This window comes from Bombina bombina, chromosome 5, assembly GCF_027579735.1.
Source record: "Bombina bombina isolate aBomBom1 chromosome 5, aBomBom1.pri, whole genome shotgun sequence".
NCBI classification, from domain to species: domain Eukaryota; kingdom Metazoa; phylum Chordata; class Amphibia; order Anura; family Bombinatoridae; genus Bombina; species Bombina bombina.
The window spans coordinates 85,886,277-86,030,455 of NC_069503.1; the positions used below are offsets into that span (position 1 = coordinate 85,886,277).

Below are 144,179 nucleotides of genomic sequence, written 5' to 3' on the forward strand. Positions count from 1 at the left end.
GGCAGATCTGTGTTATGTGAGTGCTTCAGACATTTTTGCCCTGTAACTTATGATAAGCTCATAATGTGTGTGCAACAATACAAACAGTTCACACTTGCACTGGGAGCAGAGATCAACCAAATGAACAAATAATATCAATGGAATTTGCAGTGAGGGCAAACACCACATGCACATTTTTTTCTTACAAATATGTTATATGTGTGCACTGAGAGAGGTGACAAAGGAACACAGGACACACAGTGTGTGACACAAAAAAAGTGCATGTGATAAGTGAGGTCCTGTTAGGCATCAGTATGTCTGTGTGTGACAGCAAGGACAATGTGTGGTGTTTGTCAGACAGCAGTATGTGATGAAAAAACATTTTTAGGCAGGAGATGTGGCCTTTAGCCTAACACAGGGGGCAGTGTGCAGAGATTAGCAGTGGTATATATTACACAGGGGCAGTGTGCAGAGATTAGCAGTGTGTATATACACAGGGGCAGTGTGCAGAGATTAGCAGTGTGTATATACACAGGGGCAGTGTGCAGAGATTAGCAGTGTGTATATATACAGGGGCAGTGTGCAGAGATTAGCAGTGTGTATATACACAGGGGCAGTGTGCCAGAGATTAGCAGTGTGTATATACACAGGGGCAGTGTGCAGAGATTAGCAGTGTGTATATACACAGGGGCAGTGTGCAGAGATTAGCAGTGTGTATATACACAGGGGCAGTGTGCAGAGATTATCAGTGTGGTATATACACAGGGGCAGTGTGCAGAGATTAGCAGTGTATATATACACAGGGGCAGTGTGCAGAGATTAGCAGTGTGTATATACACAGGGGCAGTGTGCAGAGATTAGCAGTGTGTATATACACAGGGGCAGTGTGCAGAGATTAAGCGAGTGTGTATATATACAGGGGCAGTGTGCAGAGATTAGCAGTGTGTAAATACACAGGGGCAGTGTGCAGAGATTAGCAATGTGTATATATACACAGGGGCAGTGTGCAGAGATTAGCAGTGTGTTATATATACACAGGGGCAGTGTGCAGAGATTAGCAGTGTGTATATATACACAGGGGCAGTGTGCAGAGATTAGCAGTGTGTAATACACAGGGGCAGTGTGCAGAGATTAGCAGTGTGCAGAGATTAGCAGTGTGTATATACACAGGGGCAGTGTGCAGAGATTAGCAGTGTGTATATACACAGGGGCAGTGTGCAGAGATTAGCAGTGTGTATATACACAGGGGCAGTGTGCAGAGATTAAGCAGTGTGTATATACACTGGGGCAGTGTGCAGAGATTAGCAGTGTGTATATACACAGGAGCAGTGTGCAGAGATTAGCAGTGTGTATATACACAGGGGCAGTGTGCAGAGATTAGCAGTGTGTAATATACACAGGGGCAGTGTGTAGAGATTAGCAGTGTGTATATACACAGGGGCAGTGTGCAGAGATAGCAGTGTATATATATACACAGGGGCAGTGTGCAGAGATTAGCAGTGTATATATATATACACAGGGGCAGTGTGCAGAGATTAGCAGTGTGTATATATACACAGGGGCAGCATGCAGAGATTAGCAGTGTGTATATATACACAGGGGCAGAGTGCAGAGATTAGCAGTGTGTATATACACAGGGGCAGCGTGCAGAGATTAGCAGAGTGTATATATACACAGGGGCAGCGTTGCAGAGATTAGCAGTGTGTATATATACACAGGGGCAGCGTGCAGAGATTAGCAGTGTGTATATATACACAGGGGCAGCGTGCAGAGATTAGCAGTGTGTATATATACACAGGGGCAGCGTGCAGAGATTAGCAGTGTGTATATATACACAGGGGCAGCGTGCAGAGATTAGCAGTGTGTATATATACACAGGGGCAGTGTGCAGAGATTAGCAGTGTGTATATATACACAGGGGCAGGTGTGCGAGATTAGCAGTGTGTATATATACACAGGGGCAGTGTGCAGAGATTAGCAGTGTGTATATAACACAGGGGCTGTGTGCAGAGATTAGCAGTGTGTATATATACACAGGGGCAGTGTGCAGAGATTAGCAGTGTGTATAGATACACAGGGGCAGTGTGCAGAGATTAGCAGTGTGTATATATACACAGGGGCAGTGTGCAGAGATTAGCAGTTGGTGTATATATACACAGGGGCAGTGTGCAGAGATTAGCAGTGTGTATATATACACAGGGGCAGTGTGCAGAGATTAGCAGTGTGTATATATACACAGGGGCAGTGTGCAGAGATTAGCAGTGTGTATATATACACAGGGGCAGTGTGCAGAGATTAGCAGTGTGTATATATACACAGGGGCAGTGTGCAGAGATTAGCAGTGTGGTATATACACAGGGGCAGTGTGCAGAGATTAGCAGTGTGTGTATATACACAGGGCAGTTTGCAGAGATTAGCAGTGTGTGTATATACACAGGGGGCAGTGTGCAGAGATTAGCAGTGTGTGTATATACACAGGGGCAGTGTGCAGAGATTAGCGAGTGTGTATATACACAGGGGCATGCTGTGTGGAGACAGAACAGGGGTCTGGCTCTCTGGGTACTTGTATATGTGAGTGTGACACAGAGGTATATAGTTTGAGGGGGGGGGCGTGGCAGACCAGTGCCTCCATGTAAAGGGAAGGTAACCAGATTCCACCCTGTTACATTTATTGATGTTTTTGTGGTTTTCAGACCCCTCCCTCCCAGGAACTATAAATAGGCCACTAACATTTAACCCTTCCCATGCATGCTCCTGCAATGACATCTCCCTGAGAATACATCCCAGTTCCTTAAAGGGACATTAAACACTAATTTTTTACTTTGCATAAATGTTTTGTAGATTATTTATTTATATTGTTTTTTTAAATGTATAGATATGCTTATTTTTAAATAACATTGCTCTGCTTTTCAGACTCCTAACCAAGCTCCAAAGTTTTCTGAGAATACCGGTCAGCTACCTACTCCAGCTTGCTCCCTGCTTGTGTAAAGGGTCTTTTCATATGCAAAAAGAAGGTGAGAGGGGAGAGTGTCTTATTTCCCACTTGCAGTGGGCTTTCCAACTAAACTTGAGCGCTTCTAAGTAAGTTTTTAAACAGTTTTATACTGGATTTTTATATCAGTATCTGTGGCATCTTATTCTTTATAGTAGTGTCCATTACATGCAGTTATATGAAAATGAGTGTATACTGTCCCTTTACTACTGCCACTACAAGGACCACAATGCATTGGGGTTAAAAGACTAATAAAATAAATCACTACAGGGTAAAATAAATACATAGTGACTATTACTTGAATTATACCATAGCACCATATGCTCATCTTAAAAATAAACACCCCAGCTTTATAGGCATTACTATTCAGAATTTCAATTAACTTTAAAGTTAAAGGGACAGTCAAGTCCAAAAAAACCTTCATTTTTCAAATAGGGCATGTAATTTTAAACAACTTTTCATTTACTTTTATCAACAATTTTTGCTTTTGTTCTCTTGGTATTCTAGTTGAAAGCAAACCTAGGAAGGTACATATGATAATTTCTAAACCCTTGAAGGCCGCCTCTATATTATTTACTTTTCACAGCAGGGGAGAGCGAGCTCATGTAGGCCAGATAGATAGCATTGTGATCACGCCCGTGGCTAGTGGCAGACACTGCACTAATTGGCTAAAATGCAAGTCAATAGATAATAACTAAAAGTCATGTGATTAGGGGTGGTCAGAAGATGCTTAGATACAAGTTAGTCACAGAAGTAAAAAGTGTATTAATATAACAGTGTTGGTTTTGCAAAACTGGGGAATGGGTAATAAAGGGATTATCTATCTTTTTAACAACAAAATTCTGGTGTTGACTGACCATTTAATAAAATATGTCAATGTTTATATAAACTACCAAATCCGTTACCTTTAAAGCAACACTTTTTTTAAAAAAAAATAATATTTAAATACCAATACAGTACTGTAATTATATTTCATAAAATATAATCATTTCTATATGCAAAATTAATATATTTTCTAAAATCTGATTAGCAGAAAATCCAAAACTGATATTTATTTAAAGTACAAGCAATCAAAGTGTATTTAAGCAGTAGAATTGAATTTAACCAATAAAACAACTTCTAATTATTGTGTGTGTATGTATATATATTTAACAATAACAAAGAGAGAAGAATGGCACAAAATAGTGACATTCGCCAAAGACTGGGAATAAAGCACTCTTTTTAGAAAAACACTTGTAGAAAAATTACTTTCAAAAAGGGTGGTTTTATTGTGTGACTAGTAGGTCCGGACCAGGTCAGATCTACCCAGGCAAAAGCATAAATATTACAAACCATAACCAAAATTTATAGTAACAAATAGTTAACCTATAGTCAACATAAATAATTACACCAGTGGGCCGGCCCAAGTGTTACCCATAGCAGAGTAGAGCTAAACACAAGTATATTAGGCAGTGAATTAATTGGCAGTTTGCTCAACATAGTGCTGTAGGAGGCAGGGAAGCTCTCAGGTGTGTATCAGACCTAATAAGGGTTTTAGTGAAAACTGAGACACCTATAGTCAGAGCAATTTTTGTTCCTGAATACAGTACTTGTCATACTTATAGTAATAGTTGTAAGCGGAATAAGCTTAAAGCATAACAAGATAATGTGGCACAGCACAATCAGAGGCAATCAATATAGAATATTAATCAGATAGGCAAAATTAACATATTGAAAAGGATTCCTTAAGGGACTTAGGATGTTAAACAGTCCTCCAGACTAATGCCAGAGTGACAGATGCAAAGTCCCCAATGTAGATAATGCACTATTCGATAAGGTGCCCAACAGCAGAAAAAGAGCAGGTCGTCGTCATAGGAACATTAAACAAGCGGTATGCGGTTGTAAGCTGTTAATAGGTGAAGCAGATAGAGATAGGGAGAGTCACTCAAGCAGACACAGAAGCAAGTATTCAGCGGGAGGTCAGGTTAATACAGCGTAGAAATGCAGGCAAGACAAAGCACATACGTCAAGCTGAATAGGAAAAGGTACAGGAGGGTACTTGCTGTTTGAATAGTACCCCTCTGTCAACTGCACCCGACTCACGTGGTGTCCATGCTGCTTGGCGGAGCCCTTTGCTGAAACTGTGTGCTACAGAGGAATTGAGCAGTAAACTTTTCTGGCGTGATGGTGTGTACATGGAGAGTACACAAGCACGCTACCGAGGTGTAACAGATACCATTTGGAGGATAACAGATGTTCGTTGATCACTCAAGTATAGGAACCGGCTGTGTGAGGTCTTAAAGGCGAATTGGAGCCACGTTAAGGTTGCGGGTAAACTGAGACAGCTCTGAAAGGGTGCAGTTGACAGAGGGTACTATTCAAACAGCAAGTACCCTCCTGTACCTTTTCTATTCAGCTTGACGTATGTGCTTTGTCTTGCCTGCATTTCTACGCTGTATTAACCTGACCTCCCGCTGAATACTTGCTTCTGTGTCTGCTTGAGTGACTCTCCCTATCTCTATCTGCTTCACCTATTAACAGCTTACAACCGCATACCGCTTGTTTAATGTTCCTATGACGACGACCTGCTCTTTTTCTGCTGTTGGGCAGCTTATCGAATAGTGCATTATCTACATTGGGGACTTTGCATCTGTCACTCTGGCATTAGTCTGGAGGACTGTTTAACATCCTAAGTCCCTTAAGGAATCCTTTTGAATATGTTAATTTTGCCTATCTGATTAATATTCTATATTGATTGCTTTTTGTTTGTGCTGTGCTATATTATCTTGTTATGCTTTAAGCTTATTCCGCTTACAACTATTACTATAAGTATGACAAGTACTGTATTCAGGAACGAAAATTGCTCTGACTATAGGTGTCTCAGTTTTCACTAAAACCCTTATTAGGTCTGATACACACCTGAGAGCTTCCCTTCCTCCTACAGCACTATGTTGAGCAAACTGCCAATTAATTCACATGCCTAATATACTTGTGTTTAGCTCTACTCTGCATGGGTAACACTTGGGCCGGCCCACTGGTGCAATTATTTATGTTGACTATAGGTTAACTATTTGTTACTATAAATTTTGGTTATGGTTTGTAATATTTATGCTTTTGCCTGGGTAGATCTGACCTGGTCCGGACCTACTAGTCACACAATAAAACCACCTTTTTGAAAGTAATTTTTCTACAAGTGTTTTTCTAAAAAGAGTGCTTTATTCCCAGTCTTTGGCGAATGTCACTATTTTGTGCCATTCTTCTCTCTTTGTTATTGTTAAATATAGTAACTGAATGGGTCTGCACCATTAGTATTCACTAAATACATTTAGTGAGTTGTTTTTCAAACTTGCAAAAAGGAGAAGTGTTTGAGCAATCTCTTCACTTCAACACTTGATTTTTGCTAATTTTTCCATCCACCACCTTTATATTTAATATATATATAAAATATATATATATATATATATATATATATATATATTATATATATATATAAATATGTGTGTGTATAACACATTCAGCTATTATACAGTATATGCATCGTATACAGCACAGTCAGCTATCTATCTATATATCTATATATATATATATATATATATATATATATATATATATATATATAATATATATATATATATATATATATATATATACAGTATATGTGTGTGTATACAGCACACACAATTTTTTTTAAATGTATTATTCTAAGTTAAATGTCGAAAAAAATCACATTTTTTGGAGGGGAGGGGCAAGTTTGAATTCTTGCACCTGGGCCCTGTGGTGTCTAGTTACGCCTTTGTCTCAGTGTAACATTACACTACTATGGGTTGGGCTGTGTGGTGTCTGACATTGTGCAGTTCTGTATCTAGTACTAAAGACACCAGTACATGCATTGCATTTTATTTTTCTATTGATGTGCAATGTGTTTGCACTTGGCGCTACCAGGTGTGTGAATTCTGACGTTTGCATTAATTACTGGCAATATTATAAAGCTCCCCCCCATGGTGTCTGGCTCATGCCATTTGTATAGCTGCAAGTATTGTGTGTTACGTGAACATGGCTGCTTTGTAGGGAGGAAACGTTATGGCAGAGTAATTGTGAGGGGGGATTATGCAGTGAAAGTCAGGTTAGAAGGTCAAGGGAGAATTCAGAGGAGCTTGCACTTGGGCGCTGTGAGACTAAACTCTTCAATACAATGCCGCAAAAGAACGTACACGAGCTTGCTTGACACAAAGCAGTTATTTTCAACAGAGCATTCATTTAGGATGACGTGAGGCCGAAAGGACGGGGTCTGGCGGCCATTTCAAATCAGCCGGAGAATGAAAAGTAAGGGATTTTAAACAAAAAAAACATATATGCATAAACATGGGCTACAGGGGGATTAAATTAACATTATATTATTATTATTATTTTTTTTTAATTGAGGTTAAACTTTTTTTTAACAAACAATAATTTCTTGAAGACAATAAGTACAGTCATACAATATGTTATACAAAGATAACATAAATGTACAAGGTTTCTTTAAACACCACATATTGTTATATAATGAAAAAGCAGAAACCTCTAAATTTGATTAAGATATCCTCATAGAAACCCAAGATCACTCTTGGACCTGAGCATTTGCGTACTAAGAGATGGAGGAAACCATATCATCCTGAACGTACCTTTTGTGTACATAGAAAAATTGCTTGTAGAGATGAAAATCTACTGAAAACCTCTATTTTAGTATTTAACATCCTCCTGTTAATATAGAGGCTACTCTTGATCTAATGAATTTTCAGGGAAGGTAGAGGAGGTAGACTTCATGAAATAGAGCCACTTTATGGGCTGATATAAGTCAAGTGTACAGCATAGTTAAGTAGTATGAATGGGGTCACTTTTGGGCTCTCTATATAGGAAATGGCAACACAGAACATAGAGCACGAGGCACTCTTATCTACATACAGTATAAACTCTGGTATACAAATAACTTCTTATACTAAAGCCATGGAATAGATAAGCCTATAGTGTAACACATATAATATACCGTGGGGCAAGCAGGACATATAATATGGAGCTTATTTAGGAATATAAAGATATAATTAACCCTAGAGGCTACTCTAAATCCTATGCAATTCACCATAGTGATGAGGCACAAGCTTGCAGTGAGGCTATTCATGAAGCTATATGTACCATAAGTCCACAATACAATTATATAAGTAATCCTGGTCATTGGAGTTAGACCAGAGCATCATGTAATCCACTACTCGCCATGTAGCTACTATAAAACAATTGCAGTTCCACTTGATTCACCTTTATACACTGAATTGGTTAGGAAAGAGTGCTCTAATGCAGAATGGTCAGGCTGATAAGCAGAACTCAGTTGGGGGAAAACTATTACATTTAGTGAACGAAGTATCACAGAATATCTCAATAACTTATGAGCAAACTTATAACTGGAACCTGGGTGATATACATATCTACGAAGAGTTTGAATTTTACAGCTAAAACATATGGTATAACATTGCAGTTTCACATCATTGCTATATAAAGCGAATATAAAAATGTATATTCAGGCATAATATTAACTTATACCAAGATACATATAACTGGGCTCTAACTATCCTAATTAACCAATACCACTGCAGCAAACTGCCGTCTCATTTTTATATCCCTTATCTAACCAGTCCATGGCATTTGAAAGTAGTGGTAAAGTTTTAATGAAGTGTCTTCTACGAGCATCCAGGAGTTATATAAACTGTTGACAAGTTAGTAAAGATTGCAGCATATATGTTTAAAGGGGAATACGTGCACTACAGATAAGGGTTAATTCTCTGGCACATAATTATCTGCAGGCTGCCGCTGAACTAACAGTTAAAAGATCAACATGGAAAATATGACGGGTTAAAAAGGTACAGAAGTGATTAAGAACAGATATTTTCTGTGTTATAGTAAAGATAAGGACAGAAGCCCTCGCAAATAAATCTTTTGAAGCTGCCGCTAGCAGCACGGCAACAGATCTTAGTGTGAGGAGGGAAACATTTAGGAATACAATGTGCTAGCTAAACGTAGTGTGCAGAAAATTGGCTGTAATAGTTTAACAAAAAACAAAAAAAAGTTCTGACCTTGTTTGGGAGTAGAACACACAACGTCTGCTATATGAGTTTCAGTAAAGTAAAAATCTACTTGCAGTGTAACTTAATAATGCTACCAATATAAAGTGTTGCAAGACATTTTCGCTATATAAAAACCGGAACATAATTAGCACCTACAACAGATATTACCAAAATAAACTGCTGATATTTAAAGATGAATAAAAAAAAAAAGACATAATATATTATCCCAGCCAGTATAGGATACAACCTTACAGCATAAGAGAAAACTTTTAGTCTGAAAGTAAGAAGAGAAATTTTCCATTGCGAACAGAAAAGTGGATATGCTGGTTAGTCTACTCCAACTATTCTGGTCGTGTGCAACCAAGTCCGGTGGCCAAGTGAATAAAACAGACTAAGACTATTAATAGAACTTCAGATTAACAAAATCCTCATGGACTCAATAGTTTTAGTCTATTACAGTACGTGAGAAGGTGCCGTTGAAAATTAATATCTAAATGTTACAGTTTTCCCAATCTCAGCATTTTCAGTTGTGTGACCCAAATAAAAGTCCTGGCTTACTACGTACGTTTTTTACCCCACTCCGTGTCTTGCATCTAAGGAAGCACTGTCCTGGGTATTGCACCCTAAATTGAGATAATGCCGATTCCAATCAATGGGCTTCAGTGAGTGTTCTAGTTGCATACTGCATGTGTTGGCTGGAGCAGGGCCGTAAACTTTAGCCAATGTCGGGTATGTTTTATTGGCAATCTCCTGTAACGGGGCTTTGGCCTAGGCCCACAATTACCCCTGTGGGTCTTTATACCAGCTACCTCGATGTGCTCTGCAGGCCGATCCTGAGTCTCTGCTACCTGGGAGTTGGGGTACATGACTGTGGCAGTGCCTCCACCTGACTGGGCATCCAGGGCAAGAATGGGTTTCCCAGGCAGGAACATAATAAATAACTACAACACACACAGTAATAACAGTAAAACAGTAGGAACATGTATTAAATGATTATGGCAAATAAAAGTAAGGCAAGTAATACAGTGGCTAACTAACACACCAACTCTCTCTAACCAGGCTCAGCACCCTCTCAAACCACCTGCGGACCCACCCTCAGGCTTCACCCTAATGGCTGATGGGTACCAGTTGGTGCACAGAAATGTTGGGGCCCTTTAAGGTAATCCACATGTATTTAAACAGTTACAGCTCATAGGAAACTGCAATCCACAGGAAGAGCTCTTTATAAGTTTCTGTGATGGACAGAATGCCCTGTCAGTATGACAAGGGGAGAGGATACTCCTTACCACTAAACAGGATTCATCTTTCTGTGATGGACAGGATGCCCTGTCAGTATGACAAGGGGAGAGGATACTCCTTACCACTAAACAGGATTCAGCTGCACAGGCTGAAAGAAAACTCCAAGGTCTGCCAGTCATTTACTTTGTCTGCATCCTTCTCCACAGCTCTCTCACAGGGACAGTCTGAAGCTGGCAGCATAGATTAAATCAGCAGATCAGAGGAATGCTTCACTGCTCTGACATGTCTGCTTCCTTCTGTATCTTACACTATTCTCCTCAGTTTCAATTGATCACATAACCAAACAGTCTAATAGTTACCTAGGCAACTTCTACTGTAGACTGTATACAGGTGCAAAAGTTCAACAGGAAAATGTTCAACAGGAGGGGCTACACTCCTTTAGACAATCAACAGGCCGAAAGGAAACAAGTGTGTCGCTATACCAAACTATGATCTCTCCCTTCCCAGCTGAGGGTATAGCATATAACGGAGTAAACTCTGGTTGGACCGTCTGATGAAATCTCTTGCATTGTATCCAGGGAAGGAGGCGGAACAGAGTGGACTGTGATCGGCGATCTCCCATGCACCTTTGTCACCATTAAATCTCATCTGCCCTCCAGCTCCTGTAAATTAGGCTCGGGCTCCGCTACCACCAAGCCTGATGATCCCTCAGGGTATCGACGTGGAGCTGTCACCATATCGGCAAATGGGTAAGTGTCTTCTTGATAATTCTCCTGCTCTTCTGCAGTGTTCTCTATGTCTTTAAACCGGCAAATATTATCGAGATTAGGTTGTTTATATGCCTGGTGAATGGCCTCAGTGATGCGTTCAAGTTGTTGCTGCAGCAGGGAACTGAGGACGCAAACGAGGAGATCCTCCTGGATTGCCATTTGATCCGCGGTATTGTACACTTTAGCTGTGCTGCAGTTTGTCTTCTCCTTAATTTGCCACATAGGGCATTGGCCACACAATAGGTGCGGCAGTGGTGAGGACAAATGAGGCTTCAAATATAGGGGAAGGCCTCAGAAGAAAAGGTCCGGTACCGAGGGCTAGGGAGCCACGCCACAAACCAAAACACCAATTCTTGGGTCAGAGTGCCTTCAGTCAAGTTTCTCCACCTTATGAAATAGCTTGTCGCCAATATTTCAGCTGAAATTGAGTAAGACGTGGTGGATGAGCCTGGAGCTGAAGCTCAGTGCGACCATTAAGATGGCCACCCGGAAGTCCCCTTAAATTAACATTAACTACTATATAGGAGTAAGTAATTATAAATGTTGTGTTGACTGTCCCTTTAATGATTCAGATAGGGCGTGTCATTTTAAACAACTTTCCAATTTGGGTTTATCATCAAATTTGATTTGTTCTCTTGGTATTCTTTATTGAAAGCTAAACCTAGGTAGACTCATATGCTCATTTCTAAGCAATTGAAGGCAGCTTCTTATCTCAGTGTATTTGACAGTTACACACAGCTAGACAGTGCTAGTTCATGCGTGCCATATAGATAACATTGTGCTCACTCCCATGGAGTTATTTGAGTCAGCACTGATTGGCTAAAATGCAAGTCTGTGAAAAGAACTGAGATAAGGGGCAGTCTGCAGAGGCTTAGATACAAGGTAATCACAGAGGTAAAAAGTATATTAATAGATACAAACTCAGTGGGAGAATAACTATTTTCATTAAGATGATCTTTTTAGATACAATTATCAGAAATGAAGCCCATCTTTGTAACTTAGTTTGTAATTCCTTAAATATCTCTCTGTAATTTAAAGGGACAGTCTAGCCAAAATTAAACTTTCATGATTCAGATAGGGCAGGCAATTTTAAAAAACTTTCCAATTTTCTTTTATCATCATATGCTTTGCTCTCTTGGTATTCTTTGTTGAAAGCTAAACCTAGGTAGGCTCATATTCTAATTTCTAATCTCTTGAAAGCTGCCTCTCAATTTAGTGCATTTTGACAGATTATAAAAGCTAGACAGCGCTAGTTCATGTGGGCCATATAGATAACATTGTACTTACTCATATGGAGTTATTTATGAGTTAGCACTGATTGGTTAAAATAAAAGTCTGTCAAAAGCACAGAGATAAGGGGCAGTCTGCAGAGGCTTAGATACAAGGTAATCACAGAGGTAAAATGTATATTAATATAACTGTGTTGGTTATGCAAAACTGAGGAATGGGTAATAAAGGAATTATCTATCTTTTTAAAATATAACAATTCTGGAGTAAACTGTCCCTTTAAGCATAGATTAAAGTGCCTTTTCTTCTGTTAAGTGTGATCAGTCCACGGGTCATCATTACTTGTGGGATATTAACTGCTCCCCTACAGGAAGTGCAAGAGGATTCACCCAGCAGAGTTGCTATATAGCTCCTCCCCTCTACGTCACCCCCAGTCATTCTCTTGCACCCAACGACTAGATAGGATGTGTGAGAGGACTATGGTGATATATTTAGTTTTTATATCTTCAATCAAAAGTTTGTTATTTTATAATAGCACCGGAGTGTGTTATTCCTTCTCTGGTAGAATTTGAAGAAGAATCTACCTGAGTTTTTCTATGATTTTAGCCGGAGTAGTTAAGATCATATTGCTGTTTCTCGGCCATCTGAGGAGAGGTAAACTTCAGATCAGGGGACAGCAGGCAGATTAATCTGCAAAGAGGTATGTAGCAGTTTATTATTTTCTGACATGGAATTGATGAGAAAATCCTGCCATACCGTTATAATGTAAACTCAGCCTTAAATGCAGTAGATGTAGCTGATATCAGGCTGTCATGTATGTATATTTTACACTTCAGTTTTCTGGGAAATGGTACTTCTCTGGCTTTTAAACTGTATACATAGACTTAACCTATTTTGCAGGGACTTGCAATAGGTTTTAAATGACAATTAATTATTGAGGTAAAATGTTTTTTTGCTGGCATGTAAAAACGTTTTTTTCTCTGAGGTACTGGGTGAAAAAATGTTTTGGGCCCTTTTTTTCCACTTGGCAATAGTTTTGATTTAAATTAGAGCAGTTCACTGATCCCTCTCACTGTTATGTGTGTGGGGGAGGGGCCATTTTGGTGCTTTCACTATGCATCAGAAAAACTCAGTCAGAGGTTCATTTTCTTCCTGCATGTTCCGGTTCATCTCTACAGAGTTCAGGGATCTCAAGAGTCTTTTTTGAGGGAAGTAATCATACAGCAGAGCTGTGCTGATTGTATTGACTGTGATATAAAAAACGTTTATTTGTGTATTTTTTTCTGCTGCCTGGGTTAGTTATCATTTGCTGAGGGGAACAATCCTTTGCTAAAACTGTATATTCTGACAAAGATTGATGCTATAACTTAATTATTTTATCTGTTATAATATTTTTCTGTGCTTCTTAAAGGCACAGTTCGTTTTCATATTATTTGTAAATTACTTTGAAAAGTATTTCCAAGTTGCTGTTTATTTGCTAGTGTGTTAAACATGTCTGATTCAGAGGAATATCTCTGTGCTATATGTGTTAATGCCAAAGTGGAGCCCAATAGAAATTTATGTACTAAATGTATTGATGCTACTTTAAAAAATAGTCAATCTGTACAAATTGAACATATTTCACCAAACAACGAGGGGAGAGTTATGCCGACTAACTCGCCTCACGTGTCAGTACCTGCATCTCCCGCTCAGGAGGTGCGTGATATTGTAGCGCCGAGTGCATCTGGGCGGCCATTACAAATCACATTACAAGATATGGCTACTGTTATGACTGAAGTTTTGGCTAAACTACCAGAACTAAGAGGTAAACGTGATCACTCTGGGATGAGAACAGAGTGCGCTGATAATGCAAGGGCCATGTCTGATACTGCGTCACAGTTTGCAGAACATGAAGACGGAGAGCTTCATTCTGTGGGTGACGGTTCTGATCCAAATAAACTGGACTCAGACATTTCAAATTTTAAATTTAAGCTTGAGAACCTCCGTGTGTTACTAGGGGAGGTATTAGCGGCTCTGAATGATTGTAACACAGTTGCAATCCCAGAAAAAATGTGTAGGTTGGATAAATATTTTGCGGTACCGACGAGTACTGACGTTTTTCCTATACCTAAGAGACTTACTGACATTGTTACTAAGGAGTGGGATAGACCCGGTGTGCCTTTCTCACCCCCTCCTATATTCAGAAAAATGTTTCCAATAGACGCCGCCACACGGGACTTATGGCAAATGGTCCCTAAGGTGGAGGGAGCAGTTTCTACTTTAGCTAAGCGTACCACTATCCCAGTGGAGGATAGCTGTGCTTTTTCAGATCCAATGGATAAAAAATTAGAGGGTTACCTTAAGTTCAACAAGGGTTTATATTGCAACCTCTTGCATGTATTGTGCCTGTCACGGCTGCAGCAGCATTTTGGTTTGAGTCTCTGGAAGAGACACTTCAATCATCCACACTAGATGACATCACACACAAACTTAAATTCCTTAAGTTAGCTAATTCATTTATTTCAGATGCCGTAGTACATTTAACTAAACTTGCGGCTAAAAATTCAGGATTCGCCATTCAGGCACGCAGAGCTCTGTGGCTAAAATCCTGGTCAGCTGATGTTACGTCTAAATCTAAATTGCTTAATATTCCTTTCAAAGGGCAGACCTTATTCGGGCCCGGCTTGAAAGAGATTATTGATGACATTACAGGAGGTAAAGGTCATGCCCTGCCTCAGGACAAGGCCAAAGCCAAGGCTAGACAGTCCAATTTTCGTTCCTTTCGTAATTTCAAAGCAGGAGCAGCATCAACTTCCTCTGCACCAAAACAGGAAGGAGCTGTTGCTCGCTACAGACAAGGCTGGAAACCTAACCAGTCCTGGAACAGGGGCAAACAGGCCAGAAAACCTGCTGCTGCCCCTAAGACAGCATGAATTGAGGGCCCCCGATCCGGGACCGGATCTAGTGGGGGGCAGACTTTCCCTCTTCGCCCAGGCTTGGGCAAGAGATGTTCAGGATCCCTGGGCGTTAGAGATCATATCTCAGGGATACCTTCTGGACTTCAAATCCTCTCCCCCAAGAGGGAGATTTCATCTGTCAAGGTTGTCAACAAACCTAACAAAGAAGGAAGCGTTTCTACGCTGCGTACAAGATCTTTTATTAATGGGAGTGATCCATCCAGTTCCGCGGTTGGAACAAGGACAAGGGTTTTACTCAAATCTGTTTGTAGTTCCCAAAAAAGAGGGAACCTTCAGGCCAATCTTGGATTTAAAGATCCTAAACAAATTCCTAAGAGTTCCATCGTTCAAGATGGAAACTATTCGAACAATTTTGCCCATGATCCAAGAGGGTCAGTACTTGACCACAGTGGATTTAAAGGATGCTTACCTTCACATACCGATTCACAGAAGTCATTACCGGTATCTAAGGTTTGCCTTTTTAGACAGGCATTACCAGTTTGTAGCTCTTCCATTCGGACTGGCGACGGCTCCAAGAATCTTCACAAAGGTTCTGGGCACTCTTCTGGCGGTACTAAGACCGCGAGGAATTTCAGTAGCTCCGTACTTAGACGACATACTGATACAAGCTTCAAGCTTTCAAACTGCCAAATCTCATACAGAGATAGTACTGGCATTTCTAAGGTCGCATGGATGGAAAGTGAACGAAGAGAAAAGTTCTCTCTTTCCACTCACAAGAGTTCCCTTCCTGGGGACTCTGATAGATTCTGTAGAAATGAAGATTTACCTGACAGAGGACAGGTTAACAAAACTTCAAAGTGCATGCCGTGTCCTTCATTCCATTCAAGAGACCAGAAATTCTCTTCTATGGTGGCTTTATCGGCCACATCTGTCCAGGGGAATGCCATTCAGCAGGCCAGACTGGTCAATTGTAACAACAGACGCCAGCCTACTAGGTTGGGGCGCTGTCTGGAATTCTCTGAAGGCTCAGGGACTATGGAATCAGGAGGAGAGTCTTCTTCCAATAAACATTCTGGAATTGAGAGCAGTCCTCAATGCTCTTCTGGCTTGGCCCCAGTTAGCAACTCGGGGGTTCATCAGGTTCCAGTCGGACAACATCACGACTGTAGCTTATATCAACCATCAGGGAGGGACAAGAAGCTCCCTAGCAATGATGGAAGTATCAAAGATAATTCGCTGGGCAGAGTCTCACTCTTGCCACCTGTCTGCAATCCACATCCCGGGAGTGGAGAACTGGGAGGCGGATTTCTTAAGTCGTCAGACTTTTCATCCGGGGGAGTGGGAACTTCATCCAGAGGTCTTTGCCCAAATACTTCGACGTTGGGGCAAACCAGAGATAGATCTCATGGCGTCTCGACAGAACGCCAAGCTTCCGCGCTACGGGTCCAGATCCAGGGATCCGGGAGCGGTCCTGATAGATGCCTTGACAGCACCATGGACCTTCAGGATGGCTCATGTGTTTCCACCTTTCCCGATGCTTCCTCGATTGATTGCCAGAATCAAACAGGAGAAAGCATCAGTGATTCTAATAGCGTCTGCATGGCCACGCAGGACTTGGTATACAGATCTGGTGGACATGTCATTCTGTCCACCTTGGTCGTTACCTCTGAAACAGGACCTTCTGATTCAGGGTCCTTTCAAACATCAAAATCTAACTTCTCTGAAGCTGACTGCTTGGAAATTGAACGCTTGATCTTATCAAAGCGTGGTTTTTCTGAGTCAGTTATTGATACCTTAATACAGGCTAGGAAGCCTGTTACCAGAAAGATTTACCATAAAATATGGCGTAAATACCTATATTGGTGCGAATCCAAAGGTTACTCTTGGAGTAAGGTTAGGATTCCTAGGATATTGTCTTTTCTACAAGAAGGTTTAGAAAAGGGGTTATCCGCTAGTTCCTTAAAGGGACAGATCTCAGCTCTGTCCATTCTGTTACACAAGCGTCTGTCAGAAGTTCCAGACGTTCAGGCTTTTTGTCAGGCTTTGGCCAGGATTAAACCTGTGTTTAAAGCTGTGGCTCCACCATGGAGTTTAAACCTTGTTCTTAACGTTTTACAGGGTGTTCCGTTTGAACCCCTTCATTCCATTGATATAAAGTTGTTATCTTGGAAAGTTCTATTTTTAATGGCTATTTCCTTGGCTCGAAGAGTCTCTGAGTTATCAGCCTTACATTGTGATTCTCCTTATTTGATTTTTCACTCGGATAAGGTAGTTCTGCGTACTAAGCCTGGGTTCTTACCTAAGGTAGTCACTAACAGGAATATCAATCAGGAGATTGTTGTTCCATCCTTGTGCCCAAATCCTTCTTCGAGGAAGGAACGTCTTTTGCACAATCTGGATGTAGTTCGTGCCCTTAAATTTTATTTACAGGCAACTAAAGATTTTCGACAAACGTCTTCCCTGTTTGTCGTTTACTCTGGTCAGAGGAGAGGTCAAAAAGCTTCTGCTACCTCTCTCTCTTTTTGGCTTCGTAGCATAATTCGTTTAGCTTATGAGACTGCTGGACAGCAGCCTCCTGAAAGAATTACAGCTCATTCCACTAGAGCTGTGGCTTCCACTTGGGCCTTTAAGAATGAGGCCTCTGTTGAACAGATTTGCAAGGCTGCAACTTGGTCTTCGCTTCATACTTTTTCCAAATTTTACAAATTTGACACTTTTGCTTCCTCGGAGGCTATTTTTGGGAGAAAGGTTCTTCAGGCAGTGGTTCCTTCTGTATAAAGAGCCTGCCTATCCCTCCCGTCATCCGTGTACTTTTGCTTTGGTATTGGTATCCCACAAGTAATGATGACCCGTGGACTGATCACACTTAACAGAAGAAAACATAATTTATGCTTACCTGATAAATTCCTTTCTTCTGTAGTGTGATCAGTCCACGGCCCGCCCTGTTTTTTAAGGCAGGTAAATATTTTTTAAATTATACTCCAGTCACCACTACACCCTTGGCTTCTCCTTTCTCGTTGGTCCTTGGTCGAATGACTGGAGGTGACGTAGAGGGGAGGAGCTATATAGCAACTCTGCTGGGTGAATCCTCTTGCACTTCCTGTAGGGGAGCAGTTAATATCCCACAAGTAATGATGACCCGTGGACTGATCACACTACAGAAGAAAGGAATTTATCAGGTAAGCATAAATTATGTTTTTCTATACGGTTCCAACAGATCATACTTTGGCCGTGTTTTCATTGCCGTGGTAAAGTTTTGAAACTGCTGGTGTCATAAAAATTCTCCATAGACTTTAATGGCGATAAATGTTTTTATCACTTAGTTTTAACAATTTACCACCTCAATGGTATTTAGGTCTTTGTGTTTTACAGCTGACAAAACCCTTTATGACAATAACATTAGTTTGTATAAATGTATATAATGCACCATCATTTATATCAGGGAGATATAGAGGAATAAAATATCCACACACACATTTTAAAACTATAAAAAATAAAACTTGCTGATTTGGCCTATTGAATCCACTACCTGTACTCAAAATTGAATACTTAAAGGAGCATTCAACAATACAGGGCAGCATTTATAAAACGATTCTGCTTAAAAGAATAAGTATGTTGAGCTGTACTTTTTTAATGAACTGCAAGCAGGCTCCATAAACAAACGTTTTGAACATTTTGTTGCTTTCACTGTCCTCCATGGTCACATGGATGCAGTTCACAAATGAAAAATGCATACGTATATGGTGGCGCTTCTATGGTGGAGCAGTGCACATAAAAGGTTGTGTTATGTAGAGTACTAGAGAATTTTAACACAAGTTTAATTGTTGCAAAAAATACAGTTTTACTGGAGGCAGTGGGGGAGCTTGTATCCCTAGAACACAGTGTGCTAAAAAAATGGATTTATTGCAAACATATCTTGGTATCCAAATGCTTAAATCCGGCAAATAATAAATACATTCTGTCATTGAGTTTCTTATCATCTAAATTGCTGCATTAACATTTCCAATCAGGGCCGGCCCTTGGGGTGTGCGGCAAGAGGGGCGTCAGGCAGCCGACACAGCTCGCATTTAAATAGCAGACAGCTGCACTGAAATTATACACTGATCACAGCCGCCTCAGATTGCCCTAGCTCCGCGGCGCTGTGATTGCGTGTGAATATACAGCCTACAGCCAGCTCTGTAGTGATGTCCAGTTCCTGAACGAATCGTTCTTTTGAACTGGTTCTTTTCACTGAACTGTGTGAATCAGTTCACCAGGCTGAACTGATTTGTTTGAAACCGTTCACTTCCTGAGTCTGCAGCAGCAGCACTGGACGAGTGGAACAGGATTAGATTCGTCTTCTCATTGTCTGCTTTTTAAGGATCCTGGTACTTTGCTCTCTATGGGGGGGGTTCACTTTTTCCTATCCCTACTTGGTTGGCGCTAATTTACGCTTGCCACGCGTAATGCTAGCCCGTGTGAGGATAGTTCATTGTTCATAGAGCCATCAGATATAAGGATGGAAACCCTGTTAAAAAGGATTTTCAACCTATGGGATATTTGCTTTTACGGGCGGCGCTTGTCGCCGCAGTGGCTGGAGCGGTTACCTTTTGGGGCGTCTCCTTCGCGAAAATGTTCGAGGTGGAGGGTCTCCGACATTTTTCAGGAAAGACTTACGGCCTTCTGGGTTACTAATTCTTTTATCTGTGCTGCTATTACACAGAGTAATTAGCCTATGGTTAAGACTTAGGGTCTTCTGTTCAGGCCCACGAGGCGCTCTGACAGATATAACTTCTAAGTCTACTCTCTTTCCCTCTCCTTTAAGGGAAAGAGTTTGTTTGCCTATCTCCACAGTTTCAGGGGCCAAGGGTGCCTTCTTACCATAAAATCACGAGAGTTTGTATTTTTGTTCCTTTAGTTCTGATAAAGTCCAGCATCAGAGGCCTCCAATAAACCAGAGCAAGCCAGCACAGTCCTGGAATAGTTCCAAGCAGAGCAAGAAGCCCACATGAAGGAGCGGCCCACGGTCCAATTTTGGATCATGTAGGGGCAGTCTGTCGCTCTTTCAGAGGCTTGGTTCTGGGACATGCAGGATCCTGGGGTCCTGGTGGTCATAGCTCGGGGTTGCAAGATAGGTTTCAATTCTCATCCTCTCAGGGGCAGACCATCCTCTCAACCTGTCTTCAAGACTAGGGGAGAGGGAAGCCTTTCTGGAGTGCGTAAGGGATCTGTCCTCCTTTGGAGTCATTGTCAGAGTGCCTATCATAGAATGAGGTTTGGGATACTATTCTAACATTTCCGTGGTCTGAAAGGAAGGAGGGATCTTTCTGTCCATTTCTGGACCTAAAGTGATTAACCCCTTAAGGACCAAGGACATTTTTCAATTTCTTTCCCTTAAAGACCAGGGCTATTTTTACATTTCTGCGGTGTTTGTGTTTAGCTGTAATTTTCCTCTTACTCATTTACTGTACCCACACATATTATATACCGTTTTTCTCGTCCACTAAATGGACTTTCTAAAGATAACATTATTTTCATCATATCTTATAATTTATTATTAAAAAAATTATAAAATATAAGGAAAAAATGGAAAAAAACACACTTTTTCTAACTTTGACCCCCAAAACCTGTTACACATCTACAACCACCAAAAAACAACCATGCTAAATAGTTTCTAAATTTTGTCCTGAGTTTAGAAATACCCAATGTTAACATGTTCTTTGCTTTTTTTTTGCAAGTTATAGGGCAATAAATACAAGTAGCACTTTGCTATTTCAAAACCACTTTTTTTTCAGAATTAGCGCTAGTTACATTGGAACCCTGATATCTGTCAGGAATACCTGAATATCCCTTGACATGTATATATTTTTTTTTAGAAGACATTCCAAAGTATTGATCTAGGTCCATTTTGGTATATTTCATGCCATCATTTCACCGCCAAATGCGATCAAATAAAAAAAAATGTTCAATTTTTAACAAATTTTTTCACAAACTTTAGGTTTCTCACAGAAATTATTTACAAACAACTTGTGCAATTATGGCATAAATGGTTGTAAATGCTTCTCTGGGATCCCCTTTGTTCAGAAATAGCAGACTTATATGGCTTTGGTGTTGGTTTTTGGTAATTAGAAGGCTGCTAAATGCCACTGCGCACCACACGTGTTTTATGCCCAGCAGTGAAGGGGTTAATTAGGGAGCATGTAGGGAGCTTGTAGAGTTAATTTTAGCTTTAGTGTAGTAGACAACCTAAAGTATTGATCTAGGCCCATTTTGGTATATTTAATGCCACCATTTCACCGCCAAATGCGATCAAATTTTAAAAAAACGTAAATTTTTTCGCAATTTTAGGTTTCTCACAGAAATTATTTACAAACAACTTGTGCAATTATGGCATAAATGGTTGTAAATGCTTCTCTGGGATCCCCTTTGTTCAGAAATAGCAGACATATATGGTTTTGGCGATGCTTTTTGGTAATTAGAAGGCTGCTAAATGCCGCTGCACATCACACGTGTATTATGTCTAGCAGTGAAGGGGTTAATTAAGGATCTTTTAGGGAACTTGCAGGGTTAATGTTAGCTTTAGTGTAGAGATCTGCCTCCAACCTAACACATCAGACCCCCTGATCCCTCCCAAACAGCTCTCTTCCCTCCCCCACCCCACAATTGTCCCCGCCATCTTAAGTACTAGCAGAAAGTCTGCCAGTACTAAAATAAAAGGTATCTTTTTTTAATTATTAATTTTTTTAAGCATATTTACATATGCTGCTGTGTAGGATCCCCCTTAGCCCCAAACCTCCCTGATCCCCCCAAAACAGCTCTCTAACCCTCCCCCTCTACATTATTGGGAGCCATCTTGGGTACTGGCAGCTGTCTGCCAGTACCCAGTTTACAAAAAATATATATTTTTTATTTTCCCCCCCCACTTTTCTGTAGTGTAGCTTCCCCCCACCAAGACTAAACCCCCACCCCCTCCCAGATCGCTTCATTTATCTATATTAAATTTTATATCCCCCCCTCTCTCCCTCTAAATTTAAACTAAATCTGTTCCATAGTGTAATGGTTCCCACCCGCTGCCTCCCCCGTGCACGCGCGCGCGTCCGTGCGCGCCCCCAGCGATCCCGCCCATGATCCAGCCCACCTCTGCACAATAATCCACCGATGGCCGCCCACCCGCCTCCCATGTCGGCTCCCACCCACCAACGATTGCGGGCCATCGATGTCCGGTGCAGAGAGGGCCACAGAGTGGCTCTCTCTGCATCGGATGGGGTAAAATGTTATTGCAGTGATGCCTCGATATCGAGGCATCACTGCAATAACCGGAAAGCGGCTGGAAGTGATCAGGATCGCTTCCAGCCGCTTTCAACCCCAACGTCGTACAGGGTACGTCGCTGGTCTTTAAAGACCAGGTTGTGTGCGACGTACCCTGTACGACGCATGTCGTTAAGGGGTTAAACAAATTTCTATATGTCCCCTCGTCAAGATGGAGGCAAATAAGGTCCATCCTTTCCTTGATTCGGGAAGGGCAGTGTTTGACCACTATATATCTGAAGGAGGCATTCCTACACTTCCAATCCACAGGGAACACTTCCAGTTCCTCAGGTTTAGGTTCCTGGACCAGCACTCCCAGTTCATTGCACTTCCATTTGGTCCAGCTACTGTTACAAGCATTTTACAAAGGTTCTAGGGGCTCTTCTAGCAGTCGCCAGAATCTGGGGTGTAACAGTAGCTCCCTTCTGGGATGACATTCTGGTACAATCACCATAGTTTTGTCTGGTGGCAAACCATTTGGAGTCTCTCCTCTGGGGAAGATTAATAGAGAAAGGAGTTATCTTATTCCATGCACCAGGGTGGAATTCCTAGGCATGATATTAGATTCCATAGACACGAGAATATTTCTAACAGACCAGAGAAGTTGCAAACTAGCTTCAACATGTCTTGCCCTCCAGACCTCCTTAAGGCCATCTGTGGCTCAGTGTATGGAGGTGATTGGTCACATGGTGTTCAGCATGGACATCATTCTCTTTGCCAGGTTCCACCTCAGGCCGTTGTGTATGTGCATGCTGAGGCAGTGGAACGGCGATCATTTGGATCTGCCTCAACAGATTCTCTGGACAACCGTTCAAGAGAATTGCTCTCTTGGTGGCTCTCTCCGGATCACCTGTCCTAAGGGACATCCTTTTTTTGACCAGCCTTGGTGACTGTGACTACGGACGCAAGTCTGTCAGGATGGGGAGCTGTTAAGGTTGCCAAGAAGGTGCAGGGCCTTTGGACGCAGGAGGAGAGCTCCCGTTCAACATTCTAGACCTTCGGACGATATTCAATGCTCTGAAGGTTTGGCCCCTACTGGGTTCGTCCCAATTTATCTGATTTCAATCAGACCATATATCCCCGGTGGCTTACATCAACCATCAGGGGGAAAGAGAAGCTTCCTGTCATTGAGGGAAGTATCTTGGATTCTGGGGTGGGTGGAGACCCACAACTGTTCGTGTCAGTGATATACATTGTGACTGGTGGGGAACACCAGAGATACAGTAGATCTCATGGTGTCCCGTCTTTGTACCTAGCTACCCAGATATGGGTCAAGGTCCAGGGGTCCTCAGGCGGAGCTAATAGATGTCTTAGCGGTGCCTTGGAAGTTCAATCTAATTTCTTTTCCTGCCATTACCACTCCTTCCTTGAGTGGTGGCTCAAATCATTCAGGAGCACAGGAGCAGGCATCAGTGATACTAATTGATCCATCATGGTTGTGAAGGATACGGTTCGCGGATCTAGTGGGGATGTCATCATCTCCTCCTTGGAGATTACCTTGTCACAGGGATCTGCTGGAACAAGGCCCATTTATTCATCAAAATCTAGATTCTCTGAGGCTGACTGTGTGAGGATTGAATGCTTAGTCTTAGCCAAGAGAGGGTTTTCTGAGAGTATTATTGATACTCTTATTCAAGTTTGTAAGCCGGTTACTCGTCGCCTCTTTCTTAAGGTGTGGAGGACCTACTTATTCTGGTGTGAAGTGCATGGTTTGTCCTGGCACAAATTAGGGTTGCTAGGATTCCTCCTTTTCTTCAGGTTGGACTGGAAAAGGGCCTCTCAGCTAGTTGCGTGTAGGGACAGATTTTGGTCCTGTCTGTTTTACTGCACAAGAGGCTCGCTGAGCTTCCAGATATACAGTCTTTTGTTAAGGTTCTGACTAGGATCAGGCCGGTGTTTAGATCAACTGCTCCTCCTTGGAGTTTATATCTTGTTCTTAAGGTTTTGCAATGGGCTCTGTTTAAGCCTATGCACAGGGTTGACATTAAGTTTTCTGTCTTGGAAGGTTATTTTTCTACTAGCTATTGCTACTGCGCGCAGAGTCTCTGAGATTGCTTCCTTGCAATGCGACCCTCCTTATCTGGTGTTCCATGCCGATAAGGTTGTTCTACGAACTAAGTTAGGATTTCTTCCTAAGGTTGTTTCAAATCGTGATATCAATCAATAAATTGTGGTTTCTTTCTTATGTCCTAATCCTTCTTCATCGAAGGAACGTTTACTGCATAATCTGGATGTAGTTCGTGCCTTGAAGTTCTGTCTTCAGGCTACGAAGGAATTTAGACAAACTTCTTTTCTGTTTGTCTGAGTCAGCGGGTCGTAATCCTCCTCAGAGGATTACTGCTCATGCTACGAGAGCAGGGGTTTCCTCTTGGGCCTTCAGAAGTGAGGCCTCTATGGATCAGTTTTGTAAGGCGGCTACCTGGTCCTCCTTACATACTTTTTCCAAATTTTACAAGTTTGATGTTCTTGCTTCTGCTAATGCAGCCTTTGGGAGAAAGGTTTTGCAGGCTGTGGTGCCCTCAGATTAGGGGCCACTTCTCTTTTTTTTACTCTCCCGTTGGCATTCAGTGTCCTCTGTAGCTTGGGTATTGTTTCCCACAAGTAATTAATTAAATTAATTTTTTTTCATGATTCAGATAAAGTAATCATGAAAGAAATAATAAATACTTATATTATCAATTTTTTTCATTCTCATGTTATTCTTTGTTGAAGAAATACCTAGGTAGGTAGCGTGCACATCCCTAAAGCACTACACAACAGGAAATAGTGCTGCCATCTAGTGCCCCTGCTAATGTATAACATTGTTGCAAAACTGCTGCTATATAGTGCTGCAGACACATGCACACTTTTGAGCTTAGATGTATGCTTTTCCACAAAGGATAACAAGAGAACAAAGACAACATGATAATAGAAGTAAATTAGAAAGTTGTTTAAAATGTTATGTTCTATCTAAATTATGAAAGAAACAAGTTGAGTTTTATGTCCCTTTTTAATGCAGCTGTGGACGCTCCCTGTATTAAGAAAGAAAACTTAACAGATAATGCGTAATGCTAGCCCGTGTGAGGATAGTTCATTGTTCATAGAGCCATCAGATATAAGGATGGAAACCCTGTTAAAAAGGATTTTCAACCTATGGGATATTTGCTTTTACGGGCGGCGCTTGTCGCCGCAGTGGCTGGAGCGGTTACCTTTTGGGGCGTCTCCTTCGCGAAAATGTTCGAGGTGGAGGGTCTCCGACATTTTTCAGGAAAGACTTACGGCCTTCTGGGTTACTAATTCTTTTATCTGTGCTGCTATTACACAGAGTAATTAGCCTATGGTTAAGACTTAGGGTCTTCTGTTCAGGCCCACGAGGCGCTCTGACAGATATAACTTCTAAGTCTACTCTCTTTCCCTCTCCTTTAAGGGAAAGAGTTTGTTTGCCTATCTCCACAGTTTCAGGGGCCAAGGGTGCCTTCTTACCATAAAATCACGAGAGTTTGTATTTTTGTTCCTTTAGTTCTGATAAAGTCCAGCATCAGAGGCCTCCAATAAACCAGAGCAAGCCAGCACAGTCCTGGAATAGTTCCAAGCAGAGCAAGAAGCCCACATGAAGGAGCGGCCCACGGTCCAATTTTGGATCATGTAGGGGCAGTCTGTCGCTCTTTCAGAGGCTTGGTTCTGGGACATGCAGGATCCTGGGGTCCTGGTGGTCATAGCTCGGGGTTGCAAGATAGGTTTCAATTCTCATCCTCTCAGGGGCAGACCATCCTCTCAACCTGTCTTCAAGACTAGGGGAGAGGGAAGCCTTTCTGGAGTGCGTAAGGGATCTGTCCTCCTTTGGAGTCATTGTCAGAGTGCCTATCATAGAATGAGGTTTGGGATACTATTCTAACATTTCCGTGGTCTGAAAGGAAGGAGGGATCTTTCTGTCCATTTCTGGACCTAAAGTGATTAACCCCTTAAGGACCAAGGACATTTTTCAATTTCTTTCCCTTAAAGACCAGGGCTATTTTTACATTTCTGCGGTGTTTGTGTTTAGCTGTAATTTTCCTCTTACTCATTTACTGTACCCACACATATTATATACCGTTTTTCTCATCCACTAAATGGACTTTCTAAAGATAACATTATTTTCATCATATCTTATAATTTATTATTAAAAAAATTATAAAATATAAGGAAAAAATGGAAAAAAAACACACTTTTTCTAACTTTGACCCCCAAAACCTGTTACACATCTACAACCACCAAAAAACAACCATGCTAAATAGTTTCTAAATTTTGTCCTGAGTTTAGAAATACCCAATGTTAACATGTTCTTTGCTTTTTTTTTGCAAGTTATAGGGCAATAAATACAAGTAGCACTTTGCTATTTCAAAACCACTTTTTTTTCAGAATTAGCGCTAGTTACATTGGAACCCTGATATCTGTCAGGAATACCTGAATATCCCTTGACATGTATATATTTTTTTTTAGAAGACATTCCAAAGTATTGATCTAGGTCCATTTTGGTATATTTCATGCCATCATTTCACCGCCAAATGCGATCAAATAAAAAAAAATGTTCAATTTTTAACAAATTTTTTCACAAACTTTAGGTTTCTCACAGAAATTATTTACAAACAACTTGTGCAATTATGGCATAAATGGTTGTAAATGCTTCTCTGGGATCCCCTTTGTTCAGAAATAGCAGACTTATATGGCTTTGGTGTTGGTTTTTGGTAATTAGAAGGCTGCTAAATGCCACTGCGCACCACACGTGTTTTATGCCCAGCAGTGAAGGGGTTAATTAGGGAGCATGTAGGGAGCTTGTAGAGTTAATTTTAGCTTTAGTGTAGTAGACAACCTAAAGTATTGATCTAGGCCCATTTTGGTATATTTAATGCCACCATTTCACCGCCAAATGCGATCAAATTTTAAAAAAACGTAAATTTTTTCGCAATTTTAGGTTTCTCACAGAAATTATTTACAAACAACTTGTGCAATTATGGCATAAATGGTTGTAAATGCTTCTCTGGGATCCCCTTTGTTCAGAAATAGCAGACATATATGGTTTTGGCGATGCTTTTTGGTAATTAGAAGGCTGCTAAATGCCGCTGCACATCACACGTGTATTATGTCTAGCAGTGAAGGGGTTAATTAAGGATCTTTTAGGGAACTTGCAGGGTTAATGTTAGCTTTAGTGTAGAGATCTGCCTCCAACCTAACACATCAGACCCCCTGATCCCTCCCAAACAGCTCTCTTCCCTCCCCCACCCCACAATTGTCCCCGCCATCTTAAGTACTAGCAGAAAGTCTGCCAGTACTAAAATAAAAGGTATCTTTTTTTAATTATTAATTTTTTTAAGCATATTTACATATGCTGCTGTGTAGGATCCCCCTTAGCCCCAAACCTCCCTGATCCCCCCAAAACAGCTCTCTAACCCTCCCCCTCTACATTATTGGGAGCCATCTTGGGTACTGGCAGCTGTCTGCCAGTACCCAGTTTACAAAAAATATATATTTTTTATTTCCCCCCCCCACTTTTCTGTAGTGTAGCTTCCCCCCACCAAGACTAAACCCCCACCCCCTCCCAGATCGCTTCATTTATCTATATTAAATTTTATATCCCCCCCTCTCTCCCTCTAAATTTAAACTAAATCTGTTCCATAGTGTAATGGTTCCCACCCGCTCCCTCCCCGTGCACGCGCCCGCCCGCCTCCCCCGTGCACGCGCGCGCGTCCGTGCGCGCCCCCAGCGATCCCGCCCATGATCCAGCCCACCGCGGCACAATAATCCACCGATGGCCGCCCACCCGCCTCCCATGTCGGCTCCCACCCACCAACGATTGCGGGCCATCGATGTCCGGTGCAGAGAGGGCCACAGAGTGGCTCTCTCTGCATCGGATGGGGTAAAATGTTATTGCAGTGATGCCTCGATATCGAGGCATCACTGCAATAACCGGAAAGCGGCTGGAAGTGATCAGGATCGCTTCCAGCCGCTTTCAACCCCAACGTCGTACAGGGTACGTCGCTGGTCTTTAAAGACCAGGTTGTGTGCGACGTACCCTGTACGACGCATGTCGTTAAGGGGTTAAACAAATTTCTATATGTCCCCTCGTCAAGATGGAGACAAATAAGGTCCATCCTTTCCTTGATTCGGGAAGGGCAGTGTTTGACCACTATATATCTGAAGGAGGCATTCCTACACTTCCAATCCACAGGGAACACTTCCAGTTCCTCAGGTTTAGGTTCCTGGACCAGCACTCCCAGTTCATTGCACTTCCATTTGGTCCAGCTACTGTTACAAGCATTTTACAAAGGTTCTAGGGGCTCTTCTAGCAGTCGCCAGAATCTGGGGTGTAACAGTAGCTCCCTTCTGGGATGACATTCTGGTACAATCACCATAGTTTTGTCTGGCGGCAAACCATTTGGAGTCTCTCCTCTGGGGAAGATTAATAGAGAAAGGAGTTATCTTATTCCATGCACCAGGGTGGAATTCCTAGGCATGATATTAGATTCCATAGACACGAGAATATTTCTAACAGACCAGAGAAGTTGCAAACTAGCTTCAACATGTCTTGCCCTCCAGACCTCCTTAAGGCCATCTGTGGCTCAGTGTATGGAGGTGATTGGTCACATGGTGTTCAGCATGGACATCATTCTCTTTGCCAGGTTCCACCTCAGGCCGTTGTGTATGTGCATGCTGAGGCAGTGGAACGGCGATCATTTGGATCTGCCTCAACAGATTCTCTGGACAACCGTTCAAGAGAATTGCTCTCTTGGTGGCTCTCTCCGGATCACCTGTCCTAAGGGACATCCTTTTTTTGACCAGCCTTGGTGACTGTGACTACGGACGCAAGTCTGTCAGGATGGGGAGCTGTTAAGGTTGCCAAGAAGGTGCAGGGCCTTTGGACGCAGGAGGAGAGCTCCCGTTCAACATTCTAGACCTTCGGACGATATTCAATGCTCTGAAGGTTTGGCCCCTACTGGGTTCGTCCCAATTTATCTGATTTCAATCAGACCATATATCCCCGGTGGCTTACATCAACCATCAGGGGGAAAGAGAAGCTTCCTGTCATTGAGGGAAGTATCTTGGATTCTGGGGTGGGTGGAGACCCACAACTGTTCGTGTCAGTGATATACATTGTGACTGGTGGGGAACACCAGAGATACAGTAGATCTCATGGTGTCCCGTCTTTGTACCTAGCTACCCAGATATGGGTCAAGGTCCAGGGGTCCTCAGGCGGAGCTAATAGATGTCTTAGCGGTGCCTTGGAAGTTCAATCTAATTTCTTTTCCTGCCATTACCACTCCTTCCTTGAGTGGTGGCTCAAATCATTCAGGAGCACAGGAGCAGGCATCAGTGATACTAATTGATCCATCATGGTTGTGAAGGATACGGTTCGCGGATCTAGTGGGGATGTCATCATCTCCTCCTTGGAGATTACCTTGTCACAGGGATCTGCTGGAACAAGGCCCATTTATTCATCAAAATCTAGATTCTCTGAGGCTGACTGTGTGAGGATTGAATGCTTAGTCTTAGCCAAGAGAGGGTTTTCTGAGAGTATTATTGATACTCTTATTCAAGTTTGTAAGCCGGTTACTCGTCGCCTCTTTCTTAAGGTGTGGAGGACCTACTTATTCTGGTGTGAAGTGCATGGTTTGTCCTGGCACAAATTAGGGTTGCTAGGATTCCTCCTTTTCTTCAGGTTGGACTGGAAAAGGGCCTCTCAGCTAGTTGCGTGTAGGGACAGATTTTGGTCCTGTCTGTTTTACTGCACAAGAGGCTCGCTGAGCTTCCAGATATACAGTCTTTTGTTAAGGTTCTGACTAGGATCAGGCCGGTGTTTAGATCAACTGCTCCTCCTTGGAGTTTATATCTTGTTCTTAAGGTTTTGCAATGGGCTCTGTTTAAGCCTATGCACAGGGTTGACATTAAGTTTTCTGTCTTGGAAGGTTATTTTTCTACTAGCTATTGCTACTGCGCGCAGAGTCTCTGAGATTGCTTCCTTGCAATGCGACCCTCCTTATCTGGTGTTCCATGCCGATAAGGTTGTTCTACGAACTAAGTTAGGATTTCTTCCTAAGGTTGTTTCAAATCGTGATATCAATCAATAAATTGTGGTTTCTTTCTTATGTCCTAATCCTTCTTCATCGAAGGAACGTTTACTGCATAATCTGGATGTAGTTCGTGCCTTGAAGTTCTGTCTTCAGGCTACGAAGGAATTTAGACAAACTTCTTTTCTGTTTGTCTGAGTCAGCGGGTCGTAATCCTCCTCAGAGGATTACTGCTCATGCTACGAGAGCAGGGGTTTCCTCTTGGGCCTTCAGAAGTGAGGCCTCTATGGATCAGTTTTGTAAGGCGGCTACCTGGTCCTCCTTACATACTTTTTCCAAATTTTACAAGTTTGATGTTCTTGCTTCTGCTAATGCAGCCTTTGGGAGAAAGGTTTTGCAGGCTGTGGTGCCCTCAGATTAGGGGCCACTTCTCTTTTTTTTACTCTCCCGTTGGCATTCAGTGTCCTCTGTAGCTTGGGTATTGTTTCCCACAAGTAATTAATTAAATTAATTTTTTTTCATGATTCAGATAAAGTAATCATGAAAGAAATAATAAATACTTATATTATCAATTTTTTTCATTCTCATGTTATTCTTTGTTGAAGAAATACCTAGGTAGGTAGCGTGCACATCCCTAAAGCACTACACAACAGGAAATAGTGCTGCCATCTAGTGCCCCTGCTAATGTATAACATTGTTGCAAAACTGCTGCTATATAGTGCTGCAGACACATGCACACTTTTGAGCTTAGATGTATGCTTTTCCACAAAGGATAACAAGAGAACAAAGACAACATGATAATAGAAGTAAATTAGAAAGTTGTTTAAAATGTTATGTTCTATCTAAATTATGAAAGAAACAAGTTGAGTTTTATGTCCCTTTTTAATGCAGCTGTGGACGCTCCCTGTATTAAGAAAGAAAACTTAACAGATAATTTCCTTTCCTTTGATACAGGGAGAGTCCACAGCTCCCGCCCGTGTTCTCTGATGGGCGGCCCTAAATTTATTTTGTTTTCGTCTGGCACCTTTTTCACCCTGCTATTTCTCCTACTGTTTCCTTGTTCCCTCAGCAGAATGACTGGGGGATGAGGGAAGTGGGGGGGAGGTATTTAAGCCTTTGGCCAGGGTGTCTTTGCCTTTTCCTGGTGGCCAGGTACACAAGTGATGAATGCAGCTGTGGACTCTCCCTGTATCGAAGGAAAGGAAATTATCTGGTAAATCATAATTTGTTATTTTATTTCTAATGAGGTTATTTTATAATACATTTCTTATTTCTATTAGCTGCACCTGTTTATCATCAGAACGTTTATCCCACTGATCTGTGACTGATTCTTGTTGTTAGTAAAGACCTTAGTGAGTGTATTCTGCACCTTCAGCTGCTGCTGTTTGTGTCACATGATCACAGACTTAAAGGGACAGTGTCCTGTAAATTTGGTTTTTGCTTAAAATAACAAGAAACCCCAAATATTTTTCATCATTTAAATAGAACATATACTTTCAACAACTTTCCAACTGACTTTTATTATATTTGCTTTATTCTCTAGATAACCTTTATTGAAGCAGCTGCAATTCACTACTGAGAGCTATCTGAGCACATAAGGTGAGCCAATGGCAAGAGGCTTGTATGTGTGACCACTAATCAGCAGCTAGCGCACCATAGGGCATTATATGCTTTGTCACAAAGGTTTTCAAAATAATAAAGCAGATTTGATAATAGAAGGAAATTGGAAAGTTGTTTAAATTTGAATAATAAAAGTGTAATTGGGACTTTGCTGTCCCTTTAATGTGTTTCTAATGACTTGTTTTACCGGTGTATAAAATAGTATAAAGTGTATGGGACATTTCACCTTTAACTTTAGTTTTTATGTAAAATAACTGTTTGCTGTTTGTAATTTATTTTCATTATTAAATTGTACACAGCCTTTAAATGACCTGAGGCTCCGGCTCCTACTTAGCATATGCAGGAGTTCACGTTATATAAAAATATGAGTCTGTTATTGGCTGATAGCTGTCACATGGTACAGGTGCAGAACTACATTTATCAGAAAACAATCTATTGCTCTTTTAAAAATCATAGTAAGTTTATTGCATTGTATTTTTATTATGTATCTGTGGTTTTGTAATTCTATATTTTATGGTCCCTTTAAATGGACTGAATTTGCCAAAAGAAAATATCTCATTATATTATCACTCTATGTAAACAAAAAACTCTTTCTTTTCTTAAAGGGACACTCAAGTCAAAATAAAACTTCATGATTCAGATACAGCATCCAATTTTAAACAACTTTCCAATTTACTTCCATTAACAAAATGTGCACAGTCTTTTAATATTTACACTTTTTGAGTCACCAGATCCTACTGAGCATGTGCAAGAGTTCACAGCATATACGTATACGCATTTGTGATTGGCTGATGGTTGTCACATGATACAGAGGGAGTGGAAATAGACATAACTTTGCAATTTATTTAAAAAAAATCTACTACTCATTTGCAGTTCAGACTAAGTGTTATTGCATTGTCTTGTTATCTTGCATTTGTTGATTATGCAAATCTACTGTATTGACTGGTCCTTTAACTCTATCCAAGATAACAATTGAAATTAACATTTTAGTGCCTATCTCTCTCACATCCCCTTGCAGTGTGATTTAAGACAACTCAGTATTGACCAAGAGAAGTTAAAGGACTGGGGGTGGAGCACATGACAAAATGTCTGACAGTGAGAATTAGTAGGAAGTACAATACCAATACTGCAGTATCCAATTTAACTTATATTTAAACAACTGATATTTAACATTTCTTTCTGGTGAAAATATTGTTTCATATAAATGATAGAAAACAAAGATTATAATATATTAGTTCTGATATGACCCAAATTAAAGGGACACTCAGGTCAAATTAAACTCTCATGATTCAGATAGGGCATGCAATTTTTAACAACTTTTCAATTTACTTCCATTAAAAATTGTACACAGTCTCTTATATTCACACATTATGAGTCACCAGCTCCTACTGAGCATGTGCAAGAATTCAGACTATACATATATGCATTTGTGATTGGCTGATGGCTGTCACATGGTACAGGGGGAGTGGAAATAGACATAACTGAAATTTGTTTAAAAAAATCTACTGCTCATATGAATTTCATACTAAGTGCTATTGCATTGTCTTGTTATTATTTATGTGTTGATTATGCAAATCTACTGTATTTACTGGCCCTTTAAATAGATTTTCTACCATTATGTTGTATAGATCTGGGAAAATTCATATGTAAGGGACAATTGTAACACCCACAGAGCTAACTGTACTAAATGTTTGTGATAAATCAACAACACATATGTAATACCCTAATCAGTTGATGTTTATCACATGAATTGTTATGTGTGCCTTTAATTATACCATACGTACAGTTAATAAGAACCATTATTTCTTTCATTTAATTGGCAAGAGTCCATGAGCTAGTGACGTATGGGATATAAAATTCTACCAGGAGGGGTAAAGTTTCCCAAACCTCAAAATGCCTATAAATACACCCTCACCACACCCACAATTCAGTTTTACAAACTTGGCCTCCTATGGAGGTGGTGAAGTAAGTTTGTGCTTGAGTTTTATGATTTCTTCTATGAGAAGCGCTTCTAAGCATTCTGAAGCCCAATTCCTCTCAGAGTACAGTGTTTGTCAGAGGGATGTGAAGAGAGTATCGCCTATTGATTTTATGGTTTCTCTCATGGGAAATCTTTTCAAGGGTTCTCTATTATTGGTCATAGGGATTCATCTCCGACCTCCCTTTTCAGATTGACGATATACTCTTATATACTATTACCTCTGCTGATAGTTTTCAGTACTTGGCTATCTGCTATATGTGGATGGGTGTCTTTCAGTAAGTATGTATCATTATTTAAGACATTCTCAGCTATGGTTTGATGCTTTATGTATTAATATAAAGTTTTAAACATATGTATTTTACTTATATTTGCCATGAGTCAGGTCTATGTATATTTTCGTTTCAGTATAGGAATCATGTTTGGGAAGTTTATTTAAACTTTTTTCTTACCTGTGGTTCAGTCTTTTTTTAACTTCCTCTTGCTCCTTCCAGGGGCAGTGTCGGCTCTGGATGCGTGCAGCGATGACGTCAGCGCCGCACGCTCCTGATGCTGGTAGGAGCTCACTGACAGGAATCCTGCGCCTATTTAAATCCTGCACTAACGATCTGTCACTGCCCAAGTATAGGTGTTACTCTGTATGCTCCTGGGTGTGACAGATCGTTCTATGTACCTAAATACCATTGTTGCTGAACCTGCCTGTTTGCTGACTACTCTACCTGCCTTAACCCTTAAACTGCTGGACTGATCATTGTTGCAGAACCTGCCTGTTTGCTGACTACTCTACCTGCCTTAACCCTTAAACTGCTGGACTGATCATTGTTGCTGAACTTGCCTGTTTGCTGACTACTCTACCTGCCTTAAAGGGACAGTCTAGTCAAAATTAAACTTTCATTATTCAGATAGGACATGTAATTTTAATCAACTTTCCAATTTACTTTTATAATCAAATTTGCTTTTTTTTCTCTTAGTATTCTTAGTTTACACTAAACCTAGGCAGACTCGTATGCCAATTTCTAAACCCTTGTGGGCTGCCTCTTATCACAGGTTTTTTAAACACCTTTTCAACACAAAGTGACAAAGTACATGTGGGCCATATAGATAACACTGTGTACAGGCATAGGGAGTTATTTAAGATTTAGCCCAACACAATGCTAACTGCAAGACAATAGATAATAAACAGTCACAGTCATGTGATCAGGGGGCTGGAAGAAGGTTCTTAGATACACGGTAATCACAGAGGTAAAAAGTGTATTAATATATCAGTGTTGGTTGTGCAAAACTGGGGAATGGGAAATAAATGGATTATCTATCTTTTAAAACAATAACAATTCTATGGTAGACTGTCCCTTAAACTGCTGGACTGATCATTGTTGCTGAACCAAAATCTATATTATTCTTAGGGTGTGAATAGATTTTTAGATTGAGACCTTCTATGGGAAGATTCCTTCTTTCTCAGTACACTCTGTGATTTTTTTTTTTCAGGAGTGATTTTACCAGTTCTTTAGCAGTAACAGGAATTGGGTTTCTATACAATTCTATTCTTTGTCCCAAAGAAGAATGGTTTATTCAGTCCAATCTTGGATCTGAAGACTTATATTTTTTTGATAGTCTCTCAACTTTCAAGTTGGCGATTATAAGGACTATTATGCCTTTTTTGTTCAGCATGGTCATTTCATGTCCACTCCATTTTACAGGATGTTTATCCTCATATTTTATTTAATTCAGACCACTTGTGGTTTCTGAGATTCTCTTTTTAGATAAGCCTTACCAATTTGTCGCTTTTACGTTTGGTTTAGCGACAGCTTTATGAATCTTTTCAAAGGTTCTGGGTGCCCTTCTTTCTGTAATAAGACAGTAGGGTATTGTGTTGCTCCCTTATTTGGATGGTATCTTGGTATTAGCTTAATCTTTTTCTTTTATTGGAATCTCTCTTGAATCAACTAGTTTTGTTTCAAGACATGGTTAGAGGATTTAATTTACCTAAGAGTTTTGTGATTCCTCAGACAAGGGTCACCTCCTTTTGGGTTTCTAGATGGATTCTGTGTTCATGTCTTTATCGGACAAAAGTCAACTGTAATTGGCGTTAGCCTGTCTAACTTACAGTCTAGAACATTCCTTTCAGTGGTTATATGCGTGGAAGTTTTAGGTCTCATAACTGCAGCATCGGGCATGGTTCCCTTTGCTCGTTTTTTATGAGACCTCTTTTTTTGCTTTGCATACTGAATCAATGGTGCAGGGATTGTTTTCAGATATCACAGTTGATATTCTTAAATCCTAAACACTCAACTTTCTCTGTTTTGGTGATTAGATTATCATTGTTTTATTCAGGGGTCCTCCTTTTGTTTGTCCTTCCTGGACTGTATTCTTAATGGATGCAAGTCTTACAGGTTGGGGAGCTGTCTGAGGGTCTCTGACAGCACAAGGGGTTTGGAAACTTCAAGAGGCGAGGTTTCCAATCGATATTTTAGAACTCATTTTCAGAGCTCTTTCAGGCTTGGCCTCTTTTAGGAGAGAACTTTTCATTTTTGCTTTCAAATGGACAATATCACTACCGTGGCATATGTCAGTCATCATCAAATAGGGACTCGCAGATGGAATTCATCTCCTGTCTAATTTCTACGATTTTTATCTTGGGGTTAGACGTTTGGGAGGTGGATTATCTAAGCCATCAGTCTTTACATCCAGTAGAGAGATGCATGATTAATGGAATGGCTCTGAAACATCGCATATGTTTGTACCTGAGACAAGAATTCTAAGATTTCTTCATAAGTTTTGGTGCTGTGGATTTTTATACTTTGATATTTGAGAGAAAAAGCAGTCTCCTCTGTTCCACTGGCAACAAATATCACAGGAAGAAGGTGCTGTTTGTGAATTGGTTGGTACATCCGGGAGAATGGTTTCTCTATACAGATGTGTTTTCTCAATTTCCCAAGTACCTTTTCAAGTCCAGGGATCCTCGGGCAGAAATGGTGGTTGCATGGCAGTATCTTGGTTTTGCAACCTGACTACATCTTTCCGCCTCTGGTTCTTTCTTCCAAGGGTGATTTCCAAGATCATATTGGAACAGTCTCATGTGTTTCTGATAGCATCAGCATGGCCTCACAGGTTTGGTATATGGGTCTTGTTCGGCTGTCCAGTTGCCATCCTTAGTCGCTTTCTCTTTGGCCAGCCCTCTGGTTTTAGGGGTTATTTTTCCATCAGGATCTCAAATTACTAATTTGATGGTATAGAAATTGATTAGTGTTTAGTCATAGAGGTTTCTCTGACTCAGTTTTTATCACTATGTTGCAGGCTTATAAGTCTGTTTCAAGGAACATGTATTATCAGGTTTGGTAAACCTATATTTTATGGTGTTCTTCTCATAAATTATCTTGGCATTCTTTTAGAATTCCTAGGATTTTACATTTTTTTCAGGATGATTTGGATAAGTTTGTCTGTAAATTTTTTGAATGGACAAATCTCTGTTCTTTCTGTTTTATTTCCTAGAAAGATTGTTTAAACTTCCTGATATTAACTTTTTTGTTCAGGCTTTGGTTGGCATCAAGCCTGTTCATTTATTAATTTCTCCTTTTTGGAGTCTTATTTGGTTTAAATATTTTGCAGGCTCTTTCTTTTGAGCCTATATTTTCTTTGAAGATTATCTACTTTCTTGGAAAGTGTTGTTTGTTTTGACTATCTCTACTGCTACAAGAGTTTCTGATTTATCAGCTCTCTCTTGTGTGTCTCCTTATCTGATTATTTCATCTAGATAAGTTGTTTTGTGGACTTCTTTTTTTCCTAAGGTTGTGAATTTGAACAACATTACTAGAGAAATTGTTGTTCCTTCTTTGTGTCCTAATCCTAAAGAATTCTTTGAGAGTTCTTTACATCCTTTGGATGTGGTAAGAACTTTATAAGTCTATATTGAGATTACTAGGATTTCAGAAGACTTCTAGTCTATTTGTTTTTCTGGTTCCAGAGAAGGTTAGAAAGTCTCTGCCATTTCTTTGGCATCCTCATTAAAGCTTTTGTTTCTCAAGGCTTATTTGGAGGCAGGGCAGGCTCTTCCTCAGAGATTTACAGCTCATTCTACTAAGTTCAGTCACCATTTCTTGGGCTTTTTCAGAATGAAGCTTTGGTTGATCAAATTTGCAAATCCGTAATTTGGTCTTCTTTGCATATTTTTATTGTTTTTACAATTTTTATGTATTTTGCTTCTTCTGAAGCAGTCTTTGGTAGAAATGTTATTCAGGCAGCTGTCTGTTTGATTCTACTGATTTTGATTTTTTTTTTTTTTTAAGAAAAACTTAATTATTGTGTGGATTTAATTTCTCAGTGCAAATAGCTGGTATTTTATTCCTCCCTCTCTAGTAACTCTTCTGTGGACTTCCACATCTTGGGTATTTTCTATCCCATACATCACTAGCTCATGGACTCTTGCCAATTACATGAGAGAAAACATAATTAATGTAAGAACTTACCTGATAAATTCATTTCTTTTTTTATTGGCAAGAGTCCATGAGGCCCACCATTTTTATGGTGGTTATGTTTTTGTTGTTGTATAAAAGCACAATTATATTTCCAGTTCCTCTTTTTGTATGGTTTTTTACTCCTTTTTGTTATCACCTCACTACTTGGCTATCCGTTAAACTGAGTTGTGGGTGTGGTGGGAAGTGTATTTATAGGCATTTGAGGTTTGGGATACTTTGCCCCCTCCTGATAGGAATGTATAACCCATACGTTACTAGCTCATGGAATCTTGCCAATATGAAAGACATGAATTTATCAGGTAAGTTTTTACATAAATTATATTTTCTTATCTCTTTAAATCATTTAATATTCTTTTTTATAGACACGGCCAGAGCACTGAGAGATATCAGGTATTGATGTAACTGGAGTGAATAAGGGAACCTTCTTCCTGAGCACAGACATTGGAGCCTGTTATCAGCATGAACTCATATGTGTTAGGTGAGTAAAAAAGATATTATGCTGACTTTAATTACTGGGGAAATAGCATAGATCACTGATTAAACAAATCTAAACTGTTATATTTATATCTGCATCTTTAAGAACATTTGTGTCAGTGACAGTTATAAAGATGGAGCAAACTCCATTGGACTGAGGGGAGGGTAAAAAATACTACTCCTCTTCTGTCCTTTTAGACAGATCATGTCCAACAACTGCTAACCTCACCCCAGACCTGGTTCAGTACTCAGAACGATAAATGATGAAAAAAGAAGGCGGCACCACAATAGTGCAAATCAATGCGATCCAAGGAACACATACGCAGAAAACATCATCATACTCACAAAATATCAGGCACTTAAGAAGTGCAACAAATGCCTTCTGGAACTTTATAAAGCCGCCCAGCTAGCTATCCTCTCAGCCAACTCGTTCCGGCAGTTGAGCACCTCCCTGGAAGCTGCTACTATGAGAAGCTGCTATAATGAAAATAGCAGCTAAACGTGTTCCTGGTTCCTCGTAAATCACTTATTTAAAATGAAAACGAAAAGTGATTATAGAATCTTAGTGCAAGTCGTGGTATATAAAATCAGCTTACATATACAAGTCGTGGTATATAAAATAAGCTTTAATAAAAACAATGTATTACAACGCGTTTCTCGGTCGCCAGTGACCGTTTCTTTAGGTGTATGCTGTTACGGTACCAACAGGATACCAAGGGTTAACACCAGGGAACAATGTCCTGCATAGGGAATCAGCAATTCACAACCCAGCCAGTTTTCAGGTTTAAAACAGAATGACATTTATTAAAGGCTATGCCTAGTATTTATGCAGGTCTGACCCCCAGATGGGGGGTTGAATATAACCCTGGCTTCAGGTTACAGAGGGCATTGGTTAAACAGTAAAGCAAACATATGAACAATGCATCAAACCTCTAAGAATTGTCTATTCACAGGTAAAACAGATTAACATATTAAGTACTCAGACAATCTGATGTTGGGCAGTCTAGTTAACATAATCACACAAAACCCAATCAGTTTACCTAGACAGACTCCTGAGACACAATCAGATCTTAAACATACATAGAATACATCTTATTACAGAATATAGGAACAGTTCTTATTAGCTATAAAGTCTTTTATGCCCACTTGGCTTATAGAGTCACAATTGCTCCCACAAGGGGCACTCACACCCTGTACCCATCCTGTATTTATGGATACAGGGTGACATAGACATAAGACAGAGTTATGAAAGTACATGGGGTGTCCAGCATATAAAATTCCATATTTCCATGCAGTCTCTGGGTATCCTTAAGCCCATGTACCTCCAGCCCAAAGAATGTTCCATAACAGGCCCTCCAATGTACAGTGGCGAGATTGGTTTTGTCACATCTCTCCCCTTTTCCAAACAGACTAACAGGGTATCTGACCTCCTGCCGGTCAGTGCCCTGGTTAGTCCAGCAACCCACCCATAAAACACAATTAGTAGTACAGCCCACCCACAATAAATGGTTACTACACCTGAGTACGGGGAAAACTTGTCCATGTCCAGGTGCCTCACCACAGCTGTGTGGGGGACTGGTACGCTGAATTGGTGGGTTGCGAGGTGGGCAGAGACCAGCTGTACTCTGCCCGGGTGCCAGCACTACCATGGAAGTAGCCTGGTGGGAGCCTGGTTGCTGGAGGGGGAGACCTACTGTCTCCCCTTTGGATACATAGCTGTGCTGCTGGAGGGGGAGACCAATCGTCTCCCCTTTGGCTAAACAGCCGTGTTGCTGGGGGACAGGACCAACTGTCCCTACCCCTTGTAACTCAGCCTGCCGCTGGGGAATGGAGTCTGGGCTCCCAATTCCCTGTATATTCCTCTGCTGCTGGGGGACAGGACCATCAAACTCCTCTCCCTCTGGTTTGTCATGCTCAGCTGTCCAGGGTATATACTGTGCCATATACCACCAGAGCGCCTGGTAGGCATGTCAGTTTGCTGGGACAATCCATCTGTATTCCCGTTATGAGAGAGAATTCCTGTCCATAGAAACAAGGGTTCAAATTCCTCAGTGCCCAGACCAGGGCCAAACAGTCCTTCAAAATCCCATCAGCTTCTTTACGAGTTTTCTGTACCTGCTCTTTATAGGTATCCACAATCCCTTCATACTGACATAGGGTGCCCTTGAGTTGCTGCACCTCACAATGAGCCAGCGTCAGCTTCTCCTCAAGTGTCGCTAAGTTTGTCTTTAAGGTTTCATGTCCCACTCTCAAGCTGGTGTTTTCTGCAGTCTGTCGGTGCAGCTTGTCTAGCAGAGATTCACGTTCTAAACGTGCTTTTTCCTCTGCGCTCCTCTTCTCCTTCATCAGCGCATTGTAACGGGACTTCCACGTATCAATAGCGGATAGAGATTTACTGAGCTCAGCGTCCTGGGGCTTAGCAGCAGGTGGGTCAGTCTCTGCTGCACGGATCTGGGCACGGGTAGTCACAGAGTTAACATCAGCGGGACCCATAGGAGCGTAGGCAGAAACAAGGGGGGCCAAGTCATTTCCAAGAAGAACATCAGCAGGTAAGTCCTTCTTGACCCCCACATTCACAGGTCTAGCGCCCACTCCCCAATCCAAATGTACCCTGGCAACAGGTAGGCTGAACACATCGCCCCCTGCTACCCTCACAGCCACAGTGTCTCCAGTGTACTGTTTCTCAGACACCAAGTTCTTTTGAAGAAAGGTCATGGTAGCACCAGTATCCCGTAGACCACTGACCTTCTTCCCATTCACTTTAACCAGTTGCCGGTTATTCCGGTGGGCAGCTTGCACAAGGTCTACCTCATGTAGGATGCTCCAGCATTCTTGCGCCTCTACGTAGCGGGCCGCAGGCTGAGGATTACGTGGGATTCCGCCGGCGGGTCTTCTCCAGGACTGCGCTTGGTTCGCTGCGTTTAGGGGACAGCTCTGGTCTTTTGTGCCCTAGTTGCTTACATCTAAAGCACACGAATAGGTGTGAGTAGCACCCCGCAAATTGAACAGGGCTCTCTGAGGGTAGTTCGTGGCCGGAGGCCGTGTGGTATAGCGGCGCCGGGGTTTGGTAACTGGCAGCTGCTGGGGTGACTGGGGGTCCTGTACTCCACTCTAGCAGGGGGGCTTAGTGGTAGCAGTGTCCAGTTTGCGGGCATCCGTATACTCATCTGCCAAGCGAGCCGCTTCCTACAGGGTGGAGGGTTTACGGTCCCGAACCCACTCTCGAACTCCTGCGGGTAACTTGTCGAAGCAATGTTCCAACAGGAATAGCTGCAGCACCTCTTCCCCAGATATGGCTTGGCACCCCGCTATCCAGTGAGCTGCTGTGCGGTGCACCTTACATGCCCACTCAAGGTAGGAATCTCCAGCTACTTTAACAGTGTCTCTGAACCGCCTCCGGTATGCCTCCGGTGTAACCGCATACCTGGAGAGCAGAGCCTCTTTTACAGTATTATAATCCCTGACTTCCTCATCTGGAATGGCCCGAAAAGCCTCTCTGGCCTGGCCGGATAATTTTCCAGATAATATCGTGACCCAGTCCTCTGCGGGTACCTTGTGTAGTGCACATTGCCTCTCAAAATCCGCAAGGTACCCATCAATCTCTCCTTCTGTTTCCAGGAAGTTTTTAAAAGCTGCAAAATTTACTTTTCCTCTTTTCCATCTTAGTCAGTATTGTAATAATCCCCCTCTTCCTGAGGTTACTGGCTTGTGTAGTGCTCTTCTGGGCGATAAGGTTCATTCCGTCGCTTGCCACCAATTGTTACGGTACCTAACAGGATACCAAGGGTTAACACCAGGGAATCAATGTCCTGCATAGGGAATCAGCAATTCACAACCCAGCCAGTTTTCAGGTTTAAAAAACAGAATGACATTTATTAAAGGCTATGCCTCGTATTTATGCAGGTCTGACCCCCAGATGGGGGGGGGGGGGTTGAATATAACCCTGGCTCAGGTTACAGAGGGCATTGGTTGTAAACAGTAAAGCAAAACCCATATGAACAATGCATCAAACCTCTAAGAATTGTCTATTCACAGGTAAAACAGATTAACATATTAAGTTAATTAACTAGGGAAGAACGTTTACCTCAGACAATCTGATGTTGGGGCAGTCTAGTTAACATAATCACACAAAACCCAATCAGTTTACCTAGACAGACTCCTGAGACACAATCAGATCTTAACACATACATAGAATACATCTTATTACAGAATATAGGAACAGTTCTTATTAGCTATAAAGTCTTTTATGCCCACTTGGCTTTATAGAGTCACAATTGCTCCCACAAGGGGCACTCACACCCTGTACCCCATCCCTGTATTTATGGATACAGGGTGACATAGACATAAGACAGAGTTATGAAAGTACATGGGGTGATCCAGCATATAAAATTCCATATTTCCATGCAGTCTCTGGGTTATCCCTTAAGCCCATGTACCTCCAGCCCAACGAATGTTCCATAACAGGCCCTCCAATGTACATTGGCGAGATTGTTTTGTCACATATACTTTAACTGTGAACAACACAACTTATAAACACTAAAACCGGCGTCTAGTACAACCCAGTGCACATGCGTGAGGTGTCCCATACGTCATCATGTTGTCAGGAAAACTGGAAGGGATATGATTGGACCAAATAGACCAATCCAGGATGGATAAAATCAATACACCTGACTAGAAAAAGTGTGTCAATGAATAGATTATAATATGGGAATTTGGAATTGCAAAAAAGCCAAATCGTGTACAACAGGATAGATCGCCAAATTAAAAATAGAACCTATATGTATCAGGATCCCTCACATGACTCTTGGGATAACGGGTGCAATTATAAATGGATCGAAGAAATCCCACATCTAATTGCACACAATTAAAAATGTTCATTACATAATAAATATCCAGAGGCATAACAAGAGAATAACAGTAATTGTAACTGCTTATCGTATATGTCAAAACTCTACAGAATACCAATATGAAAATAAAAAATAAATCAATTACATTCAAATAAAACTATTAATACATACACAGATCAAAGTAACCAACACTTCTTTCAACAAAGAACAATATACTCACTCAATCTTAAAAAGATAAGTTGATTTATCAATGTCAAATGTCTGAAGTAGGATCATCAGAGGTGGATATTTCAATATGTTGTCGGTCATTACAAAAATTCATCAGTTTTATGAGAAGTTTTAAAAGACCTTTTACGTTTATTAGAAGGCGATAGCAGACATAGCTTCTGTATTGCATCAGCAATATATCTTTTTCATAGCAACAGGGATATCATGTACATTAGATGTTGAGAGAAAAAACAGATACTGTACTAGTACTAATAGAAACATTTTCGGCCATAAAAAAGCCTTATCATGACAACTGTTACATACTACAGCAAGAGATATATCTCAGCTAGCTTACAACAGATACACTTAGCTTTGGTAGAACACTTTGTTCAGGGCAGCATGGTTCCTACAGTAGCTTCTGAGACAGAAAATAATTTTTTCGGCTCCAAAAATGACGACACACGCAAAAGGAAGTTACATTTTTTTTGGCGCCAACAAACATCCCGAAATGACGTAACTCACGTCATAACAGGACACAACTTTGCGCCAAACAACCCTCGCGTCAACTAAGACGCAGGAAAATGACGAACTTGCGTCATCATAGACGCACATTCGCGCCAAAAAATTATTGCACCAAGAATGAAGCAATAAATAACAGCATTTTGCCCTTGCAAGCCAAATTTGCAGACGAAATTAAAAGAAAAACAAGTCAAATTGGAAAAAAAGACTATACCCCAGGTAAGAAAAAAACTTCCTAAAACATGATTCCCATACTGAAACTGCTAGACTGCAAAGAGAAATATACATAGACCTGATTCTTGGCAAATATAAGTAAATACATATATTTAAAACTTTATATAAATACAAAAAGCGCCGACCATAGATGAGATTGTCTTAAATAATGATACATACTTGCCGAAAGACACCCATCCACATATAGCAGATAGCCAAACCAGTACTGAAAACTATCAGCAGAGGTAATGGTATGAGTATATCATCAATCTGAAAAGGGAGGTAGGAGATGAATTCCTACGACCGATAAAATAGAACCCTTAAAAATATTTTCTGTGAGATAAACCATAAAAATCAATAGGTGATACTCTCTTCAATCCCTCTGACAAACACTGTACCTCTGAGAGGAATTGGGCTTCAGAATGCTTAGAAGCGCTTATCATAGAAGAAAACCTAAAAATCAAGCACAAACTCGTCGTGGGTGTGGTCGGAGGTATAATTTATAGGCATTTTTGAGGTTTGGGAAACTTTGCCCCTCCTGATAGGAATGTATATCCCATACGTCACTAGCTCATGGACTCTTGGCAATTACATGAAAGAAATATTGGTTTGTTTTACAGGGAGATTCAATATTGGGGAAAGTTATAGGGGACAATCCAATTTACACATTTAGAAGAGCACCGACATTGAAGAATAGACTAGCACCTAGTAAGGTTGTAATGAGGAAAAATTGCAACATCAAAACAGATAAGAAATTCAGCCCCTTACTAAGGCAAACCAGGTTTCTATAAATGCAACAGACATAATTGTGGTCTATATAGTTATACATCTGGGAATAGGACATCTTTTGGTAATTTTTAACTAAAGAACTTTTTGATATTAAATCACACTTTACGTGTGATTCTTCTTTTGTGATCTACATGCTTGAATGCATATGTGGCATTCAATATGTAGGGACCCCTGAAAAAAAGATGGGGTGAACTTTCTAGGAACGTTCTAGGAACCTTAAAAAGGCAGTTGCCAATAACAGTGTTCCCAGGCATGGAATTTGTTGCCATAATGGCCATTCAGATATCTTTAAGATCCTTCCCATTGAACTTGTTACTCCCAAGTGGGGGAGAAATAAACTTATTCATCTAAGACAAAGGGAAACTTTTTGGATTTGGAAACTCAAGACCATTAGTCCCTTTTGGCTCAAATGAAAATATAGATATGGCAGGGTTCAATTGATTTTTCTCTGTAATATATTTGTATTTTTGCCTAATGATTTTTATTTGCACATATCTGTGTATGTATTAATAGTTTTATTTGAATTTAATTGGTTTATTTTCATATTGTATTCTGTAGATTTTGACATATACGATAAGCAGTTACAATTACTGTTATTCTCTGTTATGCCATCTAGATATTTATTATGTAATGTACATTTTTAATTGTGTGCAATTAGATGCATAAATGAAGAGTCTGGTCCTCTTGATAACAAATCCAGTAAACGTTTAAACTCTGTTTATAAACTCCTGAGGTTTTCCCTGTTCCTGATGCTATTTCTGATGTGATTGCTAAGGAATGGACTAAGCCTGGTGCTTCTTTTGTTCCTTCTTCTAGGTTTAAAAAGTTGTACCCTTTGCCAGTGGCTAAATTAGAGTTTTGGGAACAAGTCCCTAAGGTTGATAAGGCTATTTCTACTCTTGCCAAGGGTACTCTACTATTCCTATTTTAGGAAGGTGTATTTATAGGCATTTTGAGTTTTGGGAAACTTTGCCCCTCCTGGTAGGAATGTATATCCCATATGTGACTAGCTCATGGACTCTTGCCAATATGAAAGAAATTAATTTATCAGGAAAATTCTTACAACCATTATTTTTTCTGCAAATTGGATTGAATCTCTTTATGATTATTTTATTGAGTGATGAATCTTAGACATCTTTTCTCACAGTCCTCTGTCTTAGAATCAAGTGGCTTAACCTTATGTTCGACAGATTTAGAACTCTAATAATTTATCTTATAGAAATCAGACTGTTTTTATTTCTTGCTTTGATATAGCTTTCATGTACAAGTTCTTTGGGATAATGTTTCTCCAAAAATCTATTAATTAATATAATTTTAGACTGCTCATCATAGATATCCAAATTAGAAGAATTCCTGCAAATCCTACAACAATTGATTACTATTATAATTGAGATATCTATTTGTATCTACTGATTTAAAAAAGTTTTTAGTGAGAATATTGCCTTCTCTATCCCAATCCAATATGAGATCTAGAAAATCAATATTATCTTGCCTGATTTTGGAAGTAAAATTCAAACCCATATCATTAGCATTCAATGAACTCACAAACTCTAGAGCTGTCTGTTTGGTCCCCTCCCAAATGAAAAGGAGGTCATCGATCTAATGGCGCATAGAAGACCAGATTCGCCAAATAAGATGATGCATAGATGTATCTCTCATCAAATAACCCCATAAATAAGTTTGCAAATATGGTCCCCATGGCCGTCCCCCTTGATTTGGAGGAAAAAAATGTTTCTGAAACACAAAATAATTGTGTTTATGTACAAAAGATATGGCTTCCAGTAAAAAAAAGTCTTTGTTTCTTTGGAAAATATATGTCTCTTTTAAGAAAATTATTGATGGCCCCCAAACCTAATTTATGTAATATATTTGAATACAAAGAAGATACATCACATGTGAGCCGCAATAACTCTTTTTGATTTATTTATAGCTGACAATTTAACAATTAGATCTGGTGTGTCTTTAATATAAGACTGTAGGGCCACTACCGACTTCTTCAAGAACTGATCTACGTATTCAGATAGATTACATGTAAGGCTCCCTATCCCCAATATGATGCGTCTACCTGGGGATCAGTAATAGATTTATGTATCTTAGGGAGGTGGTAGTAGTATGCAATATTTGGTGTGGTGGGTATCAAGAAGTCTCTCTCTTAGTGAGTATACCTTCTAAGAAACCCACATCAACCAGATTAATTAGACTCTTTTTGAGTAGGATTAAAGGTTAATTTCTTATAATAAGTCCCAAAGAATCCTGTTGGCTTCTTTCAGGTAGTCACCTAGATCTTGCAAGACTACTCCACCTCCCTTGTCAGCTTGCCTTATTACAAATTCCTTATTAGCAGCTAATCTAGATAGTGCCTTTAATTCGAAAACATTTAAATTTAATTTTTTGGTTGCACCCACCAGCAGTCTACCAAATTCTTCTAACACTAAATTTTGGAACAATTGAATACTGTAACTCGTAACAGGGGAATTAAAATTTGATTTTGGCATTAGATTTGAATGTACATAATAATAAAAAAAAACTTCACATAAGATCTTCAGGTTCAAAATATATTATATCAGACTAAGGTGTCTCTACCATATTATCTGTACACCACTGGTAAATGACCTGTATTCAGTAATTTGTTATCACAAAAATATCTTTGTATAGATAATTTATGTATAAATCTATTAAGATCAACAAATAACTAAAAAATATTGTGGTTATTGGAAGGACAGAGTTCCCCACCCCAGAAGCATCACTGATGTGTGTGCTTAATTTTACAGTGAGTATTATTAAACTAATAAAGTTCTTAACTGTTTATAAAAATAGAACAACCACAGGCGAAAGCTAAAGATTATCATAAAGTCACTGCTTCTTACCCTCTCAAAACATCTCACACTGATGATTACTCTGTGATGATTAAAACATCATGTTCTCACCCAACTGGTTGAGCATGAGTCGGACAGGACTCTATGTGCAGTTGCTTGTACAATGTTAAAGGAGGATGGTGGATGCCACCTCTCTTGCCCAGAATACAGAGTACTTGTTCCCTGGCTGAGAACATTATCCACACGCACCTTGTTTAATGCAGCCCTATAACATGTTTTCATCAGTAATCAGTAATTTAGGTTACTATGATGTAATAATGTTTACATTCTTTGTCATGCTTTTTTAATTTGTGATTTACAGGTAAATACATTTAAAAATACAAAACAGAAGACATTTTTGAGCATAAAAAAATGTTTTTTAATTAAGATGAATTTTATATTATAAAGAATAAACATTTTTCTTTTTCTTTTATTCCATTTCTTTTTATGTAGACAAACACATGAATAGTTTATATCCATCCTTCACTACAGGAAGCATCAGAATGATACCGCAAACTCCAATAGTCTTAGACACCAATGACTATTCACAAACATTGGGGATATCACAGCAGATATTTAAAGGAGATGGTGAATTGGCAGGAACTGGGCAGCAATCATTATGTACAGAGAGTAATTTAGTCATCAAACAAGAGGACGACATTTATGACTTATCTAGTGAAATGATTATCCCAGAGGATAAACCACACATATTTACTGAGTTTTCAAAACATATTAAAGAAGGTAAAAGTCTACAGTCTAGCCAAATGTTTCATACAAAGGAGCAACCTTTCAAATCTACAGAATGTGAGAAAAGCTTTAGATGGGAGTCACATCTACTAGAACACTACAAAATTCACACAGGTGAGAAACCACACAAATGTACTGAGTGCGGCAAATGTTTTACACAGATGAATCATCTGAAAAGTCCATGAAAGGATTCACACAGGGGAAAAGCCGTTCACAATGTACAGAGTGTGGAAAAAGTTTTACACAAATTAAATTTCTGAAACGCATAAAATGATTCACACGGAGAAAAGCCTTTCACATGTACAGAGTGTGGAAAAAGTTTTACACAAAAGAGTGATCTGAAAAAGCATGAAAGGATTCACACAGGGGAAAAGCCGTTCACATGTACAGAGTGTGGAAAAAGTTTTATACAAATAAATTGTCTGAAAACTCATGAAAGAATTCACACAGGAGAAAAGCCTTTCACATGTACAGAGTGTGGAAAAAGTTTTACACAAAAGAGTGATCTGAAAACTCATGAAAGGATTCACACAGGAGAAAAGCCTTTCACATGTGCAGAGTGTGGAAAAAGTTTTACAGAAAAGATTCATATGAAAACTCATGAAAGGATTCACACAGGAGAAAAACCGTTCACATGTACAGAGTGTGGAAAATGTTTCCCACGAATGGATAGTCTGAAAAACCATGAAAGGATTCATACAGGAGAAAAACCTTTCACATGTTCAGAGTGTAGAAAAGGTTTTACAGAAAAGAGTAATCTCAGAAAACATGAAAGGATTCACAAGGGAAGAAACCTTTCACATGTTTAGAAAGTATATAAAAGCTTCTCTCTTCTTAAGACACGGTGAGTCCACAGAATCATCAATTACTGTTGGGAATATCACTCCTGGCCAGCAGAAGGAGGCAAAGACCACCACAGCAAAGCTGTTAAGTATCACTTCCCTTCCCACAACCCCCAGTCATTCTCTTTGCCTTCAGTGCAAGGGGGAGGTGAAGTTATAGGTATCCTGTATAAGGTTCTTCTATCAAATGTTTTATTTTGAAGCCAGAGCAGCTTGCTCTGATCTTCCCTATCATGCTGAGTTCAGCTGTACTCCACGTTAGTCTCTTTAGCAGGGCTGTGTTAGCTTTTAAGCAGTCAGGAACTTGTGGGGTGGGCCTCACTATGTTTTCCTGTCTAGTTGCTGACCTCTATAAGAATGCCAAAGTAAGCTTACAGGTAAGTGCCATGTTTTTACAATATAAGAAACCTTGGCATTGAGTATCTTTTCTGCATCGTTGTGGGGGTAAGTTATCCTGAGTTCAGGATACATTAGACAGGTTGCAGGGCCCTGCTACGGTATATGAGAGATAAAGTGATAAACACTTTTTTAATTTATTTTTGTTGGTGGCTCCAGGGTTATATACTTCTGGAATCAGATGCTTTTTTCAAGGAGGGGGCACAGTCAATATTTTGAATTTATTTTCGGTTACGGTCCATTTATCATACATTTTGTTACGTCATAGGGGTGGAGCTACTTCTGTTCTCAGAGCACACTGTAACTTTGCACCCTTCCCTTGTTGCACACGCAGTGGATAGCGTGTTTTGCCTGAAATTCAGTCTCTCTCTGTTTGTAAAGGTGCAGGTAGGCACCCCAGCTTAATGCTGAGGTGTAGAGGGGCCAGACGTTTTTATAACTGGTTAAGTTTTTTTCTGCTAAAATGGAGCTGAACTTAAAAGGGGGGAGTTTTTGTTGCCGTTTAGTTGTGGTTCCTGTAACCGACGTTCTACTGTGCATTATTCTATCGTTACCAGTTAAAGGGACAGTACTAAAAAAAAAAGTTTTTCATTTTTTTGTCATTTATCTACATCTTTTGGAAGATGGACTTAGAGTCTATGCCTGAAGCAGAGTGCAACATTTGTTTGAGTGCCCATGTTGAACCTCCTTTTCCTTATTGTGGTTCCTGTATTGAAAGAACCTTGATGTATAAAGACCGGCTCTTTGTTACTGAGCTACCATTCTCTCAGGTGGATTCTTTTCAGGCAATGCCACATTCTCCTCCTCAAGTACCCCAGGTATCATTACTGTCTCAGGCAGTGCCCTGTTGTTCCTAGCAGACTCTTGATAGAGTCTTTTTGAAGGCAAATATTGCTGCTCAGGTGTCCACAGTGGTATCTGAGGTGTTTGATGCCATTCCCTTGCTGCAGGGTAAACATAAGAGGAAGTCTAGAGAATCAGATAGTAAGGTATCAGATCCTATACAGGCTAACCAAGTTGCTCTCTCCCATAAGTCAGAGGAGGAGGATACTTCGGTAGTCTCTGAGGGTGAAATCTCAGATTTGGATAGTGTAATTCCTTCTTCTGATGCTGAACTGGTTTCCTTCAGATTTAAGCTTGAACACCTGCATGTTTTGCTAAAGGAGGTTTTAGCTACTTTGGATGACTCAGATGCACCTGTCGTTGTCAACCCTAAGAAATCTAGTAAATTTAAATAGATACTTTGATATCCCCTCCCCTGGGGGGTGTTTCCAGTACCAGACCGTGCTACGGAAATTATTACCCGGGAATGGGAGAGACCAGGAATTCCTTTCTCCCCCTCTCCTGTTTTTAAGAAAATGTTTCCGGTGGCTGACTCCATTAAGGAGTCGTGGCAGACGGTTCCAAAGGTGTAAGGGGCGATTTCCACTTTGGCAAAGAGAACTACAATTCCTATTGAGGACAGTTGCTCGTTCAAAGATCCTATGGATAAAAAGCTGGAGGCCTTTTTAAAGAAAATGTATACTCATCAGGGGTTACGATGGCAACCGGCGGTGTGCATTGTCACAGTAACCAGTTCAGCACCCTATTGGTTTGATGCCCTGTCCGAATCCTTTCAAGTGGAAACTCCTTTGGAGGAAATTCAGGATAGGGTTAAGGCTCTAAAGTTAGCTAATTCCTTTATCACTGACGCTTCTTTACAAGTCATTAAGTTGGGAGCCAAAATATCTGGTTTTGCAATCTTAGCACGTAGACACTGTAGTCCAAAATAAACTTTCATGATTTAGATAGAGAATGTGATTGTCAGATTTTATTCTGCTTTTCCTAAAAGGCAGAAGAAAGAACAAAAAGAAAGTAATGTTGAACCACAACTGCAGCCTAAAATTAATGTGTATGTAGTAAGGCAGATATCTTGTACATATATATAACAAGGGCGCAACAGTTTGTTTAATATGTAAGTAGATATCTGTCTGGCAATTAATATTGGTTTAAATATGAATATGCAGCTACGCAACATGAATTAAAAGATGCATAGTGCAAGACAATAAACCGTAAACAACAAGTTGTGAATAGTTATAGAATGGAAGTATATAAGGCGAATCCTTAAATAGGCAAGAAATATCAGTATCAAATTCTTAGCTAATATAAATATATGAGGAAATCTTTCAGTGCAAGGAAAGAGTTAATGTTTCAGGCATAGATGAGATCCTTCTTCCTAATTGTTTGTAATTCTAATTTGGCTGATTATAGACTGGAGGAGTGTAGCGGAGCAGTTACATTATATTGAACAGTTCAGTTTCTATGCAGAGTTGCGGTAAGAGGAACAGGTAAGAGAATAGGGTTGAATCTTACCAAGTAAAGAGAGGTTCAAGTCCTTTAGATAGAACTTTTGTTGGTGTCCGGTGAGGTCCGTTGCCTGTTAGCGCTTGTAGGGAAGATTGCGGTTAGCAAGTGAAAGTTCCGGTGGCGTGTGACGTCACAGCCGGTTCGTTTGAGCAGAGATCCTGTGTCAGGTGCAACAGCTGCTGAGGAGAGTGAATCCTGAGTAGGTCCGTTGCGTAAGAGAGACAGAATTCTAAGCAATCAAACAGTAGGTTAGTATGATCTTTTATACGATGTGAGAGGGAGGGATTTTCTGGATAGGTGCAAGACACAAACAGCAAAGGATGGACAGAGAGTTAGGTTACTATATTTTCATGACAGAACCCCCTTCCAAAGATCAACTCCGGGGATCAGGTCGAGGACGGTCCGGATGTCGACGGTTGAACTGTGCCAACGAGTCGAGGAGCAGAAAGATTAAAAGAGGGCTCCCATGAGTCTTCTGAATCGGGGTAACCCTTCCAGTGAACCAAGTACTGTCACATCGTTCCGCACCTCCGGGAGTCCAAAATCTTCTGTACTTCATATTTGATTGAGGTATCGGAATGGAAGGTAGATGTACGCTCAGAGACATTATGGCCCACGAAGAGTCCTATAAGTCTTCAAGGAGACATGTGAAACGTAAGGGTGCGTTTTCCTGGAAGCTGGAAGTAAGGGTGAGACAGCATTGGAGTTCACCAATTCGGTGGATAGGCAACGGGTCCAATATAAGTGGAAGACATTTCTTAGTGGGGACTGGCAACGTAGTTACGGTTGACAGCCATACGTAATCTCCAAACTGATAGTTAGGCGACGGGTTCTCATTCTATCGTAATACCTTTTGTATCGTTCCTTTGCCATCGTAGGTTTCGTTCCAGTTACAGCGAAGGGAGTGGAGATCGTGTTTATCATTTCATTAACTACCGGACAGGACTTGACGTTGAAATGTCCAATGACAGGAGGGGTGAAAACCGTAGTTAATGAAAAATGGAGTTGCTTTTGTTGAAGTGTGGAAAGAGTTGTTACATGCAAACTCGGCAACGGGTAACTAAATCCACCCAATTATCTTGTCTAGCAGTTACGAAACATCTGAGATACTTGTTCTATCCACTGGTTTGTTCTTTCCGTTTGACCATTCGTTTGGGGATGGAAGGAAGTACTTAACCTCCTAGAAATTCCTAGAGCCTGACATAATTGTTTACAAAACTTAGCGGTGAACTAAGTTCTCTATCCGAAGTGATTGATTGGGTTACCATGCAACTTGAAGACATGATCTTATCAGTAGGGTTACAGTTTCTGACGAAGTGGGCAATTTATGAATGGTATGACAATGGGCCATTTTACTAACAAGATCAACCACTACTAGAACTGTGTTTGTTCTACTGGAGAGTGGTAAATCAACTATGAAGTCAGAGCTATGTCAGTCCAAGGGACGGTTTGGAGTTGGTAAAGGAATGAGTTCCCAGTAGGGGAGGTTTTAGGTGTTTTCGAGATAGTGCAAGTTTTGCACAGTCTTATACAAATTTCTGCACATCTGTTGATATTGCTAGGCCACCAAAGTATCCTCTTTACTAATTCTTGAGTTTTAGTTATTCCTGGATGTCCTACTAATGCAGAGAACTCTCACACGTTCTGACGAAGATAGAAGGTACATAAACTTGTTCTTGATGATATAAAAACCATCAGGAGTAGGGAAAGCTCAGTTTTGGGTCTTCGGTCGTCCTGCTTTTCGTTCCTTTATGACGTGTTGGATTTGATCGTCGTCAGGGCTAAAATTTTCTCAGCTGGTATGAGAGAGTTGTTCTCACGGAGATGTAGATGGATTTTTCTAGGTGTCGAGAAAGGGCATCAGCTTTTTTATCGTTTTTGTGCAGGTCTGTATGTTATGAGAAAATTGAATCTGGACAAAAATAGATTTCCAGCGTACTTGGCGGGCACTAAAAGTTCTATTGGTCTTTAAATATTCTAGATTTTTGTGGTCAGTATAAATCAGCACCGGAATTTTTGCACCCTCCAGTAGATGTCTCAGTGTTCTACGGAAGCCTTGATTGCCAGCAATCCTTGTCACCTATGGGATAGTTTATTTCAGGGGGACTCAGAATTCTGGAGTAGAAAGCAACAGGATGTACGTGGGTCCATGGGAGTTAATCTCTGAGAAAGAATTGCACCAAGTGCCTAATTGGAAAGCATCGACCTCTAGTACATATTGTAATTCAGGATTGGGATACTTCAAGATGTGCGCTGAAGGTAAAGGCTGTTTTTTAGAGTAGTCAAAAACCTTGTTGTGTATCTTCATTCCGACAAATCGTCCAACAGATTTAGTGAGATTAGTAAGAGGTTAGTCAATTGCGCAAAGTTCTTTATAAACTTCCTGTAGACGTTTGTGAACCCATGAACCGTTGTAATCTCTCTTTGTTTTTTACGGAGGTGGCCAATCTAATCATGGCAGTGACTTGTTATTTTCCATATGGATACCATCAGGGGCGATTTCAAAACCCAAGAATCTTGATATGTCTGAGTGTGGAAGATGCATTCTCTAACTTAACATACAAAGAATTCTCCCTGAGTGGGATAAAACTGATTAACGTGTTTTATGAGTTCCTCCATAGTGGAGGAGTAGATAAGTATGTCATCTAAGTATATAATCACCAAAAAGGTCTAACCACAATCCCTGAACATATAATTATGCAAATATGGAAGGTTGACAGGAGCGTTAATAGACCAAATGGCACTAACTGTTACTTCATATAAACCATATCGAGTTTGAAAGCAGTCAACCATTCATGCCCTGACTTTATCCGTACAGATTCTATGCACCTCTAAGATCTAATTTTGTGTAGTAGGTTGCACTTCTAACCTGTCTTGAGTTGAGGCATTAGAGGTAAAGGGTACCGATTCTTTATGGTTCGTTTGTTTATTTTCCCTATAATCAATTATAGGTCTGAGGGAATTGTCTTTCGTTGGTCAAAGAATATACCTGCTCTGCAGGTGATGTTGGAAGGTCGTATACAACCTTTCTGGAGGTTTTCTTTTAGATAAGTTTTAAGATGATTTAATTCAGGATCTGAGAGTGGAAAGATATGACATATGGAATATCTACTCTGGTAGCAGATCTATCAGACTATATAGACCTATGTGGGGGTAAAGTTTCTGATTCTTTTTTTTCAAAGACATCTGAGTCGGACCAATATTCTTTAGGTACGCAGTCAGGGTGTGTTAGTAGTAACTTATCTTGATATAAAACAGGTATCTGTACAGTACTGGGATTTAAACTGTACTGTGGCTGAGGACCAGGATATTATATCAGGATCATGTTTCATTAGCCATTGAATACCCTAAATACAGGGAAATGTGGTGATGGAATGACATCAAAAGAGACAAATTCAGTGTGAAGTGTCTGTGTAGTGAGTCGCAAAGGTATTGGTGTGATATAAAGTATGGGTCCTGAGTTTATATTCGTTACCATCTACCCAAAACCGAAGGCACTGGGGTGTAACTTTTTAACAAGTGGTGTTAGTTTATTCTTTGAAAAAGTCGTTGGTCGATATAGTTGTGACTAGCCCAGAGTCAAGTATTGCTTGTGTTTCTATTTGGGGGTGTTCCCACTGTCAACAGACATTGGACGGGAACCATGAATAGTACGCATTTGTTTGGCTGTCAAACAAGTTTGTATCATTGGTAGCTTACCATTCTTACGCAGAAGTTGGGTACAATCTCTGATGGAATGGTTAACTCACCAATACATGCAGAGAACGTTAGCTCTGCGCCTCAGCTTTTCTTGAGGGGTTAATGGACTTGATAACTCCGAGTTCCCCATGGGGATAGTAGTGGTCTTGGTCGAGTTTTTATCTGAAGTGGGTGGTGTACTAGCTTGGGAGGTCTTCATAGAGGTGTCTGAGTGTTGTCTTTCAGAACGTCTTTCTCTCCAACTTCTGTCTAGTGTGATGCTTAAATCCAATTAGTTGGTCTAGAGTGTCAGGTAGGGTTTGTCTGGCAAGCTCATCCTTTAAAGGATCTGAGAGTCCTAGGCGAAATTGATTTGCAAGGAGAGACACATTCCACCATGTGGTCGATGACCATTTTTTAAAATCTGGTTATATATTCTTCCACAGGTTAAATTGGCGGACGTGAGCGCATAGCCAGTTTCCCGCTGATAATTGTTTATAGGGGTCGTCATAGAGCTGAACCCATAGCTTTGAAAAATTGGTCAAGGGAGTGTACGATTGGATCATTAATTTCAAAAAAATGTTTCGCCCAAATTCGGGGTTCTCCTTTAAGTAGGAGATAGTGGTAAGACCTCTCAGATTATCAGTGGTATAGGTCTTAGGTTTTAGTTGAAAATAAAGATAACAACGACATTCTTAAATTCTCTGAATTCATGCCTATGGCACGAGAAATGTTGAGGGAGGGATGGTTGGGGCTCCTGTGCACTAAAGGTTACTTTTAGGTGTCAGCCTTTTTCATCAATGTATTTTTTTTAGGCTGGTATTTTCTAACTGTAAAGCAGTCAGGCCTTTAGTTAAATTATCTATAGTCCCTGAGTCAGGCTTCCACATGGGAAATTAACAGCTGCTGGGTCCATTGTTAATGGCTTAGAACTTAATGTCAGATTTTATTCTGCTTTTTCCTAAAAGGCAGAATAAAGAACAAAAAGCAAAGTAATGTTGAACCACAACTGCAGCCTAAAATTAATGTTTATGTAGTAAGGCAGATATCTTGTACCCTATATATAACAAGGGCGCAACAGTTTGTTTAATATGTAAAGTAGATATCTGTCTGGCATTAATATAGGTTTCAATATGAATATGCACGCTAGCAACCATGAATTAAACAGATGCATCGTGCAAGGACAATAAACGTAAACAACAAGTTGTGAATAGTTTTTGATGGAAGTACTATAAGGCGCATCCTTAAATAGGCAAGAACTATCAGTAGGTATCAAATTCTTCAGCTAATATAACTATATGAGGAAATCTTTCAGTGCCACAGGAACGAGTTAAAGTTTCAGGCATAGATGAGAATCCTTCTTCTAATTGTTTGTAATATCTAATTTGGCTGTTTATAGACTGGAGGAGTGTAGCGGAGCAGTTACATTTATATTGACCAGTTCAGTTTCTATGCGAGTTGCGGTAAGAGGAAAGGTAAGAGAATAGGGTTGAATTTACCAAGTAAAGAGAGGTTCAAGTCCTTTTAGATTAGAACATTTTGTTGGTGTCGGTGAGGTCCGTTGCCTGTTAGGCCTTGTAGGGAAGATTGCGGTTAGCAAGTGAAAGTTCGGTGGCGTGTGACGTCACAGCCGGTTCATTTGAGCCAGAGCATCCTGTGTCAGGTGCAACAGCTGCTGAGGAGAGTGAATCCTGAGTAGGTCCGTTGCGTAAGAGAGACAGAATTCTAAGCAATCAACAGTAGGTTAGTTGACTCTTTTCTACGATGTGAGTGGGAGGGATTTTTCTGGATAGGTGCAAGAACACAACAGCAAAGGATGGACAGAGAGGTTACTATATTTTCATGACAGTGATTTCTAATTTTTTTTCCAATTTACTTTTATCACCAATTTTGCTTTGTTCGCTTGGTATCTTAGTTGAAAGCTAAACTAGGAGGTTAATATGCTAATTTCTAAGCCCTTGAAGGCCGCCTCTTCTCTCAGGGCATTTTGACAGTTTTTCCACCACTAGAGGGCGTTAGCTCATTTGTGTCATATAGATAACACTGTGCTCAGGCATGTGGAGTTCCAGTAAGCTAGCTCTGATTGGCTAAAATGGATGTCTGTCAAAAGAACTGTCATAAGGAGGCAGTTTGCAGAGTCTTAGGTACAAGGTAATCACAGAGGTAAAAAGTGTATTTATATAACTGTTAGTTATGCAAAACTAGGGAATGGATAATAAAGGGATTATCTATATCTTTTTAAACAATAAAAATTCTGCTGATGTTTCTTCTAAATCTAAGCTTTTGGCAATCCCTTACAAGGGAAAGACCTTGTTCGGACCGGCATTGGCAGAAATTATTTCCGATATCACAGGTGGTAAAGGATCCTTTCTGCCTCAGGTCAAGCAGAAAAAAATGAAGGGACGTTTGACTAATTTTCATACCTTTTGTAGCTTCAGAGGTAAGTCTTCCCCTGCCTTTACCAAACAGGAACAGTCCAAGCCCTCCTGGAAGCCTGGTCAGTCCTGAAACAAAGGGAAGCATTTCAAGAAGCCTGCTGCTGAATCCAAGTCAGCATGAAGGGGTTGCCCCCGATCCGGGATCATATCACGTGGGGGGGCAGACTCTCTCAGTTCGCACAGCCTTGGGAACGAGATGTTCCAGACCCGTGGGCAGTGAACATAGTTTACCAAGGGTACAAGTTAGAGTTCAAAACCTTTCCTCCCAGGGGCAAGTTCCAGCTCTCCAGAGTGTCTGTAGACCAGATTAAAAGAAAGGCGTTCTTGAAATGTGTACAGGATCTTTCTCTATTGGGAGGGGATAGTGCCTGTTCCAAGGCAGGAGCAGGGACTCAGTTTTTACACCAATCTGTTTGTGGTTCCAAAAAAAGAGGGAACTTTCAGGCCCATTCTAGATCTAAAGTCACTAAACAAATTCCTCAGAGTACCGTCCTTCAAAATGGAGACTATCCACTCCATTCTTACTATGATTCAAGAGGGTCAATTCATGACAACCATAGTTCTGAAGGATGCGTACCTGCACATGCCCATTCACAGGGACCACCACAAATATCTGAGGTTTGCATATCTAGACAAACACTTTCAATTTGTAGTGCTTCAGTTTGGCCTTGCCACAGCACCCAGAGTCTTCTCAGAAGTTCTGGAAGCTCTATTGGCAGTAATTCGGGCCTGGGGAATTGCATTGGCGCCTTATCTGGACGATATCCTGGTTCAGGCACCATCCCTACAACTGGCAGATTCTCACACAAGGATCTTGTTGGTGTTTCTTCATTCCCACGGTTGGAAGGTCAATCTGAAAAAAAAAGTTCTCTTGTTCCAGCTACAAGGGTGATCTTCCTAGGGACCATTATAGATTCTCTAACAATGAAAATATTTCTGACAGAGGTCAGAAGAGCCAAGATCCTGTCCACTTGCCTGTCTCTTCAGTAGGCGGCTAGACCATCAGTGGCCGAATGCATGGAGGTAATCTGGTTGATGGTGGCTTCCAGGGACATAGTTCCATTTGCTCTGTTCCATTCGAGACCAGTGCAGCTATGCATGCTCGCTCAGTGGATCAGGGATTATACATATCTATCTCAGAGGATAGTGCTGGATCAGTCAACAAGGGACTCCCTACCAGGGTGGCTGTCACAAGAACATCTGTCCCAAGGGACGTGTTTCCAGAGACCCTCTTGGGTAATTGTGACAACGGATGCCAGCTTGCTGGGTTGGGGAGCAGTCTGGGACTCGTTGAAGGGACTTAGGTCCCAGGAGGAAGCTGCTCTCCCCATAAACATTCTGGAATTGAGAGCAATCTTTAATGCTTTGACGGCTTGACCTCAACTGGCCCTAGCCCGGTTCATCATGTTTCAGACGGACAACATAACCTCAGTGGCCTACATCAACCAAGGAGGAACTAGAAGTTCCTTAGCCATGAAGGAGGTGTCATGGATCATTCAGTGGACAGATGTGGGCTCTCTATTTGCCATTCACATTCCAGGGGTGGACATTTGGGAAGCAGACTTCCTCAGCAGACAGACTTTCCATCCCAGGGAGTGGGAATTCCATCCCAGAAGTGTTCTCTGGGTTAATAACCAAATGGGGATTACCACAATTGGATCTGATGGCGTCCTGTCAGAACATCAAGCTTCCAAGATATGGCTCGAGGTTGAGAGATCCTCAAGCTTTTCTGATAAATGCTCTGGCAGTTCCTTGGAACTTCAGGTTGGCATATCTCTTTCCTCTGTTTGCTCTCCTTCCACGAGTCATCGCTCAGATCAAGCAGGAGAGAGCATCTGTGATTCTAATAGATCCTGTGTGGCTTCACAGGATCTGGTATGCGGCTCTAGTAGAGATGTCATCTCTACCTCCGTGGAAGCTTTCGCTGAGGAAGGACCTTCTGATTCAGGGGCCCTTCCTTAACCCAAGTCTCGTTTCTCTGAAGCTGACTGCTTGGAGATTGAACGCTTGATTTTATCTAAGCGTGGGTTTTCAGAATCGGTCATTGAGACCATGGTTTAGGCTTGTAAGCCTGTCTCTAGAAAGATTTACCATAGTATATGGTGTAAATATCTTTATTGGTGTGAGTCTAAGGGGTTTTCTTGAAGAAAGGTCAGGATCCCAAGGATCTTATCTTTTCTCCAGGAAGGCCTTGAGAAGGGGATATCTTTTAGTACCCTCAAGGTTTAGATTTCTGCTCTATCTATTCTGCTGCACAAGCATCTGGCGGATATGCCGGATGTACAATCCTTTTGTCAGGCCCTGGTCAAAATCAGGCCTGTGTTTAAATCAGTTGCTCCACCTTGGAGCCTTAACCTTGTTCTTAAAGTTTTATAACAGGCTCTGTTTGAGCCTATGCATTCCATAGATATTAAGTTGTTATCTTGGAAGGTTTTGTTTCTTACTGCTATTTCTTTTACTCAGAGGGTTTCTAATCTCTCTCAGCTTTGCAGTGTGATTCTCCTTATCTCATATTTCATGCAGATAAGGCAGTTCTTCGTACCAAGTTTTGTTTTCTTCCTAAGGTTGTTTCGGACAGAAATATTTATTAGGAAATTGTTGTTCCTTCTCTCTGTCCTAATCCTTCTCATAAGGAACGTTTGTTGCACAACTTAGATGTTGTGCGGGCTCTTAAATTCTATCTGCAGGCTACAAAGGACTTTCGTCAGTCTTCTGCATTGTTTGTTTACTTCTCTGGAAGACGTAAAGGCCAGAAAGCTACTGCCACTTCTCTTTCCCTATGGTTGAGAAGTGTTATTCGTATGGCTTATGAGAATGCTGGACAGCAGCCTCCTGAGAGAATTACAGCTTATTCTACTAGGGCGGTGTCTTCCTCTTGGGCCTTTCGAGAATGAGGCCTCTGTAGAACAGATTTGTAAGGCTCCGACTTTTTTGCACACTTTTTCTAAATTCTATAAATTTGATACTTTTGCCTCAGCTTAGGCTTCTTTTGGGAGAAAGGTACTGCAAGCAGTGGTGCCTTCTGTTTAGGTTACCTGTCTTGCCCTCCCTAATCATCGGTGTCCTCTAGCTTAGGTATTGATTCCCAACAGTAATTGATGATTCCATGGACTCACCGTGTCTTAAGAAAGAAAACAAAATTTATGCTTACCTGATTTATTTATTTCTTGACATGGTGAGTCCATGGCCCTCCCTGTTTTCTGACAGTTTTTTTTTTTTTTATACAAACCTCCGGCACCTCTGCACCTTGTGTTATTTCCTTTCTCTCCTTTTCCTGGGGGTTGTGGGAAGGGAAAGGATACTTAACAACTTTGCTGTGATGCTCTTTGCCTCCTCCTGCTGGCCAGGAGTGATATTCTCAACATTAATTGATGATTCAGTGGGCTCACCGTGTCAAGAAATAAATACATTTACCAGGTAAGCATAAATTTCGTTTTTATTGAAATCAGGTATCACAAAACACCAAATAAACAAATAAACTTTATATACACAGTATACAAACCTTTTTACAATTATCCTAAAGGGGATAAACTCTCTAAATAGAAGCATCAAAAGCGATGTTATTGTAAATAATAGTTTCTAAATCCCAGTTATAAAAGTCTCAGATTGGAAGTGCTCTCCTGCTTTGTTCCTCTATATATGTGCACCTCAGTTTCTCTCATATAAATGTGATAGAATCCAAACACGACACAGGAATATACAAATCTGTCCTCATACTGATCAATTTACACAACCATTCACCCCTATAGCACCCTCAGTGTTGTTTATTAATATGCAAGTGTTAGGAGATGTACGTTTTAATTACATAGAGGAAAAATAATTACATTTACAAAATAAAGGAGTCTTTATATGAATAGAGTGTTAGACAGTCATATAAACAAGAACATCAGTCTCAAATGATTGACATCTGGGAGATATATTTAATGTGCACATCATGTGGATAAACCTTTTCTTATAGCAATAGATGCTTAGCATAGTATATGTTATATATCAGAGGAATTACTCAGGGGAAACTGATTTTATTTAATGAGACACAATCTCAGTAACCTGTACATACGTGATCATAATCAGTTTAATTTAAATGGCTACTATAACCTACATGTTTACTGGGTATGTAATATGTATGTCATGTTCTGTAACTTGACATTATGGGCTCCATGTACTAAGCAGTCAGCGAGCTACCCGCAACAAATCTTGCGTCAAAACTCTTTAAAATTGCGAGCTTACTTATCCGCCAAACCTCGCTACCTCTCCATTTTTCACTGTAATTAGACACATTTGACCACCAACTCACCAAAACGAATGTACTAAAAAATCTATTTGTCCGCTCGCGTCAATCTCAGCCCCCACCTCGTTATTTTTGCCTCGCCACCTTTTAGGTGGCGGGCAAGGTACAAAGCAATAGGAAAGTCACTCTAGACGCCAGTCTAGACATATATAAAAGGCAGTAATATCAGCATTGTACTTACATTGTTCATTTCAGCAGCTATGGAGAGAATTCTGTATTTGTTTATTCTCCGTGTGATGCAAATCCGGGCTAGAAGACAGAATACTGGAAATGTTGCTAATCGTATGGTTCGAAGAAGGAGAGTTTGTGTCCCCCGTGTATTCCTTCCTTAACAAACATTTTTGCGTCAATTATGTTGTACATTTACCTCTTAAATCACTGTCACAATCATCCGTTATGCCAGTGATGATCTCTGGTCCCAGACGCTGAACAAGCTTCTGCTCATAATCATTGAGGTCTGCACATATGCTGGTCCACCTCCGGTAGCACGTGCCGAATTTTTTTCTCTGGCCAATTTAGCTTTTGCGAAACGTTTAATGTCGTTGTAACGCTTCTTCAGCTGATCGACATCCTTTTTTCCTGGACCCTGGGCACTAACAGCATCGCTGATCCTTTGCCAGATCTGCTTCCTCCTAGAAAAATGTGTCTGTTTGACACGACATCCAAACAAATAATCATAAGAGTCAATAATCATGTCAATCAAAACGACGTTTTGCTGATGAGAAAAGTGAGGATTCTTGGATTTTGAAGCGGTTTCAGATCCAGATGAAGCCATATCGAATTTGTAAATAAAGATCACAAAAAATAACGCTCTGTAATCACTCTCCAAAAATTTTGGAACAATAATAAAGTTGTTTACAATAGTTGTACTTTTATAGGAACAAAATTCTATTCCCGCGACTACTATGACGTTCGTGACACCTTGCATGTCACGTGTTAACAATTGGCCAGACAATTCAACTGAAAGTTAAGTACATCAGCTTAGTCGCGGCGAGCGAGGCGTCAAATTTATCAATATTCTGCCACTGCTCGTGGCGGGCTAGACGTGTCTATTTATTGTGGGATTATTAGTACATAGCAACAGCGGGCACCATTTCGCCCGCGGCGAGTAATGGCGAGTTTAGCCGCGTCTAAAATGACGGATGAATTGACGGCATAGTACATGGAGCCCAATGTCTGTTAGATGTTTTCATGTTAGTTAGTTAATAGCACATACTGTATATATAAAGGGAACATTATATGTCTGATAAATCTCTTTGTATCAAGAGCACAAGTGTTAAGTATATTTATACCATTGTGTGCATATATCATGTAATGCTCCTTTTGACTATATCATTATATGTAATGGTTTTTCCTGCAAATAAAAAGTGATTGTAATCCAGACAAGTATTTTGTGTTTTCTTTCTAATGACACAACATGGTGAGTCCACGGATCATCTAATTACTATTGGGAATAGCACTCCTGCCCACAGCAAAGCTGTTAAATATCACCTCCCTTCCCTCCAACCCCAGTCATTCTCTTTGCCTACGTTAGAGTAAGGAAGTAGTAAAGTTAGGTGTCAGGAAAGATTCTTCAATCAAGATTTTATTATTTGTTAACCGTACAAGCTTGTGCTGTTTGTTCTACTAGGGTGTAGCCGTAGTCCACATCAGTCTCTTCAGTAGAGCAGTGGTAGCTTTTAACTAATGGGAACTTGTGGGGTACAATCCTCACTGCGTCTCCCATGTATTTAATGCTGCCCTAACATTGAAAGCCTGAGTAAGATTACTCAGTCTTTATTTTTTTCTTCCTCAGGTCCATGTTAGGGATCATACCTCTCAAACCTAGTGAGCTGCCTTGCTGCCTGGCAGATTTCTGAGGTAAGTGCTGAGTTTATTTTTTCTGGGCTTACATCAGCCATCAGGGGGGAACTCAGAGTTCCTTGGCCATGGAAGAGGTGGATAACTGGGAGGTGGATTTTCTGAGGGGACAGGCCTTTCACCCGGTGGAGTGTTTTCCATCTTGATTCTCAAATGGGGACAGCCGGAACTGGATCTCATGGCATCTTGTCTTGTCTATTTTGCTACATAAATGTCTGGCGGATGTACCAGACGTGCAATCGTTCTGTCAGGCCTTGGTCAGAATCAGTCCTGTGTTTAAGCCTGTTACTCCTCCCTGGAGTCTTAATCTAGTTCTTAAAGTTCTTCAACAGACTCCGTTTGAGCATATGCATTCCTTAGATATTAAACTGTTATCTTGGAAGGTTTTGTTTCTGGTGGCTATTTCATCTGCTCGTAGAGTTTCAGAACTCTCGGCATTGCATTATGAGTCTCCTTACCTTATTTTTCATTCAGATAAGGTTGTTTTGTGTTCTAAGTTAGGGTTTCTCCCTAAAGTGGTTTCAGATTGGAACATTAATCAGGAGATTGTTGTTCCTTCTTTGTGTCCTAATCCTTCTTCTCTGCAGGAACGTCTGCTGTACAATCTAGACGTGGCGTGTGCATTGAAATTCTATTTACAGGTGACTAAGTATTTTCGTCAGTCTTCTGCTCTGTTTGTGGTTTTCTCTGGAAAACCTAAGGGGCAGAAAGCTACGGCTACTTCTCTTTCTTTGTGGCTGAGAAGTATCATTCGCTTGGCCTATGAAACTGCTGTAGAGCAGCCTCCTGAGAGTTATTGCTCATTCTACGAGGGTTGTTTCCTCTTCCTGGGCATTCAAAAATGAAGCTTCTGTGGAACAGATTTGCAAGGCTGCAACTTGATCCTCTCTTCACGCTTTTTCTAAATTCTATAAATTTGATACTTTTGCCTCGGCTGAGACTTCTTTTGGGAGAAAGGTTCTTCAAGCAGTGGTGCCTTCCCAATAGTAATTAGATGATCCGTGGACTCACCGTGTCATTAGAAAGAAAACAAAATTCATGCTTACCTGATAAATTTATTTATTTCTTGACACGGTGAGTCCACAACCCACCCTGTTTTTCTTAAAGACCGGTTTTGTTGGTATGTTATAAACTTCAGACACCTCTGCACCTTGTTACTTCCTTTCTCTCCTTTTGCTTCGGTCGAATGACTGGGGTTGGAGGGAATGGAGGTGATATTTAACAGCTTTGCTGTGGTGCTCTTTGCTGCCTCCTGCTGGGCAGGAGTCATATTCCCAGTAGTAATTAGATGATCTGTTGACTCACTGTGTCAAGAAATAAATAATTTTATCAGGTAAGCATAAATTTCGTTTTTTGTATAATTAACCACGCAATATCATAGAATAATTAGGAAAACATCATCAAAGGCAGAAACCAAAACTGACAGTAAAAGTGAAACACTGATAATTCAGATAGAGCAGTAATTTTACCCAACTTTCCATTTTACTTTTATTATCTAATTTGCTTTGTTCTTTTGGTATCCTTTGTTATAGAGTAAACCTAGGAGGCTGATATGATATGGGCTTAGGGGGCGTGCACGTGTGTTTAGCACTCTGTGCAGTAGTGTTTGTAACTATGTTTAACAGCTATAAATGTTCTTGCAACCTCTGCTGTCTGAAGATACGTGCACGCTCCTGAGTTCACCTAGAATTACTCTTTAACAAAGGATACTAAGAGAACTAAGCACAAATGATAATATAAGTAAAATGGAAAGTTGTTTGAAACGTCATGTTCTATCCAATCCATTTAAGTTTAATTTTGACATTACTGTCCCTTTAACAGTACATAAAACAATATCTATTTAACCCCTGAGCTTCACCAACCCAGATTATTAATCACCAGCAAGACTTTATACACAGACATTTTCTGTTACTTAAATCATACTTAAAGGAAATTACACTTTCATGATTCAGATAGAAAATGTAATTTTATGACACTTTTAATTTCACTTCTGTTATCGAACTTATGTACTACTGAGTGCTGACTGGTGGCTACACGCATGTGCTTCTTGTCATTGGCTCATCAGATATGCTCAGCTAGCTCCCTGTAGTACATTGCTGCTCTATAGCTGACTTAGTTAAAGTTACAGTCTACACCTTAGTCTTCTTAAAGTCTTACCTTAGATTTAGCTGCAAATAGCCTCCTGCACCTTTTCTATATCATGCAGCAGGAACAGTAAAAAGTTATTTTAAAATTAATGGCTGCCAAGCTCAGCCCACTTGATGACATAATGATGTGGGCTGCATCTAGGCACTCTGCTGAATAGCAATGACAGTCTTTTAAAATTCAACAAGTGAGCCTTTTGTGATTGGACGCTATATGCAGCCCAGATCATGATGTCATCAGTGGGCTGAGCTTGGCAGCCATTTCAAAGTGGCCAGAAACAATATTCATTTTAAAATAACATAAGTTAAGTTTCAAAAACTTTTATTGAAGTAAAAATTTTAATCTGATACAAGAAGTCAATAGTCATAGAAATATAGGGGGCTCGTAGGCCCCTAAACTCAAACATACAAAACTGTAGACATAACATCATCTAAAATTTTTAGATAGTGGAAAAGTGTGAGTAAGGTAAGGAAAAAAGAATGGAGTGAAGTGAGGTAGAAGGGGGGGAGAAAGGGTCAAGGTAGGTAGGGTCAATATCGTCCAGTAATCAAGCTTTAGGTATTGACCATGGCATTGGGTGCCCAAGTAGTGTCAAATCTTGCTCCCCAGTCTGCCCAGATAAGCTCAAATAGGTCTGACCTGATTAGCGTGTAGAATATACCTTTTTCCATTGTGTAAATATATGCTATTGAATTTAAAATCATAGGCCAACTTGGAGGAGACGTGTTTTTCCAAGACTTGGCAATTTCCGCCTTGATCGCGGTAAGGAGATAGATACATAAATATGCTTGGTGTTTAGGAAGGGTATGGGTCCCAATATGAAGAAGAGCATTGGAAGGGGTCTTGGGGAGGGTTAAACCCAGTCCGGATAACACATGAAAACAGGTGTTCCATAAAAGCATAAGATTGGGAGATTCCCACCAAATTTGTCTCCTATATGTCCACAATCACGCCAGCACATAGGCGAGGTAGAACCATACATTTTGGCAAGTCTTGTGGGGATGTAGTACCAGTGTGTCAGTAGCTTGTTGTAGATCTCAAATAATGTGACACAGCGTAGTGCTTTTTTAGTAAGGGTTAGAGTAGATTGCCAGATTTGTGGGGAGATGGTAGTGTTTAGGTATAGCTCCCATTTGTGCAGGTGAGGTAGCTTATTTTCACACTCTGTGTTACCTATGAGAGAGTAGTGTAGAGATAGAGGTTTGCATAGTCTATTACCCTGTTGCCATATGGTTTCCCATAATGTGCAAGGGTGGGACAGTTCAGGTTTAAATCCCCAACTGGTCAAAAAGCTTTTCAGTCTGTGTTCAAATTTCATATATCGAGGTATTGGAGTGTCATCCTTTATTTCCTCTAGTGTGCAGACACATGGTTGCATAGGGGAGGTCCAGAGGTCTGATACTAACTTTACTCCTAGTTTTGTCCATTTTTGGGGGTTAGAGTCAGGAAGACCCAAAAGTAGGCCAGCGAGAGAGGTAACCGGGGAGGGATGTGGGGCTATGTGAGAGTAATGTCTGATTTTGTCCCACATCGCAAGGCACTCATGGATTATGGGGTTAGTAATGTTCAAGGTTCGACGGGAGTGAGGGGGGATCCAAATTAAGTTTGGTAGATGCATGTGGTGTGGTAGAGAGGCCTGTTCTATAACTTTCCATTTGCTGGGGGATTTTGTTGCCCCCTATTGTGAGATATGTGTTAACATTGCCCCTTCATAGTAACGGAAAATAGAGGGGGAGGCTATACTTTCTCAGTGGAGAGGGCTCTAAGATTTTATGGGCCACTCTAGGAGGTTTATGTTGCCAGATGTATTTAGTAAACTCACTTTGAAATTGGTGGAACAAGTGTCTGGGGATTCTGACTGGGAGGCACCTAAAAAGATATGTTATTTTAGGTAAGAAGGACATTTTGCGGGCTGTTAGTCTCCCTATCCAGGAAATATGTGTGTAGTTCCATCTCTCTTTTAGGATACATAGCTCAGACAGCAGGGGGAGGTAGTTGTCTTTGATTATCTGCAGTATATTATGTGAGATCTTGATGAGTGACAAAGTTGTTAACCCAATTTACCTTGTGTTGGGATTTGAGGCGTTGAACTACATTTTGAGGTATACCCCATGTAAAGATTTTGGTTTTAGCTAAATTCAATTTATGAAAGGCCATATATCCAAAGGATTCAAGAATATCCTTAAGCTTTGGAAGTGAGGATATTGGGCCTGACGAGAAAATTGTGACATTGTCAGCAAAAAGAGCTATTTTGTGATTTTTACCATGTAGAGTAATTCCATCTATCTGTTTGTCCAATTATCTAATTTTTTCTGCTAGGGGTTCAATTGCCAAGGCAAACAACAGGGGTGAGAGGGGGCAGCCCTGTCTGGTTCCATTGGAGATTGGGAAAGGGGGCGAGTGGTACCCTAAACCTTTAATTGTCACTGTGGGAGTATAGCGCTTGAACAGCTATTAGGGTTTTCTCTTGGAATCCGAAGGTTTTAAGAACCTCCCATAGGTAACTCCAGCGAACTTAATCGAACGCTTTCTCTGCATCCAGCGAGATGACAGAGATAGGTCTATTAAGTCTAGTAGATTCGGTAAGAATATTAAGTAATCAGGGCCTTCACGATTGGGTACAAACCCCACTTGGTCTAGGCCAATAAGATGGGGGAGCAGTAGGGATATGCAATTAGCTAGTAATTTGGCATAGATTTTAACATCTAAGTTTATGAGAAAAATTAGCCTATAAATAGAGCAGAGGGACAGATCTTTTAGGGGCCTGGGGTTTTGAAGGCTTTCATGTTTCTAATGACACCTTTAATTTATCTGAGTGTAAAAGGGGCTATAAGGGACTTGCGGTGTTCTTCTAGAAGAGTTGGCAGCTTCAGGGTGTCTAGGAATGCTCAAATGTCTTAGGAGGTAGCTGATGTGTTTCCTGCTGTCTTTTCTATATTATATAAGCTACAGTAAAATGTTGCAAAAAATGTGCCTATTTGCGAAGGTAGTTGAAAAGTCTGATTCACTGAGTGTATGTGGTGTATTCGAGTAGTGCTTGTCCTGTGTCTTAGTTTATTGGCTAAGAGGGTATCCGCATTGTTACTCTTATAGTAGAAGAGTTGTTTCAGCTTTAAGAGGTTGGATTTGGTGCACCTTTACTCAAGTTGACAAATAGGGTATCTAAGATTTGTGATTTGGTCCGTGGTGGAGGCTGAGGGCGTGGAACGGTTAGTGAGTTCTAGGCGTCGTAACACAATGTGGGATTGGGATAGGGATAGACCGGACTGTTTTTTCAAGTAGGCTTGCCTCCTAATGATCAGACTCCTGAGCGTGGCCTTAGCTGCTCCCCAAAGTGTGTCATCATGAACCAGTTTGCTATCATTTGTCCGGGAGTAAAACATATTATCTTTTCCTCTCTTAAAGGAATGTCCGAGAGGACATGATGAGGGAGGCGCCAGGAGGATTTTATACCAGAGTTTTTTTCTGTCAATATTAGGGTCCCATATCATATTAAAATCCCCTGCTAATATGACTGCCAATTTTTACTCGGTCTACTGCAAATAGTGTTTGTTTTAAATATTTAGGTTGGTGGGAGTTGGAGAGGTAAATAGACACTAGTGTGTAGTTAACGTGATCTAATTTGCAAACTAGAATTAAGAACCTGGCCTGGGGGTCTTTAATTACCTGGATTTGCTCGAAGACTATTCTCTTGTGAATTAGTATTGCGGTGCCCCTATCTTTTTTTGGAAAATGGGGTATACTCTTAACACAGTGTAGTCTTTAGATATTGTGTGGTGGGGATTATCAGATGTCCAGTGTGTCTCCTGTAAAGAAACATCGGGATTGTGAAATTTAAGGGACCTCGCTAGTAAGCTTACATTTATGTGGGGAGTTTAGACCTCTGACGTTATGCATCAGAAGTTTGAGAGTAGGCATGTACTTTGGGAGTTGTGCGTCCCTGATAGTTGTCAATAATCAGTAGTGGGAAATGGGGGTCAGAAAGGGAAAGTTATGTGGCAGGTAAGTTGAGGTAAGGTAAGGATGGAGGTATATAGGGAAGAGGAATTGGTGGAAATAGTCCACCGCGGTGGAACCCTAGTTTGGGCTTCTGTTGGGGGGGGGAGAGAATAGCTGTGAGAAGTTAACTCTGCTCCACAGACATAACATTTCTTATCGCATAATTGAAAAAATACAATAAGAGGAATAAAAATAAACAGTGCAATCAACAAACATATACAAGATAAGACTTGTAAAGTGCATAGAAACATATAAACTTTCACTAACTTTAGGCATTCTTAATGATAAGTAAGTTCAATACTCTGGAGTGCGACGTCTCCATATAGGAGAGGGACAGAAGTAGTGGAGTTCAAGTTAGACCTTGAGGTGGATTAGTTTTTGCTCTTTGTACCTTGGTAGTCCATTCAGGAGCCGAGACTCACAGTTTTGGGTTTATAGCTGGTTGTGGAGGAGACAGATCTGAGTGAAGACCCCAAGATGTGAGGAAAGCTAGTCCCTGATGAAGAGAGGATATCACATGGGTTTGGTTGTATCTTGTAACAACCAGGTTTGTTGGATGGCCCCATCAATATTTAATATTTGCTTTTCGGAGAGCCAAGGTGACCAGTTGGTAGATTTGGCAGTATTGCAAGGTGTGTGCAGAGAGATCTGGTAAGAGTTGAATTTCTCTGAAAGGAGAGGTTTCTTGAACGCCGCCTGCATCAACCTGTCTTTGTAGATGTAACTATGAAAGCAGACTATCACGTCTCTTGGTTTATCCATAGGTATCGATCTGGACCTCAAAGCTCTATGAGCCCTTTCCATAGTATTGACTAGGCCCTCTGGGGTAACTATTAGTTCTACATAGAGTTCTCTTAAGAAAACTTGCAGGTCAGTTGTCCCGATACTCTCCGGGACCCCTCTGAAACGTATGTTGTTCCTTCGGGATCTGTCTTCGATATCAGCCATTTTAAACTCCAGTTGCGTTAGCTGTTCTGCTAGATTTTCCATGTAGGATAGTAAGCTGGTCTGGTCGACATATCATCTTGTTTACGTTCAAGGGCATTCATTAACCCTCTCTCCTATCTCAGAGATATCCTTCTTCAATTCTGCAGAATTATGTTGGATCTCTTGAGTGATAAAGCATGTCTGATTAGCTAGCATCTTCTGTAAAGTAGATTTTGTGATGAAATGATGTGAAGGAGCTGCTGAGCGTTTACTTGACTGAGATTCTTCATCAAGTGATTCAGGGTAACTAAGCTCTGCACTTGGATCCATGGTAGATTCCTTTCCAGATTGAGTGAAATTATCGTAAACTGTATTTTGGTGATATTTGGGGTCTTCACTTGTCTCCTAGAGGTATGAGGCCTCGTTGGAGATTATAAGATCAGGTTCCTGAAGGTATAAAAGTTATTTATGTGCACTGTAAAGTTACCCTTTAGAGAGCAAGTTAACTAAGTAAGATTGCCCTTCTTTTACATATTGTTACTGCGGAACAGGGGTAGGTGGCACCCTGTCAGGACCTCTAGGTCATGTTAGTTAAGTTAGTGGCTAGGTGGGAATCGTTCCAATATCGGGAGAGAGGGTTGGTTACTTAAAACAGCCTAGGGCCAAGGAGAGGAGAAGGGAAATTCAGACTTAAGTTTTGATTGTTACAAGGTAGCCAATAATTCGATCTAACCCTGGACTAGGAACTTCAGTAGAAGGGGCCAATATAGGTATCCTAGGGTCCGAAGGACACAGTGTGAGGAGTTACCCAAGACAATATAAGTAAAACACTCATAAGGGTATTTATGCAATACTTTTAGATATTTCTCAAAAAGACATGACTCCCGCCTCAGGGTGATGGGGATATGACTCAAAGGAAGGGGGATGTGACCCACCCAGACAAGCTGGGCAGGAATGGGGAAGTGGGAGACAAGATATGGAGCAGGTATGTAAATTACAGATATGTTAGCTGTTAAATATAAGGAGGTGTCTGGTAGACACACTTATTCAAAAAAGCCTCCAAATACAAGAGTAACAGTGACCAAGAATAGACCAGCAATTACAAGAAATGTACTGTATCAATATATTTGGAAGCAAGTAAAAGGACGAGGTTAGTACCCGACTCCTACCTCAGGGGAAGAGTGGATATGACCTAAAAGGGGAAAAGGAAAGGCGAAGTGACCCACCTAGACAAGCTAGGCTGGAAAGGAGGAGGCCAAAATTCCGGCAACTAGAGTTAGCTTCAGATACAATACAAAGTAATCAACAGGCAATACATTTCAAGTCAAACAGTAAAACAACAATAAGTCTGCAGTGTTATCAGTAAAAACTAATTACAATAATTAACAAGAGCAGTGTTACATATCTACCAGTAACAGCTAGCTTTGGGGTGTGACACACCAGTAATGCTCTCAGGAATCTCTAAGCTGGTTTGCAGGTGCCCTTGAGTTCCAATTGAGGCCAGCAACACGGGATCTATGGGGCCAGGGGTTCCATCTGATGTAGTGCTGAGAGAATCTCAAACTCCCAAAGGCAGATACAGGGTCTGGTAGGCCCCAGGCAGGATTATAGACTGGGTAACTTCAGCAACTCGTATATATGTTACGCAGTTGCTTTAGGGTAACAATTAGGACTCGGCAAAGTTAATTGGTAATGTCACACAAACAGTAATGTGGATGTTTTTGTTGGAGCGTAATAGGCCAGCCTGAGTGGGCATATAATAGAGGACTTGTGGATCCTCAGGTATTAGGGAGATAGGTCCCCAGTGGGCAAAATGATGATTTGTCGGTGCAAACGGTAAAAAGCTTGATCTCACCCGATACTTTCAGATAGCCTGGAGATCTGGGCCTGTCATGGCATCGTGCAGGGTTGTGGAAAGACGTTTGCATAGCTCCCTTGCGTCTCAAAGAGGGTAGACTGTCTTGGAGGAGTTCTGCAGCTACACACAACCATGTGACTTCATCAGAGACCAACGGAGCTGAGTCACAGGCCGGGTATAACCAGGAGGCGTGTATGAGGCAGACAAGACGACCCTCACTCGCAGAGGAAGATACAGACTCAGACAACTGCTGGCTCAATTAGGAATGCGAGAGTGTTCAATGGGGTCCAGACAGTGTGGAGCTCCGCAATTGAGTCTCGTGGGAGATAAGGTGGTGGGCTCGTGTTGAGATGGGCTGTTCAGGGAGTCCCTTTACGGCATTTTCTTCTGGAGTGTTATGCCACTCAGCAAGGCCTCTGACGTCCGTGCTCACACCACCTTACTAGGTGACCCTGGAGCGGAGCCCCGACCCTCCAGTGCAGACTTCAATATCCTCCAGCGATCACCCACTAAGGACTGGTGGCTGTGTTAGGTAAGGCTCTGTGTAAGGAATATCCAATAAAGGAACACAAGATACAGATATAATATGTTTGTATCACTGCTAGTAATGAGTACCCAATTTCTCTAAGGCAATCTGATACAGCAGTGAGTTAATCTAGAATGATTGCTTCATAAGAACCAAAACTAATGTGGTTCTAATAGAGTTAATATATATAAAGAATAGCAAAGATATGTTGAATTCAGAGTAACTAATAATCAGGAATGAGAGGAAATTAACCTAGCTATCCTTTTGTGAAAAACAACTGAGGAGATCAAATATAAGCAGAAATTTCATTAGATTATCACAGTCATTTATAAAGTATAAAAGCTGAGTAGTTTTGTTAAACAGTTTCACAATACATCGATTTAGCAGAGATGTTGTTATGCTTATCAGATTCCCAGAATAACCGTATTAGGCAAAGATAGATGTTCTGTCACAATTGATACCTTAATTTCCCAGCAGAGAGGTTATCCCTGTTACCCTGTCAGCACTCCGGTATTGAGCTGTGCTGTGAGACACTGATCCTGTGTTAACCGGAAGTTCCAGTTTCAGTCCAGAGGCCTTCTGGGAAATGTAGTTCAATGCTGGGTGGGAAGGTAATAACAAAGCAAAGGGTAAATACTTGCTGTTAAGGATTAGAAGTAAAGTACATGCTTGCCAGGTCGAAATACTTAATCCCCGGTTAGTTGGTGAAGGAAGGTAACCAAAGGAATCCTGTCCCTGTAGTAGAGAGCTGATAGTGCACACAGCTTACTCCGTGCAGAGATGAGAGTTTCCACCTTGCTGAACTTGCAAATGAGGCTTGGCACTCAGGTGTTCGTAGAAACGAATTAGAATAACTAAGGCAATGATGCTTAGTTGTTCTTGCTAATTTAAAGGTGGAATTACCCCAATTAACAGGTAAAATGATTTATAAGGCACTGTAACCCTACACTCTGGGTACCTCGGTAGTCCTCAGCTTTGGCTGTCTTCCTCCACGGTCCCAACACCACACAGAAGCACAGCTTACAAACACTCAGCCTTCTTGCTGTGGGGTATTAATCAGGCCAGGTAAAAGTAGTTAAAATTAAAAAATTCAGTCAGGAAACTCTACTTGTAGGTTATATACAGACGGAGCTCCATTAGAGATGCGTCTGCTCTGTTCTGCAGCTAGCTCCTCTCCCTCTTAAAATAACTTTTTATACTGTTCCTGCTGCATGATATAGAAAAAGGTGCAGGAGGCTATTTGCAGCTTATCTAAGAAAAGACTTTAAAATAACCAAGGTGTAGAATGTCCCTTTAAATACATAGTTATATACAATCAGTTGTACAATTTTAAACTGATCTAACATATTAAACATTATTGCATCCTTTATATCCCTTTAATAACAGAAATAATTTAATAAAAATTGTATTCTAGATAATCAATATCTGCAAATTTGTCACACGGTTATCTTCTTTAAATAGCACAAAGCTAGATCTGACTAAAGGGGACAGTAAACAGCTTCAGACTGTAATATAAACTGACTAATTATTCCTAGGAAAACAACTTTACCAAATACTTTCATTGTCTAATAGTAATTGTTATATCAGCTGTGTGCCGGGATATTATCTGTGTGTCACAAACATACAGTGACTAATAAATGCAATAAACACATAGAGATAACTTCACTGACTCACTATTTAATGTCTAATAGTATTGTTATATCAGCTGTGTGCCGGGATATTATCTGTGTGTCACAGACGTACAGTGACTAATAATGCAATAAACACATAGAAATAACTTCCACTGACTCACTATTTAATGTCTAATAGTATTGTTATATCTAGCTATGTGCGGGATATTATCTGTGTGTCCACAGACGTACAGTGACTAATAATGCAATAAACACATAGAAATAACTTCACTCACTCACTATTTAATGTCTAATAGTATTGTTATATCAAGCTGTGTGCCGGGATATTATCTGTCTGTCACAAACATACAGTGACTAATAATGCAATAAACACATAGAAATAACTTCACTGACTCACTATTTAATGTCTAATAATTATCCCCGGCACACAGCTGATATAAGGAATACTATTAGACATTAAATAGTGAGTCAGTGATGTTATTTCTATGGGTTTATTGCATTATTAGTCACTGTACGTTTGTGACACACAGATAATATCCCGGCACACAGCTGATATAACAATACTATTAGACATTAAATAGTGAGTCAGTGATGTTATTTCTATGTGTTTATTGCATTATTAGTCACTGTACGTTTGTGACCACTCAGATAATATCCCGGCACACAGCTGATATAACAATACTATTAGACATTAAATAGTGAGTCAGTGATGTTATTTCTATGGGTTTATTGCATTATTAGTCACTGTACGTTTGTGACACACAGATAATATCCCGGCACACAGCTGATATAACAATACTATTAGACATTAAATAGTGAGTCAGTGATGTTATTTCTATGTGTTTATTGCATTATTAGTCACTGTACGTTTGTGACACACAGATAATATCCCGGACACACAGCTGATATAAGAATACTATCTGTGAGTTCACAAACGTACAGTGACTAATAATGCAATAAACACATAGAAATAACATCACTCACTCACTATTTAATGTCTAATAGTATTGTTATATCAGCTGTGTGTCACAGACGTACAGTGACTAATAATGCAATAAACACATAGAAATAACCCCAACTCACTCACTATTTAATGTCTAATAGTATTGTTATGTCAGCCTTGTGTCGGGATATTATCTGTGTGTCAAAAACGTACAGTGACTAATAATGCAATAAACACATAGAAATAACTTCACTGACTCACTATTTAATGTCTAATAGTATTGTTATATCAGCAGTGTGCCGGGATATTATCTGTGTGTCACAGACGTACAGTGACTAATAATGCAATAAAACACATAGAAATAACTTTCACTCACTCACTATTTAATGTCTAATAGTATTGTTTTATCAGCTGCGTGCTGGGATATTATCTGTGTAGTCACAAACGTACAGTGACTAATAATGCAATAAACACATAGAAATAACTTCACTCACACTATTTAATGTCTAATAGTATTGTTATATCAGCTGTGTGCCGGGATATTATCTGTTTGTCACAGACGTACAGTGACTAATAATGCAATAAACACACAGAAATAACTTCACTCACTCACTATTTAATGTCTAATAGTATTGTTATATCAGCTGTGTGCTGGGATATTATCTGTGTGTCACAAACGTACAGTGACTAATAATGCAATAAACACACACAGAAATAACTTCACTGACTCACTATTTAATGTCTAATAGTATTGTTATATCAGCTGTGTGCCGGATATTATCTGTGTGTCACAAACGTTACAGTGACTAATAATGCAATAAACACATAGAAATTAACTTCACTGACTCACTATTTAATGTTGAAGCAATTTAATGTTTCCCTGCCCCCTGCAAGTGATCCACTTGCTTGCGGTATGTCTGGACCGCCACTCCCTTTTCGTTTCTGATTGAATTATCAGCCCGTATGCGGAAATAGCATGCCACTCGCTTGTGCTACTAGTCCACTTCCGGTCATGGCGAGTTTCCTGTGTTGCTTTTAGGTTTCCTCCAGCAGCTGCACTCCAACACTTTTTTTTTAAAGATATTTTTTATTGAGGGTAATCAGACAGACATTGCGTATACACATGGGATAAACAGCGTTCAATACAAAGTTTTCCAAGTTCAGTATGTGATAGACATTAAGTAGAAACAATGATCCCTCAGAATGCACTATCTGGAGTGACTCAATAAAAAATTCTAAAAACAAAACATTACTAGAGCCTAAGTGCTTTAGGAAGAAATGAGTTACACAGACAGAGATACACATAAAATAACCAGTATTAAGGTTATGGCAAACATGAACAGGAAAAAAAATGGTATAGAAAATGTATAATCCCATATTTATCAAGGTCTGTCGGACCTGATCCGACAGCGCGGATCAGGTCCGACAGACCTCGCAGAATACGGCGAGCAATACGCTCACCGTATTCAGCATTGCACCAGCAGCTCACAAGAGATGCTGGTTGCAACGCCGCCCGCTGCAGACTCGCGGCCAATAGGCCGCCAGCAGGGGGGTGTCTATCAACTGATCGTACTCAGAGCAGACGGACAGGTTATGGAGCAGCGGTCTTTGTGACGCTGCTTCATAACTGCTGTTTCTGGCGAGCCTGCAGGCTCGCCAGAAACACGGGGGCATCAAGCTCTATCCGGAGCTTGATAGATAGACCCCCACTGTCTTAAATGATTGACATAAAATATTCTTAAAAACTAAGCTAGACTGGAACCTATGTACGTTAGGCAGCAATGTCTTTTTGTATACAAAGAAAAACAGAATATAGTACCTTACATTTTGTCTCTTGAATATAGACAGTATATCCCCCAAACACTCTAAAGTGGACTTCCAGGCACATAAAGAGAACTCTATAGGAGGAATAATATTTAAGTTGCACAGGCCACTTTTGGACCTCTGAGAAGATAAGGAAAACAATTCTATACATTTCTATTATAAATGACACATTAGAAAGGCTTATAGAAGTCTAGTAAACTATATAATGTTCATTCATAACTAACTGTTAGGAATAAGATCATTTGTTAAACTTCACTAGAACTTTCTACTCTCCTTAAACTAACTAAGGCCACTGTTGGACCTTAAATCCTATATGATGACACAGAAAACTATAGGAGGGTATCTGACAGTATAGGGCCACTTTTGGACCATCTAAGAAGATATTGTTTTAATGAACATAAAAACTGTTATATCTCTATAGTAAATAATACACTCATAAAACGTTTAAATTATCTAAGAAAATCATATGGGTGTTAGCTTACAACTAGGGATAGAGGGTTCCCCTAAAACATCTGGGCTTGTACTTAAACCGTAGGCTATAGAAACAAACCTTTAGAGAAGGTACAACAGGCCATAAGAGCATAGTACTCTTATTAACCCCTTAATGACCACAGCACTTCTCCATTTTTGCCCGTTTGGGGACCAAGGCTATTTTTACATTTCTGCTGTGTTTGTGTTTAGCTGTAATTTTCCTCTTAGCTCATTTACTGTACCCACCACATATTATATACTGTTTTTCTCACCATTAAATGGACTTTCAAAAGATACCATTATTTTCATATAATCTTATAATTTACTATAAAAAAATTTTATAAAATATGAGGACCAAAAATTGAAAAAAACACACTTTTTCTAACTTTGACCCCCAAAATCTGTTACACATCTACAACCACCACTAAAAAAAACAGTGCTATAATAGTTTTCAAATTTTGTCCTGAGTTTAGAAATACCCAAATGTTTACATGTTGCCTTTGCTTTTTTTGCAAGGTTATAGGGCCATAAATACAAGTAGCACTTTGCTATTTCAAACCACTTTTTTCCAAAATTAGCTCTAGTTACATTGGAACACTAATATCTTTCAGGAAATCCCTGTATATTCATTGACATGTATATATATTTTTTTAGAAGACATCCCAAAGTATTGATCTAGGCCCATTTTTGTATATTTCATGCACACCATTTCACCGCCAAATGCGATCAAATAAAAAAAATGTGTTCAGCTTTTTCACAATTTTTTTCACAAAGCTTTAGGTTTCTCACTGAAATTATTTACAAACAACTTATGCAATTATAGCATAAATGGTTGGTAAATGCTTCTCTGGGATCCCCTTTGTTCATAAAAAGCAGACATATATGCTTTGGCTTTGCTTTTTGGTAATTAGAAGGCTGCTAAATGCCCACTTGCGCACCAACACGTGTATTATGCCCAGCAGTGAAGAGGTTAATTAGGGAGCATGTAGGGAGCTTCTAGGGGTAATTTTTAGCTTTAGTGTAGCATAGTAGACAACCCCAAGTATTGATCTAGGCCCATTTTGGTATATTTCATGCCACCATTTCACCTCCAAATGCGATCAAATTAAAAAAAGTTACATTTTTCACAATTTTAGGTTTCTCACTGAAATTATTTACAAACAGCATGTGCAATGATGGCACAAAATGGTTGTAAATGCTTCTCTGGGATCCCCTTTGTTCAGAAATAGCAGACATATAGGACTTCGGCATTGCTTTTTGGTAATTAGAAGGCCGCTAAATGCTGCTGTGCATCACACATGTATTATGGCTAGCAGTGAAGGGGTTATTAGGTAGTTTGTAGGGAGCTTGCAGGTTAATTTTAGCTTAGTGTAGAGATCAGCCTCCCACCTGACACATCCCGCCCCCTGATCCCTCCCAAACAGCTCCCTTCCTCCCCCACCCCACAATTGTCCCCGCCATCTTAAGTACTAGGCAGAAAGTCTGCCAGTACTAAAATGAAAAAGGCCCAATACAGGGCCGAAACGCGTTGACTAACTTATGGTGAGCTTCTTTTTAATTATTCACACTTGTTAAAAACATTACTGTGCTATGTTGTTGTTGCTTTTCATCTACAGGAATTGAGGATTTACAATCTAAGAGATACAATGGATAACTCCGGATCTCCATCAAACAGATTTTCACTAAGGAATTCACAAAGATACTTTTACACATTAATCAACCCAGGACACACACCAACACCCAGGATTTTGGCTAATGATTTTTAATAATCACAGGATTGTAACTATTTTTTCAATATATTTTTTCACTATTTTTTCACAGTTTTTATTCATTTTTTCCAATAACATAATTTATGTAAGATTTACCTGATAAATTCATTTAATTCATATTGGCAAGAGTCCATGAGCTAGTGACGTATGGGATATACATTCCTACCAGGGAGGGGCAAAGTTTCCCAAACCTCAAAATGCCTATAAATACACCCCCCCACCACAACCACAATTCAGTTTTAATGAATAGCCAAGAAGTGGGGTGATAAGAAAGGAGTGAAAGCAGTCTACAAGGAATTGGAATAATTGTGCTTTATACAAAAAAATCAGGACCACCATAAAAAGGGTGGGTCTCATGGACTCTTGGCCAATATGAAAGAAATGAATTTTTCAGGTAAATTCTTACAAAAATTATGTTTCTTTCATGTAATTGGCAAGAGTCTGTGAGCTAGTGACGTATGGATAACAAATACCAAGATTGGCACTCCGCGCAAGAGTCCACTAGAGAGGGAGGGATTAAAAATAAAGACAGCGCAATTCCGCTGAAAAATTAATCCACAACCCAAATCAAAAAGTTCTAATCTTATAATGAAAAAAAACTGAAATTATAAGAAGAAGAATCAAACTGAAACAGCTGGCCTGAAGTACTTTTCTACCAAAAACTGCTTCTGAAGAAGGAAAAAACATCAAAATGGTAGAATTTAGTAAAAGTATGCAAAGAAGTCCAAAATTGCTGCTTTGCAAATCTGATCAACAGAAGCTTCATTCCTAAAAGCCCAGGAAGTAGAAACTGAACCTAGTAGAATGAGCCGTAATCCTCTGAGGCAGGATTTACCCCGACTCCAAAATAAGCATGATGAATCAAAAGCTTTAACCAAGATGCCAAAGGAAATGGCAGAAGCCTTCTGGTCCTTTCTTAGAACCAGAAAAGATAACAAATAGACTAGAAGTCTTTCTGAAATATTTAGTTGCTTCAACATAATATTTCAAAGCTCTTACCACAATCAAAGAATGTAAAGATCTCTCCAGAGAATTCTTAGATTATGACACAATGAAGGGACAACAATTTCTCTACTAATGTTGTTGGAATTCACAACCGTAGGTAAAAAATTTAAATGAAGTCTGCAAGACCGCCTTATCCTGATGAAAAATCAGAAAAGGAGACTCACAAGAAAGAGCAGTTAATTCAGAAACTCTTCTAGCAGAAGAGATGGCCAAAAGGAACAATACTTTCCAAGAAAGTATTTAATGTCCAGAGAATGCATAGGCTCAAAGGAAGGAGCCTGTAAAGCTTTCAAAACCAAATTAAGACTCCAAGGAGGAGAGATTGATTTAATGACAGGCTTAATACGAACCAAAGCCTGTACAAAACAATGAATATCAGGAAGGATTAGCAATTTTTTCTGTGAAACAGAACAGATAGAGCAGAGATTTGTCCTTTCAAGGAACTTGCAGACAAACCCTTATCTAAACCATCCTGAAGAAACTGTAAAATTCTAGGAATTCTAAAAGAATGCCAAGAGAATTTATGAGAAGAACACCATGAAATGTAAGTCTTCCAAACTCGATAATAAATCTTTCTAGACACAGATTTACGAGCCTGCAACATAGTATTAATCACTGAGTCAGAGAAACCTCTATGACTAAGCACTAAGCGTTCATCTCAATACCTTCAAATTTAATGATTTGAGATCCTGATGGAAAAAAGGGCCTTGAGACAGAAGGTCTGGCCTTAACGGTAGTGGTCAAGGTTGGCAACTGGAAATCTGAACAAGATCCGCATACCAAAACCTGTGTGGCCTTGCTGGAGCCGCCAGCAGTACAAACGAATCGCTCTATTATGATTTTGGAAATCACTCTTGGAAGAAGAACTAGAGGTGGAAAGATATAAGCAGGTTGATAACTCCAAGGAAGTGTCAACGCATCCACTGCTTCCGCCTGAGGATCCCTGGACCTCAACAGATACCTGGGAAACTTCCTGTTTAGATGAGAAGCCATCAGATCTATTTTCTGGAAGCCCCACATCTGAACAATCTGAAAAAAACACATCTGGGTGAAGAGACCACTCTCCCGGATGTAAAGTCTGGCGGACTGAGATAATCCGCTTCCCAATTGTCTATACCTGTGATATGGACTGCAGAAATTAGACAGGAGCTGGATTCTGCCCAAGCAAGTGTCCGAGATACTTCTTTCATAGCTTGAGGACTGTGAGTCCCACCTTGATGATTGACATATGCCACGGTTGTGACATTGTCTGTCTGAAAACAAATAAACGGTTCTCTCTTCAGAAGAGGCCAAAACTGAAGAGCTCGGAAAATCGCACGGAGTTCCAAAATATTGATTGGTAATCTCGCCTCTTGAGATTTCCAAACCCCCTGTGCTGTCAGAGATCCCCCAGACAGCTCCCCAACCTGAAAGACTCGCATCTGTTGTGATCACAGTCCAGGTTGGACGAACAAAAGAGGCCCCCTGAACTAAACGATGGTGATCTAACCACCAAGTAAGAGGTAGTCGAACATTGGATTGGATTTAAGGATATTAATTGTGATATCCTAGTATAATCCCTGCACCATAGATTCAGCATACAAAGCTGAAGTGTTTTCATGTGAAAACGAGCAAGAAGGGATCGCGTCCGATGCTGGAGTCATGAGACCTAAAACCTCCATGCACAAAGCTACTGAAGGGAATGATTGAAACTGAAGGTTCCGAAAAGCTGCAACCAAATTCAGACCGCCTCTTGTCTGTTAGAGACAAAGTCATGGATACTGAATCTATTTGGAAACCTAAAAAGGTTACCCTTGTCTGAGGAGTCAAAGAACTTTTTGGTAAATTGATCCTCCAACCATGTTTTTGAAGAAGCAACACTAGTTGATTCGTGTGAGATTTCTGCAGAATGTAAAGACTGACCAAGTACCAAGATATCGTCCAAATAAGGAAACAGACCGCAATACCCGGCTCTCTTATTACAGAGTGTAGGGCACCGAGAACCTTTGAAAAGATCCATGGAGCTGTCGCTAGGCCAAAAGGAAGAGCAACAAATTGGTAATGCTTGTCTAGAAAGAGAATCTCAGGAACTGATGGTGATCTGGATGAATCGGAATATGAAGATATGCATCCTGTAAGTCTATTGTAGGACATATAATGCCCTTGCTGAACAAAAGGCAGAATAGTCCTTATAGTCACCATTTTGAATGTTGGAGTTCTCATGTAACGGTTCAAAATTTTTAGATCCAGAACTGGTCTGAAAGAATTCTCCTTCTTTGGGACAATGAACAGATTTGAATAAAACCCCAGACCCCCGTTCCTGAACAGGAACTCGCACAATTACCCCAGATACCTCCAGGTCTGAAACACACCTTCAGGAAAGCCTGAGCCTTTTCTGGGTTCACTGGAATGCGTGAGAGAAAGAATCTTCTCACAGGCAAGTCTTACTTTGAAACCTATTCTGTAACCTTGAGAAACAATGTTCTGAATCCAATAATTTTGGATTGAATTGATCCAAACATCCTTGAAGAATTTTAGTCAGCCCCCTACCAGCTGAGCTGGAATGAGGGCCGCACCTTCATCGCGGACTTGGGGGGCTGATTTAGACCTTTTAAATGGCTTGGATTTATTCCAAACTGAAGAAGGCTTCCCAATTGGAAACCGTTCCCTTAGGGGAAGGATCAGGTTTCTGTTCCTTATTTTTGTCAAAAGGAAACGAAAACGGTTAGCAGCCCTTAAATTTACCCTTAGATTTTTTATCCTGAGGCAAAAAAGCTCCCTTCCCCCCCCTCAGTGACAGTTGAAATAATTGAATCCAACTGAGAACCAAATAATGTATTACCTTGGAAAGAAAGAGATAGCAACGTTGATTTACAAGTCATATCAGCATTCCAAGCCATATTTAAGCCATAAAGCTCTTCTAGCTAATATAGCTAAAGACATATATCTGACATCAATTCTGATGATATCAAAAATGGCATCACAAATGAAATTATTAGCATGTTGAATTAACTTAACAATGCTATAGACATTATGATTTGATACTTGTTGCGCTAGGGTTTCCAACCAAAAAAGTTGAAGCAGCTGCAACATCAGCCAAAGAAATAGCAGGCCTTAAGAGATGACCTGAACATAAATAAGCTTTCCTTAGATAAGATTCAAGTTTCCTATCTAAAGGATCTTTAAAAGAAGTACTATCTGCCGTGGGAATAGTAGTACGTTTAGCAAGAGTAGAGATGGCCCCATCAACTTTGGGGATCTTTTCCCAAAACTCCAATCTATCAGATGGCAAAGGGTACAGTTTCTTAAACCTTGAAGAAGGAGTAAAAAGAGGTACCCAGTCTATTCCATTCCCTAGAAATTACATCTGAAATAGCATCAGGAACTGGAAAAACCCTCTGGAATAACTACATGAGGTTTAAAAACTGAATTTAAACGTTTACTAGTTTTAATATCAAGAGGACTAGTCCTCCTCCATATCTAATGCAATCAACACCTCTTTCAATAAGACGAACGAATATACTCCATTTTAAATAAGTATGAAGATTTGTCAGTGTCAATATCTGAGGCAGAATCTTTCTGAATCCAGACGTAGATCCTCCATCAGAGATAGATAAACTCAGAATGTTGTCGGTCATTTAAACAATTCATAAATTTTATGAGAGTTTTAAAGACCTTTTACTTTTATTAGAAGGTGGTATGAAAGACAAAGCCTTCTGAATAGAATTAGAAACAAATTTCCTCTCACATTAACAGGAATATCCTGATCATTAGATGTTGAAGGAATAACAACAGGGTAATGGATTACTACTAATGGAAATATTTTCTGCATGTCAAAAGTTTGTCCATGACAACTATCCAACAAACTACAGCCCGGAGGAACAGTTACCCCACAAGTTTACAACAAATGCACTTAGCTTTGGTAGAACCGACATCAGGCAGCAGGATTCCAATAGTGGATTCTCTGAAAACAGGATCAGATTGAGACATCTTGCAATATGTAGAGGAAAATAACATATAAAGCCAAATTTATTCAATTTCCTTATATGACAGTTTCAGGAATTGGGAAACAATGCACAGAATAAGCCTCTGGAAACCAGAAGCAAAAATACATGAAGACTTAAATAATGTCAAAAGTCAGGCGCCAAGTATGACGCCACAAATGAAAAAAAAAATTTGGCGCCAAAAACGTCTGCAACAAACATGAGCGTCATAGATGACGCAACTATGTGAAAATTCTCTGCGCCAACTAAGACGCCGGAAATGAAGAAAATACATCAACAAACGTAATTCTCGCGCCAAAAAAGTCTTGCGCCAAGAATGACGCAATAAATTATAGCCTTTTGCGCAGCCGCAAGCCTAACAGCCCGTAATTTAGAAAAAAATCAATTTGAAAAATTTCAGGTAAATTTTTATATATATATATATATATATATAGGTCATCAAAGGAAGAATGATCCACGCCAACTTAAAACTTGACTTTTATTGGTCTTCAGTTAAAAAGAGTTATAAACAAGGAGATCTTTGCAGCTGCGTGGATCATTCTTCCTTTGATGACCTATTTCGCTATCCTGAAATCCACTGCCGATGCTGCTGTACACTGCACGCCCTGACAACTAGCCAATCGGCAAAACCCCCAACTAACGCTGACGTCACCCGGAATCACCGGGCTACTTGGAGCACTTCCGGCTGGAGACGCAGAGGGAGGCGGAGGGTGCCAAGGAGCAGTTTGCTTGTGAGAATAAGCGGTCCCTCGTTCTCGGAAGCCGGAATAGTCCAAGGAGTAGGGTAAGAAAAAGCACATCTGGTGCAAGTTTGCCTCAATATTGTTTAGACGAAGAAACGTGTATACCCTATAACTTTGCATGTAACGGACATTTGGGAGGTTTGTTGCACACTCTTGGCTAAGTTTGTACTCAGGATATGGCACAAGATTTCAAATGTGCTAAGAAATTTAATGTGACTACGCACTCGTTCTTACATATTGTGTGACTAGTATATATATATATTATATATATATATATATTATATATATATATATATATATACTATATGTGCATTTCCCAAAATGAAACTGACAGTCCTGCAAAAAGGAAATATACTGATAAACCTGAATCATGGCAAATATATAGTACAAACATTAATTTAGAACTTTACATTAAGTGCCAAACCATAGTCTGAGAGTGTCTTAATAAAGGAAAACATACTTACCAAAGACACTCATCTACATACAGTAGATAGCCAAACCAGTACTGAAATGAGAAATCAGCAGAGGTAAATGGTATATACAGAGTATATCGTCGATCTGAAATAGGGAGGTAGGAGATTAATCTCTACGACCGATAACAGAGAACCTAATGAAATAGATCCCGTTAGGATGACCATTGCATTCATAGGTAATACTCCTTAACATCACTCTGTCTTTCACTGCACTCTGATAGGTAACCGGGCTTCAGCATGCTGAGAAGCGCATATCAACGTAGAAATCTAGCACAAACTTACTTCACCACCTCCATGGAGGCAAAGTTTTGTAAAAACTGAATTGTGGGTGTGGTGGGGGTGTTATTTATAGGCATTTTGAGGTTTGGGAAACTTTGCCCCTCCTGGTAGGAATGTATATCCCATACGTCACTAGCTCATGGACCTCTTGCCATTACATGAAAGAAATATATTTTTATTTTTTCCTTTTTCATTTTGTCACATAATTTGACACATTTTGTCACATCCCAATTTCACATTTACTACACTAGTTTTTTAGGTTGCACACATAACGCATACCTGACCTTTTTTGTATACATATTTTTTCACACATTTTTTTCACATCCTTTTGATTTGTGGCCACTTTTTTCCTAATATTACTCATTTGGATCCTATCACCCTCCAGGTGACTCATAGATTCATATAATTCCGATGAACTGTTTTTTCAGCAACTTTGGTATCATTTTACTGTTCTCCCACCACTTAAAACACTGTTGCTATTTTTGATTTTGTGTTCATAGGTTAGCTATTCCTTTGCCTACTCACACATTAGGCGCTCCTTTAGCTTTTATTTATCCTGATTTTCACATTATTGGGTAAGCTAGGGACCCATAGTCTATAGGAGCCATACGAATCATACTACGTCTAGCGCTGTGAGATATCCCCTTTTCTTAACATCAAATAGATACAGGACAGAATGTACATAGCTTAGTCAGAGCTTCCAGTTTTGTGGCCATCACTTTAGTGGTACAAAGGGTCCCCACTGCTATAGTGATACCTTTATTCACTATATATAAACTTGTACATAAAACAGCAGAGAACAGTCCTATGGATTAAGGTGGTTTTATTAAAAAAAATGCAGCATTATCATGACCCTCTAAGTTTGACTTCATCAGAGGACGTCTGACCAAAGTGCTTGATGAGTGAAACGCGTAAGTGTTCCTGATAATGCTACCTTCTTTCTAATAAAAGTAACCGTAATCCATAGGTTTGTTCTGACATTTGCTTTATTTATTACTTTTACCTACATGTTTTATTTTGCCCCATTTTCCTCTAATTTAAGTCTGAAAATTGTGTATATTTCAGTCCTGAATACTGAAAGTGCACATAGCAGCATCCATATCTGTCCAGTAGTGGCTTCTTTTTTATCCAGAATATATATCTTACTATAAGGTATAATGTCAAGTTGCTATGAATATTTTCCTTTTGTTTCTTTATGTGCTTCGTCTTTTTAGTCCAAAGAAAAGATGTTTGGTATTGTAATCACTATGTATAGTATATCTGCAAGTGTTTGCTTAGATATAAATATTATGTCTTATTTATAAATAATATTGTTAATTAATGGATAAATAAATAGTTTTTATCTATTTTTTATATCTATTTTATATCAAAATATAGTGAAAAAATTTCTACAGGATTATAGGAATAACTAGTGTTAAGCCCACGTGTACACAGGCCAAAATGTTTAAGGAAAGAAATATACATATCCATCTATCCCTATCCCTCTATCCATTTATCCCCATACCTCTATACCTATCCATCTATCCACCTATCCCTCTCCCTTTATCCTTATCCCTAATCCCTATCCCACTATTCCTAATCCCTATCCCTCTATTCCTAATCCCTATACCTCTATTCCGATTCTTCTATCCCTATCCCTCTATCTTTATTTTTCTGCAGTGTAGGATCCCCCTAAGCCTCCAACCTCCCTGATCCCCTCCTCAAACAGCTCTCTAAACCTCCCCCCCTCTAACAATTGCCGCCATCTTCTGTACTGGAAGCTGTGTGCCAGTACCTATAAACCCCTTTTTTTTTTTTCTTTTAAAAAGTATATATATTTTTTTCTGTTAGTGTAGTGGTCCCACCACCTCCCCCCCTCCCTGCAATCACCATTTTGTAGCCCCCCTACACACACCCCAAACAAATTTATTTCATGTAAATTGTCAAGAGTCCATGAGCTAGTTACGTATGGGATATACAATCCTACCAGGAGGGGCAAAGTTTCCCAAACCTAAAAATGCCTATAAATACACCCCTCACCACACCCACAAATCAGTTTTACAAACTTTGCCTCCTATGGCTTGATTTCTGTGATATGCGCTTCTAAGCATTCTGAAGCCCAATTCCTCTCAGAGTACAAGTGTTTGTCAGAGGGGATATGAAAAGAGTATCGCCTATTTGATTTTATGGTTTCCTGGGAATTCTTTTTAAGGGTTCTCTGTTATTGGTGGTATGGTTTCATCTCTACCTTCCTTTTCAGATTGACGATATAATTTTATATACCATTACCTTTGCTGATAGCTTTCAGTACTGGTTTGGCTATCTGCTATATGTGGATGGGTGTCTTTCAGTAAGTATGTATCATTATTTAAGACACTCTCAGCTATGGTTTGGCGCTTTATGTATAACATTTTAAATATATGTATTTTACTTATTTGCCATGAGTCAGGTATACGTATAATTCCCTTTGCAGCCTAGCAGTTTCGTTATGAGAATCATGTTTTAGGAAGTTTTGTCTTACCTGGGGTATAGTCTTTTCTTTCATGTAATTGTCGAGAGTCCATGAGCTAGTGACGTATGGGGATATACATTCCTACCAGGAGGGGCAAAGTTTCCCAAACCTCAAAATGCCTATAAATACACCCCTCACCACACCCACAATTCAGTTTTACAAACTTTGCCTCCTATGGAGGTGGGCTACAGGCTCGTAAGTCGGTTTCAAGGAAGATTTATTATCGAGTCTGGAAGACCTACATCTCATGGTGTTCTTCTAATAAATTCTCTGCCATTCTTTTAGAATTTCTAGAATTTTACAGTTTCTTCAGGATGTTTTGGATAAAAGGTTTGTCTGCAAGTACTTTGAAGGGACAAATCTCTACTCTTTCTGTTTTATTCCATAGAAAGATTGCTAAGCTTCCTGATATTCACTGTTTTGTTCAGAGCTTTGGTTCGTATCAAGCCTGTTATTAAATAAATCTCTCCTCTTGGAGTCCTTAATTTGGTTTTGAAGACTTGGCCGGGATCCTCCTTTTGAGCCTATGCATTCTTTGGATATTAAACTACTTTCTTGGAAAGTGTTTGTTTCCTTTTGGCTATCTCTTCCAGCTAGAAAGGTTTCCAAATTGTCTGCTCTCTCTTTTGAGTCTCCATTTCTGATTTTTCATCAGGATAAGGCCTGTTTTGCGGACTTCTCTTAAAATTTCTTCCTAAGGTTTTGAATTCTAACAACATTAGTAGGGAAAATTGTTGTTCCTTCCTTGTTTCCTAATCCTAAGAATACTCTTGAAAAATCATTGCATTCTTTGAATGTTGTAAGAGCTTTGAAATATTTTTATGTTTGAAGCTACTAAAGATTTCAGGAAGACTTCTAGTCTATGTGTTGCCTTCTCATGGTCCTAGGAAAGGTCAGAAAACTTCTGCCTTTTCTTTGGATCTTGGTTAAAGCATTTGATTCATAAGGTTTATTTGGAGGCGGGACCCGTCCCAACCTCAGAGGATTACAGCTCATTATACTAAGATCAGTCCTCCACGTCTTGGGCTTTTAAGAATGAAGACTTCAGTGATCAGATATTCAAAGCAGCAACTTGGTCTTCTTTGCATACTTTTACAAAATTTTACCATTTTGATGTATTTGCATCTTCTGAAGCAGTCTTTGGTAGAAAAGTTATTCAGACAGCCTGTAACAGTTTGATTCTTCTGCCTAATGTTTTTAAAAAAATTATTTCGATTTATGAGAAAATCTATTTTTTTGTGGATTAATTTTTTTCCGTAGTAATGGCTGTTTTTATTTTATCCCTCCCTCTCTAGTGAATCTTCTGTGGACTTTCCACATCTTGGGTATTTCTATCCCATACATCACTAGCTCATGGCTCTTGCCAATTACATGAAAGAAAACATAATTTATGTAAGAACCTACCTGATAAATTAATTTCTTTCATATTGGCAAGAGTCCATGAAACCCACCCTTTTTTATGTGTGGTTATGATTTTTTTGTATAAAAGCACAATTATATTCCAGTTCCACTTTTTTATGCTTTTCTACTCCTTTTTTATCACCCCACTACTTGGCTATTCGTGTTAAACATGAAATTGCGGGTGTGGTGAGGGGTGTATTTACTAGGCATTTTGAGGTTTGGGAAACTTTGCCCTCCTGGTAGGATTGTATATCCCATACGTCACTAGCTCATGGACTCTTGCCAATATGAAAGAAATGAATTTATCAGGTTAAGTTCTTACATAAATTATGTTTTTCTGTAGTTTAGCTGCGCCACCCTTCCTGTCGCTTATTTTTTTCTGTAGCAACCCCTTTTCTGTAGTGTAGCTGCCCCATCCCTCCCTGTCCCTTTTTGTTCTGTACCAACCCCTTTTCTGTAGTGTAAGTGCCCCATCATTCCCTGTCCCTTTTTTCTGTAGCAACCCCTTTTCTGTAGTGTAGCTGCCCATCCCTCCCTGTCTGTTTTTTTCTATAGCATAGGGCCCTCCCACTTCTTCCCCTCCCCTACCCACTCTGCTGCTGAGGCACCAACCCACCTTCCGCCGGCACCAGCAGAAGATCGTTACAGACTGACACACACAGTGTCACCATCTGTAACGATCAAGCATCTGCCCTCATATGAAGGCAGAGCACCGATCGCGGTCCGGCTCCATATGTGCCAGATGCCTGAAGCTTCAGGAACTCCAGCTCTTGGCTGTAACATTACAGCTGAAAGTGCTGGAGCTTCCTTAAGCTGTCTTGCGCTGCGGGTAAAGGCCAAGGGGCCCTTAATGTATCTGTTAACGCACAATCCTTCAAGCTCGCCGGAAACGGGAGTTAAGAAGCAGAAGTCTTAAGACCGCTGCTCCTTAACTCGTCTGCCACCTCTGAGACGGGGGACAGCAATCCATCTGATCACATATGATTGGGTTGATTGACACCCCCTGCTAGCGGCCGATTGCCCGCGAATCTGCAGGGGGCTGTATTGCACAATGATTGCTTGTGTAATAATAAATACCGACGGCGTATGCTATCAGCATTTATCAATGTCTGGCGGACATATGTCCGTCTGACATATGATAAATATCTACAGCATGTGTAAGGGAAAATAGGTTGTCAGATTTACATAGAACAATCTAAGTCATTGTAAAACAAACAAACACTTTGAGGATGGACATTAGGGTGTTGAATATCTAAAGGTCTCTGGGATGGCGAGATTATTTATAGGAATAGTAAAGTCCAAATTAAACTTTCATGATTCAGATAGGGCATGTAATTTTAAATAACTTTCGAATTTACTTTTATCAACAAATGTCCTTTATTCTCTTGGAATTCTTAGTTGAAAGCTAAACATAGATAGGCTCATATGCTAATTTCTAAGCCCTTGAAGACTGCCTCTTATCTGAATGCATTTGACAGTTTTTTTATGTAATTGGCAAGAGTCCATGAGCTAGTGATGTATGGGATATCCATTACTACTAGGAGGGGGCAAAGTTTCCCAAACTTCAAATGCTTATAAATACACCTCCCACCACACCCACAACTCAAGGGTTCTCTGTTATCGGCTGTAGGGATTCATCTCCAACCTCCCTTTTCAGATCGACAATATACTCTTTTATATACCATTGCCTCTGCTGATAGTTTTCAGTACTGGTTTGGCTATCTGCTATATGTGGATGGGTGTCTTTTGGTAAGTATGTATCATTATTTAAGACACTCTCAGCTATGGTTTGGTGCTTTATGTATTAATATTAAGTTTTAAATATATGTATTTTACTTATATTTGCCATGAGTCAGGTCTATATGTATTCCCCTTTGCAGTCTAAACAGTTTCAGTAAAAGAATCATCTTTGGGAAGTTTATTTAAACTTTTTTCTTACCTGGGGTTGTCTTTTTCTAATTTGACTTTTATTTTTTCGCAGGCAAATCTAGGCTCGCAAGGGCGCAAAATGTTGTTTTTTATTGCGTAATTCTTGGCGCAAATTTTTTTGGCATGAAGTTGCGCCTTTGATGCTGCAAATTTCATCATTTCCTGCGTCTTCGTTGACTCTAGTTATTTTGGCACAAAATCGCGTTTGTTATGACGCAAGTTGTGTCATTTCCTGGTGTTAGTTTTGCGCCAACATTTTTTTAACTTCTTTTGCGTAATGCGTCATTCTTGAAGCCAAATTTTTATTTTACCCCTCTCCCTCTATTGCTCACTGTTTTCATGATCTTTGAAAGCTATTATGCCTGCTTTTTTATTTTATTTTAAAAAAAATATATATATACTATCTACTTTTCTCTACTAAAACTGTTACAATGTGGAAATTGAATGTTTTCCCTAATGCTATTTTTCTTTTTCTGTTACATTTTGTGAGATGTCTCATTCTGATCCTGACTCTGATGTTACTTTAGAAACCATGATGCTTCTACAAAGCTGTGTTCTTTTCATTTTTAAGGTGTTGTTATTTCTTCAGCTCAATTATGTGGCATTTATTTATTATGTTTTATGCTAGTAATGTTTCTACATGTACAATAACATTTACTGTTTTTATACATATTCAGTTCAGGTACTTGATTTCATCTGCAAACATAACATGTTGTTACTTATATCATAAAAGGTTATGACTGCTATTTTGCTTTAAGTAAACTTACAAAGTCTTTTCAAAATTATTAAGATTTAATTAATTTCTTTTAGAGATATGACAAGTCCACGGATTTCATCCTTACTTGTGGGATATTAACCTCCTGCTGACAGGAAGTTGCAAAGAGCACCACAGCAGAGCTTTATATATAGCCCCTCCCTTCTCCTCCACCCCCAGTCATTCTCTTTGCCTGTGTTATACTAGGAAGACATGGTAAAGTGAGGTGTTAGTTTTAGTTTCTTCAATCAAGAAGTTTTTTTATTTTAAATGGTACCGGTGCATACTATTTTCCTCAGGGGGATATGGAAGAAGATTTCTGCCCTGAGGTTTGATGATCTTAGCATTTGTAACTAAGATCCACGCTGGTTCCCACAAGACTTCTGAAGGTAACCATGAGACATCTTCAGTGTGGAGACCGGTTTTATGCTACAAGCAGCATTAAGGTATGTGCAGCCTTTTTTTCTGAGGAGACTTGGTGTATCAGAACTGGCTAGCATTTTTTTCCCTGTACGGGAACGGGGTAAGCAGTAAAACCTATTAAAAAGAGGGGTGTTACTGGAGTCCCTATATTTTATTCATCATTAGTTGATATTTTTTGGCATTGTGTGACATGGGAGACAATGTAAAAAAACGATGTTTTATGTTTTTTTATTTTTTTCGCACTTTAAACTTATTGGTTTTATGCTTTAGGGTTGTAATTGTGTGTGTATTTCTACTTTAGTGCAAAACCACATTCCCATGTGGTGTTGTTTGGGCCTACTCTGATATTTTACCTTAAGGGGCGGAGCCTATTTTGGCGCATTTCCTTCAGGCTTAGCAGCAGCAAACAGTAACTCGGGGGGCTCCTGGACTGAGTAGCTGGTCTGAAGGGTTGGAAACTTGATTCGAAGTACTCTGGGGGCAGGTAGGCGCCACAGCTGAGCTGTGGCATGGTGCAGGGGGTATGTTTATCTATCTTTTGACTAGATGTTGATATAAGTACTTCTAAAGCCTTATTTCTGCCTTTGCTTCTGGGTGCAGTAATTTTTGGATTAACCAACGATATTAAGTTAAATTTGAGAATAATTTAAGTTTTTTTGTGCATTTTGGAAAAATTGTTTACTTTTTCTTTTCTTAAAGGCACAGTACACGTTTTTTCTAATGTTTATTTTATGCTATAAATAAGTGTTTAAACGACCTTTGTGGTATTACTAGTCTGTTCAACATGTCTGACATTGAGGTTTCTCATTGTCAGACATTCAGTGTTTAGAAGCTATTGTGCAACCCCCTCTATCATTGTGTAACGTTTGTACTGAAAGGGCTTGTAAAGAAAGTGTGCCTAAGGATGATTCTCAATCTGAAGAGAATCAGGATATGCCATCCAATTCTCCCTAAGTGTCACAACCTTTAACGCCCACACAAGCGACGCCTAGTACTACTAGTATGTCTAATTCTTTTACTCAGAGGTATTGTCTAAATTAACAGTGTTGCAGGGTAAACGCAGTAGGTCAAGTATTAATGTTAATACTGAATCCTCTGATGCTTTGTTAGCTATTTCCGATGTTTCCTCACAGTGCTCTGAGTTGGGGATCAGGGAATTACTGTCTGAGGGTGAAATTTCAGATTCAGGGAATGTTTTACCTCAGACAGAGTCAGACGCTATGTCTTTTAAATTTAAGCTTGAACATCTCCGCCTGTTGCTTAGGGAGGTTTTAGCGACTCTGGATGATTCTGATCCTATTGTGATTCCTCCAGAGAAATTGTGTAAAATGGATACATTTTTGGAAGTTCCTACTTACACTGATGTTTTTCCGGCTCCTAAGAGAATTTCGGAAATTATTAGTAAGGAATGGGATAGACCAGGTATACCGTTTTCTCCCTCTCCTAATTTTAAGAAAATGTTTCCTATATCAGATACTAGGGTTGCACCGATACCATTTTTTTAAGACCGAGTACAAGTACCGATACTTTTTTTAAAATACTCGCCGATACCAATTACCGATACTTTTTTAATGTCATGTGACAGTGTCCCAAGCACAATACAGGCTAATGATTTAAGATAGCTTCTTTATAATTATGAAGAACTGAAACTCAAAAGATATTATGAAATCATATGAAATAATAAAATAAAATGTGCTTGTTGTTACAAAGTTGTAAAACCTCGAAGAAATTTCACAGAACACGTTTATAAATAAAAATATTACATTATAAATATATTCATAACAACAATAATAAATAACAAATGTAATATCACAATCAACCAAAAGTGCAATGCAGTAAAAATATACAGATGCACTGTTTAAAATGGGGAAACAACACTACGGGCTAGATTACATTTGACTGTAAGCTTTACCAATGCTCATTGGCATGTGCAACTCCTTTAAAGTCTATTGCGTTTGGAAATGTGAACAGAGCATTGGTAAAGCCTACATATCAAATGTAATCTAAATCTAGTCCTATTATTGTAAGATGTGTGTTCATAGGATTTAACTTAAAGGGCCACTGTAAGTAAATATTTTCTAGACTGTTACTAACTAACTACCCAAATACGCTTTTTATCAATAGCATTTCATTAACCATATCTCTACTGTATGTCAGAAATCTTGTCTGCAAATGTAATTGTTTTCCAAAACCCACTCCGTGGGTATCCTTTGCTCTGTACCAATCCGTTTACCAATACCATAGGTTTCCAAAATGGCACTTTAAAACACAAAGTTATTGGATTGTTTAGATTTTGGAACATGCAGTGCTGAAAATAGTGGGCAGGATAACGTGACATCATCGGCGAATAAAAGATATAAACTTTTAGAACGTTAAGAAAAGCTTCGTTTTGGAGAAAATATAGGTCAGTAGGTTTTAATTAATGTTTATTAACTTTAATATGTTAGTTGTTTAGCTTAAAAATTATAACAGAAAGTAATCCCTTTAACTTTTTTCTATGAACACACTTCCTGCAATATATAAGCTACGGATGTTCCTCAGAGTACAGTATGATTTGAGCATAAATTCGTGCAAGAGAAGAACTAGCACTATAAACAGGCAATCTAGCAAATTATAATAATTTTTGAAAAGTTAGTAGCAAGTTCTTTTTAAGGAACAGAAGCATCTCTGTATTGTTCAGCTATACGTCCTGTTTCTGCTATCCAGTAATGTTGTTTAATGCTAAGCTGAAAAAGTCTCACTTTCAGCACTACTGCATGGGGGCAGAAAGATAATTTTGGGCCATTTTAGCAAGAGCTGGAAATCTCAGTTTATTAACTACCCAGTACTTCAGGGGTTTGTCTGAAAAAGTCTCCACTACAGCTTAAAATGAAATGGGAACATGCAGTTTGAAAAATCTCCACAAGATAGAGAATGGGTAGGAAGTGCAGGTATCGGTTTAAGTATCGGTGCATTTGCATGAGTACAAGTACTCATGCAAATACTTGGTATCGGTACCGATACCGATACTAGTATCGGTGCAACCCTATCAGATACCATTCGGTACTCATGGCAGACGGTCCCTAAGGTAGAGGGAGCTATATCTTCCCTAGCTAAGCATACTACTATACCTATTGAGGATAGTTGTGCTTTCAAGGACCCTATGGATAAGAAATTAGAGGGTCTACTAAAGAAATTATTTGCTAATCGGGGATTTCTTTTACAACCTACGGCTTGCATTGTTCCAGTAACTACTGCAGCAGCTTTTTGGTTTGAGGCTCTAGAAGAGTCTCTTAAAGTTGAGATTAGATGATATTCTAGATAGAATTAAGGCTCTTAAACTAGCTATTTCTTTTATTACTTATGCCGCTTTTCAAATTGCTAAATTAGCGGCAAAAAATGCAGGTTTTGCTATCTTTAGCACTTAGAGCATTGTGGCTCAAATCTTTGTCTGCTGATGTGTCGTCAAAACATAAGCTTTTAGCTATTCCCTTTAAAGGTAAGACCCTTTTTGGGCCAGAATTGAAGGAGATCATTTCTGATATTCAGGAGGTAAAGGCCTGCCCTACCTCAGGATAGAAATAGTGACCCACGTTTATCAATTGGAATTCAAGGATTTTCTCCCAAGAGGAAGATTTCATCTTTCAAAATTTTCTGCAAACCAGATAAAGAGAGAGGCGTTCTTACGCTGTGTAAAAGGTTTGTTTATTTTACTATGGGAGTAATCGTGTCCTGTTCCAACATTAGGGGTTTTACTCAAACCTATTGTGTGGTCCCCAAAAAAGAGGCGGACCGTTCAGGACCCATTTTGGACCTCAAGTGTCTAAACAAATTTCTAAGAGTTCCATCATTCAAGATGGAGACAATTCGAACGATTTTGCCAATGGTTCAGGAGGGTCAATATATGACTACTGTGGATTTGAAGGATGCTTACCTTCATATTCCAATCCACAAAGATCATCATCGGTTTCTAAGGTTTGTCTTCTTGGACAAACATTATCAGTTTGTGGCTCTTCCTTTCAGGTTGGCTACAGCACCCAGAATCTTCACAAAGGTTCTAGGGTCTCTTTTGGAGGTTCTCAGACCGCAAGGGATAGCGGTGGCGTCTTATCTGGATGATATTTTGATTCAGGCGTCAACATATCATCTGAAAAAATCTAACATGGACACAGTGTTGTCTTTTCTGAAAACTCACGGCTGGAAGGTGAACATAGAGAAAAGTTCACTTGTTCCACAGACAAGGGTTCCTTTCTTGGGAACTCTGATAGACTCGATAGCCATGAAAGTATTTCTGACGGAGGTCAGAAAATCAAAGATTTTGAATACTTGCCGAGTACTTCAGCCCATTCCTCGGCCATCAGTGGCTCAGCGTATGGAGGTAATCATATTAATGGTAGCGGCAATGGACATTGTTCCGTTTGCTTGCTTTCATCTCAGACCTCTGCAACTGTGCATGCTCGGTCAGTGGAATGGGGATTATGCAGATTCTGGATCAAGAGACCAGAAACTTTCTTCTTTGGTGGTTGTCGCCGGATCATCTGTCCCAGGGGACTTGTTTCCGCAGACCCTCGTGGGTGATAGTGACAACAGATGCCAGCCTTCTGGGCTGGGGTGTAGTTTGGAATTCCCTGAAGACTCAGGGTGTTTGGACTCAAGTGGAGTCTCTACTTTCAATCAATATTTTGGAACTAAGGACAATATTCAATGCGCTTCAGGCGTGGCCTCAGTTGGCTTCGGCCAAATTCATCAGATTCCAGTCGGACAACATAACGACTGTGGCATATGTCAATCATCAGGGGGGAACAAGGAGTTCCTTAGCGATGATAGAAGTATCCAAGATAATCAGTTGGGAAGAGGCCCACTCTTGTCATCTGTCGGCGATCTACATCCCAGGGGTAGAGAACTGGGAAGCAGATTTTCTAAGACGACAGACTTTTCATACGCGGGAGTGGGAACTTCACCCGGAGGTATTTGCCTCATTGATTCTCAAATGGGGCAGACCAGAGTTGGATTTGATGGCATCTCATCAGAATGCCAAGCTTCCAAGATACAGATCCCGGTCAAGGGATCCTCAGGCCGAACTGATAGATGCCTTGACAGTTCCTTGGTTGTTCAGCCTAGCTTATGTGTTTCCGCCATTTCCTCTCCTCCCACGCGTGATTGCTCAAATCAAACAGGAGAGAGCTTCAGTGATCCTGATAGCGCCTGCGTGGCCACGCAGGACTTGGTATGCGGATCTAGTGGACATGTCCTCTCTGCCACCGTGGAAACTTCAGTTGAGACAGGACCTTCTCATTCATGGTCCTTTCCAACATCCAAATCTAATTTCTCTGCAAACTGACTGCGTGGAGATTGAACGCTTGATTTGATCAAAACGAGTGATTCTCTGATTCAGTTATCAATACTTTGATACAGGCTAGAATGCCTGTCACTAGGAAAATTTATCATAAGATATGGTGTAAATATCTTTATTGGTGTGAATCCAAGGGTTACCTCATGGAGTAAAATTAGGATTCCTAGGATTTGTCTTTTCTCCAAGAAGGATTGGAGAAAGGGTTATCAGCCAAGTTCCTTAAAAGGAAAAAATTTCAGCTTTGTCAATTCTGTTTCACAAATGTTTGGCAAATGTATCAGATGTTCAGTCTTTTGTCAGGCTCTATCTAGAATTAAGCCTGTATTTAGTCCTATTACTCCTCAATGGTGTTTGAATTTAGTTCTTCGAGTTCTGCAAAGGGTTCCGTTTTTGAACCTATGCATTCCATAGATATTAAAACTATTATCTTGGAAAGTTCTGTTTTTTGGTTGCTATTTCTTCTGCTCGCAGAGTTCTGAGCTTTCAGCTTTACAGTGTGATTCGCCTTATCTCATATTTCTTATGATACGGTGGGTTTTAACGTACCAAACCTGGTTTTCTTCCTAAGGTTGTTTCGAATAAGAATATTAATCGCGGAAATTGTTGTTCCTTCTTTTGTGTCCTAATCCATCTTCTAAGAAGGAGCGTCTATTACATAACTTGTATGTGATCCGTGCCATTATAGTTTTACTTACAGGCAACTAAGGATTTCCGTCAATCATCTTCATTAATCATTGTTTATTATGGAAAGCGTAAGGGGTCAGAAGAAGCTTACGGCTACCTTCTTCTCATTATTTGGGCTGAGAAGTATCCTCCGCCTGGCATATGAGACTGCCTGGACAGCCAGCCTCCTGAAAGATTACGGCTCATTGTCCTAGGGCTGTGGCTTCCACATGGGTCTTTTAAAAACGATGCATCTGTTGAAACAGACCTTGTAAGGCTGCGACTTGGTCGTCCCTTCACACTTTTTCAAATTTTACAAATTTGATACTTTTGCTTCTTCTGAGGCTATCTTTTGGGAGGAAGGTTCTTTAAGCAGTGGTGCCTTCCTGTTTAGGTCTCTGTCTTGTTCCCCTCCCTTTCATCCGTGTCCTATTGCTTAGGTATTAGTTTCCTACAAGTAAGGATGAAATCCGTGGACTCGTCATATCTTTGTAAAAGAAAACTAAATTTATGCTTACCTGATAAATTACTTTCTTTTACGATTTGATGAGCCACGGCCCACCCTGTAATTTTAAGACAGATTTATTTTATTTTTTGTAAACTTCAGTCCACCTCTGGCACCTTTTTAGCCTTTCCTTTTCTCTTCCTATAACCTTCGGGCCGAATGACTGAGGGTGGAGGGTGAAGGGAGGGGCTATATATACAGCTCTGCTCGTGGTGCTCTTTGCCACTTCCTGTCAGCAGGAGGTTAATATCCCACAAGTAAGGATGAAATCCGTGGACTCGTCATATCGTAAAAGAAAGTAATTTATCAGGTTAAGCAATAAATTTAGTTTTTGTTCTGACCGAACAGCATACTTAAGTTTATTCTACTGATGAAGGTTTCTTTGGCTCAAAGGATCCTGTATCAGAAGTTTGTTAAAAATTCTCCTTATTTTTCATTTGAACATCTTTTTGTTCTTTGTTAAGGAAATTTTGTTAATTATAGCTTATTAGGAGTCTAGTCCTCCTATTGACTATCAGCTAGATTATGAGTTTTGCATTATGACTCAAATAGCATCCTTATGGCCCATAACGACTGCTTTTTCCCTAACGCCATATATTACAAGTCTTGTCAGAATAGCTGTACCACACACCTTTTTAGGCCGTCCCGCAACGTCAGTACCGCACTTTGTAAAAAAGTCCTTTGTCCAATGGGATTTCCATAGCGGCGGTATTACGAGTTTTGCAGTGAGGCCAAAAAGTGAGCGGTACAGCCTAAAATGACAAGATCCGTACAGCCATCTGAAAGTCAGTAGTTATGAGTTTTATGCTACAAAGCTGTAACATAAAACTCATAACTAAACTGTCACAAAATACACTAACACCTATAAACTACCCTATTAACCCCTAAACCGAGGCCCTCCTGCATCGCAAACACTAAATAAATTTATTAACCCCTATCTGCCACTCCGGACATCGCCGCCACTTAAAAAATGTATTAACCCCTATTCCGTCGCTCCCCCGACATCGTCGCCACTATAATACACCTATTAACCCCCTAAACTGCCGTCCTCCCACATCGCAAACACTATTTAAAAATTATTAACCCCTAATCTGCCGTCGCCCACATCGCCGCTATAATAAACCTATTTACCGCTAAACCGCAAGCCCCCCACAATGAAATATACTAAATAAAACTATTAAACCCCTAAACATCTGGCCTCCCACATAACTTACTTAAATATATTAACCCTCTAAACCTAACCCATAATGTAAGCCTAAGTCTAACCCTAACACCCCCTAACATTAATATAATTAAAATAAATCTAAATAAAACTTACAATTATTACCTAAATAATTCCTATTTAAAACTAAATACAAACTTACCTGTGAAATAAAACCTAAGATAGCTACAATGTAACTATTAGTTATATTGTAGCTATCTTAGGTTTTATTTTTATTTCACAGGTAAGTTTGTATTTATTTTAACTAGGTAGACTAGTTAGTAAATAGTTATTAACTATTTACTAGCTACCTAGTTAAAATAAATACACAAGTTACCTGTAAAATAAAAATAAAACTTAACCTGCCTTACACTAAAAACTAACATTACAATAAAATAAATTAAATTAATCAAATACAATTATCTATATTACAAAAATAACAAACACAAAATTACACAAAATAAATAACGCAATTATCAAAAATAAAAATGAATTACTCCTAATCTAATAGCTCTATCAAAATAAAAAGCCCCCCAAAATAAAAAAAAACCCTAGCCTGCACTATACTGCCAATGGCCCTTAAAAGGGCCTTTTGCTGGGCATTGCCCCAAAGAAATCAGCTCTTTTATCTGTAAAAAAAATACAAACAGTAAACCACCCACCCAACCAAACCCCCCAAATAAAAATCTATCTAAATAAACCTATGCTAACCATTGCCCTGAAAAGGGCATTTGGATGGGCATTGCCCTTAAAAGGGCATTTAGCTCGTTTACATTTCCCAAACCCTAAGCTAAAAATAAAACCCACCCAATAAACCCATAACAAACCTAACACTAACCCCTGACGATCCACTTACAGTTTTCGAAGACCGGACATCCATCCTCATCCAGGCGGCAGAAGTCTTTATCCAAGCGGGCAGAAGTTCTCATCCAAGCCGGCAGAAGTCTTCATCCAAGCGGGCAGAAGTCTTCCTCCAGACGGCATTTTCTATCGTCATCCATCCGGCGCGGAGTGGGTCCATCTTCAAGACATCCGGCGCGGAGCATCCTCTTCTTCCGATCGTTGCTGGAAAATGAAGTTCCCTTTAAATGACGCCATCCAAGATGGCGTCCCTTAAATTACGAATTGGCTGATAGAATCTATCAGCCAATAGAAATTAAAAGGGGAAAATCCTATTGGCTGGTCCCAATCAGCCAATACGGATTGAGCTCGGCATTCTATTGCTGATTGGAATAGCGTTGAAACTTACAGGATTTTGATTTTTTTTTTATTATGATACTGCAAATAACCATTATTCAGTTATAACATAGAAGACTTTTGATATCATGTTTATTTCTATATTTGATTGTTATTTCCAACTTTGATCTACCTAAACCTTAAAAGTACTAGCCATATTAGTAAAATACAGGCTAGGTGGGCAACCCTAACATCATGTGTAGTTGTGTGAGGGCATAAATATGTGCTGTATTGTATTGGCAATCACTGCTTTAATGTTTGGTTTTTTAATTTCCTTTTGTTGTGGGCTACCAAGGGTAAAAAAAAAATCACATTGATACACATTTCCTGTGCACACTAAAAAAACGTTTTCATATTTGGCAGTTCTGAAACAGGGTCAGAGCCGCACTAAGGTGGGTGGTAGGTGCTGTCGGGTTCAGAACACCCAAGCAAATCATTGAGTGCCCACACACCTTTTTTTTTAAATAAAAAAAAGCACAGAGAAATTATGCAGCAGCCGACACAATCTTCGATTTAAAAAGTCCAGAATGTATTCAACAAAGTTAAAGAAAAAGCTGCTACATTCAGCTAGCAACAGAACAGCAAAAGCAATAGTCCTTAGTCTGACATGTTTCGGTCAGTGGCCTTAATCATAGACATAATTAAAACAATGTGTGCTGATTTAAAATAAATTACCTTGTGCTCTGTTTTTATTGGTTAACCACTGATTAGATCAGGGATTTTTAACCTTTTTTCTCCAACATAGGTGTGTCCGGTCCACGGCGTCATCGCTTACTTGTGGGATATTCTCTTCCCCAAACAGGAAATGGCAAAGAGCCCAGCAAAGCTGGTCACATGATCCCTCCTAGGCTCCGCCTACACCAGTCATTCTCTTTGCCGTTGTACAGGCAACATCTCCACGGAGATGGCTTAGAGTTTTTTTAGTGTTTAACTGTAGTTTTTCATTATTCAATCAAGAGTTTGTTATTTTCAAATAGTGCTGGTAAGTACTAATTTACTCAGAAACAGAAAAGAGATGAAGAATTCCTGTTTGTATGAGGAAAATGATTTTAGCAACCGTAACTACAAATCCATGGCTGTTCCACACAGGACTGTTGAGAGCATTAACTTCAGTTGGGGGGGAACAGTTTTCAGTCCTTGACTGCATGTGAGGTATGACACATTCTAACAGACGATGTAATGCTGGAAGCTGTCATTTTCCCTATGGGTTCGGATACCTAAGCCATGTTTATTACGATTGTAAATAAGGGCTTCACAAGGGCTTATTTAGACTGTAGACATTTTTTGGGCTAAATCGATTGATATTAACACTTATTTAGCCTTGAGGAATCATTTAATTCTGGGTATTTTGATATATAATATCGGCAGGCACTGTTTTAAGACACCTTATTCTTTAGGGGGGCTTATCCCAAAGCATAGGCAGAGTCTCATTTTTCGCGCCGGTGTTGCGCACTTGTTTTGAGAGGCATGGCATGCAGTTCGCATGGGAGAGGACTCTTGATACTTATAAAAGACTTCTGAAAGGCATCATTTGGTATCGTATCCCCCTTGGGTTTGGTTGGGTCTCAGCAAAGCAGATACCAGGGACTGTAAGGGGTTAAAGCTTTAAAACGGCTCGGTTCCGTTATTTTAAGGGTTAAAGCATCCAAATTTGGTGTGCAATATTTTCAAGGCTTTAAGACACTGTGGTGAAGTTTGGTGAATTTTGAACAATTCCTTCATGTTTTTTCGCAATTGCAGTAATAAAGTGTGTTCAGTTTAAAATTAAGTGACAGTAACGGTTTTATTTCAAAACGTATTTTGTACTAGTCTTATCAAGTTTATGCCTGTTTAACATGTCTGAACTACCAGATAGACTGTGTTCTGAATGTGGGAAGCCAGAATTCCTATCATTTAAATAAATGTGATTTATGTGATAATGACAATGATGCCCAAGATGATTCCTCAAGTGAGGGGAGTAAGCATGGTACTGCATCATTCCCTCCTTCGTCTACACGAGTCTTGCCCACTCAGGAGGCTCCTAGTACATCTAGCGCGCCAATACTCCTTACTATGCAACAATTAACGGCTGTAATGGATAATTCTGTCAAAAACATTTTAGCCAAAATGAACCCTTGTCAGCGTAAGCGTGGATGTTCTGTTTTAGTTACTGAAGAGCATGACGACGCTGATATTAATATCTCTGAAGGGCCCCTAACCCAATCTGAGGGGGCCAGGGAGGTTTTGTCTGAGGGAGAAATTACTGATTTAGGGAATATTTCTCAGCAGGCTGAATCTGATGTGATTACTTTTAAATTTAAATTGGAACATCTCCGCATTTTGCTTAAGGAGGTATTATCCACTCTGGATGATTGTGAAAATTTGGTCATCCCAGAGAAACTATGTAAAATGGACAAGTTCCTAGGGTGCCGGGGCTCCCAGAAGCTTTTCCTATACCCAAGCGGGTGGCGGACATTGTTAATAAAGAATGGGAAAGGCCCCGGTATTCTTTCGTCCCTCCCCCCATATTTAAAAAATTGTTTCTATGGTCGACCCCAGAAAGGACTTATGCAGTCAGTCCCCAAGGTCGAGGGAGCGGTTTTCTACTTTAAACAAACGCAACCACTATTCCCATAGGGATAGTTGTGCTTTCAAAGATCCCTATGGATAAAAAATTAGAAGGTTTGCTTAAAAAGATGTTTGTTCAGCAGGGTTACCTTCTACAACCCAATTTCATGCATTGTCCCCTGTCACTACAGCCGCATATTTCTGGTTTGATGAACTGATTAAGGTGCTCGATAGTGACTAGCCTCACTTATGAGGAGATTATGGACAGAGTCAATGCTCTCAAATTGGCTAATTCTTTCACTCTAGACGCCTCTTTGCAATTGGCTAAGTTAGCGGCTAAGAATTCTGGGTTTGCTATTGTGGCGCGCAGAGCGCTTTGGTTGAAATCTTGGTCGGCTGATGCGTCTTCCAAGAATAAGCTACTAAACATTCCTTTCAAGGGGAAAACGCTGTTTGGTCCTGACTTGAAAGAGATTATCTCTGATATCACTGGGGGTAAGGGCCATGCCCTTCCTCAGGATCGGCCTTTCAAGGCAAAAAATAGACCTAATTTTCGTCCCTTTCGTAAAAACGGACCAGCCCAAGGTGCTACGTCCTCTAAGCAAGAAGGTAATACTTCTCAGGCCAAGCCAGCTTGGAGACCAATGCAAGGCTGGAACAAGGGAAAGCAGGCAAAGAAACCTGCCACTGCTACCAAGACAGCATGAAATATCGGCCCCCGATCCGGGACCGGATCTGGTGGGGGGCAGACTCTCTCTCTTCGCTCAGGCTTGGGCAAGAGATGTTCTGGATCCTTGGGCGCTAGAAATAGTCTCCCAGGGTTATCTTCTGGAATTCAAGGGACTTCCCCCAAGGGGAAGGTTCCACCAGGTCCTCAGTTGTCCTTCAGACCACATAAAAAGACAGGCGTTCTTACTTTGCGTAGAAGACCTGTTAAAAATGGGAGTGAATCATCGGGTTCATTGAGAGAAACAAGGGATGGGGTTCTACTCCAATCTGTTCATCAGTTCCCAAAAAAGATGGGAACATTCAGACCAATCCTAGATCTCAAGATCTTAAACAAAAATTTCTCAAGGTCCCATCTTTCAAGATGGAAACACTTCGAACTATCCTTCCTTCCATCCAGGAAGGTCAATTCATGACCACGGTGGATTTAAAGGATGCGTATCTACATATTCCTATCCACAAGGAACATCCATCGGTTCCTAAGGTTTGCTATTCCTGGACAAACATTACCAGTTTGTGGCGCTTCCTTTCGGATTAGCCACTGCTCCAAGGATTTTCACAAAGGTATTAGGGTCCCTTCTAGCTGTGCTAAGACACAGGGGCATTGCAGTAGTACCTTACCTGGACGACATTCTGATTCAAGCGTCGTCCCTCCCTCGAGCAAAGGCTCACACGGACATCGTCCTGGCCTTTCTCAGATCGCACGGCTGGAAAGTGAACGTGGAAAAGAGTTCTCTATCCCCGTTAACAAGGGTTCCTTTCTTGGGAACAATTATAGACTCCTCAGAAATGAGGATTTTTCTAACAGAGGCCAGAAAGACAAAGCTCCTGGACTCTTGTCGAATACTTCATTCCGTTCCTCTTCCTTCCGTAGCTCAGTGCATGGAAGTGATCGGGTTGATGGTAGCGGCAATGGACATAGTTCCTTTTGCGCGCATTCATCTAAGACCGTTACAACTGTGCATGCTCAGTCAGTGGAATGGGGACTATACAGACTTGTCTCCAAAGATACAAGTAAATCAGAGGACCAGAGACTCACTCCGTTGGTGGCTGTCCCTGGACAACCTGTCACGAGGGATGACATTCCACAGACCAGAGTGGGTCATTGTCACGACCGACGCCAGTCTGATGGGCTGGGGCGCGGTCTGGGGATCCCTGAAAGCTCAGGGTCTTTGGTCTCGGGAAGAATCTCTTCTACCGATAAATATTCTGGAACTGAGAGCGATATTCAATGCTCTCAAGGCTTGGCCTCAGCTAGCGAGGACCAAGTTCATACGGTTTCAATCAGACAACATGACGACTGTTGCGTACATCAACCATCAGGGGGGAACAAGGAGTTCCCTAGCGATGGAAGAAGTGACCAAGATCATTCTATGGGCGGAGTCTCACTCCTGCCACCTGTCTGCTATCCACATCCCGGGAGTGGAAAATTGGGAAGCGGATTTTCTGAGTCGTCAGACATTGCATCCGGGGGAGTGGGAACTCCATCCGGAAATCTTTGCCCAAGTCACTCAACTTTGGGGCATTCCAGACATGGATCTGATGGCCTCTCGTCAGAACTTCAAAGTTCCTTGCTACGGGTCCAGATCCAGGGATCCCAAGGCGGCTCTAGTGGATGCACTAGTAGCACCTTGGACCTTCAAACTAGCTTATGTGTTCCCGCCGTTTCCTCTCATCCCCAGGCTGGTAGCCAGGATCAATCAGGAGAGGGCGTCGGTGATCTTGATAGCTCCTGCGTGGCCACGCAGGACTTGGTATGCAGATCTGGTGAATATGTCATCGGCTCCACCTTGGAAGCTACCTTTGAGACGAGACCTTCTTGTTCAGGGTCCGTTCGAACATCCGAATCTGGTTTCACTCCAGCTGACTGCTTGGAGATTGAACGCTTGATTTTATCGAAGCGAGGTTTCTCAGATTCTGTTATCGATACTCTTGTTCAGGCCAGAAAGCCTGTAACTAGAAAGATTTACCACAAAATTTGGAAAAAATATATCTGTTGGTGTGAATCTAAAGGATTCCCTTGGGACAAGGTTAAGATTCCTAGGATTCTATCCTTCCTTCAAGAAGGATTGGAAAAAGGATTATCGGCAAGTTCCCTGAAGGGACAGATTTCTGCCTTGTCGGTGTTACTTCACAGAAAACTGGCAGCTGTGCCAGATGTTCAAGCCTTTGTTCAGGCTCTGGTTAGAATCAAGCCTGTTTACAAACCTTTGACTCCTCCTTGGAGTCTCAATTTAGTTCTTTCAGTTCTTCAGGGGGTTCCGTTTGAACCCTTACATTCCGTTGATATTAAGTTATTATCTTGGAAAGTTTTGTTTTTAGTTGCAATTTCTTCTGCTAGAAGAGTTTCAGAATTATCTGCTCTGCTGTGTTCTCCTCCTTATCTGGTGTTCCATGCAGATAAGGTGGTTTTACGTACTAAACCTGGTTTTCTTCCAAAAGTTGTTTCTAACAAAAACATTAACCAGGAGATTATCGTACCTTCTCTGTGTCCGAAACCAGTTTCAAAGAAGGAACGCTTGTTGCACAATTTGGATGTTGTTCGCGCTCTAAAATTCTATTTAGATGCTACAAAGGATTTTAGACAAACATCTTCCCTGTTTGTTGTTTATTCAGGTAAAAGGAGAGGTCAAAAAGCAACTTCTACCTCTCTCTCTTTTTGGATTAAAAGCATCATCAGATTGCATACGAGACTGCCGGACGGCAGGCCTCCCGAAAGAATCACGGCTCATTCCACTAGGGGCTGTGGCTTCCACATGGGCCTTCAAGAACGAGCTTCTGTTGATCAGATATGTAGGGCAGCGACATTGGTCTTCACTGCACACTTTTAACCAAATTTTACAAGTTTGATACTTTTGCTTCTTCTGAGGCTATTTTTGGGAGAAAGGTTTTGCAAAGCCGTGGTGCCTTCCATTTAGGTGACCTGATTTGCTCCCTCCCTTCATCGTTGTCCCTAAAGCATTGGTATTGGTTCCCACAAAGTAAGGATGACGACGTGGACCGGACACACCTATGTTGGAGAAAACAGATTTATTGTATACTGATAAATTTCTTTCTCCAACGGTGTGTCCGGTCCACGGCCCGCCCTGGTTTTTTAATCAGGTCTGATAATTTATTTTCTTTAACTACAGTCACCTACGGTACAATATGGTTTCTCCTATGCTATTATTCCTCCTTAACGTCGGTCGAATGACTGGGGTAGGCGGAGCCTAGGAGGGATCATGTGACCAGCTTTGCTGGGCTCTTTGCCATTTCCTGTTGGGGAAGAGAATATCCCACAAGTAAGGATGACGCCGTGGACCGGACACACCGTTGGAGAAAGAAATTTATCAGGTAAACATAAATTCTGTTTTTTTGCTGTGGCACACTTTTTTACATTAAAAAATCCTGTGGCACACCACCATCCCAATATTTTTTAAAAATCACACATTGTAGCCTAATACAGCATATATATATACACATACACACAAACACACACATACTGAATGTATTGTGCTGTTATGCCATGCCTCCTACAAACTACCCCTGCACTGGGAGTAAAAAACAAGCAAAGTTTAAAAAATATGTCACACTGTTGTCAGTCTGCCGTGGCACACCTGAGGATCTCTCACGGCACACTAGTGTGCCACGGCACACTGGTTGAAAAACACTGAATTAGATAACAAAAACTTTGGATACACTATGTATACTTCATTTAAATTCATTTAACTCTTTTCTCTCCTATACATATTAAAATGTGCTTAATGAAGATACAGGACAAATGATGCTATAAGGCTTAAAGGGAAATTAAACCCAATTTTTTTTCTTTCATGATTCAGATAGAGAATACCATTTTAAACAACTTTCTAATTTACTTCTGTTTTCTAATTTGCTTCATTCTCTTGATATTCCTTCCGAAAAGCATATCTAGATAGGCTCAGTATCTTCTGATTGGTGGTTGCATAAATTTGCCTCATGTGATTGGCTCACCCCACGTGCAATTGCTATTTATTTAACAAAAGGATATCTAAAGAGTGAAGCAAATTAGACCAATAGAAGTAAATTGCAATGTTGTTTTAAAATGATATTCTCTGTCTGAATCATGAAGAAACATTTAGGGGTTTAATGTCCCTTTAAGGAAGCAATACTATTAAGCAACTAATGCTATAGGTAAACCTTAAAGGGACAGTCAACACCAGAATTTTTGTTGTTTTAAAAGCTAGATAATCCCTTCATTACCAATTCCCCAGTTTTTGCATAACCAACACAGTTATAATTAGACACGTTTTACCTCTGTATTACATTGTATCTAAGCCTCAGCAGACTGGCCCCCTCATTTCAGTGCTTTTGACAGACTTGCATTTTAGCCAATCAGAGCTGTCCTCCATGGTAAATGCCACGTGCAAGAGCTCAATGTTATCTATATGAAAACAGTGAACTAATGCCCTCTAGTGTAGTAATGCATTTAGATTAGAGGTGGCCTTCATTAGCATAGAACCTTCTAGTTTAGCTTTCAACTAAAGAATACCAAGAGAACAAAGCCAAATTGGTGATAAAAAGTAAATTGGAAAGTTGTTTTAAAAATACATGTCCTATTTGAAATATGAAAGTTTTTTTTGGACTTGACTCATCCCCTTTAAACCTTTGCTTACATAAATATGTATAAATATATATAGGTATATGTGTTTTGTTTGACCTTTATATGTGTAATCTATATGTAAGACACAGCACTCCTATATTCCTGTTTAGTGCAAAGCTACTATTTTAATTTACTAATGTTATTATAATTATTCATAACCTGTATTTTCTGGAGCTTTTTTATGTAAAAAGATTAAATGAGCTCCCCTGAAAGAGTGACATACTGTACTTAGTATCAAAAAGGCAGACAAAAAGCTGACAATTAGCAAATAAAAAGTAGAAGCCACAACATTTGGCCTAATGTAGTGCTGTATATATTCTACCAATATTCTTTATATTCCCGGATTACTAACTTCTTAATAGACTGGGTTATATAATACTAGTGTTCCCAGCTAGCTTCTAACAAATGTGTGTATAATTAGTCCTCCTCTATACCTGTGTATTGCCACAAATACCTTTGTCTGTACAATACTCATGAACTACAATTTACAAGAGTATATCAAAGGAAGACTTCATTTCAAGGGGGCATATCAAATTTCTTATCACATACTTGTGAGCATATTACAAGTGTTTAAACTGTTATCATTCCTCAGTTAGATGACATCCCAAAAATTGATAATATCATAAATAGAGAGGCGGAGGGATGGGCACGATGAGGATGGACCAACCAGAGGAGTGAGGAGGTAAATATAGTTAACCCTGTCTAAGAAAGAAATGCTGATGAGTATATCTTTGCCAAGTAAGGGGGTATCCTTTTGCCCCCACCTGAATATCTTGATACATTTGTAACACTGGTTGAATCTCAACCCATCTTCTTCAGGTTACCTCAGCCCTTAAAGGGACACTATACACTCATTTTTTCTTTGCATATATGTTTTGTAGATTATCTATTTATATAGCCCATAATCTTTTTTTTTCTCTTTATTAATATATAGTTTTTCTTATTTTAAATAACAATGCTGTGATTTTCTTGACTCCTAACCAAGCCCCAAAGTTTGATGTGAATACCGTCAGCTACCTTTCTCCAGCTTGCTCCTGGTTGTGTAAAGGGTCTTTTCATATGCAAAAGAAGGGGGAGTGGAGAGTGTCTTATTTCCCACTTGCAATTGGTTTTCCAGCTAACTTTTCAACATAGCTAAACTGAGAGTTTCTAAGTAAGTCTTTAAACCGTTTTATCATGGATTTTTATATCAGTATCTGGGCATCTTGTTCTTTATAGTAGTGTCTATTACATGCATTTCTATGAAAATGAGTGTATATTGTCCCTTTAAGGCCTTTTTCAACAACCCAAATAGGGCATTTACATATACCTCTGAAGATAACACCAACACTTTATTTGATATGGAAAATTTGGGGTTACGCAAGAAGAGTCAGTTTAATCCCCCTACTGACAATCCAGCAGTAGAGACTTTCATTACACTGGTGGAGAGTGCGTTTAAAAACCTTTCTTATAAGGATTAAAAGAGTGGCAATATGAATCTTTCTTACAGGGAACAACAAGCCCTTAAACGTCTCCAGGAGAAAAAAAATATCACTATTAAGCTGGCCGATAAGGGCGGGGCCCTGTCCATTAAGGACATCTAGTAAATACAGGGCTGAGGTCTATCGAAAACTTAATGATGGAGCCACTTATGAGAAATTTACAAAGGGATCCCCCTAGAAGAATATGAGAGTGTGAAAAACATAATTGATACACTGATTACAGATGGACATCATTGGCCATCAAGTTAGCTGAATTCTTACTACCCTCACACTCTGTGATTCTGGTGTTTTTAAGTAATGCCCAAATTCAAAGATCCTGGTGGAAACTTCTAGAAATGGCCATTGTGGCTGGAATTGGGTCCTTGTTGAGTCCCACTTGCCCAATTTTTTGGACAAGATTCTGTCTCCATTAGTGACAAAGGGAGAGTCCTACTACATCAAGGATACCATGGACTTTATTGATAAGATCCAACAATATGATAATTTGAGGGTGTACTGTTGTCCCACCTGGGATGTGACGTCCCTGTATACTGTTCATCCCCCACATTGTGGGAGCTGACAGTGTACGGGGTGTTCTTGCCCAGAGTGGGGGATATATAAAGATGTTCAATGTAATTTTCTGATTGAATTGCTAGAGCATGTGCTTATCAATAATTTCTTTATGTTTGAGAAAGATTTCTTTCTGCAGAAGAACGGCACGGCGATTGGGGTCCCAATGTGGCCACATCCTATGTCCTGTTTAGTGAAGGATGTGATTGAGGATAAATTTGTGTATCCTCATCATCTATACAAGGAATTCTGTCTGGGGTGGTTCCGCTACATAGATGAGACTTGTTCATCTTGTGGTGGGGCACCCCAGAAGCATTAATTCAGCTCAGGGGAGGGATGTCCCCTTCCTTAGATTTAGCTGTAAAATTGATACTGAACAGATTGAGTTCCTTGACACGTTAGTGTACAAGAATGATAAGAACTTAGACTGATTTGTACACAAAGCCTACAGATTGCAACACTAGTTGCACAGGGATAGTTTTCATCCACCTAGAGTATTCCAAAGTTGTCCCACAATAATCACAAACCTAATTCGGGTAAATAGGATTGTCTCCAATGTTGAGAGAAGACAGGAGAGATCAGGGCCAGATGTTCAAGAAATTTGTCAAGGAGGGGGTATAAAAAACAGGAACCTGTCCTGTTCCCAACCTCTCCAGCATCTGCCAGACGACTTTTTTTGTATGTATGTTTTATTTTAGCTGGATTCATATACCACCTCATCATAATCTTGATGTTCGTCCTCCTATGGCATGTGCTGAGTGGGCTGATCGTGATAGATTTCTTAATCTAATGGACCAAATATTTAAAAGTTGTGTTTGGTGTCATTCCCTATCCCATCCCCTAATGTATGTAGGCAAATCTGAAAAGACGTTTTTCTAGAACTAATTTGTACAAGGTGGATATTAACTTTTTTGGGCTATACATGGACAGGCCTTATCTGTTCAAACCAGTGTCAAAGGGCGTATAAGATCCTTTTTTGGATCTGTGTGAGAGGATATAATGTCTCATCTGGTGAATCGAAACCAAGATCTTAGGAATGGCAGATTTAACTGATCTACTTGATTTTTCCTTTTTACCGTATTATTATCTGTTTAATACACTATTCAGGTTTACAGTCCATTAAATTAGGAGCCGTGACATGTGCTCATTTTTTACCTGGCGGAAATTCATCATTGTGTAACAATGTAGTGAAGTGGTGAATATTTGGTAGATATTTATTGTCTTATTTAATGATGAGCCTCCCAGTTTTGTTGGAAATGGAAGATAGGGAAAATTGATGGGGTGTTAAGATCTGTGGTATTCCCAACATACCCAACCAAATGTGTGGTTTTGGGCTAGTGATATTTCTGTACTGAATTTCAACCCTAAAGGTTAAGTTTGTTTATCCTACACCATTCTGTGACTCCTTTGTATGGAGATTGCTAGTTTGTAGGAACGGAGGTTGTGGGACTCCTAAAGCCCCCATTTATAGGGAGTTTAATACATTGTAGTTTTGCTTATTTGTGGCTGGTCTGTAATGCCAACACATACTCTGTAATTTAATCCCATGACCCATTGTACCTGTTTGGATTGGTTTCCCTGTGTTTGTGTGATGTATAAATTGTTTGCATTTGTCATTTTGTGTTAGCTTGAGAAAGGGGCAAGTTGCCCCCGAAACGTTACCTCCTTCAATAAAGGTGTCCCATTTGGGAGTGCTACCTTCTGCTGTGTTTTTTGGATTCAATCACTATTGGCCTTTTACCTTGGGGGGAAGGGTCCTGAAGGTTTGAGCACCACCACTTTTTTTTTTTTTTAATTCTTTTTATTAAAGAAACACAGGTACAAGAAATATATGTGTGCACATACAGGATAGAGTTATAAATATATTACACTTCAAACTCTGGAATAAATGTCACATATATAACCAATATACTAACAAAGGTGGTACAGTTGTTACTGTTGATACAGAAAGTAAAATAATATGATAATCTCCATTCCAACATAGAAATCACCTACTATAAATCCTTGCAGAGCCTTTTATTAGCATACCAAACAGATAAGAGTTAACTACATATATTAAGTGTGTATGGCTGCACAAATTGAGTAATCAGGCACCATTCAAAGTTGAAAACCTGTGTTTTCCTAATTTTAGAATAACTACACAAAGAAAACAAACCAACAAACCAAACACAAAAAATAATATTAATAATAATAAAAAAGTAAAAAAATAAAATAAAAAGGAGAAACAAAACAAAAGCACAAACATTAATCAAAAATAATAACAATGGAAAGAGATGGTGGGGTTCAGCTCGGGAGACTTACAAAATCCATTAATAGTTATATTAATGTCTAGACTATATTGTGGAGATAAGCTTTTACAATACAAGAACTGGGCATTATCTGAACATAGCATAAGATATGTATAGCATTGCCCTTTGAGCTAAACCTTAGGAAGTGAATGTTTTTTGCAACGTTAAATGAGGTAAACTAAACGACTTCAAGTCCATGAAGTAAAATACACAATACTCCATATAGTGTGAAAAGAGAGGTGGGTAACCAAAGTCTATTGCATAGTACTAATGTTAAGGCTATATTATGGACACAAGAAGAGTGCTGTCAGTATAAAAACTGGAAAGTTTCAGTATAGTACCCCAGAGTGTGCACACTGTTTCAAATAAAGCAATAAAGTGTAACAGCATGTTTCTGCACATAATATAGGGTATACAAATATGTGAAAGATAATGTGCCATCTTGTAAAGTGATAGTTAACAGACCCTCTATGTTATTATGAGGTGCATATTCAAGAGCTAATGCAGGCAAAACTTGTTAACTTATTTGTCAAAACTACAGGCAACATGTCACAGTTAAAATGCTGGTGCCGTCTCTTTAGAGCCAGCGGCTTGTGAAGTTCCAGCAGCTGAGGGGGTGGGGGGGTGGGTAGCATAACATAATGCTGCAAAGGACATCATCCAAATCCTGTGCGAGCAGTGAGGAGGAAAACCATAAATAATGTGATGACATGATATATAAACGTTACGGCTATCCTTGAAAGGAATTTGTTAAGACTACTCTTCGCTCAGGAGCTTGCCCCACACGCCTAATACTATTACACTGAAAGGCTCAATAGCTTTATAACACCAGGGCTGCAATGATCAGGATATGTAACTGTCAGTTCTCAGAAATATCTGAGGTTTTTTTCCTCTCTTTTCCTGTTTGTTTTTAAAACAACAATATATACCAGCAGGCAGTTATATTTGCCTACACAGCTTATAGAGTAAGGTGAGGGAGAGCTGCCCCACAAGATCATATGTAGCGAAGTGTATGTCTCCTATAGTGCAGCGAGTATAGTAAGTGGCTAATGCACTCAGATACCACCGAGATGGGATTAGAGAATGGTTCAGTTACTATAAATGCCGCTATCCAGCTTATACTTAAAAATGTACTAGAATCCAATGTAAGAAAACTGATATATTATACATTCTAATGGACAACAAGAAAAAGCAGAAAAACTGTTTGCTATTTTTAACAAACAAGGAGCCGTGAGCAAGCAGAAAACGTCCTGATTAAAGCAAAAAAAAACAAAAACAAAAAAAAAAAACCCAAGACAAACAAAACACAAAAAAAAAACAAAAAAAAACACAACAACAACATTAGGAAAAGTTAAGCAATAGAACATAACAAAAACGATTAACATTAATCTGTTCAGAAAATGACAATTTGTCCCCGGCTTATTTGTGTTCCAGAAACTGGCTGTATAAGTGCTGAACCTAAGCAGCAGTATTTTACACAGAAATTGCCAGCCGCTGTATGACTTAGTGAGATAAATGTGCACTCTAATCCCTATAACCCAGTTATATATAACACACTTTTTTATTCTATCCGCTGTCCTGAGCCTAATAAAAAATAAAAAATAAAGCATCTGCCGTTATAGTGCACAGGGGCTCCCAAAAAAGTACAGTGGGGGTATTAAAGTAATAAAGTGAACGAGTCCTCTCGTTCGTACCGTAAAGTTTTAGAGAGTCTTTAGAGCCAGTCAATAAAGTTAGGAAAATCGACCTACAGAAATTTTGTCCCTTACTATCAGCCGATGCCCACTGCCCTGTGAGTGTATCGCCCATTATTCTCCTCTTCGGGGTTGAGGCTGTCAACAACAGCATACTGCTCTGTTTCAGATTTGAGCATTAGCTGAATCGCTTCTAATAGTATTCCTTGACGGGATACTCTGCCGAGTTGCTGATTTCCTGGATTAGAGATGGTATATTGAAGTGATTGGCGTAAGGGAGAATGAATGCCAGGGTCACACCGCAATGCAAGTGAGTTGTCGCCTGTTTTGTTGCTCATCGCCATATCTTTCATATCCATGATGATTTCCTTGTGACTGATCTGTGGTGCAGAGCAAAGGTCCGGTACAGTTGGGTTAGACAGCCCTGACCATAGCTGACACCCCTGTGGTTCCTCGTTCTGCTCTATTCGGTAGACCTCTGGAGGCATGCAAACAGTCTCATTATATAGCTCTGTTGGGATTTGGCGCCATTTTGAAGAGAAGCGCAACGTGTTCTCGGCTTGAGTTTCGATTAGTAATTTGTACAATGAATAGTCCAACTTGCTGAGCGCTGGTAGAAATAGGTTCTTTAGGGATGTTATCATGTCTTGGGTTCGGTAGTTTGATTCTATGGGAAAGGTATCCATTTTCATTCCTGTGTCCCACTATACTGTGCACAGCATGTAGCGCAGCACTCAGTACTTATCTCTCCGTTCTCGTCTCTTTCTGTCGTCCCGGGGACCAAGAGGTGTCAATCCTGATCCCTTGAGGTGCCCAAACAGCTAAAACTGCTAAGGGGTGATAGGATGGCGATGGATTTATCCTAGATGAAGGAAGAAATCTAGAGTTTTAAGCAGAGCCGCTCAGACTTGCGTCCATCTTGAAACGCCACCCACCGGAACTGAGCACCCACTTTTTATTACCTAAAGAAGAAGTCAGCTGCCAATATTTGGCTTTTGTGCAGGAGTGCTAATCTATGTACTGTTTCTATAAATGGAGTTATATCCATTAGGGATCCTGGTGGCCAAAGAGAATATCCAAAAGGCGTCCCGTTTAAACAATAGTTTATTCAGGTTTCCCCCTGTTTTTGGTTTTAAAGTCTTTCAATGAACATCCATCTGAATGTCAGATTGGAACTTTCCCCCCCCCCATGTTCATGTATGAAATGTTTAGCTAATTCTGACCTTAGCATCTGATCTCATAATGTACGATAAATGCTGTTGTATCCTCTCTCTTGCCTCCCAATGTACTGTTTTTTTGTGCATGTGCACCATGCCATGTAGGTTTACACAACTTTCAATCTGATACTCCTTTGTTGTTCACTTCTGACCTGAATTTATCTCCTTTTTGCATGAAACTGCAGGGAATGCACGGTCTCATAGCACATCTAAACATTCCTTTAGATGTATTGGAAGTGGGCTTAAGGGGAAGGTTTGCTTTGATTGTTGATAATACAAAAATTTGTAGCAGGGTAGATGTTCCAGGAGGAGTTGATCAAATGAGCTGTGATATTAATAAACTAGAGGACTGGTCAAAAAATGGATAATAAATTTCAATATTACCAAGAGCAAAATTATGCATATAGGATCCAAAAAACTAAAGTCAATTATAGTCTCAATGGTACATTACTGACTGTAATTAAAGAAGAAAGGGATTTGGGAATTATTATTTCAGATGATTTAAAATTTGGTACACAATCCCGCAGTGCAGCCAGCAAGGCCAGTCAAATGCTTGGTTGCATTGGAAGAGGTTTTAGTAGCAGAAATAGCAAGGTTCTTATGCCACTTTACAGATCATTAGTTAGACCAAATCTGGAATACTGTGTACAGTTCTGGAGACCATATCTTCAGAAAGATATAAATAAACTAGAAGCTGTCCAAAGGAGGGCTACTAAAATGGTACATGGTCTAAAATATAAAACGTACAAAGAAAGACTCTATGATCTAAATATGTATAGTTTAGAGGATAGAAGGGAAAGAGGTGACATGATAGAAACCTTCAAATATATGAAGGGACTTAATAAAATAGAAGCTGAAAGCATTTTTCACAAAAATAAATAAATGCCAAAACAAGGGGTCACAATCTAAAGTTAGAGGGGTAGCAGATTCAGTGAGAAATTTAAGGAAGCATTTTTTTACAGAAAGGGTGGTGGATTCATGGAATGAACTACCATTTGAGGTGGAAAACACAAAGATGTAAAGGAATTTTAAAAATGCCTGGGACACTGCATAAAGGCTATCCTAAGGAAAAAGTAACATGTAATATGGGTAGATTTGATGGGCCTTTTTGGTTCTTATCTACCGTCAAATTCCTATGTTTCTATGTAAGCCAAGCACTAGTTGCCAAGTTTTTGTGGCAAATTACTAGGTGACAGGATATTTCCCAACATCACCCCTTTCATATAATAGAACCCTGCAGCCTTTAACTTAGTATCTCCTGTCAGTCCCACTCATCTGCAGTTAACAGAGGCAAGTGCTTTTTTAATTACCTTACAGACTTCTTGATAGTCAGAAGAATATTGAGTCACAAAATTCACTATATCTGTGTCGCTAGTGATCCTAGGTGAAAACAACTTTAGGGGGTATCCTTAAGTTGATGGTAAACTCTCCCCTTTTTAAAATCAGATCTGGAATGTAAGCGCTATTTTAGATGGAGTTTAATTCATTAGCTGTAATGAAGATGCAGTATAACTCTATTTTTATTATAGATATGATAATTCAATACTGCATGCTCCTCCGCCCACTTTCAAAAGTAAAATTTCTGTGAGCTAACAGAATGAATTGCTGTCCAATCAGCGCTCCTCCCCATCTGGCACTTTTGTTGTAGCTAGAGCAATGATTGGAGAGTAATTCAATCATTTAGCTTACTGGAAAATTGACCTTTTGAAGTGGGTGGATGTAACGTGTGGGTATTTGAATTTCATATCTATATTAATCACTAAGTTATAGCGCATCTTAATTGCACCATGATGAATAAAACCCCACCTTAAACATAGCGCTTACATTCCAGATCTGATTTTAAAAAAGGGGAGAGTTTACCATCACTTTAAGCAAGATCTTCCTATTTGACATGTCCACATGTATTTTCATTTTCTTGACAGTATGTTTGTTGAAATCCTCTATCATAAAATCATCTAGTGATGTCCTCACTATGTGTTCTTATACTCCCTCTCATTTGAACAATTTCTTTTTATTCTTACAAATTGCCCCTTTCGCTATAGATTTTTGAACACTGGCTGGATGATTGCCTTTACTAAGTAAGAGGTATTCCCCGAAATTGGTTTCCTATAATTGAGGTTTCAACTTTACCTGTTGCTTCTATTGGATAAAAGTTTCAGATCAAGATAACAAACTGAGGAATCATTACACTCGGAGGTAAATTTGAGACCCCAAATATTCTGATTCAGGGAATTTACAAAATCTGTTGCCTCCCTCTTGTCTCCCTTCCATATGAAAATCAAATCATCTATATACCTGTAGTAAGTTTTTTATTCCTATTTGCAAACATATTACCCTTCTCCATAAATATGGGTTAGTTCCACCATCCCATCGAAGATTGGCAAACGAAGGGGCGAACTTTTGCCCTCATTGCTGTATCTTTTATTTAAATGGAGGTAATAATTACCATTACATTTAAAGAAATATGTTTGAAGAAGAAAACGTGTTACTTCATTATATAGTTGATAAAAGTAGATGTATACTTTGTATCTCTTTCAAGAAAAAATCTGATTGCTCTAAATCCCATTTCGTGGGGTATGGAGGGATAAAGGGACACCACATCACAGTTAGCCAACTATACTGTGGTTCCCAAGTACATTCATCCAAAAATTTGCAAAAGATGTTTGGTATCTCTTAAGTAGCTACTTAGGTTTGAAGACTAGTGGTTGTAATAAACTATCCAGCCACTCTGAAAGTGGTTCACACAATGATCCAATCCCTGAAACTATAGGGCGCCCCTTGACCTCAGTTATCGATTTGTGGAACTTTAGGGAGAATATGAAAAATGTGAATATAAGTTTCCTTGGACAAATAGGTAGTCATGGGTATCATGGTCGATATGTCCCCTGTTCTAGACCGTCATCCAAAAGAGACCTTATTTCCCTTGAAAAAAACAGATGTTGGGTCCCCTGGTAAAGTTCTGTAATCCTCATGGCCACCTAGTTATCTCAAGATCTCACTCTTAATGCTTCCCTACTCCAGACCACAAAGCTCCCTCCTTTGTCCGCCATCTTAATTACCTAGTTGATCATTCTTTTTTAAAGAATCAATGGCTTTCCTTTCTACTTTGGAAAGGTTAGGATGATTTTAGCTGGTTTCTTAGCTAAATCTATCAGGTCTGCCTCTATTCTTTTCTGAAAAGCTAGAAGAAAATTGCCTCTTGACTGGACTGGATAGAATACTGATTTTGGTCTTATACCCATTATGCCCATTTATCTCTGGCATCTGTAGGTCCACTCTCATTCTCAAGAACCCACTAAATTCTGAATATCAATTTGTTCAGAAAAATCCAAATGAATAGTGTCATTACAGAAAGTTCATATGTCTCTGTGTAGTGTCCCTATTCTCCTCACTATCGGTCTGATTATTGGTACAAAGTGCTTTTTTAAAGTAAGGTCCGAATTAACCTGTTAACATCAACACATGTTTGAAATAGGTTGAATCTGTTAGTTTTCACAAAGCCTAAACCATAACCCTTATACTTTAAGTTCAGAGTCACTTAAGTGATAGTCCGTTAGATTAATCACGTTATTTGTAGAAGCTGTACTCTTTACTGATATTTGGCTTGTTTTCCTGTTCTGCCTCAGATAATAACATGAATTGTACATCCTTCCTCTCATTGATCCTCTTATTATCTCCCTCTTCCTTCCCATCCTCATCCTCCTCTTGTGGAGGGATTCATTGGGGTGGACTGAAAAACCTGTTCAAGGTCCCATTGTGGTCTCTATGGTCTTGTGTCAAAACATTACTGTCTCTATTCGCTAGACTAGGTAATTGTCTACCGCATCTTCCATGAGTGTGTTGAAGTATCAAATTTACTGTCACCAAATGTAACCGTCTTTGTACTGACTCCCTTTGAGGTTTTTAATATAGATTTAGGAATAGTACCAATTTTACTATTCTCCACGATCATTATCCAGAAATCTTGTTATCTGAATTACTTGGACCCCCTGATTCAGTACCTCCTATGTTAGGCTCTAGTTCTTCATTAGCCTGATTGTCTCCCCTTCCTTGGTTTCTTCTCCTATATCTATCCCGTGACCTATGTCTGGACAATCTTTGCCAGATATATACTTTACCTTGGGAATAATCTTGTTGGTCTCTCATAAACTTTTCATGTTTGATCTCAATTAACTCTTTTTATATATATATATATATATATATATATATATATATATATATATATATATATATATATATGTGTGTGTGTGTATGTATATATATATATATATATACATATATATATGTGTGTGTATATATATATATATATATATATATATGTGTGTGTGTGTATGTATATATATATATATATATATATATATATATATATATATATATATCAGGACTCAAAATTTCCAGTTCTAAGCTACTAGCCAGGCCAAAATGTTACTCACCACTTTTGATCCCACCCACAAACTACCTATGGCCACGCCACTAACCCCACCCTATCTTAACATATGTTTAGCCATTGCAAAATACCTTCTTATGCAGTAATTTTAATCTTTTTTTATTTTTATACAATAAGAAATGAAATAATAATACATACAGTAATATATAAACACAAAAAAGTGCATAACAGCAACATTCAACTAGGGGTTCTGGGGAAGACAACAGCTAGATGAAGAAGGCTGCTCATTTAAAATAATCCTAGTTAGGCTCAAATTAGGAGTGTTGTGTCCCCTATGATAACAGAGCTCCACAAGGGTATATACTGTAGGTGTAAGTCACATGCAACTGTAGCCTTGTAATGATAGAGCTTACACAGGTACGTGACTAAACGTTTCAAGGTAGTAGCTGAAACTTTGAATCACATTCTCCTGTGGAGCTCTATCATCTAGCAGTCAGGAGACCATAATATTTAATAAAGCCTACTAGGCTTGTTTCATGCAGCCTGTATAATGAACCAGCAAAATCATGGACTTCTGGGGCGGAAAACATTTTTTCAGACAGTGTATTCTTATTCAGAAAACTTGACATTGTCTGGAATGGCAACATTTAAATAAATACATCTATCTATATCTGACCCTCTCTCCCACATACTCCCTCTTTCTCTTACTCTCCCCCTCACACTCTCCCTTCTCTCTACCCTCTTACACTCTCCCCCTCTATCTCACAATCTTCATGCCCTGTCTTCCCTCTTTTACTCACACTTCTGTCTCTCTCTCCCACAAACACATTCTCCTCTCTCACACACTTCTCTCCTCTTTTTTAAACTCTCCTCCTTTCTTCTATACTCTCCTCCTCTCTAACACACTCCCTCTCTCTAACACTCTACCTCTTTCTCTCATTCTCCCTTCCACACCCCACACTCTCTCCCCTTTTATGCACTTAAATTTCAATATATGAGGAGAAAATAATGCTGTGTCTATTAAATTAAACATTATAACACTCAATCCTTTAATTACAGACCAAAAAATTGTAAAATATATTTTATTTAAATGGACACTCCGGTGAAAATTTAATACACAGATGAAATACATATTTGGATAGAAACATATTTGCAATAAACACGTATTCGGCAAAAATGTTTCTAGTAAAAGTTATCAATATTTTAGTGCAAACTATTTTTCTCTGCACGTGCATGTGTAGCATAGCTAGATACGCTCAGTGCACCAGCATTTTAAACACTGCAGCGTTCTCTTAGTGCCAGTGGGTCTTGTATCATGTCAGCAATGAACAAAATGAGTCATTACCAGATGGTAAAAGCACTTTAGGTTCTCTGAGCAAGTACTGTGTTTAAAATGCTGGGTGCACGTGCATACTTAAATACACTTTTGAAACAACTATAACTTATTAGAAGCATTTTTTCTATACAATTCAGGGAGTGCAGAATTATTAGGCCAAATGAGATTTTGACCACATCATCCTCTTTATGCATGTAGTCTTACTCCAAGCTGTATAGGCTCGAAAGCCTACTACCAATTAAGCATATTAGGTGATGTGCATCTCTGTAATGAGAAGGGTTGTGGTCTAATGACATCAACACCCTATATCAGGTGTGCATAATTATTAGGCAACTTCCTTTCCTTTGGCAAAATGGGTCAAAAGAAGGACTTGACAGGCTCAGAAAAGTCAAAAATAGTGAGATATCTTGCAGAGGGATGCAGCACTCTTAAAATTGCAAAGCTTCTGAAGCGTGATCATCGAACAATCAAGCGTTTCATTCAAAATAGTCAACAGGGTTGCAAGAAGCGTGTGGAAAAACCAAGGCGCAAAATAACTGCCCATGAACTGAGAAAAGTCAAGCGTGCAGCTGCCAAGATGCCACTTGCCACCAGTTTGGCCATATTTCAGAGCTGCAACATCACTGGAGTGCCCAAAAGCACAAGGTGTGCAATACTCAGAGACATGGCCAAGGTAAGAAAGGCTGAAAGACGACCACCACTGAACAAGACACACAAGCTGAAACGTCAAGACTGGGCCAAGAAATATCTCAAGACTGATTTTTCTAAGGTTTTATGGACTGATGAAATGAGAGTGAGTCTTGATGGGCCAGATGGATGGGCCCGTGGCTGGATTGGTAAAGGGCAGAGAGCTCCAGTCCGACTCAGACGCCAGCAAGGTGGAGGTGGAGTACTGGTTTGGGCTGGTATCATCAAAGATGAGCTTGTGGGGCCTTTTCGGGTTGAGGATGGAGTCAAGCTCAACTCCCAGTCCTACTGCCAGTTTCTGGAAGACACCTTCTTCAAGCAGTGGTACAGGAAGAAGTCTGCATCCTTCAAGAAAAACATGATTTTCATGCAGGACAATGCTCCATCACACGCGTCCAAGTACTCCACAGCGTGGCTGGCAAGAAAGGGTATAAAAGAAGAAAATCTAATGACATGGCCTCCTTGTTCACCTGATCTGAACCCCATTGAGAACCTGTGGTCCATCATCAAATGTGAGATTTACAAGGAGGGAAAACAGTACACCTCTCTGAACAGTGTCTGGGAGGCTGTGGTTGCTGCTGCACGCAATGTTGATGGTGAACAGATCAAAACACTGACAGAATCCATGGATGGCAGGCTTTTGAGTGTCCTTGCAAAGAAAGGTGGCTATATTGGTCACTCATTTGTTTTGTTTTTTGTTTTTGAATGTCAGAAATGTATATTTGTGAAAGTTGAGATGTTATATTGGTTTCACTGGTTAAAAATAAATAATTGAAATGGGTATATATTTGTTTTTTGTTAAGTTGCCTAATAATTATGCACAGTAATAGTCACCTGCACACACAGATATCCCCCTAAATAGCTAAAAACTAAAAACAAACTCAAACTACTTCCAAAAATATTCAGCTTTGATATTAATGAGTTTTTTGGGTTCATTGAGAACATGGTTGTTGTTCAATAATAAAATTAATCCTCAAAAATACAACTTGCCTAATAATTCTGCACTCCCATGTATATTACAAAAATAGCTTCTACTCAAAACTGAAATGCATACACGTGGATTCCAATTTGCTGGAATATCCCTTTAAGGCCATGTGAAGCACACCCCTAACCAAATCCTCAACCACGCCCCATTTGAAAAGGTCAGGGAATCGGCTGTGCAAACGGTAGCTAACCCTACTTTCTAAACATGTTAAAGGTTTCTTCCCATGTGAATCTTTTCATGCTTTTTCAGATCACTTTTTATTAAAAAACATTTTCCACACTCTGTACATGTAAAAAGATTTTTCTCCTGTGTGAATCCTTTCATGCTTTTTCAGATCTTTTTTTTTTGTAAAACATTTTCCACACTATGTACATGTGAAAGCTTTTCCCCTAGTGTGAATCCTTTCATGAAGTTTTCAGATTACTCATTTGTGTAAAGCTTTTTCCACACTCTGTACATGTGAAAGGCTTTTCTCCTGTGTGAATCATTTGATGAGTTTTCAGATTACTCTTTAGTGTAAAACGTTTTCCACACTCTGTACATGTGAAAGGTTTTTCTTCTGTGTGAATCATTTCATGAGTTTTCAGATTACTCTTTAGTGTAAAACATTTTCCCACACTCTGCACATCGTGAAAGGTTTTTCTCTGTGTGATTCGTTTCATGATTTTTCAGACTACTCATATGTGTAAAACTTTTTCCACACCTCTGTACATGTGAAAAGCTTTTCCTCCTGGTGTGAATTTTTTCTATGAGTTTTCAGATCACTCTTTGTGTAAAACCTTTTCCACACTCTGTACATGGTGAAAGGCTTTTCTCCTGTGTGAATCTTTTTATGAGTTTTCAGATGATTCATTTGTGTAAAACATTTGCCGCACTCAGTACATGTGTGTGGTTTCTCACCTGTGTGAATTTTTTTATGAGTTTTCAGATTACTCTTTTGTGTAAAAACCTTTTCCACATTCTGTACATATGAAAGGCTTTTCTCCTGTGTGAATCCTTTCATGAGTTTTCAGATGATTCATTAGTGTGAAACATTTGCCGCACTCTTTACATGTGTGTAAGTTTCTCACCTGTGTGAATTTTGTGGAGTTCTAGTAGATTAGACTTCCATCTAAAGGTTTTCTCACATTCTGTAGATTTGAAAGGTTGTTCCTTTGTATGAATCATTTGGCTAGACTGTAGACTTTTCCCTTCTTTAAAATGTTTTGAAAACTCAGTAAATGTGTGTGGTGTATCCTCTGGGGGTAATAATTTTACTAAATAAGGCATTCATTTTGTCCTCTTGTTTGATGACTAAATTACACTTTGTACATAACGATTGCTGCCCCAGCTTCCTGCCAATTACACCATCTTCTTTAAACATCCTGCTGTGATATCCCCAATGTTTGTGAATAGTCATTGGTGTCTAAGACTATTGGAGTTTGCAATATCATTCTGATGCTTCCTGTAGTGAAGTATGGATATGAACTATCACGTCCTTTGTCTACATAAAAATAAATGGAATCAAGAATACGAATGTTTATTCTTTATAATATAATCCATCTCAATAAAAAAAAACTTTTTTACATTTGAAAATGTCTTCCTTTTTGTATTTTCTAAAATTTCTTTACCTATAAATCACAAATTAAAAAAAGGATGACATAGAATGTAAACAATACTATATCACAGTAAACTAAATTACTAATGAAAACAAGTTATAACAGGGGCCCGCATTAAACAAGGTGCATGTGGATAATGTTCTCAGCCAGGGAACTAGTACATTTATATTCTGGCAAGAGAGGTGGCATCCACCATCCTCATTAACATTCACAAGCAACTGCAAATACAGCCCTTGCCCGGCTCATGCTAAACCAGTTGAGGTGAGAACATGATGTCTTAATCATCACAGACTAATAATCAGTGTGAGATGTTTTGAGAGGGTGTAGTTGTTTGATTTATATAAACAGCCAAAAACTTTATTAGTTTATTATTATTATTAATAATAATAATAATAATAGTTATAATAAGTTACTGTAAACTTAAACACACAAATCAGTGGTGGTTCAGGGGTGGGGAAACACCACTGGGGTGCTTCCACACATGGGGAACATGGTAGGCATAAATGCAGTTATGGGTGTTCCATGAGTGAGGTCAGGGCAGGGAAAGGTGGAGTGGCAGGTATTCTGAGTACTGAACCAGGTCAGAGGGGGAGGTTAGGCAGTTGTTGGACATGATCGGTCTAAAAGTACAGAGGGTGGGGGGGGGGGTAGTATTTTTACCCTCCTCAGTCCAATGGGGGTTGCTCCTTCTTTATAACTGTTGCTGACACAAATGTTCTTAAAGGGCCATTATACACTCATTTTTTCTTTACATAAATGTTTTGTAAATTATCTATTTATAAAGCCCATAAAGTTTGTTTTTAAAAAAAATGTATAATTTTGCTTATTTTTAAAAAACATTGCTCTGATTTTCAGACTCCTAACCAAGCCCCAAAGTTTTATTTGAATACCGTCAGCTACCTTCTCCAGCTTGCTCCTGTTTGTGTAAAGGGTCTTTTCATATGCAAAAGAAGGGGGAGGGGGGAGTGTCTTATTTCCCACTTGCAGTGGGCTTTCCAACTGCCTTTTCAACAGAGCTAAACTGAAAGCTTCTAAGTACGTTTTTAAACCATTTTATACTGGATTTTTTTATCAGTATCTGTGCATCTTATTCTTTATAGTAGTGTCTATTACATGCAGTTATATGAAAATGAGTGTATACTGTCCCTTTAAAGATGCAGATATAAATTTAATAATAATATAAATAATAATAGGTTTATATTTGTCTTAATGAGTGATCTATTCTATTTTCCCAGTAATTGAAAGTAGCATAATATCTATTTTACTCACCTAACACATATGAGTTCATGCTGATAACAAGGCTCCATTGTCCTGTGCTCAGGAAGAATGTTCCCTTATTCACTCCTCCAGTTACACTAATACCTGATATCTCTCAGTGCTCTGGCCCGTGTCTGTAAAAAGTATATTAAATGGTTTACACAGATAATAATAAATAAAGGTTCAGATTAGCTGTACGTATGGTCTACTATTAAAGGCTCACAAAACAATTCATGTGATACAGATCAGGTGATAGATTATTACAATATGTGCTATTGATTCAGCACAAGCATATAGTACAGTTAGCTCTGTGGGTTTTATATTGCCCCTTAAATATGAATCTTCCCAGATCTATACAACCCATAATGGTAGAAAATCTATTTAAGTGAGGCCCTATCACAACCTTTACAAATATATTATAATCCTTTGTTTTTTATCCATTTCTATGAAACAATATTTTCTTCTGAAAGAAATGTTAAAAAATAATTTGTTTAAATATAAGTTAATTTGGATACTGCAGTATTGGTATTGTACTTCCTACTAATTCTCACTGTCAGACATTTTGTCATGTGCCTACACCCACAGTCCTTTAACTTCTCTTGGTCCAATACTGAGTTGTGTTAAATCACACTGCAATGGGGGGTGTGGGAGAGATAGGCACTAAAATGTTCATTTCAATTGTTTTTCTTGGATAGAGTTAAGAAAATAAAGAATTTGTGTTTACATAGAGGTGATAATATAAAAAGATCTGTTCTTTTGGCAAATTCAGTCCATTTAAAAGGACCCTAAAATATAGAATTACAAAACCACAGATGCATAATAAAATACAATGCAATAAAACTTACTATGAATTTAAAAAGAGCAATAGATTGTTTTCTGATAAATGTAGTTCTACACCTGTACCATGTGACAGCTATCAGCCAATAACAGACACATATTTTTATATAATATGAACTCCTGCATATGCTAAGTAGGAGCCGTTGCCTCAGGTTATTTAAAAGGCTGTGTACAATTTAATAATGAAAATAAATTACAAACAGCAAACAGTTATTTCACATAAAAACTAAACCTAAAGGTGAAATTTCCCATACACCTTATACTATTTTATACACTGGTAAAACAAGTCATTAGAAACACATTAAAGGGACAGCAAAGTCACAATTAAACTTTTTTGAATCAGACTTAAACAACAGATTTTTCCAATTTCCTTCTATTATCAAATCTGCTTTATTCCTTTGGAGACCTTTGTGGCAAAGCATAGCTGCTGATTAGTGGTCGCACATACAAGCCTCTTGCCATTGGCTCACCTTATGTGCTCAGCTAACTCCCAGTAGTGCATTGCTGCTGTTTCAGTAAAGTATATCTAAAGAATGAAGCAAATATCATAATAGAAGTAAATTTAAAGTGCATATAAATTTTGATGATAAAGAGTCTGTTTTTTAAAAATTCGATTAAAAACAGCGGCACTTCAATTCATCAAAATTTACATTTCACTCGTGTTGTGAAAAAGTACTTACCTTTTAAACTTGACAGCTGCTCCAGCTACCCCCGGTCATCGCAGGCCTCTTCCAACGTCAGAAATGATGGATCGGTCATTGTCCAATCACGGCTTCCCGCCCAGGGGAATCAGTGTCTGATTCAATGCCGTGATTGGAGGATGACCGATCCATCATTTTAGACCCAGGAAAAGGTTTAAAAGGTAAGTATTTTTCAGAACACAAGTGAAATGCAATGCACTTGACACCATCCCACACAACAAACTAAATCACAAACTGTATCTCCTTGGTCTAGATTCAAAAATTGAGAAGTGGGTAGAATGCTGGCTTAATGATAGAAAACAGAGTGTCTTAGTAAATGGAGTAAATTCAGCAGAGAGGGCTGCTACTAGTGGTGTTCCTCAGGGGTCAGTTCTGGAGTTTGCTTTGGTTAATATATTTATCATAGATATCAGCAAAGGGCTACAGTGGAAAGTATGTCTGTTTGCAGATGATACAAACATTTGTAACAGAGTAGATGTTCCGGGGGGTAGACAAAATGAGAAGTGATATACAACTGGAAGATTGGTTAAATGACTGGAATCTAAAGTTTAACACAGCAAAGTGTAAAATGATGCATTTAGGGAAGAAAAATCCAAAAGTTAATTACAGACTCAATGACACTTTACTCACTGTTACAAATGAGGAACTGGACTGGGGAATTATTATTTTAGATGATTAAACTTTTAGTAAACAATAAAGTACTGCAGCAAGTAATTCCAGCAGAATGTTTAGATGTATTGGTAGAGGTATTTGCAGCAGAAATAGTAAGGGTTCTTATGCCACTTTACAGATCAATAGATAGACCCTCAATTGAGTATTGTGTGCAGTGCTGGAGGCCATATCATCAGAACTGATATAAACAAACTTGAATCTGTACAAGAGGCTACCAAAAATTGTATATAGTATAAAAAATAAAATGTACCAGGAGAGGCTCTGTGGGGGCTTTAAGAATGTGGGGTTAAGCATAAGGCTATCCTATGAACTAGATAAGTTTATACTTTTAAGAAATATCGGGCAGACTTGCTGGGTCTATGGTTCTTATCTACCGCAAATTGTCAATATCTATGTTAGAAATAAAATATATGCAGATCACAAGCATATTTATGATTAGATCAGTATATGTGATGTGACTGATACCAACAGGCGCATAAGATGAGTGATATTATTATTGGAAAGAATAACAGCTTCAGACTAATATTAAATGAAATGGTTATCTGGGCACTATAGTTTGTTATAAACCTATAGGGAAATACAGGATTTTAGTTGGCTGATACTTAAAATGTCTTGCTTTTTGGATAACAGGAACAACCCTCACAAATGTATTATTAGATATACATTTTCAAGCCTGAAAATATGGTTTGGTTCTGCTACAAACATTCATTTTACAATCTGCTTTAAATCATTATGCATTAAATTAGCCTTTTTAAATGAAAAAACTTCACGTTAAATTTGTTTAACAGAGCATGATTTATAGAAAACAAATTAAATATGTGCAGTTGAGGTTTTATTTAAAATTAGACTCAATTTCTTATATGAAATTAAATATTTTATCTTTATTATAACAAAATACAGAACAATATTTTCTCATCATTATATAAAACACAACAGTGTGAGGCTTCTAATAAAGATTTATGTCAGGTTTTGCATATTACCGTTTAGCAGAAGCTCTGTAAGTATGAAGTCTCTTTGGTTCCTCCTGTGATATCACTCAGTGTTACACAGATATTTATACTAATGTGGGAGGGTCACCTTTCTCTGTGTGACTCACATGAGTACAACTTGTCAGTTGGGAGACAATGAGAGGGTCACACCTGGACTTTTGTTCTCATATAGATGTCTATTGTCCCCTCTGGTGTCACATGAATACAGAGTCCCTGCCTCCCCCTCAGGGTGTGATTATCATATGAATAAGTAAGGAGGAAACAAAAGTGTGGGAGTATTATCTGTTGTGTCCTAAAATATCTCAGGATACAGCATTATATTATGTTATTATTGATGGAAAATTTTATTTTAACAGAACTTAGTTGCAAACAGATGTATAATATTAACAAGTTATTAGATACATATGAGATACAATGCTGAGTATTTCAATACTAATAATTTGACCCTATTATTATTTGTTCACAAACTGTATTATCTAATGTTTATTTTTCTAATCTTTCTAGCATACATTATATTTCTTCTGACTATGTTATTCTACACATATAAATTGCTGTACTCTGCAACTAACAGAGTTTTGTATTTAAAAGAAGCCAACATCATATATGTAAATCTATTTCCAAACATATAATATATACTTATATACATGTTCACATGTAAACACACGAACAGTGAACAAAAAAAATGATAGGAAAAACATGACAATAATTTATCAGTATTAGTCATGTAGAGTCCCTAATGTGTCTGAATACGCCTATTCACTTACCCAAGGCTGCTAATTTATAACATGTGCAGCCTAATAAGTTCATGCTATTTTTATTAGTCATATTTAATATCTACTGTATATTCCTCCATTTAATAACAATTATAAATGAATTATTAGATGACTATTTAATATTTTTTATTATTTAAATGGTTGTTGTTTAGAATAGTAATGTTATATCATCCCCATACCAGTAATGTTTTTCTCTTTGGAAGAACTGTCTATTTATATGTATAAATGTCTGTATGATACATATATACAGATATAAGTACATATAAACATATGTATAGAATACATGCATATATATTTAATACATACCTATAATTATACATGTGCTCCTATGGATCCCTAGGTTAAAAGCACCTTTTTTTCTAATACCAGACAATCATATATCTGTGAGACATGGCAATAATATTTACTACTACACAAAAACTACATAAAAAATGAAACAGGGTCACCTTTACAGTTTTTTTAATTTGTCAAAATTCCAATTCGCAAAACAGATAATATTTTATACTATTAGGTCACAGTATATGGATATGAACTATAATGTCCATCATTTGTAATATTCTTTTATAAACTCTCCTTATTATTTAAACCACTCATTATTATTTAAATGTATTAACCCCTAAAGCTAAGTCTAACCCTAACCCTAAACACCCCCCCTAAATTAAATATAATTTTAATCTAACGAAATAAATTTAACTCTTATTAATAAATTATTCCCTATTTAAGCTAAATACTTACCTGTAAAATAAACCCTAATATAGCTACAATATAACTCATAATTAATATTGTAGCTATTTTAGGATTTATATTTATTTTACAGGCAACTTAGTATTTATTTTAACTAGGTACAATAGCTATTAAATAGTTAAATCAACTAAACTAAAGTACAAAAACCCCCACTAAATTACAAAAAATAAAAAAAGATTACAAGAATTTAAGCTAATTATACCTAATCTAAGCCCCCCTAAAAAAATAACAAAGCCCCCCAAAATAAAAAAATACCCTACCCTATTCTAAATTAAAAAGTAATCAGCTCTTTTACCAGCCCTTAAAAGGGCTTTTTGCGGGGCATTGCCCCAAGTAATCAGCTCTTTTACCTGAAAAAAACCCATACAATACCCCCCCAACATTACAACCCACCACCCACATACCCCTATTCTAACCCACCCAAACCCCCCTTAAAAAACCTAACACTAACCCCCTGAAGATCACCCTACCTTTAGCCATGTTCACCCAGCCGGGCACCATCCGATCATCCGATCCGTCCAGAAGTCTTCATCCGATGGGGCAGAAGAGGACATCAGGACCGGCAGACATCTTCATCCAGACTCAATGACACTTTACTCACTGTTACAAATGAGGAACTGGACTGGGGAATTATTATTTTAGATGATTAAACTTTTAGTAAACAATAAAGTACTGCAGCAAGTAATTCCAGCAGAATGTTTAGATGTATTGGTAGAGGTATTTGCAGCAGAAATAGTAAGGTTCTTATGCCACTTTACAGATCATTAGTTAGACCTCATTTGAGTATTGTGTGCAGTGCTGGAGGCCATATCTTCAGAATGATATAAACAAACTTGAATCTGTACAAGAGGCTACCAAAATTGTATATAGTATAAAAAATAAAATGTACCAGGAGAGGCTCTGTGGGGGCTTTAAGAATGTGTGGGATAAGCATAAGGCTATCCTATGAACTAGATAAGTTTATACTTTTAAGAAATATCGGGCAGACTTGCTGGGTCTATGGTTCTTATCTACCGCAATGTCAATATCTATGTTAGAAAATAAAATAATATGCAGATCACAAGATAATTATGATTAGATCAGTATATGTGATGTGACAGATACAACAGGGCCATAAGATGAGTGATATTTATTATTGGAACAATAACAGCTTTCAGACTATATTAAATGAAAAATGGTTTATCTGGGCACTATAGTTTGTTATAAAACCTATAGGGAAATACAGGATTTTAGTTGGCTGTTTCTTATCAATGTCTTGCTTTTTGGATAACAGGAACAACCCTCACAAATGTATTATTAGATATACATTTTCAAGCCTGAAAATTATGGTTTGGTTCTGCTACAAACAATTCATTTTACAATCTGCTTTAAATCATTATGCATTAAATAGCCTTTTTTAAATGAAAAAACTTCACGTTAAATTTGTTTTAACAGAGCATGATTTATAGAGAAAACAAATTAAATATGTGCAGTTGAGGTTTTATTAAAAACTAGACTCAATTTTCTTATATGAAATTAAATCTTTTATCTTTATTATAACAAATACAGAAAATTATTTTCTCATCATTATATAAAACACAACAGTGTGAGGCTTCTAATAAAGATTTATGTCAGGTTTTGCATATTACCGTTTAGCAGAAGCTCTGTAAGTATGAAGTCTCTTTGGTTCCTCCTGTGATATCACTCAGTGTTACACAGATATTTATACTAATGTGGGAGGGTCACCTTTCTCTGTGTGACTCACATGAGTACAACTTGTCAGTTGGGAGACAATGAGAGGGTCACACCTGGACTTTTGTTCTCATATAGATGTCTATTGTCCCCTCTGGTGTCACATGAATACAGAGTCCCTGCCTCCCCCTCAGGGTGTGATTATCATATGAATAAGTAAGGAGGAAACAAAAGTGTGGGAGTATTATCTGTTGTGTCCTAAAATATCTCAGGATACAGCATTATATTATGTTATTATTGATGGAAAATTTTATTTTAACAGAACTTAGTTGCAAACAGATGTATAATATTAACAAGTTATTAGATACATATGAGATACAATGCTGAGTATTTCAATACTAATAATTTGACCCTATTATTATTTGTTCACAAACTGTATTATCTAATGTTTATTTTTTCTAATCTTTCTAGCATACATGATATTTCTTCTGACTATGTATTTCACCATATAAATTGCTGTACTCCTGCAACTAACAGAGTTTTGTATTTAAAAGAAGCCACCATCATATATGTAAATCTATTTCCATACATATAATACTATACTTAATTACATGTACACCATGTAAACACACGAACAGTGAACAAAAAAATGATAGGAAAACATGACAATAATTTATTCGTATTAGTCTGTAGAGTCCCTAATGTGGTTCTGAATACAGCCTATTCACGTACCAAGGCTGCTAATTTATAACATGTGCAGCTAATATTTTCATGCTATTTTTATTAGTCATATTTAATATCTACAGTATATTCCCTCCATTTAATAACATTATAAATGATTTTTTAGATGACTATTTAAATTTTTTTATTATTTAAATGGTTGTTGTTTAGAATAGTATATGTTATATCATCCCCATAACCAGTAATGTTTTTCTCTTTTGGAAGAATGTCTATTTATATTGTATATATGTCTGTAGATACATATATACAGATATAAGTACATATAAACAAATGTATAGAAATACATGCATATATATTTATATACTTACCTATAATTATACTGTGCTCCTATGGATCCTAGGTTAAAAGCACCTTTTTTTTCTAATACCAGACATCTTATAATCTGTGAGCATGGCATAATATTTACTACTCAAAAAACTACATAAAAAAATGAAACAGGGTCACCTTTACAGTTTTTTTAATTTGTCAAAATTTCCACTTCGCAAAACGAATAATATTTATACCTATAGGTCACTGTATATGGATATGAACTATAATGTCATCATTTGGTAATATTACTTTTATAAACACTCCTTATAATTTAACCACTCATTATTATTTAAATGTATTAACCCCTAAAGCTAAGTCTAACCCTCACACCACCCCCTAAATTAAATATAATTTTAATCTAACGAAAGAAATTAACTCTTATTAAATAAAATTATTCCTATTTAAAGCTTAAATACTTACCTGTAAAATAAACCCTAATAATACGCTACAATATAACTTCATAATTATATTGTAGCTATTTTAGGATTTATATTTATTTTACAGGCAACTTAGTATTTAATTTAACTAGGTACAATAGCTATTAAATAGTTAAATCCAATAAACTAAAGTACAAAAACCCCCACTAATTACAAAAAATAAAAAAAGAATTACAAGAATTTTAAGCTAATTATACCTACTCTAAGCCCCCTAAAAAAATAACAAGCCCCCCCAAAATAAAAAAATACCCTACCCTATTCTAAATTAAAAGTAATCAGCTCTTTTACCAGCCCTTAAAAGGGCTTTTTGCGGGGCATTGCCCCAAGTAATCAGCTCTTTTACCTGAAAAAAACCCATACAATACCCCCCCAACATTACCAACCCACCACCCACTTACCCCTATTCTAACCACCCCAAACCCCCCTTAAAAAACCTAACACTAACCCCCTGAAGATCACCCTACCTTTAGCCATGTTCACCCAGCCGGGCACCATCCGATCATCCGATCCGTCCAGAAGTCTTCATCCGATGGGGCAGAAGAGGACATCAGGACCGGCAGACATCTTCATCCAGGCGGCGTCCTTCTATCTTCATCCATCCAGAGCGGAGCGGGACCATCTTGAAGGCATCGACGCGGATCCATCCTCTTCTTCCACGACTCCCAGGACGAATGAAGGTTCCTTTAAAGGACGTCATCCAAGATGGCGTCCCTTCGAATTCCGATTGGCTAATAGGATTCTATCAGCCAATCGGAATTAAGGTAGGAAAAATCTGATTGGCTGATTCAATCAGCCAATCAGATTCAAGTTCAATCCCGATTGGCTGATAGGCTGAGAGAGTGTTTCCCCATAGGAAACAATGGGGCTGCGTTAGGAGCTTTTTTTTGCAAGTGTTAGGGTTTTTTCAGCCCAAACTGCCCATTGTTTCCTATGGGGGAATCGTGCACGAGCACGTTTTGCCAGCTTACCGCTACCATAAGCAACGGCTGGTATTGAGGGTTGAAGTGGCGGTAAATTCAGCTTAACGCTCCCTTTTTGGAGCCTAACTCAGCCATTCAGACAACTCTAAATACCAGCGTTGTTTGGAAGCAGCGGTAGGAAAAAAAGGTGTGTTAGCTACGCGGGTCTTTACCGACAAAACTCTAAATCTAGGTGTATGAATTTTAGAACACCTTTCTTTAAAGACAAAATATATACTTAAATACCAGAGACAATTTCTAACACCTTATATCCTGATTGGCCTTTTGTATCTAAGCAGATTGCAGGCAGTGTAGTGCTACCTTTTATCTATATATGAGGTTCACACCTTGCTAATACTTTAACCCCTTTATAAGTCCAACCTTGAATAATATAGATTATTTTTTAGGTCATGCAGTGGTTATCTTAATACATTAAGATTTTAATCTCTCAGACAACATCAATCTTTGACCTGTGGACTCTATATTAATCTTACTTGAAAAGGCTCTTCATCCGGACCTATAGCTGTATAAACAAATTTTACATGTTGGGTCCCAGTACTTCAAACAATGTAACTTTTGGACTGTCCTCTTATAAAAAAAATTATATTTAGCAAGATAGTTCCCTCCACTCCTCTTGTTTCCCAGTCTTGAGCTCTGGTAATATTAATGTTTCCAGTTATTTATAACACATTGTCTATTGCTATCCAAAAAAAAAGAAAACTCTGTGGCCCCCTGATATCTAAGGGCTTGAAAACAAACACGAATTTGGCTTCACAGACAGTTCAAAGAAATAGCCTTAACTCCTTAAGCTTTTATTTATGGTTGTCCCAGCGATCTCCGGTGAAAATTTAATACACAGATGAATTAATATTTGGATAGAAACATATTTGCAATAAACACATATTGGCAAAAAAAGCTGATATAACAATACTATTGGGACAATGAAACGTATATGGTAAAGTTTTTTTCCTAGGAATAATTAGTCCAGTTTATATTACAGACTGGAGGTGTTTACTGTCCCTTTTAATCAGATCTAGCTTTGTGCTATTTTGTTTTGAATCCTTGTTTAATGAAGATCATTGAGCCCACCCAAATAACTAGAAATACTAGCATTCTAGATGGAACAGAACTGATTTTATTGGAAAACACACACTTCTTTTATACACAAAGCTCATCAATCCCACAATTTCCCTGCCCACCTCCAGACAGATTTGCGCCTCATAGCAGCCACAGTCCCACAGAATCCCTTTAACCCAGGGGTGGCAGTTTTGGGGGTGATCCTGGTGGAGCAGCAGCAGACTTCCCAGGGTGTCATTTTAAAGATCTCAGTCTCCAGATGCCACAAAAGCGGCGAGAATTGTTACTGGGGACTGGAGATACAGTCCGTTAAAGTTATGGGGGTAGGGTTGTCCAAAACCAGGTTTGTTCCCAAAGGAGCTCCCCTCCAGTAACTTCCCCCACCTCTTGTCCACCCTTGGGGCTACTAATCCAGAAAGAGCGGCACTCTGGGCAAAGGCCCCACTGGAGCGACCAGGGGTAAAGTCACAGGGTGTCCCCTGCTGTTCTGTAGCCAACCAGGAGTTCCCAGGAGCCCCGGCTAGCCTGAGAGGGGTTAGGCGGGTGTCCATTGTCATGGGGGCCGACTGGGAGTTACAAGAGCAGTCCAGCCCAGGAGGATTTTTTCCGATCAGCAGACCAGCTCTTCTCTGACAAAGTACTCATCACCAATATAAAATTAAACAAAAGGTCATGGCGGTTGCTCTCCGGAGCCCAAATCCGCTGAAAAACAGGAGGGGGGTGATGCGGTAGGGGTTCAACTCCTGCAGCCTGGCACAGCATGGCAAAATAAAAGATAGCAAGAGACAGCAAGATCCTGCTAGCCATGAAAAGGCCAAATCTGGTGAGACAACGGATTCAGGCAGGGCAGTAGTGGGGGCAGCATTGGTTTGGTCGAGGTATCCCATGACATTTTGGTGTTTTGTGATACCCAATTTCAATAAAAACCTTCTTTCTAATAGAGTTGCCACCCATCCGGGTTTCATCCGCAAAGTCCGGGTTTCAAATCATTTTGAGTCATGTGTCCCGGGTTTCAGATAGGGTGGCCACCTGGACAGAGTAGGCTGCACACAGATCATCATGAAATCTGTTAACATTTTGTGTGTGAAGCCGATAACAGCAGATACAGGAGGAAGGGGGGCTTTAACTCATAAATCAAGCAGGAAGTCTACAGGGAGCTAAGGCAACTGTAAGATCAGGAATTTAGGGTACTCAGAGCTAATAGCAGCTTTGTCCAGAGTAACAGCCAAATCACCCATGTGCAGTCACCTTGGAAAAGCAGTTATCTGTCACAGCCTCCAATAAACTGATGTGGTAGAGAGGTCAGTGGCTGTTTAGTGTTACATTACACAGATCAGTGTAGCATCGAGGGAGCTCTAATGAAGTTAATTTGTCCTCTAAGTTACACAGTAGATCTTAGTTCTGTTTACTAGAACCTGCGATTACTTACATAATTTTATTGTTCAGAATAAAGTATCATATCAGCAAAAATCTATAAATAAAAATGTCTCAGCATTTACATAATGTTTTTAATGCATTTCTTTGTTAATATAAATGTTTTGGTCCAACAAGTTCAGTTAAAAATCTTCCTTATATGTCTCTTCCTGCTCATCTTTCTGTATACCTATCCTGCCTTTCTGTCTGTTTATCTCTGTCTATGTGTCTTGCTCTCTGATATCTGTCTAATTATCTCTCTATATTGGTCTGTTGGTCCTATCTGTTTGTATGTAAGCAACTATCTACTTGTCTGTATCTATTTATTTATCTGTCGTTCTCTTTATGCCTATCTGTTTTCTATCAATCTGTATATAAATGTCTGTATCTACCAATGTGTGTGTATATATATATATATATATATATATATATATTATGATGAAAGAGTTTTGGTGATGATGCGGACTGTACCTAAGTATAGGCCGCATGGGAGGCGCTAAAGACTGACACTGGAAAGAGAAAAGCTGCTGGAGTGAACCCTAAAAGGTGTGTTAACGCTACCCCTTGTTTGTAATCACACCATATTAATTGGAAAAAGATGAAGATGTGGTCCACTACACAGCGCTAATCACTGGTTCACTATGTAGATAGTGGAGTACTATATGTTTAAATAAAAGAGGGGGCAGAGATGTATATATAAATAAATCAATGTCAATCGCAACAAATAGTAACTGTTGTAGAGTATTGCTAAAATGAAAACAGCCTAATTATGATTGATGAATTAAGGTGAAGAACAAAAAGGTAAATAACAAAGGTAGATCCTGCTCAAAGTAATGAGCTCCTAGTGTATGGAACTGGATGAAAACAGTTGTTATATCATATCATAGTAAAAAGTTCAGATGTTATGAACGATATAAACAGAAATATGCAATACACACTGTGCAATGACTCTGCTACACTGAAACGCCTCTCAGTATTGTAAAATGAAGAACAGTAAGGCGTGCAATAAACTCTGATACTTTTTCACAGATATTTCATCAAGTCTTATATAGATAATGAAGTTCTCATGCACGGATGACTTCTTAGCAGTGCAGGCAGGCAAACTTAATAACAATCCTCGTATGGGCTCACAGCCTACTTACGTTAGCTGACCTCATTCTTATGAGGTAAGGACCAGGCACTGTGTGTAGTATTCCGCTCTAACGATCCTCAGGCAGTTCTTTTAAATTCCTGTACGGTATCCTGTGGATCTCGGGCTTGTCAAGTAAGGGCCAGCTCCGTGCTACGTTTTCAGCTTGTTAGACTCCTGGAGCTTGCTTTTACATGTGAAGGTGATGGCGGTCTCTCGCAGGTAAACTCCGTCGTTGTTATGTGGAGTCAAAAAACAAAGGACATAGCATAATACTGTTTATAAAGTAAAAAGCTTTTATTGCTGGGTGCAAGAAAATGGTACTCACAAACAAAACCTCAATTGATATGAGGTATCAATCATGCGTGTAGTATATCAGCACAGGTAATCAGAGATAGGTAAATGACTCCACCGTAAACACTTAGTGGAATTTGAACAAATATCAACCAATGTTCCAATAAACTCTTGCAAATATAAAAATCCAGATACTAGCGATATGAACCGTTGTCACAAAAACCGCTATATCGAACTAGTAAAAATAAGCAGCCAGATTCAACACTCGGGAGACAGCCTGACGCGTTTTTCAAAGTATATAACTTCTTCCTCAGAGGCAAAGCTGATATTTGTTCAAATTACACTAAGTGTTTACGGTGGAGTCATTTACCTATCTCTGATTACCTGTGGCTGATATACTACACGCATGATTGATACCTCATATCAATTGAGGTTTTGTTTTGTGAGTACCGTTTTCTTGCGCCAGCAATAAAAGCTTTTAAACTTTATAAACAGTATTATGCTATGACCTTTGTTTTTCTACACTCACATAACAACGACGGAGTTACCTGCAAGGAGACCGCCATCACCTTCACATGTAAAGCAAGCTCCAGGGAGTCTAACAAGCTGAAAACATAGCACGGAGCCTGGCCCTTACTTGACAAGCCTAGATCCACAGGATACCGTACAGGAAATTTAAAAGAACTGCCTGAGGATTCTTTGAGAGCAGAATACTACACACAGTGCCTGGTCCCTTACCTCATAAGATTGAGGGTCAGCTAACGTAAGTAGGCTGTGAGCCCATATGAGGATTGTTATTAAGTTTGCCTGCCTGCACTGGCTAAGAAGTCATCCTTGATAGGACAATATTATATCAAGAGATCCTTACACAATTATCTGATGGTGGTATCTATTTAATATTGGATCACAACCCACTACTGAAATACAAAAAGAGATTTCTGCAACTGTGAATAAATGCACTTTGGCTAGAGATGTTATCACTAAAAGATTTAGCAACATGTTTAATAAAAAAAGACCCAATTACACCGGTGTTTAACACAACCCACCTAAAATTCTTAAAAATGTAAAAGAGCCTCCTGGAAGCCTATTGGGCTAGTACAGAATCTGATTTATCAAATGTTGCTATCTTTCTTGATAAGATTTTGAATCCTATTGCTAAGAGCCAACATTCTTTTCTTAAAGACACAGGGGATTTTTTGGGAAAAATTAAAGAAATTAAAATAAAGACACTGATATCTTATTTTCCCTTGACATTGTCAGCCTATATACAGCTATCCCCCATGAGGCAGGGGTGCAGGCAGTACTTGAAGCCATTAAAATCCTCTGAAATATATACAAATTTACAATGTTCTTTCATAGAAGAAATGCTTAACAGCATTCTATACCTAAATTACTTTTTATTTCAAGTACATACTATATACAAAAGAAAGGAACTGCTATGGGCTCCAATGTGGCCCCTTCATACGCCAATATTTTTGTTAGCCAATATGAAAGAAAATTTGTATATATCATAACAGTTACTTAACAACCTGTAAAGTACTGGCTATGTTTCATAGAATGATATTTTTTGGCGTATGGAGGGGAACAGAGGAGTCGCTAGAGTCGTTTGTTGAAGAACTCAATCACTGCACAGGCTGCTTAAATTTACCCTCAATTATTCTAGAAATAGAGTGAGTTATTTGGATACATGGGTATACAAACAAGCTGGTAATTTAGTTACTGATCTTTATGTAAATGAAAAGATCGTAACACAATATTACACTATGAAAGTTTCCATCCTGAGCGAGTGTTTAAATCAATTCCTAAAAGCCATGTTTCTAAGGACAGCTAGAAATTGTAAAAGAACCAAGACTGCAGGAAAAAAGATGAAACAAATGGCTAGGAAATTTTGCAATAGAGGCCTAGCCTATATCTATCATTGAGAAATGTGAACAGACAGTTAGGAAGAGAGAAGAGAGATTAAAAAAAGATAAAATTAAAAATCAACTTATTTTCACCTCAGAATATAATCAATACAGTGAAGATATCTCCAGGATAATAAGAAAGCATTGGTAATTACTGGAGAGGACCAACCCTAGCATTAGTGAATTCAACCAACCCCCCATCAGTTCCTATAAAAGGGTTAAAAAATATAAGGAGACTTTGTAGTGAAAGCAGATATAGGCCAGTAATAAAAAAGACCCAGTTAACTACCGGACAACTGCAAACAAGGGTCATACCCCTGTCTACATTGTGCCCAATGTAACTCAATGATAAAGGGTAAAAATGTTGTACAAATTAATGACACCAAAAAGAGAGAAATCAATGGCCTCTTTACCTGTGATACTAATTATGTTGTATATATCTTGAAATGCTCATGTGGGTGGGGCTATGTAGGGGGAGACAATTAACCCCATCAGGGACAGAATAAGTGCACATAAGTCCCTCTATAAGATGCAAGGATAATGACATTACTGTCTCATCACATTTATAACAGCAGGGCATACTGTTAGCCAGTTAA

The 144,179-nt window shown here is 39.3% G+C and overlaps 2 protein-coding genes across 2 annotated transcripts; both read left to right on the top strand.

Annotated features, from left to right (window-relative positions):
- Positions 1-32,026: 32,026 nt before the first annotated feature.
- On the top strand, positions 32,027-49,396 carry LOC128659227 (zinc finger protein 471-like). The gene is made up of 3 exons (XM_053712906.1): positions 32,027-32,082; positions 38,916-39,031; positions 48,911-49,396. The coding sequence occupies exons 2-3, from the start codon at positions 39,013-39,015 to the stop codon at positions 49,387-49,389; spliced, it is 498 nt and encodes a 165-aa protein (XP_053568881.1). The 5' UTR covers positions 32,027-32,082; positions 38,916-39,012; the 3' UTR covers positions 49,390-49,396.
- A 161-nt stretch (positions 49,397-49,557) lies between these two features.
- On the top strand, positions 49,558-112,914 carry LOC128661340 (gastrula zinc finger protein XlCGF49.1-like; the record flags this gene model as incomplete). The annotated part of the gene is made up of 4 exons (XM_053715603.1): positions 49,558-49,957; positions 50,044-50,048; positions 51,066-51,260; positions 112,726-112,914. Coding segments are annotated over 4 exons (789 nt in total), but the record flags the coding sequence as incomplete, so codon positions are not given.
- Between the last annotated feature and the right edge of the window lie 31,265 nt (positions 112,915-144,179).